This window comes from Sus scrofa, chromosome 14 (genome assembly GCF_054392235.1).
Source record: "Sus scrofa isolate SSC_HxYL_T2T_F1_AM1 chromosome 14, Sscrofa_HxYL_maternal_Yorkshire_Landrace_v2.0, whole genome shotgun sequence".
Classification (NCBI taxonomy): Eukaryota; Metazoa; Chordata; class Mammalia; order Artiodactyla; family Suidae; genus Sus; species Sus scrofa.
Genome location: NC_139396.1, coordinates 18,570,521 through 18,714,699, shown reverse-complemented (window position 1 = coordinate 18,714,699; position 144,179 = coordinate 18,570,521). Strand labels below are relative to the sequence as shown.

The 144,179-nt window shown below is 44.5% G+C and overlaps 1 protein-coding gene, 1 long non-coding RNA gene and 1 pseudogene across 2 annotated transcripts in view; 1 reads left to right on the top strand and 2 right to left on the bottom strand.

The window, feature by feature from the left end:
- Window positions 1-9,058, bottom strand: part of LOC146396379 (putative serine protease 47) — a 12,015-nt gene extending 2,957 nt beyond the window's left edge. The window contains exons 1-4 of the mRNA XM_084995494.1: window positions 8,848-9,058; window positions 6,964-7,147; window positions 5,516-5,793; window positions 3,105-3,265 (exon numbers count right to left, since the gene is read on the bottom strand). Of these exons, the coding sequence (XP_084851620.1) occupies window positions 3,105-3,265; window positions 5,516-5,793; window positions 6,964-7,147; window positions 8,848-9,058 (834 nt within the window). The remainder of the gene's footprint in view (window positions 1-3,104; window positions 3,266-5,515; window positions 5,794-6,963; window positions 7,148-8,847) is intronic.
- Window positions 9,059-38,394: 29,336 nt separating this feature from the next.
- Window positions 38,395-51,447, bottom strand: LOC146396378 (F-box/WD repeat-containing protein 12-like; annotated as a pseudogene).
- Window positions 51,448-63,996: 12,549 nt separating this feature from the next.
- LOC146396377 (uncharacterized) lies at window positions 63,997-127,981 on the top strand. The gene is made up of 5 exons (XR_014828256.1): window positions 63,997-64,019; window positions 70,015-70,117; window positions 116,391-116,464; window positions 117,705-117,841; window positions 124,814-127,981. It is a non-coding gene; the product is annotated as an uncharacterized LOC146396377 (long non-coding RNA).
- Window positions 127,982-144,179: the final 16,198 nt, after the last annotated feature.

Genomic DNA, 144,179 nt, shown 5'->3' with positions numbered 1-144,179 from the left:
TCAGGGGGCACCCCTTGAGAAGTGGTGATGCGACTACACCAATAAATTTCCTCCAAGGTTAACTGCGCTACCTGACTTTTCATTATTGTTTCTATATTCTTTAAGGTGGACTCTGGAGGTCTTTAAAAAATTAAGAGATGTTCCCATTGTGGTTCAGTAGGTTAAGAGCCTGACTAGTACAAATGAGGATGCAGGTTCAATCCCTGGCCTTGACTAGTGGGTTAAGGATCTGGCATTGCCACAAGCTGTGACATAGGTCCTAGAAGTGGTTCAGATCTGGCATTGCTGTGGCTGTGGCAAGGGCTGGAAACTGCAGCTTCCATTCAACCCCTAGCCTGGGAACTTCCATATGCTGCAGGTAGAGCAGGAATAAAAGAAAGGAAGGAAAAGGAAGGAAGAAAGAAAGGAAGGGAAGAAGGGAGAAACCCCAAATCTAAGGTATCACATGAAACGTGAGCTACAGTTTGCACTACTGTAGATACAAAGCAAACCTTGCATGTGCACTCTTGCATGTTCATGCATGTGTGTGTGTGTGTGGGGGGTGTGGGTGTGTCTGTGTTGGGCAGGGCCGGAGCAGTGAATTCCACCTTCAGCAAGAGGTTGGGTCTAAGCCAGGTACAATCCAGAGAGAGGGAGGCAAACCAGGCCAGGAGACTGGAAGCCAAAACTTGTTAAGTACCTACTGAATGCCAGGCACAGTGCTGCATTTCTATAGGAACCTTCTTCAGTGGAGGCCATGAGCAATTCCATTTCATGGGTGAGGAGACTTAGCTAAGGCCACAATCCCAGTCAATGGAACCAGGTCTGTCTTGCCCCACAGTCTGAGCATTGAGTGCCTTGGCAGGCTCTCTCTCCTCAGACCTGTTTCTGGACCCCCTGTGCAGAGGGAGGGGCCCTTGTGGGGAGAGGTGGGAGCCCCAGGTTGGAGGGTGGGGTCCAGAGCAGGTGACATGGCAGAAGATGAATCTAGGTGGAATCTCTCAGTCAGGCGGTGGTAGGTGGAAGGGGAGGCAGGAGGAGGGTCATTTGCTGGGACTCCCGAGTGTCCAGCTCAGGGGTATTCTCAGCCTGGAGAGAAACCAGCGGAAGAGTGGGGTCGAGGGGCACTACGAATATCCAGCAGGTGAGCAGACACAAGGCTCTGGCCTTGAGCTCCACTGGCATAATTCCTGCAGGAGAAGGGAGGTGGACAAGGCTGTAAGGGATGTCCATGGTGACAGCTGGATGTGGACTGGGCAGGGTGGGGGCTGAACACTTGTTCCACTTCTGGGTGGAGCTGGCTCTGTGAGGAGGCCAGACCAGGCCAGGCAGCTACAAATCTATACCACTGTTTAAGAACTGGGAACCAAGAAATATGGGTCTGCCTTCTACCAGCAGCTCACTGGCCTGCCATGAAGATATCTATCCATGTGGCCTTCTCATGGGCTAGGCTAAAGTCACAATCCCAGTCATCTTGTCCCTCCTGTGTGCATCTCCTGGGGTGCCAAGGCATAGTGCCACAAACTGGGTAACTATAAAAACAATGCAAATGTATCCTCTCACGGTTCTGGAAGCTGGAAGTCTGAAAGCAAGTGTCTCTGTGTCTAGCCCTCTTCACATAAGTCATTGGTACAGGGCCCACTTGAAATTTACAATGGTCACATCTCAAGATTCTTAACTAATCACAGCTGCAAAGACTTATTTCCAAAGAAGGTCACATTCTGAGATTCCAAATGGATACGAATTTAGGGGACACTATCCAACCCCCTACACCACCCTTTCAACAATCCCATGAAGGAGGCCTCAGACTCCTACACCGTGAATAAGACACAGGCTCAGATGGTGAAAAGACCACCCAAGGGCAGAGCAGTGCCTCTAACTCCAGAACCCTCACCCTCTGCCCTCCACTCCACGATGCCATCTGTGTAAGAGCTTGGCACCCAATGCCAGCTCAGGGTGCTGGGCCCTGAGGGGATGTGGTGAAGGCCTGGAGGCCAGGTGAAGCTTGGAGTCAGAACACGCAGGCCCTCCTTATTTTACGGGAGTGCTTTCCCTCTTTGGGCCTGTTTGCCCACTTCTAAAATAGGACACTACAGAGAGTGGATAGACATCTTCACAATTCAACAGTACACTCATGTCTGGAATGTACATAATAGACACATGTACCAAGAGCCCCTAAAGAAAAAGACACAGGGGGAAAAAATGGAAGGTAAATTAGGAAGAAGATATTCAACGGCAATAAACCTACGGAAGTATATTTCATCCGTCATCAGGAAAATGCAAACCACAATAAATCATCACCATTAGGAAGGATGGAAAGCGCCAAGTGTTGGTGAGCTTGTAAACTCTCAGCCACTGCTGGAATGTGTGGAACTGGTGCAACCCCTCCGGAGATGTTTGGTAACATCTGCCAAAGCTGAACATGCAGATAGCTTTTAATCTAACAGTTCTCCTCAGGGGCTTCTGTGAAATCAAATAGAAAACCTCTGGAAGTGAAATGAAATGAAAAACCTGGAAGCTACTAAAATATCCATTGAGAGCAGAACTGACCATCGAATTCAATTCACACGATAGTGTCTTGCAGGGCAATGAGGCTGAACAAACTATACCTACGTGTGACAGTGTGGATGGACCTCACAAACATAATGTTAAGACGTGAAAATCTGACAACTGGAAATAAGTTCTACTTATGGAAAATTCAGAATCTAATATAAAGTGTTAAGGTGAAGATGAGAGTTTCCATTGAGTGTTGGTGACAAGAAGGGGAGAGGAGTGTTGGCCACCTGGGGTGTAGCACTGTGAAAGTTCATCCAACTACACATGTAGGGAAAGAGTATGAATGCCTTCTTCTGTATGTATATTTCAATAAAGGTTTTAAAATATGCCTCGAAAATAGATGCTGCTGGAGTGTCCTGCCAGTAGTAGTTGTCCTCCTGTGCAATGGGCTGAGGAAGGGGCTAGCCTGGGGGACACTACCAAGAGATAGAGCCTGGGAACATAGGTAGAGGGACGAAACAGAAGGTACCAGGGGTCTCCACAAAGAGAGTGGAGGCAACACAGCCTCCCACCATGGAAACTGAGGCCCTGAGAACAGGCCAGGGAAGAAGGGAAATGACCTCACTTACATGGCAGATGGCCTTTCCTGTAGAGAAGTCCCCAACACACAGCATCTCCTCATACACGGAGAAGTTCTTGCTGAGCCTGTGTCCATATACCAGATTACAGAACTGGTTCTCAATGAGGCCCACCTTAGCCTCCTGGAGATGGAAGGGTGTGGGCAGAGGCGCTGTGAGGATAAGAAGGAAGTCAGTGAAGTTTGCTAGAGCTTAGCTACAGGCTCTTCTGCCTTACTGCTCACCACCACCCCTGCATCATAGGGTTTTCTCAGCAAAGCTGAGCTTTCAGCTCTCTATCAGTCTTCTACCTATGCCTAATAAGGCCTCCCCTGTTTCTCAAACGTTTCCAAACTCATCCTATTCCCACCACCTCTCTCATAGCAATAGACCACACCACTCGTAGTCCATAAAGAAAAAAGGCAAATCCTACCAATGCATGCCAATCACTGATGCTTAGCAACCATTCACCAACCCACCTACACTTTCACAAACCATCCTTTCCACTTCCATTTGTCAGTCATTACCTTTCCTTCCCTCCACTAATTCCTCCGTCCATCATCTACCCATCTTGTCTCATGCCCCATTCATCCACTCACCCTTCCATCTATCTGCTGGCCTATCCATCTTTGGATCTATCTCCCCATTCTCCCTCCATCAATCAATATATCCACTCTCTCCATCCCTCTTCCCACCCACTCAACCATCTTCCCCTCCAGGCACTCATCTTCCCTCCTATCCATCCTCCATCCATCCTCTCATTCAATCACTCATTTATTCATCTGTCTTCAGGTTAGCTATTGTTTAGACACTAGTGATAGAGGGGAACATTTTTAGTTGGGGAAACAGGGTAAGTGAAGTAAATAAGTAGGATTATTTAGCTCTGAGAAGTGTGGTAAGGAAATACAACAGGGAAATGTGACATTATGGATTGCCTGTTTTAGGTTTCACATCAAGGAAAACTCTTCAGAGGAGGAGCTGAGTTGTATATCAAAGAAATGAGTCACCCAGATTAGCAGGGAGAGCCTGTGAGGCTGGGGAAGCAGCCAAGGTAAAGGTCCTGAGGTGGGGACAGCCTCAGGATATTCAAGGCAGGAAGGGGCCTGGTGGCTGGGATGGCGTGGGTGAGGGTGCAGTAGGAGCTGAGCAGAGAGGAATGGGGGCCAACATTTCACAGGGCCTTAGAGCCAAGGTAGGACATTTGGACAGTTTTCTAAGCATAAATGAGAAGGCACTGAGGATGAAGAGCAGGGAACTGGCACAACACCTGCTTCAAAGCAAACACTCAGGCAGTTGTGTGGAGACTAAAGTAGGGCACACAGGGTGGGAGCTAGCAGACCAGTCTGGAGGTCCATGCAAGAACGGGTGGTCTACAGGACCAGGGTGGCAGCATTGCCACCTACCCCGCTGCCAGGCCCTGGGGCATAGGCTGGGATATTAAAACAAGAAAGACAGAGTCCCTGTCCTCAAGGAAGAACCAGACTGTGTGTGTGTGTGTGTGTGTGTGTGTGTGTGTGTGTGTGAGACAATGCTGGGGACCTGGTTGTCTGTCCTGTGGTTGGGGATTGTTACTGATACACTATTGGGAAGGGCCAGCAATGCTGGCACATCCCACCCAGTGAAGACAGGGTCTGATCAAAATCTGACCTCCTATCCTGAGAAACACCTACCAAATTACAACCTTACAAATAATTGCAAATACACATTCTTTTCCCCCTAACTCTGCCACATAAGCTTGTGCCCAACCATAAACACTCTTTTCTTTAATAAACACTCTTACTCATGAGTTTTTGCCTGCATTTCTTCCCTTTCAATCTTAGAAAAACACAAACTTTTTCTGTGTTACTCAGTTCACCTAATAAACCCACAAAGTAGACAGTTGACCTGGGTTGGGAGAAGAGCAAAGTGAGGTTCAAAGAGTGAAACACTCTTAAGTTGTAGTCATTATAACTTGACCTTGGAGGCTCACAGGTCAGAAGTCATAAATATGTTTTCTTTCCATTTTTCCTAAGTGCGTCCAATGGGAAATCTTGGTTCCTCAGTGGCCTAGAAGGGGCCAGGCCCCAAGCAGGACATCTGAGTTGAATCAAGTCATCTTAGATCTATAGTTGATTAAAGCCTTGAAATCAAGAAGCTGACAGGTCCCAAGAACCTGAGTTCTTAACATCCAACAGTCAAAGATTCCCAGATTTTCAGAGCTTTGCACTTAGGGAACACTGAATTTTAGAATCACACACTTTCAGAACTAGAGCCAGAATGGTTCAGTCCTCTGGAAATGAGGCACAGTGGACCAAGGTCCAGCGGTTGTTTTGCCTGGGCACCCCTACTCCCCTCCTCCCCTCCTCTGTCCTCCTTCCCTTCTTCCTCCTCCTCACTTCCCCCTTATCTGCCCTCCCACCCCAGCCTCTCCCCTACCCCCTCACTTTCCTCGTTGAGCATCCCCCAGCCAGTTATCCAGCAGGATGCATTATTAAGCAGCTGCAAGCCAGGGGCTGGGAGGCAGGCAGGGATGATGTAGGAAGTGAAGTTCACAGGAAAGAGCAGGTGTAACATGGCTATGTCACTTCCGAAGGGATGAAGCTTCTCAAAGTCTGGGTGCATGACAATCCGGCTCACGGACATCTCCAGGGTGTGCTGAGTGTGTTCAAACAGCTGCGTGCTTCCTAACAGGACCCGGTAGTTCTCTGGAGCATGGGATTTTCTGGAGGAGGAAGAGCATGCTGTCACCATCATCCCTGAGTGTGGGCTAGGTCTCTTCCCCTGCATATTCATCTAACTGCTGACATCCACCTGGACCCCTGCACCCCCCATGGTGCCAGCCTTGGTCTCTGCATTCCTAAAGTTCAGGAGCACTACTTTCTTGAGACTGATATTCTACTTACAACCTCAGACATATGGTTTCTCCACCATATCCAAGAATCAGAGGAGCATTGAATCCTTGTGCTGGAAAGGTCTTTGGTGGGCTCATCAAATGAAGGACCTTGGATTGTTTACAGGAGATGTTCTGGATTGACCCAGCTCTACTTTTACCTTCCCAAGGCTCCTACAACCCACCTTATGGCCCCACAATTTTCCTGACCCCTCCCTTCTTTAACCACCTTCCTGCCAAATAGCTGTTTCTCCGCTCAGTTAGAAGCACTTGCCAAAGATCTGTAAGGTAAAGGAGCAACTGAGTGTAGGAAACAGAAACTTGCATTTGCCCTGAACACAGCTGCTCCCATAGAGTAGGTGCTGATCAGATTCTGAGCTCCCAAAGCTCCAGCTCCCAGACCTGGGCTGTGATGTTCCAACTCCCTGGGGATGCCTCCTCATCTGTTCACAAGCTGGGCACTGAGCAGACCCAGGAGGGCCAGGTGTGTCAGACTCCTGAGCAGCCACATCACTCTCCCAGGGTGCCCCATCTCCCACCCGCACAGCCTGGCACCACATCTCCCACATGCACACTAGTGACCATGATTCCTCCTGGGCACACAGTTTTGCAAGAGTAAAAAGTAGAGCCATTCAGCTGCTCGCCAGACATGAGGTCCCATGTCCCTGCCTAGACTCAGAAACCTGGAAATGTGGGGACCTTGAGAAACTGTGATCTGAGATTGGTCCACACTGCATGGCAGCCAGAATGGACACTGCTACTCTTCTGGGGCACATCTGTGTTGGGAGACAGGCCCAGGGGCTGAGGGCAGAGTCTGGGGAGGGTCTGGGAAAGGGAGCCAGGAGGACAGTCCAGGTAGAAGGTACACAGGTCAAAGGCAGGAATGACATGGACCTCTGGGCCACAGACAGCCCCAGAGGAAAGCCCAGAGGAGCTGGGGTGGGACACCCTCACTCCTCCCCTGCCAGTGCCTCTGCTGGCACCCTAGGAAAGAGGACTCACTTGAGAAAGCAGTGGGCAGCAGAAACCAGCCAGCGGGAGTTGATGAGGACAGCTCCACAGACATGCAAGCCCTGGTACATCAGGCTGGCCTGCCATGGCCACTGGCCAGCCACCACATCCTGACCACCAGAGATCCGCCACATCACCTTGGGTTTCCCGCACGCTGTGGAGACTCCCCTGCCACCTACAATAGAGACATGGGTGAGACCCCAAATGCCACTACCAGGGAGGCCCCCTCCACTTCACAGATGGGAAAACCAAGGGCAAGTGTCCAGTGGCCTGGCCAAAATGACACGGCTGCCTGGACTCTGCCTTTACCAGCTGCCACTGAGAATTTGACAGCAGAACACAATGGAGCAGGCTTTCTGAGCATGAAGGCCCAGGGCTGTGGTGAGATGCCAAGGGTGACCAAAGGTGGCAACAGCTCATGGCAGCATATCCGCTGAGCTGGACATCACTGAGGCAGTCTGCCAAGGGCTGGCCATGTGCCAGGCCTTATTTCCCTGAACTAAGACAACACAACAACTCAAGGTCTCCGAAGTTGCCAACATTATGCACTCAAATCATAGCTTCTAAGGGCCGGTGCCCCTCCACTTTGCCCCAGTATCTTAGAGAAGCAGATCTGCAGGCAGGACTCTGGGGTGATGTGTGACCATGGAACTTAGCAGGACCCCATGAGGCCCTCCCCTAATAGACCCCCACCCATGTCCTCTGCATGCCTTTTGTCTGTAGAAAACTTTAGTCACAGAGAACATTTACCTGGAGAAGTGGAAAAGTGCAGAAAGAAAGGAAAACAGTCAAGCAAAGCAAAATAATATTTTAACGATTAAACAGAGTAAGAATATTTAGCTCCTCCTCAAGGACTATAGATAATATTCTGAGCCATGTCCTTGGAAATGTTTTGCAGATACTGAAACCCCACCAGGTGGAAGAAGTTACCTATATGCTGCACACAAGCACATAGACCCAAACAAGGTGGAACCAGAAGGTGGATGAGGTTGACTCCCAAGTACCTCACCACCCACCAATCAGAAGAAAGTCTACAAGCTGATCAAGCCCTGCTCTTTGAACCTCACTCAGCCCTCGAGGTGGGGGCACACAGCCTTGAGGCTGTTACCCCACTGTGGCCCCCTCTGCCTGGCAAAGCAATTAAGCTGTTCTTTTCTACTTCACCCACAACTCTGTCTCTGAGATTCAATTCAGAGCATGTCCACAGAGACTGAGTTTCAACATCAACCTGGGGAAAGTCACTCCCTGCCTCTGACTCAGGATTATCCATTTACAAATAAGAGGGGTGGGCGTTCCCTGGTGGTCTAGTGGTTAAGACTTGGTGCTTTCACCACTACAGCCAGGGTTCAATGCCTGGTCCAGGAACTGGGAATCCCACATTAAGCTGCAGCCAGCAGCGGAAAAAAGAAATTAATTGATTAAAAAACACTCTATGCAGTGGCCAAAAAATTAAATAAATAAGAGGGAGTGGGCTAATGAAGACAGCCATGGTTCTGGGACCCACACGTGAGGGCAGGGTTGAGGCCAGGGCCCCTAGAGCAGGCATCCTGCTCTAGGGCCTGAGCCCCAGGGACTCAGGGCTCCCCATTCAGCAGTCCTGGGCTTTCCTCCACCCAGCCTCAGGCTGGACCCTGCCAGTGCCCACTTGCACAGCCCCACAAGGGTCCTGGGGCAGTTTCCATCCCAGAGGCCCCTCAGTAGGGGTCCTGTGACCCACCTGTGTTAAGGTGGTCTCTGGGCTGCCTGGTTAGATGGACCTGACCGCAAACAAAAGAAGAGGTTCAGTGACCCTGGGCACCAAGCCCTGGTCACAGTCAAGCCCCCTCAGGCCCTGCAGGCCCACCTTCTCAGCCCCACACAGAGGCCCCCACGCACCTGTGGCTTCCCAGGCCAATGGCTGTGCTTCCGGAGTCAGAGGCCCACCCTCCACCGCTCGCACGGCTGCAGGAGCTGGGCCGGGGTCGGCCCAGGACCCTCGCAGGTTTAGGGTGGTGGTGGGCGACCATGGCGGCAGCAGCACCAGCTGCAGCCAGAGGAGGGCGGCAGGCTGGCCTCCTACTTGCCGCAGCCTCGCCTCTGAGACCATTGTCAGTGCTGTGGACCTGGGCCTGAACCTGGCCTGACTCAGCCCTGGGCCTGGACCCTGCCCCCGCCCTGGCCAAGGCTTTGACCCCGCCCCCACCGCGCCTTGACCCCGCCCCAACCCAGCCCTGATCCCACATGACCTTCCTATTAACTTTTTTTTTTTGTCTTTTTGCCATTTCTAGGGCCGCTCCCATGGCATATGGAGGTTCCCAGGCTAGGGGTCCAATTGGAGCTGTAGCCGCTGGCCTACACCAGAGCCACAGCAATGCGGGATCCGAGCCGCGTCTGCGACCTACACCACGGCTCACGCGACACCGGGTCCTTAACCCACTGAGCAAGGCCAAGGATGGAACCCGCAGCCTCATGATTCCCAGTCGGATTCATTAACCACTGAGCCACACCGGGAACTCCCCTATTAACTTTTAAAATAACTCCACTGAAAAATTATTTCTATACCATGAAGTTCCCGTATCACAAGCGACGTTTCAATGATTTCCAGTACATTTTTCTTCATTCATTTGTTTATGTTTGTATTTAAATCAATCTTCTATTTGGGAGAGTTTTAGATGTATGAGTAAGTTGCAAAATAATACAAAGACTTTGCGTATCCCCTACCCAATTTCCCCTCTTGTTAAGATCTTATATTGTTACGGCACATTTGTCACAACTAGTGAGCCAATACTGATACATCAATATTAACTCAATCCATTAGCTCTCTTTTTTCAGTTTTTTTACTTTAAGGCATAGAGCTTAATGATTTCACTTACATACAATCATAAAATGATCATCACAATAAATTTAGTGAACATCTATCACTCATATAGATACAAAATTAAAGAAATAGAAAAAAAATCACTCATAAATTGTTGAGTGCCTCTTCAGGCAATCTATGAATTGGTTTTCAGAGTCAAACACCAAGGTTTGACTTGATGTTTCCTTTCACTTCTTTATCCATTAACCCAATTTTTTTCCCTCAACCCACTCTGCTTCCTATCTGGCTCTTAACTTACTTCAACAGAGGCTAGACTTTCTGAACAAAATTCACAATTTATCATCTGATAAACACTTCTGTAGTGATGGTGCCATGGAACAAAGTATTTGAAATTAGGATCGTCTCAGCAGATCCAATATGTTCATAGCTGTAGGTATATAATTCCTAATGAAGAAGTCCTTGTGCTCCAACCAATATCCAGCAGGACCAGCCTAATATTCCTTTGTTCTGGAGAGCCCCAGTGTATCAGAAACGTGGTTGTGCAGCCCACAAGTCCAAGACCAGAAATTATTATTGGTAAATATTTAACTTTTTCCCTATTATTGTTAAATATTTAACTTTTTTATTAGTTTTTTTTAAACTAATAATACCTTCTCATGGATCACAATCCAATTGTGCAAAATGGAATATGCAGTGTTGAGTCATGCGTCCTCCCACCTCTTTCCCCTGTCCACCCAGTCCTCTTTCCCACAGGGAACTAGTGTTTACTTAAATCCTTCCATAGATGTGTTATGTAAAGAATTTAGAATGCAATATATTTGCATTTTTTAAAATGCAGGGTTTTCTCTGATTAAAACTTAATATATTTTCAATACATTTGCAGATGTTTACAATGACTCTCTTCTTACATTAACGAGATTCCTTTCTAGATGGGAGTAGACTTCCAGAACAAGAATTTCTATACCCCTTAAAATCAAAAGTTTTGGAAAGAATAAGATGGTCAGGTGTATTTAATTAAAATAGTAAGTACCCAAATGAATTAGAACTTCAGGTAAACAATATGTTGTGTTTTAGTATAATCATTTCCCACTCAATATTTTGGACATAGTTTTATGGAACATTTTTTCATTTTTATCTGAAATTTATTATTAAACTTAGATCTCGTACTTTATCTGGCAACTCTTCAAAAAAAAGTATAGCACAGTAAACTAAATTTTTAATTACTCATTGTAAGAATCCTTAACTGGATTAAAGATTCTTGAATGTGCCACTTGGCTCCAATAGAAGACACCCTAGTTGCATACACACACACACACACACACACACACACACACACACACACCCCTTCAGCCTCTTTTGATGATATGGGATTTGGAAGAGCTATCATTCAGCACTGGGTTTGTGTGTCAAAATGAAAGAGTATTTGTGTTTCATAGAAGAAGATTGGTAGGAAATTGGTCAAGGGAGATGAGAGGTGAAGACTTCAGAGGATTGCAAGCAAATCTCTTGAATTTCAAGCTTTACTGTCTGCTAAATGTTTCTTGTTCCTTGCAAAAAAAAAAAAGTTGCATGCAAAATGGTGGCTATTGAAGAAAGGCATTGAATTTTGAAGCCAGGCCCAGGTTCTTTCCTCTTCTTTCTAACAGTTGTGTAGGAAAGGCATTTCTAAACTCCTGACCAATTTACTTGTGATTTCTAAGGGTTTTTTTTTTTCTAACTCTAAATTTGAAAATGGTATATATTTGGTACTTTCAGAGAGTGTTTTCTTGGCCACTTGAAGGGAGTGACTTACACAGTGTTCATCCATTTTAAAATTTCCAAGGCATTTAGTGGTCTGCAGTACGGAACTGTCTTCTTACAGGTACTTTCTCTCTCTCTCTCTCCCTATCTATCTCTCTTTCTCTCCCTCTCTCTCTCTCTCCCTCTCTCTTCTTTTAGGGCTGCAACCTCAGCATATGGAAGTTCCCAGGCTAAGGGTTGAATCATTGGAGCTGCAGATGCTGGCCCATGCCACAGGCACAGCAAAACAATGCTGGATCTAAGCCACATCTGCAATCTACACCATAGCTTGGGGCAACACTGGATCCTTAACCCACTGAGAGAGGCCAGGGATTGAACCCAAGTCTTCGTGGATACTAGTCAGGTTCGTAACTTCTGAGCCACAATGAGAACTGCAACACTTCTCTCTTTTATTCTCTTTGGTAACTATTCTGTGTACTCTACCTTGATCTTAGCTGAGAAGATGAGGTGAGAGCAATTCAAGGCAAATCATGGTGAACTTTAAAAAAAAAAAAAAAAACTAAGTGTTGAGAAAATACACAGTTTGGAGACATTTCTCATGACTTGAGCATTTATCATGGAAAACTTTAAATTATTAACCAATAGCTTCATATTAGGGGAATAGTGTGGCAAGATAATGTACCCTGTCACTCCAGAAAGGCAGGTTTCCTTGTTGCTTCCTCCTCTTGTCTAGTCAGTCAGTAGTGAATAAACGATTCTCACTCATGGCTCTGACACAGAATTTCAATGAGTCTTCTCTGGACTACTGACATAAAAACCTGCAAAAACTTGTGAAAAATTATCCAGTTCCAATTCTATAATCACTTTTGTGCTATATCAAAATCCTAGATCACAGATATAATCAAATTAGTCCAAATGTAACTTGGGGAGACAGACAACAGAAGGGCATAGATAAAACTCCTTTGGACAATGATGTCTGACTATTCCTGCAAGAAACTGGGGGTGTGGTATTGACTGCTGAGAAAAAAAAAATCTCTGTATATGGATCACAGACCTCCGAAAACACATGATATTCTACACAAGCATGGAATATTAGCGGTATGGTGAGATACCATGTTTGTGTCTTGTAGAATGTTCAGTCTCTGAGCTTAGAGGCTTTGGTGATATTAGATGTGAGGGATCTTCAGAGGTATTCTGTGGGGCAGAAACGGTACTAATCTTGCACTGACCAGTAAAAGAATCTGATGATTGAAATTTCTTTGGAAAGTATAACAAACTCAAGTCAGTACGTTGATTCCACTACTATTTTTTTTCCAACTGAAATTGTGTAATATATTGCTGAAAAGTAGGAGGAGAGAATAAAATTTGGGAACGCTATGTCAACTGGAATTGACCCAAACTGTCAAAACTTGCTCAAAGTTACAACAAAAACCCTGCAGAGGCAACATCTATGAATCCACATCTATTGAAGAACCCCCACGTATTAAAAAAAACTCACTAAGTAAAAACATTATAGCAGAATCAATTCATTTGGAAAAACTCTAGGAATGGAGGAGCCAAGAGACAGTAGCTCTTAGAGTGTTTCTCAGGTCTAAAATTCTTCACTAGAATTGTTCTTTAATGGAACTATCAGGCTTGCTAGGAAAAAGAATCTACTATTTCTGGGGAGAAAAAAACTAAGGAAACCCAAGAAACTGCAGCCCAAAGGGCGTGAAAGCACTTGCCCCAGTTTGAAGATACTGTGCTTAGGCTGGTGCTCTCCAAAACTCTTTCACAAGGGTCATATCTAAATGAGTGGATTTCACGTTTGCAATTTTAAAATCCCAGGGGCTCATCTCACAACCCCTAGTTTTAAGAAGAGAGGACCACAAAAGTTCTGAGAAGACCTTGCCATAAAATCTTCCCAGGGGATCCCAATCCTCCGTTGCTTTCCTCTTTCATAGCAACCTCCAAGGACAGCTCCGCAAGGCCCCACCCCTGCACGCATGCGCACACCCACTAGGGGCGGGGCTCCCCGCATGCGCACCACTGTCCTCCAGCTGCTCAGAGCATCTGTTGAGGCCTGACCGCTTGGGAAGCCAGTAACACACGTGCCAGCGTGGAGGGTGGGGTTCCTACGGTCATCACGGCTGGGGGCGGGGCCAATCCTGGCAGCATTTAAAATCAATTATTTGAAAGCAGGAGTAAGGAAAACGGACTTTTCACCTCTTGGGCGTCCTGCTGTGCACTCTGAGTCACTCTGTGGGTTATTTGTGGCCTTGTCCAAGTGAGTTCACCACCGCCCTGTGCCCCTCCCCCACCGCCACCAACTGGAGCTCGGTGTCCCTGCAGTGTTTACACCAGGGTTGTTGGCACCACTGTGGAGTAGGTTGCATGAAGGCTTCAGTGATTTCCGGGCCTACCATGAGGCAGGTGAATAAAATGTGTGAACAATTAAACGGGTGCCAGTCTAGTGTTTGCATTCTAAAGCGTATGAAAGCTAGAAGGAAGGTTTTCCAGTTTGAGAATGCTCATCCAGTTCACAAGAAATAGCTCAGGACACTGGAAATTGAGTGGAAAATGAATAAAGATCTATTGTACATCCTCATAGTTTCACCAGTGTCTTCCATTTTAACATAAAAATGTCAATCAACACATGTTCAAACTGCATATTATTGTCAGTGATGGGGGCAACTTTGCTGAATCTAACAATAAGCATTGATTTGTAGTCTAATACTCTCAAGAAATGACAGAATTGGAGTTTCCTCCTGGCTCAGCTTGTTAAGGGTCCATGGTTGTCACTACTGTAGCTTTGGTTACAGTTGTGACAGGCTGTTCATTCTCTGGCCATAGACATGCTTTGGACTGGCCATGCCACCAAAAAACAAAAACAAAAACAGATATCCTAGCATAGATTGGCAAGTGAAGCAAAAGTTCAATAACAATCAAGAAATGCATTAGGGAAGAATCAACTGGGTAGGAGACAGAAATAAGATGGCTGAATAGAAGGACTGGAGATCAAATTTCTCTCCTAAAAAACAACAAATTTACAACCAAATGCTGAGCAATTTTCAACAAAATGGACCAGAAACTTTCAAAAAGATATCCTATTCCAGAAGACAAAGAGGAGGACACATCAAGAGGTGGTGGGTTGATTACAGGATATATGCAACCCCATACCTCCCGGTGGGAAGATCCACAGACAGGAAAGTAACTGGTTCACAGAGACTCACCTACAAGAGTGAGAGTTCTGAGCCCCACATCAAACTCCCATGCCTGGGGATCTGGCACTGGGAGAAAGAGCCCCTGGAGCATCTGGCATTGAAGGCCAGGGGGCTTGTGCACAGGAGCTCCATGGGACTGGGGGAAATGGAGACCTCATTCTTAAAAGGCACACCCAGACTTTCTCATGCACTGGGTCCCAGGGCAAAGCAAAGTCTCTATAGTAATCTGGGTCAAACATGACTGCAGTTCTTGGAGGACCTCCTGGGAAAACAGGGTTGAATGTGGTTCATTGTGGGGGAAGGACATTGGAAGCAAAGCTCTCAGGAATGTTCATCAGCAGCTGCCTTTCTCTGCAAGTGGGCATTTTGAGAAAATCTGGCCCCACACATCAGTGCTGAGAAGCCCCAGGCCAAACAACATAGTTTTGGAAGTCCTAGCCACAGCAATCAGGGAAAAAAATAAAAATAAAAGGAATCCAAATTGGAAAGGAAGAAGTAAAACTATCGCTATTTGCAGGTGACATGATACTACGCCTAGAGAATCCTAAAGACTCTACCAGAAAACTGTTGGAGCTCATCCATGAATTTGACAAAGTCGCAGCATACAAAATTGATACACAGAAATCAACGGCATTGCTATACACTAACAATGAAAGAGTAGAAAGAGAAATTAGGGAAACAATCCCATTTACCATCACAGCCAAAAGAATAAAATACCTAGGAGTAAACCTACCTAAAGAGACAAAAGTCCTGTCCTCTGAAAACTATAAGACACTGATGAAAGAAATCAAAGATGACACAAATAGATGGAAAGTCGTACCATGTTCTTGGATTGGAAGAGTCAATATTATCAAAATGAGGGCATTCCCGACATAGCTCAGTGGTTAATGAATCCAACTAGGAACTATGAGGTTGCAGGTTTGCTCCCTGGCCTTGCTCAGTGGGTTAACGATCCGGCGTTGCCGTGAGCTGTGCTGTAGGTTGCAGACGCGGCTCAGATCCCACATTACTGTGGCTCTGGTGTAGGCCAGTGGCTACAGCTCCAATTCAACCCCTAGCCTGGGAACCTCCATATGCCATGGGAGCGGCCCACGAAATAGCAACAACAACAAAAGACAAAAAAAAAAAATTATCAAAATGACTATACTACCCAAAACAATCTACAGATTCAATGCAATCCCTATCAAATTACCAAGGACATTTTTCACAGAACTCAAACAAAATATTTTAAAGTTTGTTTGGAAGCACAAAAGACCCAGAATAGCCAAAGATATACTGAAAAAGAAAAATGGAGCTGGAGGAATCAGGCTCCCGGACTTCAGACTCTACTACAAAGCAACAATCATCAAAACCATATGGTACTGGCACAAAGACAGAAATAGATCAGTGGAACAAGGATACAAAGCCCAGAATTCTACCCATGCACCTACAGCCAACTAATCAATGACAAAGGAGGCAAGAATACCCAATGGAGAAAAGACAGCCTGTTCAATAAGTGGTGCTGGGAAAACTGGACAGCCACATGGAAAAGAATGAAATTAGAACACTCCCTAACACCATACACAAAAATAAACTCCCAATGGATTCAAGACCTAGATAGAAGACCAGACACCATAAAACTAGGCCAAAGACTCTCTGACATAAACAAGAGCAACATCTTCTCAGATCCACCTCTTAGAGCAATGACAGTAAAAGCCAAAAGAAACAAATGGGACTAAATGAAATTTAGAATTTTCTACACAGCGAAGGAAACCCTAAACAAAACTTAAAGACAACCCACACAATGGGAGAAAATCTTGGGAAGTGACTCGATTGACAAGGGCTTCATCTCCAAAATGTATAAACACTTTCTGCAGCTCCATACCAAAACAAACAAACAAACAAACAAACAAACAACCCCATCAAAAAATGGGCAGAAGATCTAAACAGACAGTTCTCCAAAGAAGACATACAGATGGCCATGGTATTTAGTTCCTTTTAACGGCTGAGTTATGTTCCATTGTGTATATGTACCACTTCTTCTTGATCCACTCCTCTATCGATGGACATTTAGGTTGTTTCCGTGTCTTGGCTATTGGAAAGAGTGCTGCGATGAACATTGGTGTACATGTGTCTTTGAGAGTCATGGTTTTCTCTAGATAGATGCCCAGGAGTGGGATTGCTAGACCAAATGGTAATTCTATTTTTAATTTTCTGAGGAATCTCCAACCTGTTTTCCACAGTGGTTGCACCAATTTACAATCCCACCAACAGTGTACTAGGGTTCCTTTTTCTCCACACCCTCTCCAGCACTTATTGTTTGTAGACTTTTTGATGATGGCCATTCTGGCTGGTGTAAGGTGATACCTCATAGAGGTTTTGATTTGCATTTCTCTAGTGATGAGTGATGTTGAACATCTTTTCATCACTGTGCCACAATGGGAACTCTGGGAATTGTGTATTAGTGCATGTGTTTCTTATGGTGGTTTTTCAGGAATTTTGTGGTTTGGGGTGTGTGAGGGTAGGTCTATGACTATTTTATGGGACTGGTGATATGCTGTATATGTGCAGATGAATGGATTGTGTGGGTTGTGTGGTGTGAGGTTATTATGAATTTGTATTTTGGAAGATGACTCGAGTTATTTCATTGTAATTATTTAGGAATGTGGGATTATGTATATATAGGCAACGTGAAGCTTTATGTGCATTTGAGGGTACATGGTGGTATGTTTCCATATATGTAGTGTGCTGGGTAATTGTGGGTATATTTGGGGCTTGTGGTGAGAACATGTTTGTTGAGTTTCTGTGTGTATTCAAGGAGCATAGCAGATTGGATGAATATTTTCTATGGTATCTATTTGCATTTTTCATTAGGAGGTTATTTTTGTACCTGCAAATTTTTTTGCATTAATGTAGTAATGGAGTTATGTGTATGCAGAAGAGTGGCAGAATTGTATTTGTACTGGAGGTATGTGGTATGGTTCTATGTGAATATTTAGGGGTGTGGAGGTTTGAGATGTGTCCTTTGGGACTTTCAAGGGGTTTTATGTGTATTCATATATGATACGTTGGAGAATTGTCCTTGTGTCCAGGTGTATGTACTGGTTTATGTGTATGTCCGTCAGTGCATGTATGAATTCATGGGGTTTGGGGTTGTTGGAAACGTTCACAGTGGTTTCCCAGGATGCTGGGATTTTCATGTTTGGAAATATTTGGGGATTGTAGTGGTAATGTTGTATTCTGGAAATGCAAGGATGATGAATAGTGTTTGGGGGTCTGTATATATTTAAAGATTAGGAATATTCATGTGTGTGTGTATGGCCATGAGAGAGTAGTGGTCATGAAAGTATAGTACCTACAGTTAAAGGATGTTGCTTTTCCCCCACTTAGTGCAATGATTATTGGACTTTTAGCTTTCATTCTATTAGTGTGGTGTATTGTATCTATTTATTTGCATATAGTGAACCACCTTGCATCCCAGGGGTAAATCCCGTGTGATCATGGTGTATGATCCTTTTTTTTTTTTTTTTTGCTTTTTATGGCCACACCCATGACATATGGAGATACCCAGGCTAATCAGAGCTAGAGCTGACAGCCACAGCCACAGCAATGCCAGACCCAAGCCATGTCTGTGACCTACACCACAGCTCATGACAATGATGGATCCTTAAACCAATGAGCGAGGCCAGGGATCAAACTTGCAACCTCATGGCTTCTAGTTGGATTTGTTTCCACTGAGCCATGATGGGAACTCCCAGTGTATGTTCCTTTTAATATGCTGTTGAATTTTTTTCTATTGTTGTTCTGGTCTCTACTTTACCTAATTCTGCTCTGATTTTTGTTAGTACCTTCCCTCTGCTAACTTTGGATGTAGTTTGTTCTTTTTAAAAAATATTATTTTTCAGAGTTCCTATTGTGGCTCAGTGGTAATGAACCTGAGTAGTATCCATGAGGATGCCAGTTCAATCCCTGGCCTTGCTCAGTAGGCTAAGTATCTGGTGTTGCCATGAGCTGTGGTGTAGGTCACAGATGCAGCTCGGATCCTGCATTGCTGTGGCTCTGGTGTATGCTGGCAGCCACAGCTCCAGTTTGACCCCTAGCCTGGGAACTTTCATATGCCACAGATGTGGCCCTAAAAAGACCAAACAAACTCTCCACAAACTGAGTATAGAAGTAATAAAGACAGTATATGAAAAGCCCTCAGCTAACATCCTCAATGGTGAAAGTTTACAGTTCTTCCTCTAAGATTGGAAACAGGACAAGGATGCTCACTCCTATCATTCCTATTTAACATAGTACTAGAAATCCTCGCCAAAGCAATTAAGCATAAAAAAAGAAATAAAAACATCTGCATTAGAAAGGAAGTTAAGATTGTCTCTGTTTGCACATGATATGACCTTGTAGATAGAAAATCCTAAGGTCTCCAACAAGTAAACTTGTTAAAACTAATCAACATGTAGTTGCAGGATACAAAAATCAATATACAGAACTTAGCTTTTTTTCTATATGCAAACAAAGCAAATATCTGAAAAAGATACAAAGAATATAGTCCTCTTTGCAACAACATCAAAAACAGTGAAATACTTTGGAATAAATTTAACCAAGGGGGTGAAATTTCTATGTAATGAAAATTATATGTCATTGATGAAAGAAATTGAAAATGACACAAAAAATGGAAATATATCCCATATTCATGGTTAGAAAGAATAAAATTGTTAAGTTTTTCTATACCACCCAAAGCCATTTATAGATTCAACACCACTCATCTCAAAATTCCAATGACACTTTTCACATAAATTCAAAATTTATCACAAAACTTTAGTAACCAAATCAATATGGTACTGGCATAAAAACACATACTTATACCAGTGGAACAAAATAGCTAAACGCACCCATATGTAGTCAATTAATTTATGATAAATGAGCTAAAAACATACAGTCTCTTCAATAAATGGTGTTGGGTGACCAGATGGCCTTGTGCAAAAAAAGTGAAACTAGACTCCTATCTTACACCATACATAAATTTAACTCAAAATGTATTAAAGACTTGAAGTAAGACCTGAAACCACAATATAGGTGGTAAGCTCCTTGCCATTGGTCTTGGCACACCAAAAGCAAAGGCAACAAAACTAAAAATAAATAAATGGGACTATATCGGACTCAACAGCTTTTGCACAGCCAAAGGAACGACTGACAAGATGAAAAGGCAGCCTACATAATGGGAGAAAATATTTGCAAACCATCTATCTGATGAGTTAATATTCAAAATAAATGGAACTCATACTACTCAATAGCAAAAAATAAGTCATCTGATTTAAAAGATGGATGGAAGCCCTGAATAGACAGTTTTCCAATGCCAATAATCAATAGATACATGAACAGTTCTCAACACCAGTAATTAATTAGTAGGGGAATAGAAAATGCACACAAGAGGTCAACTTATACCTATTAGAATGGCAAGAATGTGTAAAAAGGGGAACCTCTGTGCACTTGGTGGGAATGTACATCAGTAAAACAACTATAGAAAACAGTATGGAGTTTCCTTTAAAAACTAAATATAGAACTATCACAATAATCCAGCAAACCCACTTCAGGGTATTTATCAGAAGAAAAAAAAAAAAACACTAATTCGGAAAGAGATGTGTACCCTTGTGTTCCCTGCAGCATTATTTACCATAGCCAAAATATAGATACAACCAAAGTGTCCATCAACAGATGACTGGATAGAGAAGATGTGATATATATAAACAATGGAATATTAGCCACAAAAAGGAAATCTTTACATTTGTGACAACATAGATGGACCTGGAGAGTATTATGTTAAGTGAAATAAGCCAGACAGAGGAAGACATACTGTGCAGTTACACTACCTGAAAAATAAATGAACAGACATAAACAGAGTTATAGATACAGAGTCCAAATAGGTGGTTACCAGAGGGGAGTGTGGAGGGGATGAGTGCAATAGGTGAATGAAACTAAGATGTACCCACTTTCAGTTACGAAATACGTGAGTCATGGTGTTGAAATATACAGCATGGGAAATATTGTTACTATATTGTATTATCTTTGTATGGTGACAGATGGTAGCTAGTTTATCATGGTAATCATTTCTAATGTATAGAAATATTGAATCACGACATTATGCACCTGGAACTAACAGAGTGTTGTAGGACAATTGTACTCCAATTAAAAATTTTTAATTAAAGAAATAAGTAACAAATGTTGGTGATGATGTGGAGAAAGGGAACACGTGTGCACTGTTGGTAGGAATGTAAATTCATAAGACCACTATAGAAAACAGTACATAGGTTCCTCAAAGAACTAAAAATAGAACTACCATAAGATCCAGCAATCCCACTTCAGGATATTTACCTGAAATAAATGAAGTCATTGCTTCAAAGAGACATCTGCACCCCCATGTTCATTGCAGCATTATTCACAATTGCCAGAACATGGAAACAAGTGTCCATCAACAATGGATGAAGAAAATGTGATACATGTATATATATATGTCTAATCTTAAAGGCATTATGCTAATTGTGAAATACAAATACCATGTAATGTCACTTATATGTGGAGTCTAAAAACAAGACAAAACAACACATACACACACAAACTGAGTTCATAGATACCGAGAACATATTGGTGGTTGGCAGAGGCAAGGGGCTGGGGTGGAGAAATTTGTAAAATGTATCAAACAGTATAAACTTCAAGTTATTAAATAAGTGATGAGTATGTAATAAGCCTAGTGACTACAGTTACTAATACTGTATTGCATATTTGAAAATTGATAAGAGAGTAGATCTTGCCCTTATTAGAGTTCCTGTCATGGTGCTGTGGAAACGAATCCAACCAGGATCCATGAAGTTGCAGGTTTGATCCCTAGCCTCACTCAGTGGGTTAAGGATCCAGCATTGCCATGAGCTCACAGATGTGGTTCAGATCTGGCTGTCCTGTGTCTGTGGAATAAGCCAGCAGCTGTAGCTCCAATTAGACCCCTAGCCTGGGAACCTCCATATGCTGGGGGTGTGGCCCTAAAAAGAAAAAGAAGTCCTTAAAAATATTGTAGCTATGTATGGGGATGGATATTAACTAGACTTATTGTGGTTATCATTTCACAATATATACAAATGTAGAATCATATTTTAATCTGAAAATAATATAAGGTTATAGGTCAATTATACCTCAATTTAAAAAGGAAAGTTAGGAGTTCCCATTGTGAATCAGTGGTAACAAACCTGACTAGTATCCATGAGTATGTGGGTTGGATCCCTGACCTCGCTCAGTGGATTAAAGGATCTGGCATTGCTGTCAGCTGTGGTATATGTCACAGATGCAGCTCAGATCCCATGTTGCTGTGGCTGTGATATAGATTGGCAGCTGCAGCTCTGAGTCAACCCCTAGCCTGGGAACCTCCATATGCCATGGGTGCAGCCCTAAAAAATAAATAAACAAACAAACAAATAAATAAATAAAAAGAAAGATAATAAAATTCTCCTGGTAGGGGGGAAAAATGTGCTTTCCTGCTGTTAGGAATATTCTACATCGTTCAGCTATTCTGCTCCTGACTAAAGAGGTCTGGAAAAAATTATATGTGTGTTTGCTCATAATGAAGTTAAAAGGAAAAAAAATTATAGGCATTCCCATTGTGGCACAGTGGAATTGAACCCGACTAATATTCATGAGGATGCAGCATACAGTTAGATCTGCTTAGATATGTATGTATTGCTGTGGCTAAGGCTATATACACATTTGGTTTGGTGGGCAGCTGTATATTCCCTCTTGGGACATGCTGGAGGCCACCAGTAAATTTCCTCCCAGGTTAACTTTGCTACCTGAATTTTCATTGTTGTTTCTATATTCTTTAAGGTGGGCTATGAAGGTCTTTAAAACATTGAGATACAGTTTACATATAATAGTGTATTCATTTTGATATAGGCATATATTGCAAAATGATAACCACGGTAAGTTTAGTTAACATCCATCACCACACATAGCTATATTTTTTTTCTCTTTTCTTTTTTAGAGCTGCACCTGTGGCATATGGAAGTTCCCAGGCTAGGAGTTGAATCAGAGCTATAGTTGACAGCCTACGCCACAGCCACAGCAATACCAGACCTGAGCTGCATCTGCAACCTATGCCACAGATTGTGGCAATGCCAGATCCTCAACCCACTGAGCAAAGCCAGAGATTGAACCCGCATCCTCACGGACACTATGTCGGGTTCTTAACCCACTGAGCCATGACGGAAACTCCCAATTTTTTTCTTATGATGAGAACTTCTAAGACCTACCCTTTTTACCACTTTCAATTATACAATAGAATATTGTTAAGTCAACAGGATGTAAATTACGTTCCTAGGACTTATGCATTTTTATAACTTTCCAGTTTGTACTTTTTGACGTGTTCACCCACTTCCTCCACCGTCCACCTCAGGCAACCACCAATCTGTCTTCTGTCATCTATGAGGGTTTTTTTTGGGGGGGTTGCTTTGGGTTTCTTTTCCTGTTTGTTTTTCACTCCACATATAAGTGAGATTATATAGTATTTGTCTTTATCTGATTTGCCTCACTTACCATAATGCCCTTGAGGTCCATCTATGTTGTTGCAAATGGCAGAATTTCCTTCTATTTTTTGGCCAAATAATATACCATTACACACACACACACACACACACACACACACACACACACACATAACATTCTACATATAGATATATATACACATACATGATATATATATATCATGTTATATATATATATATATATATATATATATTAACCAAATATATATCTCCTAGGTTGTAGGTCACAGACGTGGTTGGAATCTGGCACTGCTGTGGCTATGGTGTAGGCCAGTGACTACAGCTCTGATTTGACACCTAGCCTGGTGCAGTCCCCAAAACACAAACACACACTTAATGTGTGTACATGTGTGTGTGTGTGTGTGTAACTTTGGTTGTTTTCATGTCTTGGCTACTGTGAATAATGCTGCAGTGAACACAGGGGTGCAGCTATCTCTTTCAGATAGTGGTTTCACTTCCTTCAGATAAACACCCTGAAATGGGATTGCTGGATCATATGGTAGCTTTTTTTGGTTATTGTAACTGAAAGAATTTTATAATATTTATAGTTGTACAATGATCATCACAACCCAATTTTACAGCATTTCCATCCCAAACCCCAGCCCATCCCTCCCCTCCCCCAACCTGTCTCCTTTAGAAGCCATAAGTTTTTCAAAGTCGGTGAGTCAGTATCTGTTCTGCTAAGAAGTTCACTGTATGCTTTTTATAGATTCCACATAGAAGTAATAGCATATGATATTGGTATCCCACTGTCTGACTAACTTCAGTTAGCATGATAATTTCTAGGTCCATCCATGTTGCTGAAAATGCCATTATTGTATTCCTTTTTATGGCTGAGTAATAGTCCATCGTATTTATGTAGCACATCTTTATCCACTCCTCTGTCGATGGACATTTTGGTTACTTCCATGTCTTAGCTTTTGTATATAGTGTGCTGCAATGAACATTGGAGTACATATGTCTTTTGTGTGTGTGTTTTTTAGGACCACACCAGAGGCATATGGTGGTTATCAGGCTAGGGGTCCAATCAGAGCTAAAGCCGCTGGCCTACACCACAGCCACAGCAATGCCAGGTTCAAGCCACGTCTGCAACCTACACCACAGCTCATGGCAACACTGGATCCTTAAGCCACTGAGCAAGGCCAGGGATTGAACCTGCATCCTCATGGATGCTAGTCAGATTCATTTCTGCTGAGCTATGAAGGGAACTCCACATGTATCTTTCTGAGTCATGGTTTTCTCTGGATAGATGCCCAGGAGTGGGATTGCTGGATCAAATGGTAGTTCTATTTTTAGTTTTTTGAGGAATCTCCATAATGTTTTCCATAGTGGTTGCACCAATTTACATTCCCACCAACAATCTAATAGGGTTCATTCTCTCCACACCCTCTCCAGCATGTATTGTTTGTAGACTTTTTGATGATGGCCATTCTGGCTGGTGTGAGGTGGTACCTCTTAGTAGTTTTGACTTGCATTTCTCAAAGAATTAGTGATGTTGAACATCTTTTCATGTGTGTTGTTGGCCATCCGTATGTCTTCTTTGGAGAATTGTCTGTTTAGACCTTCTGCCCATTTTCTGGTGTGCTTGTTCATATGGTAGTGCTATTTTTAATTGTTCAAGGAACTCTACTTTTTTTCCCATGGGGTCTGTACCAATTTACATTCCAATCAGCAGTGTACAAGTTTTCCTTTTACTCCACATCCTCACCAACATTTTTTATTTCTTGTCTTCTTGATAACAGTCATTCTAACAGGTGTGAGGTGCTATCCCTTTGTGGTTTTTATTTGCATTTCCCTGATGATTAATCATGTTGAGCACTTTTTCCTCTGTTGACCAGTTGTATGAATTCTTTGGAAAACTGTCTATTCAGGTCCTCTGCCCATTTTAAAATCAGAGGGTTTTTTGTTTCTTTGGTTTTGTTTGTTTGTTTGTTTTTCTTTATTGGCTTTTTAGGGCCACACCCATGGCATATGGAGGTTCCCAGCCTAAGAGTTGAATCAGTGCTGTAAATTGCCGGCCTACACCACAGCCACAGCTACGCCAGATCTGAGCCTCCTCTGTGACCTACACCACAGGTCATGGCAATGCCACATCCTTAACCCACTGATCCAGGCCAGGGATTGAACCCACATCCTCATGGGTACTAGTCAGGTTCTTTAACCACTGAGCACAATGGGAACGCCTAGTTTGTTTTTTTCTTGTTTCACATTACTTCATAGTGTTGCATGAATTATTTATGTATTTGGAATATTAATCCCTTTTCTGATGTGATTTGCAAATATTCTCCCATTCATTAGGTTGCCTTTTCATTTTGTTGATGGTTTCCTCTGCTGTGCAAAAGCTTATAAGTTTGTTTTGATGTGTTTTAACTGGCACCAGCCCCATCCTCCACTCTCCAGATCCATGGTAGCTTTGAAAACTAACAGCTCCCAACCACAGTGAAAACTAGCAGGCTGCCAGCTCCAGGAGGGGACAGAACGAGGGTTAGAGTTTTTCCTAAGCTCCATTACCAGAGAATTACCATTATTTGATCTGACTGATGATTCCTTGGAACCCCTACTTTAAGGCTATGTATTTGACCTTAGCGAGAGTTCAACCACTGTCAAAAGGCTTCTTTGAGAGCACTTGTCTCAAAAATTACAGGCAATTGTTTAAATTCACAGCTGCCTGAGGCAGGGAATACTAGTGGGGACAGACAATAGACCAGCCAAATAATATAAAAGAAAAAACTGGGGGATAAAATATTCACAGGGGCTTTGAAAAGTTCTTAGGAAGCTAAAAGTCCACCAATGCCTAAAAATGAAAAAAGGAAAATAAAAATCTCTCCCGGTTTTCTCACATTGATTCTGTGTTTAGGCACTCCTTTATTGCCTAGCCAGGCAAGTTACAACTCTGCCTTCACCTTCACTTCCTGTTTGTGCTGACCTTAGAGATCAGCCAGAAAGGAAGGCTCAGACACTTCTCAGGTCTTCTCTGAGCATGTGTCATGCCTAGGTTATACACACTTCTATACACATAAATGTACCACCATACACAAGTCCATTTGAATGCCCTAATTTCTCAGAGAAATTTTCCCTAAGCTTTTGGCAGGTTTATTATTATCTCTCAACCATATCTTTTGCCCTAAGCTACAGCAGTTTGTTCATTTGTTGTACAATTTTTTGAGGAATGCTACCTGTGTAGGCAATTTTCTGGCCTGAGCAAATTCCAAATTATGTTAAACAGACAAGCACCTTCTATCAATCTTTCAGGTGATACCTAAGACAGGTCAAACAGACAAACATGAGTCACCGTAAATAAGGTCTTCTCTACTCCCTTTAGCCAGGGACAAGGGTTGAAGGCTGCTTTCTTCAAGACTGCTACCAAGGGTGGGGAATGGTGCAGGTCAAGGACAAGTAACAATGTTGCAATGCATTCCTACCATTTTAAAGTTGGCTTTTTTTGATTCATTTTTCTCTTTGTTGCTGTAAACCTCCGTTTTCAACAATTCTGACTATGGTGACTCTTACATTTTTTGCTTTATTTTTTTCAGTGTTTCTATGGAGGGATAGGTTCCTGGAACTATCTAATCTGACATTTTTTTACTGATGTCACCCCTTTAGTAAGGCAGGTCTATAACGAATGAATTATTTGTTTTTGTTTAGCTCAAAATAAGTTCATTTCCCCTTTGTCTTTGAAGGATAGTTTTATTGGATATAGAATACTTCATTTGACTTTTATTTTTCTCTCAGAACTTTGAATATATCCTCCTACTGAAACAGGAGGGGAGGGGAAGGCATGACCATTAAAAGAATGACAGCCATTGAGAAGAACAGTGGTTAGAACATTGACAAAAAGTGGTGAGAGCCTATTAGGCCAAAGATGGTAGAAGATTCAACTTCCAGTAGATCTTGAAACTCATTATATGCTCATTGTAACACATTAGCATGCTGAATGACATACTTACAGGTGCCATGGCAGTTCCAAGGCTGACCATTAGAGGCCAAAAAACTGGGCAGTGGCCCAATTCCTGGAAATGCCTACCCCTTCCCCAAAATAGTTGGAATAATCCTCCCACTTGTTAGCCCATAAAATTATCCAGACCATAAAAACTAACAACCCCACATGTCAAGCCAGCTCTCCCTTTCTGAGAAAGTCCTCATTCTGTCTATGGAATATGTATCTTTCTAAATAAGTTCACTTCCTCTTTACTATGGCTTGCTCTTTTCTTTCCTGCACAAAGCCACGAGCCCTCTCTTGGAAGCCTCTCCCAGAAATTTACCCAAGACCCAAGACATGACCATCCATTAACATGCCATTTTCTTGCAACACTACAGCCTCCATGGTTTCTGATGAGAAATCAGCTCTTAATATTATTTAGACAAAAAGACGGATCTTCATCAAAATTAAAAACTTTTGTGCAGCAAATGGCATAATCAAGAAAGTAAAAAGATAACCTACAGAATAGAAGAAAATTTTTGCAAACCACATCCCTGGTAAGTGTTTGATATAGAGAATGTAGAAACAACTTGCATAATTCAATAACAAAAAGCAACTCTTATTTAAAAAATTGGTGAAAGACTTGAATACACATTTCCCTAACATGATTACTGTTCAACACCTGTAGTCATGAGGAAGATGAAATGTGGTGAGTTTTTCTATTGGAGGAGAATGCAAACTGGTGATCTGTATCAGAGTCCCATGAACTGTTAAAATTACATCACTTGCAATTTTCTGAAACCTTATCTTTTCAGCTGAGTTCCTTAAATTAATGTCAGGGTTTCAGAAATGTACCATCTACCAACCCTCGTGATTATTTCAAGTATGAAAGTAGAATTAAATATATTATATTATATACTAGAATGTCAAAGCTCTGTGTTTATGGGGACATCTGATTTCTTAAAGATTGACTTGAAGAAATATATCTATGAGCAATTTTTTAAGCTGTTAATGTGCAAAGATCGTTTGGTAGAATGTCATCATCCCTAAAACAGCCTGACGCCTCACAACAAACACCATCATTTTATTTTTATTTTTTAATTTATTTATTATTACTTTTTTTTCTTTTTAGGACCCAACCTGTGGCATATGGAAGTTTCCAGGCTAGGGGTCGAATCAGAGCTGCAGCAGCCAGCCTACACCACAGCTACAGCAATGCCACATCAGAGCCACACCTGTGACCTATGCCACAGCTTGAGGTAATGCTGGATCCTTAACCCACTGAGTGAGGCCAGGGACTCATGGACACTATGTTGGGTTCTTAACACACAGAGGCACAAGAGGAGCTCCCACTTTTACTTTAAAATGAAGTAAAATACTAATAATGGCTTGGAGTTCTTTGACATAACACAAGAGAATCAACACAAACTTAGGTCACTGCTGAAAGTTGAAACCCATGGGTGCACACACTTGTATATCAATATAAAATATTTTTCATAATAGAAGAAATTTTTCATAATAGAAGATAAGTTGGTGAAAATACATCTGCTGGAGGAACATCGATATTGACTATTTCCACAGAAATCTTATCAAAGCAAGGCTTCTTTGACACAGAGTTAACTTTTTGTTCTGGGAGGAAAGAATATCACAAAGATTACAAACATATATGATATCCCATGAATTATTAATAGTTCATGACTAAATAAATATACATAATACATTTCAGGAAGATAGCATTAATAATAACAGACAATCAGCATCTAGTATGGTGTTCATCATAAGACACAGTTCCTTGCAAAAACTCTGTTGAAGTTTATTAGCCATTATAGTCAATCAGCCACAATGTGTGAACTTTGGCATTTATGAAAATATCCACAGGGTACCTATGTCTTCAGTCATTAAAATTCAGGTTATGTCCTAAGTGGGGGTGACTACCAGCATGTCCTGAGAGCAGAACCTCATCCCATGGAGCTCATGTGAGGCTTATCATCTTGGCTTCCATAAACCCAGTGCACCTGCATCAGCCCTGAAATGCTGCCACCTTCCCTGGCACTCTCAGGTCAAGAAGAATAAAAACCTTGAGCTCAAATGGACTTCAGAGCTCATCTGACTCACCACCTCATTCAGGAAACTAAATTGAAGGAGGCCAAGATATTTTAGCAAGTAGAAATTCATCTCTTCCAATTTCCCCATGAGGCTAGCCATTGTAATTTTAAAAGGTGACAAATGTACTAATTTATTCATGGTATCATGTTACCTCAAAAGGAACCTGTCCTGGAGTTCCTGTCATGGCTCAGTAGTTAGTGAACTCGACTAGCATCCATGAGGATGTGGGTTCGATCCCTCGCCTCACTCAGTGGGCTAAAGGATCCAGCATTGCAATGAGAGTGGTGTAGGTTGCAGACACATCTCAGATCCTGCATTGCTGTGGCTCTGGCATAGGCCGGTGGCTACAGTTCCAGTTGGACCCCTAGCCTGGGAACCTCCATATGCGGTGTGTGTCGCCCTAAGAGACAAAAGGGCCAAAAAAAGGAGTCTGTCCTTCTGTTTCTTCTGCAGCAGTAGACTCTTACTCCTCCACCTCTGTCCTGAAGTTCGCATCTGTGAAACCATTCAGAGAAGAATTTCTAAAGTTGAGAACATGTTAGCAAAAGAAAATAAAAACATAAAAAAGAGGATATTATAGTAATTCACTTCTCACTGTAGTAATACTTCCAAACTGGAAATCAATTCTAAGAGTATTAATAGGAGAATCGTTAAAGTAATACAAGTCAGTCGTTTACTGGGCATTTCAATGAAGTGACATTTCTAGGAATTGGAGATGCAGTAATAAACTGTGGACTACATCACTCATCTCATGACCATTATAAGTAACATCAATTTAAGTGCAGCTTTACTGGTGTGAAATGTAGAAAAGTTGGCATTTAAAAAGCACAATGGGATTGGTGGCATCTCTGCAGGGCCAGGACAAAGGTTTGATCCCTGGCCCGGCACAGTGGGTTAAAGATCCAATGTTGCCATACCAGCAGCACAGGTCACAACTGTGGCTTGGATCTGATCCCTGGCCCAGAAACTCCATTTGCCTTCAGGACAGCCAAAAAAGAAATGAAACATGAAAAAACGAAAAGAAAGTATGTAGGAGTTCCTGCTGTGACAAGGTGGGTTTAGAATCTAACTAATCGAAGCAGAGGCACCAGTTCAATTCCTGGCCTGGTGCAGTGGGTTAAAGGATCTGGCTTGCTGCAAGGCATGGGGTTGCAGCTGTGGCTGGAATTCAGTCCCTGGCCTTGGAGCTTCCATATGCCTTTGATGCAGCCATTCAAAAAAAATTGTGTAACTTTGCGCCAACAGGAGTATCTGTTTCCATGCTCTGTTTCCAAATGCAGGGTTTAAATCTTGCTGCTGGAGTAGAAGGAATGAACGCCTTTATTATGATCTCTTATTCTTGTGGGAGAAGGCAGGTCTCTGCTTGACGTTTTTTCCTCCACCCATCGTAGGATTAAAACTTAAGTTTCCCTGTAGTTGTTGCTGTCAATGCTGGAGAGAGTCATTTCAGTAAAATATAACCTTATTTTATCACATGTTGATAAAATAACAGTAGTCCTGGGTAGAGATTGCCAGAATCCATTCTACAAGAATTCTGCTTCTTCTGGTCTACTCATGAATTTCTTCCCCTGCTCAAACTAGTAAAGAAATTCCTATGAAATTACCCCCAGCACCAACAGAAGGAAAACTGGAAAATTCACAAATATGCACAGAGTAACATGCTCTTAAACAACCAGTGGGCTAAAGGAAAGATCACAAGACAAATTAGAAGACACAAATGAAAGAAACATAAACATGCTGTACCAAAATTTTTGTGATGCAGTGAAATATGCTCAGAAGGAAATTTGTAGCTTTACATGCCTATGTTCCTACATTAAAAAATGTCTCCAATTAGCCACTTAAATTGGCACCTTAAAGCACTTGGAAAAACTCAAAACTAGCAGAAGGAAGGTAATAATGTAGATTAGAGTGGAGATAAAGAACAGAGAAACAAGAGGGAAAATAAATGAACCTAAGATATTTTCAAAGAGCAACAAAATCGGCAAATCTTTGAGAAAAGACTCCGATTAAAATAAGAAACAAAAGTGAGGAAATTACTACAGACCTTAATACCAAAGATAGCATTGAACTATATACTCTTAAAAATGGTTAAAATAATGAGGAATTCCCATCATGACTCAGCGGAAACGAATCTGACTAAATCCATGAGGACACAGGTTTGATCCCTGGCCTCGCTGAGTGGGTTAAGGATCCAGCAATGCCATGAGCTGTGGTGTTGTAGACATGGCTCAAATCCTAAATTGCTATGGCTGTGGTGCAGGCTGGCAGCCATAGCTATAACTCGACCCCTAACTTGGGAACCTCCATATTCCACAGGTGAGGCCCTAAAATGACTTAAAAAAAGAAAAAAGAGAGAGTTAAAATGATGAATTTCATGTTATGTAAATGTACCTCAATGAAAAAGCTTACATTTGTGTGGATTCACACCTATAATCTGTCCTGTTCCTTTGATCTATGTGTTTGTGTGTGGTTAACCTCTTACTATTACCATACTGTCTTGATAACTGTGATTTTATAGTAAGTCTTAAAATCAGATTTTCTTCTTTTCAAAATTATTTTGGCTGTTCAAGTTCCTCTCACTTTCTATATAGAATTTAAAATTAAGTTGTCAATATATACAATGAGTGATCCTGGGATTTTGACTGGAGTTGTGTTAAATCTATAGATCACTTTTTTTAAAATTAGCATCTTAACCATATTTAATTTTTCAATCCATGATCATAATATATCTCTCCATTTATTTCGATTTTTAGATGTCTTTTGATCTTCTTCATTAGCTTTTTTTTATTTTTAAGCATATAGCTCCTGCACACATTTTCAGGTTTATATCAAAGTATTTCCTTTTTTTAAATAAAAGGTATTTTAAAAATAGATTTATACATTACTATTGTATAAATTGCATTTTAATTTTTGTATGTTGACCTTTTCTTTTTCTTTTTCATTTCTGGCCACCCTGCAGCATATGAAGTTCCTGGGCCAGGGATCAGATCCAAGCCAGAGTTGTGACCTAAGTCACAGCAGCAGCAATTCCAGATCCTTCACCCACTGTGCCAAACGGGAGATGGAACCTCAACCCAGTTCTCCCAAGATGCTGCTGATCCCTGTTGTGCCACACCAGGAACTCCATATGTTGACCTTTTATTAGGCAACTATGCTAAATTCACTTGTTAACTCTAGTAGCCTTTAAAAATAGACTCTAGAGATTTCTACTTTAATGATCATGTCATCCATTCCAGTCTATATGGTTTTTTCTCCCCTTGCTTTATTGTACTGGCTAGTCAGCTTATGATGTTAAAAAAATGTATATCTTTGCTTTGTTCTTGATCCTGGGGTAAAATATGAAACCTTTCATGCTAATCCTGATGTTAATTATAGATTTTTTTGTAGGTACCATTTATTAAGGAAGTTCCTTTCTATTCCTAATATACTAGAGGGGTTTTTTGGGGGGTAGCACCCTGCAGCTTATGGAATTCCCGGGCCAGGGATCAGATCTGAGCCAAAGTTGCGACCTACACCAGAGCTGTGGCAATGCCAGCTTCTTTAATCCACTGTGCCAGACAAGGATCAAACCTGCATCCTGGCACTGCAGAGATGCTGCCAATCCCATTGTGCCAGAGGGAACTCCTACTAGAGTTTTTATGATGAATGGATTTGGAGTTTTTTGATTGATTTCAATTTTCTTTTTTATATCAATTAATTTTGAATTTTTTTGTCCAGGGATCAGGATACTATAACTCACAGGCCAAATCCTGCTCATCAACTGTTTCTGTAGAGGCCATAAGCTAAACAAATTTAAAAAAATGTTTTTACAAATTTTTAAAGGATTGTAAAAAGAAGAAGAATATAATACACTACAAAAACTGTATGACACCCAGTGGGCCCTAATTAAACTCAAAAGCTTCTGCACAGCAAAGGAAATCATTTAAAAAAAAAGACAACCTACAGAATGGGAGAAAATTTTTGCAACAGACTCAACTGACAAAGGTTTAATCTCTAAAATATACAAACAACTCATACAATTCAATAGCAAAAAAACAAACAACCCAATTGAAAAATGGGAAGAAGGCCTAAAAAGACATTTCTCCAAAGAAGGCATATAGATGGCCAGCAGGCACAAGAAAAAATGCTCAGCATCACTAATTATTAGAGAAATGCAAATCAAAACTACAATGAGATACCACCTCCTTCCAGTTAGAGTGGCCATCATTAACAAGTCCACAAATAACTGCTGGAGAGGATGTGGAGAAAAGGGAACCCTCCTACACTGTTGATGAGAATGTAAATTGGTAAAACCAGTATAAAAAACAATAAGGTAATATCTCAGAAAACTAAATATGGAACTACCATATGACCTACTCCTGAGCATATATCCAGACAAAAAAAAAATTCATTGAAAAAGATACATGCACCTGTATGCTCATGGCAGCACTATTTACAATAGCCAAGACATGGAAACAATCTAATTGCCCATCTGAATAGGTGTTTAGGAAGATGTGGTGCATATATACAATGGAATACTACTCAGCCATAAAAAGGACCAAATAATGCCATTTGCAACAACATGTATGTACCTAGAGACTCTTCTACTGAGTGAAGTAAGTCAGAAAGAGAAAGACCCCATATGATATAACTTACATGTGGAGTCTAAAATATGGCACCAATTATCTATCTACAGAACAGAAAAGATCATGGACATGTAGGACAGAAGAGTGTATGTAGTGGGGCTGGGGAGGGACTGGGATGAACTGGGAATCTCAGGTTAGTAGATGAAAACTCTTGCATTTGGAATGGATAAGCAAGGAGATCCTGCTGTATAGCACAGAGAACTATATATCTAATCACTTGTGATGGAACATGATGGAGGATAATGTGAGAAAAAGAAGGTATATATATATGTGTGTGTGTGTGTGTGTGTGTGTGTGTGTGTGTGTGTGTGTGTGTGTGAGACTAGGTTACTTTGCTGTACAGCAGAAATTGACAGAACATTGTAAATCAATCATTTTTTTTAAAAAAAGTGTAAGTTCTACCTCTAGATTCTTATGTTTTTAAATACGAGGATATATATGGCTATCTAGTTGTTCTAGCACTATTTGTTGAAGAGACCATCTTTTCTCCATTGTGTTGCCTCAAGATCAGTTCACTATACTTATATGAGTCTCTCTCTGGGTTCTTTATTCTGTTTCAATGATCTGTTTGACCGTTCTTTCACCAGTACCACATGGTCTTGATTACTATAGCTTCATCATAAGTCTTGAAGTCAGGCAGTGTCAGTCCTCCAACTTTACTCTCCTCCTTCAATACTGGCTATTCTGGGTCTTTTTCCATTCTGGATAAACTTTAGAATCACTTAGTTAATATCCACAAAATAAGGCCAGGATTTTCGAAGAGACTGCATTGAATCTATAAATCAAGTTTCAAAGGGCCAACATCTTGCCAATATTGAGTTTCCCATGCATGGACATGAAATATCTCTACATTTACCTAGTTCTTTATTTTTTTCATCAGAGTTTTATAGTTTTTCTTGTATCGATCTTGAATGAATTTTGTTAGATTTATACCTAAGTATTTGATTTCTTGAGGCTAATGTAAATGGCAATGTGTTTTAAATTTCAAATTCTACTTGTTTATTGCTACTACAAAGAAAGTGTTAGTTTTAGCACATTAAACTTGTATCCTGTGATCTTGCTATAAGAACTTATTAGTCCCAGAACTTTTTTTGTTAATTCTTTTGTATTTTCTATATAGACAATCATGTCATCAATGAACAGACAGTTTTACTTCTTCTTGTCCATCCTATATAGCTTTTATTTCCTTTTTGATATTACTGAATTATCTAGAACTTCTGGTATAATTTTGAAAAGGAGTGGAGAGAGAGGACATCTGCCTTATTCCTGCTCTGAGTAGAAAAGCTTCAGGCAACTGACCATTAAGTATGAGTTAGCTGTTGATTTTGTGTAGATGTTCTTTATCAAGTTGTGAAATTCCCTCTATTTCTAGTTTGCTAAGAGGTATTTGGAGAGTTAATCAAAGATATAAGGATGTATGAGAATTTCCATGCGGAGTTATTTATCATAGAAAAAAAAAGAAACAAATGTTCAAAAATATAGTTGATACATTAAGCAGGAAATTGCCCAGTTTTTAAATATTATGTTTCCAAACATTACTGTATGATGTGGCACAAAACCCTGCTTCATAATATTAGGTGCCAAATAGTAGAATATGACCTGCATATACAATATTAAACTAATTTTATTATGTTTATCAACTTTAAAAAAAAGAGTGTTGGATTTTATCAGATACTTTTCTGTATCCGTTGATATGATCATGCAATTTTTCTTTTTTTTTCTTTTAAGGCCACACCTGTGGCATATAGAAGTTCCCAGGCTAGGGGTTGAATTAAGCTGCAGCTGAGGGCCTATGCCACAGCTACAGCCACAGCAATGCTAGATCCTTAACCTATTGAGCAAAACCAGGGGTTGAACTCACATTCTCACAGACACTATGTTGCATTCTTAACCCGAGCCAAATGGGAACTCCTATATTTTTTTCTTTAGCATGTTAATGTGAAGGATTACATTAAATGAATTTCCAAATGATAAACTGACCTTGCAGACTTGGCATAAATCACACATGGTTATCATGTAAAATTCTCTTCATACATTTTCAGTTTTGATTTGCTAATATTTTGTTGAAGATTTCTGCATTTGTGTTCATGAGAGATATTTGTCCGTAGTTTTCCTTTAAGACAATCTGCTTTTGGTTTTAAGGTAATGTTGGCCTTGGATAATGAGTTAGGAGATGTCCCCTCTGCTTCTGTCTTCTTGAAGAGATTGTATAGAATTGGCATAATTTCTTCCTTAAATGTTTGAATTTACCAGTGAACCTATGTGGGCTTGCTGTTTTCTGTTTTGAAAGGTTATTAATTATTGATTCAATTTCTTTAATAGATAAAGGCCTATTCAGTCTTTTTCTTCTTGGAAGAGTTTTGGCAGATGTATCTTTCAAGGAATTACTCCATTTAATCCAGATTAATAGATGTGTGGACATAGGTTTGTTCATAGCATTCTTTAATTATCCTTTTAAAATCCATGGGATCTATATTAATGTCCCTCTTTCATTTTGGATCTGAGTAATTTGTATTTTCTCTTTTTTTCTTAGTCAGCCTGGCTAGAGGCTTATCAATGCTATTGGTCATTTCAAAGAATTCATTTTTTTTTAAACTGAAGCATAATCAACCTACAATATTATTTTAGTTCCAGGTATACAACATAGTGATTCAATATTTCTATACATTACAAGATGATTACTATGATGAGTCTAGTTACAATATGACACCATACAAATTACAATATTACTGACTATATTGCACATGCTGTACATTTCATCCTCATCACTCATTTATATTGTAACTAGAAGTTAAACCTCTTAATCCTCCTAACCTGTTTCACTCAATCCACCACCTTATTTAGGAGTGTTTTTATGTTGTTCATATTTTCATTTGCTTTGTTTTTTAGATTCCACATATAAGCAAAATCATACATCATTTTTCTTTCTCTGACTTATTTCATTTAGCATAATATCCTCTAGGTCCATCCATGATGTCACATCCAAATCACAAGAGATTGCATTCTTTCTTTATGGCCGAGTAATTTTCCACTCTATATATGTAGGTGTATATACACACTACTGCTTAACTCCACTGCAGCATATTTATCCATTTTACTACTTAAGAATACTTGAGTTGTTTCCAATTCGGGACTACTATGCATGCTTCTATGAATAATCTTGTTCATACTGTCATGATTCTCACGTACAAGAGCTTCTCAAAGGTTCCTAGGAGTGGTGATACAAATATATCCAATATTACCATTTTATAACTAATTGTTTTCCAAATGCCAGATTAATATGCATTACCTCCAGTGCTGAATGAGTTCTTGTTGCAATATGCCTCACCAACACTCATAACTCTAAAGGTTTTCAATGTTCGCCAAACTGAGTGTATAGAGAGGTAAAATACAATTTCTTGAATATTAATGATTTTAAGTAAATTTTCATTTTGGCCATTTTTATTTCTGGTATTATGAAGCACCACCTATTTTCTATTCTTTGTATGACTTTTTCTTATTGAATTAAAGAGATTTAAAATGATATGTTTAGGGATTTCCCATTCTGGTGCAACAGAAATGAATCTGACTAGGAACCATGAGGTTGCAGGTTCGATCCCTGGCCTCTCTCAGTGGGTTAAGGATCCGGCGTTGCTGTGAGCTGTGGTGTAGGTTGCAGGTGCGGCTCAGATCCCACGTTGCTATGGCTCTGGTGTAGGCCAGCGGCTACAGCTCCAATTAGACCCCTAGCCTGGGAACCTCCATATGCCACAGGTGTGGCCCTAGAAATGGCAAAAAGACCAAAAAATTTACTTTGAGTCATTGTATTTTTTTCATTTAATACTGTGAGATGTTTGTCACAGGAGGTTGAACTTGTCCCATACATACCTTGTGACAACTCATGGCTATGAGGTCAGTGATCTCACCACAGGTCACCCAGGTGGAGTATAAAATCTGGAAGCCCTTTCCTTACTTTGCAGGACTTATTCTGATAAGAAAAAAACATAAGTCATCACAAATTTCTAATTTTAAACCTCAACACAAAACTGCATTCTAACTTTTACAATCTCATCCCCACTGAGTCCCACTGCCACCTGGGTTTGGTAAATGGCTCTGGGATTGGGTGGGTTATGGAGAGAGGTAACAGCTGGGCGGTAGGGCTCATGGAGGCCCACCCCGGGTTTCACTGTGCATCCCTGTGGGACTTTGGGCAAAACAGCCTCTGCTTCATTTGAGAAATGTGGGTGATGCTAACTGCAGGTGGTGTTTTTGTACAGTCAAGGTGATAACACAGAGCATGGGATCTCTCTTTTTAAACAGAGGAAAGAGAATCTGAGCAGTGATTTGCCTCAGGTCCCCAGATAGTGAGGGGCAGGCTGGGCTAAAACCCCAAGTCCCATTTACATCCTTTCCAATGATATCCTTTAAAGTGTCCTGCTGGGAGGCCAGCAGGCCATTTTTTCAGGTAACAGTTTAAAAATCAGAGCATTTACCTGGCCCATCTGTGGGACCCACCAAGTCAATGACAGCAGCTCTTGAGGATGGGAAAGTTCTTTTCCTTGTTCCACACATACGCTCTCAAGGAGAGGTCAAAGGAACAGGTGATGACTCGACTCTGGTCCTTGAAATGAAAAACCAAGTGAGGCAGGGACGTGGGCTCCAAAGCTCAGAGCCTCGACACAGGCAGGTGGGCGGGCGCCACGCTCACCACCCCCATGGACGTGATGGGCCTCTGGTGGTCCTGAAAGGTCACCAGCTGCAGGCCGTGGATGGTGAAGAGCACCAGCTCTGACCCGGACACCAGCAGGATCACCTGATTGCCGTGGCCCTTCATGATGTGAGGAGGCATCATGGTCTCTGGCAGGAGGAAACTTGTGATCTGTTCTCCTTTTTGAAATAAAGACACACAGACTGTCATTTCTTAGTAGCAGCTGCGGGTCTAGAACAGACATGCCCCACCTAAGATGGTGGAAAAAGCAATGGCTTTGTGGTCACAGCTGTGTTCAGTCCTGACCCATGCATTTGTTCCCCTAAGTCCCCCAGGCACCGGCTCTGAGATACTGACTGCGATGCCGTACAGGGGCTGGGAAGGCCCAAGATGACATGACAGTGGCAATGACCCAAGGATGAGGCTTCTACCTTGCCTTCTCCCCTTCCCCATCTAAGACAGGATGATGTAAGAAATGGCCACATGAGAACTACGACTTTTATGACATCTGCCAAAAACTTGGTGAAGATACTTTTATACTGTATAGTGTTACTTGTTAAAAATTTTTTTTTTATTTGATCATTTCCTTATGGAATTTAGCACCAGGAAAATAAAATTACCTCTTCTGAAGAATTCATGTGTTTTCTCACATCAGACAAAGGATTACATTACACATCCTGTATCCCTTTTTTCCTTGGCTGCCAGGAAGCTCAGAGTAAAATTTATGGTCAAATGATGACAGGAAAACAAATGAACATAATACAAAAGAAAAAATGCTAAGGACCACAGGGAAAGCCTATCAGAGGGATGCAGGGTTTGGGAAATAGAGGAGACAAAAAAGGAGATGGATGTGGGTCTTATTTTCCTACTGGATGAGGAGTTCATTAGGGAAGAGAGAGTTGTGGCTTTTATTCACCTTTGTGTGCACTCAGTGCTGAGAACAGTGACTCTGACCTAGTTGTGAAAGAGAGGGATGAATGCAGCAGGGAGACCAGTCAGGAGAGGGGAGAGAGTGGACCGTAGGTGACGTCTGAGGCCCAGGGCCAGGCACAGGGTCCACTACACAGCACACGCCCAACTGCTCAGCTGTTACATAAATCCCAACAAGAAAACCTTTGTTGGAGTTCCCGTCGTGGCGCAGTGGTTAACGAATCCGACTAGGAACCATGAGGTTGCGGGTTCGGTCCCTGCCCTTGCTCAGTGGGTTAACGATCCGGCGTTGCTGTGAGCTGTGGTGTAGGTTGCAGACGTGGCTCAGATCCCACGTTGCTGTGGCTCTGGCGTAGGCCAGTGGCTACAGCTCCGATTGGACCCCTAGCCTGGGAACCTCCATATGCCGTGGGAGAGGCCCAAAGAAATAGCAAAAAGAAAAAAAAAAAAGAAAACCTTTGTTGGCTCACTATGATTCACTGAGAGGAAAGAAAAGTGCCCCAAAGGAAACATGAGCAATCTGTGCTTGAAGCATCATAAGGCATGGAGGTGACAGCCCTAATACGGGGATCCTTACCCACAGTCCACTTGATCCCTGGACTTCTTGGCCCCTAGCTCATAGGTCGTGACAACCAACTGCATGCCATTGTCATTTCTGTGCATCACCATTAGCCGGGCTGCCTTGTCAGGGGCCCAACAGGCCCTGGACATCTGCCAGATGGGAGGCAGAAGGCTCATCCTCTGATGGACACAGCAAAGAGTGAGTGTGGAACACCTTGGGAGAGACTGCCACATGTCAACACTGTCTCACGTCTCCTCACCGGTGAGGGAGGGGACTTCTCCAACCTGGGAGCACTATGAAAACCGCTCCCACAGACCCAACCACCATGACCTTACTTGGGTCTTACAGGAGTGGCCTGTGCCACCTGTGGACCCTCCTTTCGTGACCACACCAACCACAAAGTGAGGTTAATCCAGCTCTAGTGTGGCCCTGCTGGGAACATGGTGGCACACTGGTCCCAGGGAGGGTGATGTGATGGGTGAATCAAATAAACGGATTTTCTGTTTTTGAGCAGCTGCATGTCACCATCTTGCTTTTGCCTCCAATGTCTTCCTCGGTAATTCCTCTCCTATCTCCTTGCAGGCTGCTTCCAAACACCCGCTTCTCGGTGCTGCCCATGGATCCTGTGGCCTCTCTCTGCTGGCTGCCCTCTTCAACCACCAGCCTCCCCTGGCTACAGGCTCCAGCACCGCCAGTCTGTCCTGCTCTGCCACTGCTCTCTCTTGCTGTCCTTCCTTGGCCACCAGCCCAAGCACATCTTAGAGATCTTCTCCAGCTGCCTGCTTTTCACCCTAGTCTAATTTTCAAATACAACCCCTGGCACTCAGAACGAACATCTCTGAGCCCATGAATCGCTGGCAGATGCAGCCCCTCACATGGGCCAGCTACGTGCAGGCCTCCAGGTAATGGATGCTGTCCCTGCACTGTCAGCATCTCCTCCATGCCCGGCCTGGACCCTCTCTTCCTCACTCTTGCTGAAGACAGTTCTCAGGCCACCAAATACCTCATGAGCCTTTCCACCAAGAAGTCTCTAAGGCCCCAAACCCCTTCAATATTGAACTCTGCCCTCTCTAGCCAGGGAGCTGACCCCTTTCAACCTGTGGGCAACAGGGCAGCATGGAAACAGCAGAGGCTCCAGGGAGAAGCCAGCATTGTGTTAAGTCAGCTGGTGGCCCGTGAAGGCCACCACTGCTCTCAGCCACCACCGTCACTCATCGTCATCATCCCCATGGGCTAAGGGGCTTGGTGTTACACAAGAAGCTGCCCCCCAGATGCACCCCACAAGCCTAGGGCACAGGACCTGCCACCTTGCGTGCACAAAGCCAAGTCCCTTGGGCAAGGAACACAGCCCCACTACTGACCTTTGGGCCCAAGTCTGAATGTGGGGTTGATGCAAACACCCACGGCCAGTCAGGACAGCAAAGGAGACTGGCGGGGCTGTTGGGAAACATGCTCACCCTGGAGAGCAGCTGCAGCTGGGGCACCGTCAGCATGTAGAGTGCCCCCTCGGCACAGGTGGCCTGCAAGCCAGGGGACAAAAACTGAATAAAGAGCTAAAGTGAATCAGAGAGAAAGTGTCCAAGAAGATAAGCGAGGAAGATCAAATAAACGCATAAATGAAGCTCCTAGAGAGGAGAAGTTAAATAATTAACAGCCTGGCATTTACAGTCCATGTACAATGAACCTTTCTGGAGGTCAAAGAAAACCTGAATCATGTACTGAAAGGGTATATAAACTCCTGGGAAAGTTGAGCTATGACGATACCTACAAACACATCTATATTCAAGAGAGTGGATCAAAGCAGAAAGGTGGGAGTTCCCATTGTGGCTCAGCAGGTTAAGAACCCGACTAGTATCCATGAGGAGGTGGGTTCCATCCCTGGCCTTGCTCAGTGGGTTAAGGATCCAGTGGTGCACTAAGCCTGTGGTGTAGTTCACAGATGCGGCTCGGGGCCCGAGTTGCTATGGCTGTGGCATATGCCGGCAGCTGCAGCTCCAATTCGACCCCTGGCCTGGGAACTTCCATATGGCATGGAAGGAAAAAAAAAGGGCAAAACGGAAAGGTGATGGAATATGAGAGTAAAGGTGCCAGGCACACGCCAAGCCTTAGAAAACAGGAGTAGTGATCCTGATTAGCAGAAGAGATACAGGATTCAGGCCCCAAGTAGGAAATGAAACAAAAGTGAAGACCCTTTACCATGCTAAAAGCTGTAATTCACAATGAAGTAATAATACTTAGAAATACCTAGGAATCAAACACCCCAATCACATTTACAGAGCAGATACAAGAAAGAGTGGAATGAAATTCACTGATAATTAATAAATTATGTGTTTAAATATATTATTAAAATAATAATAATAATATGGTGGAGTTCCCATCATGGCTCAGTGGTTGACGAATCTGACTAGCATCCATGAGGACACAGGTTTGAACTCTGGCCTTGCCCAGTAGGTGAAGGATCCAGTGTTGCCGTGAGCTGTGATGTAGGTTGCAGTCGTGGCTTGGATCCCACATTGCTATGGCTGTGGTGTATGCCAGCAGCTACAGCTCTGATTAGGCCCCTAGCCTGGGAATCTCCATATGGCATGGGTGTGGCCCTAAAAAGCCAGAAAAGTATGTATGTATGTATATATATATATATATATATATATATATATATATATATATATATAAAGAATAATATAATTCTCAGCCTAAGACAAGCCAAGTAGATAAAAAGTAAATAAATATAAGACATAAACAACATAATTAAGAATGACTAGGCGTTTCTGTTGTGGCTCAGCGGGTTAAGAACCCAACTAGTATTCATTGCAGGTTTGATCCCTGGCCTTGCTCAGTGGGTTAAGGATCTGGCATTGCCACAAGCTGTGGTGTAGTTTACAGATGCAGCTTAGATCTGGCATTGCCACAAGCTGTGGTGTAGGCTGGAAGCTGCAGCTCTGATTTGACCCATAGCCTAGGAACTTCCATATGCTGCAAGTACAATCTTAATAAGGCAAAAAAAAAAAAACAAAAAGAATGACTACCTTTGGACCTTTGTACCCTAATAATGGAGAGCACAGTCCTTACAAGCACACACAGTTAGAAAAACTGAATAAAGCTGTGGCACAATAGATGAAGAATATGGGAGTTCCCCTTGTGGCTCAGCAGTAATGAAACCAATTAGTATCCATGAGGACATGGGATTGATCCCTGGCCTCGCTCAGTGGGTTAAGGATCTGGCATTGCCATGAGCTGTGATACAGGTCGCAAATGTGGCTCAGATCTGCTCTTACTGTGGCTGTGGTGCATGCGGGCAGCTAGAGCTCTGATTCAACCCCTAGCCTGGGAACTTCCGTATGCCATAGGTGGAGCCCTAAAGAGAAAAAAAAGAAAGAATGTGACTGGTTACTGCAGAGGTGCAGGTTTTATTCCTGCACAGTGGGTTAAAGGATCAGGCATTGCCACAGCTGCAGCTTATATTCAACCCTTGGTCCAGGAGCTTACATATGCTGGGCATGCAGCCATAAAAAGAAATAATTTTTTTTTTAAATTTATGTATGGCAAAGTAATAAAAACAATATCCTCTGGTCACAATGATATAAAACTAGTAATCAATAGCAATATTAAACAGACAAGACATTAGTATAATCACAAAAAAATGGGAGAAAGTTCATATACATAAAAAGAAATAACACGGGGGAAAATTCTTTAAGCAGAGGGAATTTAAAGAAAAATTATCAAGAGAATATTCTACAGAATTGTGTGCATAAAAAATTGAAAACCTAGATACACTGGGTAGTTTCCTAGGAAAATGCAACATATCAAAATGATCTTAGGAGACAGAAAAGCTTGAGCAAACCAATTTCTATAGAAGACAAAGAAAATTACCCCACAAAAAAGTATCCAGCACCAGATGATGAAAAGCCTACATAAATGTGGATATTTATGCCATGTTCACTGCTTCTTAAGATATTGGTTGTCCTGAAATCAATCAATAGATTCAAAGTAACCAAAATCCCAGGAAGCAGTTTTGTAGAAATTGAGAAGCTGTCTTGAAAAATTTTAGGGAAATGGATATATTTTCAAAAAAAATGCTGGAGGTCACAATTTAACTATACTCTGCAGGAAACAAGACCCTGTGCGACCGTCATAAGGCCAGACATACAGATAAGTGGAAAGTGACCCACACATTCAACATATAATACATGAGACACAGACAGCTGATATTTTCACAAACAAAGGTGATGATGTAATTCGATGAGGAAAGGATGGTCTTTCCCACAAATTCTGGATATCCATTTGTAAATAAAAATGAACCCTCGAGTTCCCATTGTGGCTCAGTGGTCATGAACCCGACTAGTATGCATGAGGATGTGGATTCAAACCCTGGCCCTGCTCAGTGGATTAAGGATCTGGCACTGCTGGGCGCTAAGGCGTAGGTTGCAGATGCAGCATGGATCTGGTGTTGCTGTGGTTGAGGCATAGGCTGGCAGCTGCAGCTCTGCTTCTATCCCTAGCCTGGGAATGTCCATATGCAAGGGTACAGCACTAAAAAAAAAAAAAAAAAAAAAAAAAAAAAAAAAAAAAAAAAAAAAAAAAAACCAGAAAGAAAGAAACTTGACACTGACCTTGCTCACAAACAAAATTTAACTTGAAATAAGCCACTGACCTACACAGAGAACAACTTCGAAATAATGCCTGGGACAGGGGAAAACTCACAAAGCTGAGCCAAGGAGTCAAGGTGCTGGGTACGCATTTGGAGGCCTTTTCAGGTTGTTAGCAGTTCAGGACACTGTGGGTGCAGAACTGAGGTTGCCTGGCCAGCTGGGGCCAGGGCCAGTTCTTGCTCCCAGGCCCACCCACAGCATGGTGGCCAGCATCTGGTTCACACAAGGCTCCCAGACCTTTGAGTCTCCGACTTCGTCTTCTGCTACCAGCCAGAATAAACCCTGTGCCCTTAAAGCACTCATGGAATTAGAGCCCACCCAGGTCATCTCTCTTTAGCTGGGTAACAGAAATTTCTCATGATGCTATAAGCTTTGACCACTTCTCCTGAAATTCCACACGTTTGCTCAATATATTTTTAGGCCATATACTGAGGTGCATCCTAAAGTAGCATGGCTGTATCTTCCTGGGAGGTTGACTTAATTATTATCCGGAGATGACCCCTAATATCCAGGAAAGACTAGGACCTTCCAGCCCTCCCATCTAGTATTACTAGCTGGGTCAGCTTGCTTCTGGTTCTCATCCCCAGGGCACACCATTTTCCCATCCTTCTATTTATTTATTTATTTATTTATTTATTTATTTATTTTGCTTTAGGTTTTATTTTTCTGTTATAGTTGATTTACATTGTTCTGTTGATTTATGCTGTAAAGTGACTCGGTCATACACACACACACACTCACACACACAAATTCTTTTTTTTCACATTGTCCTCCATCAGGTTCCATCACAAGTGAGTGTCTAGATGCAGTTCACTGTGCTATACACCAGGATCTCACTGCTTATCCACCCCAAATGCGATAGTTCATTTTCCCATCCTTTCAATTCCACCCTTCCTAAGTGTTCTGTTTTAGATGAGTCTTATATTAGTTTCCTAGGGCTGCAGTAATAAAATCAGTGGCTTAAAAAACCAAAAATTTAGGAGTTCCCATTGTGGCACAGCAGGAATGAACCCAACGAGTAACCATGAGCACATAGGTTCGATCTCTGGCCTCAGCAGGTTAAGGATCTGGTGTTGCCGTGAGCTGTGGTGTAGATAGCAGATGCAGCTTGGATCCCGGGTTGCTGTGGTTGTGGTGTAGGCTGGCAGCTACAGCTCTGATTTGACCCCTAGCCTGGAAACTTCCACATGCTGCCAGTGTGGCCCTAAAAATAAAGCAAAACAAACCAAAAAAGTCAGCAAAAGTTTATTCTCTCACAGTTCTAGAAGCCAGAAGCCTCAAATCAATAGCCAGCAGGGCCATGCTTCCTCTAAAGGCTCTAGGGCTATCCTCGGCTTATAACAGCAGATCCAGGGTTGTTTCTGTCTGCGCCTGGCTTCTCTCTCTGTGTGTGTATCTCTGTGCCCTCTCCTCTTCTTACAAAGATAACACCCATTAGATTAAGGGCCCAAACAAAATCCAAGATGATTTCCTCTTGAGATCATTAAGTACAAAGAAAAGGTACCATTTCCAAATAAGGCCACATTCTGAGGCTCTGGCTCAGGCTCAGCACAGCCACAGAAGCCTCTCTGCTATGACAGAAATGACCTCTTCAGGATGCAGGCAAGCCTGGCCATCTGGGGCACACTCTCCCAGGAGGAAGTAGCTTCCTGCCATCCTCAGACCCTTGCCACAGGCAATGACACTAGAGAAGGCCACCCTAAGAGTACATGGAGAAAGAGCATTCTCACACTGTACAGCACTGCCAGCATCCTATGCCGTTGGCACTTCTAGAGCACTGCACAGCCCAGATCCCACACAAAGGACACAACCAGCACTCCACACAAATGGCTTACCTTCAGGTTGTCCTCTTTGCCTTCCATCTCCGCCAACTCCTAGCCCTGGAGGTGCATGTCCACACTCCTGGGCCATTGCCAGTGGTATGGCCATGCGGCCAGCAAGTGCAGAAACAAAACTCACCCAAGGTTTTCCCTCTGGGATGAAGACCTCAGGACCTCTTGCCTCCCAGACACCCCAAACAGAAACAACAGTAACATCTGTCTCTGCACATTCCAGGCACCCTAAACTCTTGACTGACAGGGATTAAGACACTCACTTCACTTTACTGTTTCTTATTTATCTATGTTGTTTTTTAGGGCCACACGCACAGCATGTGGAGGTTCCCAGGCTAGGGGTCTAATCAGACCTACAGCTGCCAGTCGACACCATAGCCACAGCAACATGGGATCCGAGCCATGTCTGCAAACTACACCACAGCTCATGGCAATGCCAGGTCATTAACCCACTCAGTGGGTCCAGGGATCAAACCCACAACCCCATGGTTCTTAGTCAGATTCCTTTCCACTGTGCCATGATGGGAACTCATTTCACTTTAAAAACACACAACCCTGAGCTCTTGAGCAAGTCACTGAAGGGAACCTGCCCCCATCTGCTAGCCTTAGATGCCAGGCCTCACAGAGCACCATGTGGCTTACCAACACAAGTTCAGGTTCAGGGAAATGAAACATGAGGCTTTCAGTCATCAAACATCAGAAGTGAGTCATAATAAAGGGTTGGAGTCCACTTTCAATATTTGACAGTGATAGCTTTTAAGGCCCATCCCTCTCTCTTCCCCAGGGGCAAGCTGATAAGGGGAACCTGCAGAGAATTCAAACCAGGAAATCCTGGCCCAGGAGTGAGAACCCTCCCTCAAGCCCCACTCCCCAAACCTCTGGGAAAACCAGAACCTGGAACTCCTCCCTGCTCCCTCAGCCATTCCCAGAGCTGCCTCCTGGAAGCCCACCCTGCTCTCTAAAGAACAGATTAACCTTTCACACCCCGTGGTCATGTGTGGCATCATCAGGCTTGATAACCAAGGCAAATTTCGGGTCTGGGTGGATCCTGCCCCACCACAAGACACATTCATCTTCCTCTCAGGATTCAGAAGCTATATGCTATATACTGGTCTTCTGGGAGTTAGACGAGAGATTACTGTGTGTAGCCTGCCTTATAAAGGATACTGCTAATTGTTCATTTAATCTTCTCGGATAATTCAAGGAACTTGGACTTTTCAGTTCCTCATAACCTTCTCCAAACCTAAATGCTAAAGTCACGTAGTTTACTTCTGCATATAGTTAACAGTCCACAAGGCATTGTTGTTGCTATTTTATACAGTGGATATTAATTTAGATTTCCTCATGTTTCCTTCATCATGGCCGTTGCTCATCAATCCTTCCTGCTTCTCTGAAATTTTATCTGTGATCCTTTTCCCTCTGCCTGAAGAAGTCTCATTAGTATTACACTGAAGGTAGTTTTATTTCCTCTGGCTACGGTTAGGTAGAGTTTTCTTAGGTTTCCATTGTCACAGGTCACTCTGATAGGTCTAGCTGCAGATTTATTTTTATTTCCCCTGCTGGGGGTTTGCAGGGCCTTCTTGATTCCATGGATTAACATCTTTGGTCATTTCGGAAAAACATCTACCATCATCTCTTCAAATGTTTATGTCCCCCTGCCTCACCTGCTCCTAAGACATCAAATAAATAAATACTAAAATTTTGCATGGATCCTTGATGGCCTTGTCACTGAAAGTGAGGTCTGTAACCTGATAGCATCAATATTCTGAAGAAGCTTCTAAAAAACTCAGAATCTCGGATGTCCCCAGGGACCCAGTGGATCAGAACCTTCACTCAAACAAGATCCACAGGTGATTCACACCCCATTCAAGTCTCAGAAGCACTGGTCTCTGTCTCTCAGCCTCTCTTTCAACTAACCACTCCTGATACTTTTATCTTCCAGTTCTTTAATTGTTAAATTCTTAACTCCTTAAGTGATACAGAGAATGCACATGGAAAACCACACAGAACTTAAACACAAGAGCTCAGTAAGTGATCACAAAGTAAATATTTATGTCACCACCCAAGTTTAGACACAGAACACACCTGGTGGCCCACGAGCTCCCCTGACCCTCCCCAGGCTTTTTGTGAGTCAACTGTCCCCTGTGCTGCTAAATCATCCACTGAGGCCTAACCTTTGTTATTTGGTTTGAGAATTTCTTTCTACTTGGTTCTTTTCCAAATCTGTTATACCATTTCTCATGGCTTTAAATTCTCTTGAAATGTATCTCGCTGAGCATCAGAACCACCACAGGTGTGCTGTTGTCTGTGTCTATTAACTGCAGTATCTGAAGCCCCTGGGGCTCTACTGACATTGCTGTTGATGCTATAGGTTCTAGTTCACATTCTTATCTCATGTGCCTATTTACCTTTAAGTGTGTGTGGAAAAGAGAAGCCTGGGGTGATGTTATCTTCTTCCAGAAAGGATTTCCATTTACTCCCTCCTGGTAACTGGGCAGCTGCAGCCAACACAGGGACTGTTCCCTTTCAGACATGACAACCCTCCCAAAGTAAGATGATTCACAGGGCCCCAACCCTTGTCTATTTGTCTGTCAAAGCTCTGCTCTGCCTCTTAGCCTTGGAGTGAACACCTCCAGGGCAAAAGCAGCCCCAGTGTCAGGTTCAGCACTTGGAATCTTGGCTTAGAAACTTCACTCTTTTTGGCTCTCTGACTTGATGTATATTCTAATTTTTCTAACTGTCCTTCACCAACAAGTAAGTGTGATTCGTGTGGTCTGCCATTCCCAGGGGAGAACCACAGCACTTCCTCTTCATCTAGACCATGTATTCCCCAGTTGCTTTTTATTTACACTTATTATTCCAAAGTCTCCTTTAAACAACGACAGAATTGTTTATAACAAATCTGTCATCAGGGGAGTTCCCGTCATGGCGCAGTGGTTAATGAATCTGACTAGGAACCATGAGGTTGCGGGTTCGATCCCTGCCCTTACTCAGTGGGTTAACGATCCAGTGTTGCCGTGAGCTGTGGTGTAGGTCACAGACGCGGCTCAGATCCCGAGTTGCTGTGGCTCTGGCATAGGCTGACGGCTACAGCTCCAATTAGACCCCTAGCCTGGGAACCTAGCATATACCACAGGAGCGGCCCAAGAAATGGCAAAAAGACAAAAAAAAAAAAAAAAAAAAAAAAAAAGAAAGAAAGAAAGAAAGAAAGAAAGAAAATCTGTCATCAGCTCCTGCTTTTTTTGTTTATGAGCTTAGGTCCTTTACAGAGTTAGTTCTGTTCACATAGGAAACTGTCCTTGGATGCCTGCCCATCCTGATGTCTGGGAGGCCAGCTTGCCCACACTTTCAAAGACCTCTTCCCTCTAAGAGGATTATGCTGCCCCAGGTGAGGGCTACTCCTTGATCTGCTAGCACACACTCACTTTCACTCTTTCTCAGGAGTCAAATGCTCCCTCCCAGTGATTAAGAATCATCTCTCAACCAAATGTCCTCGCAACAGGCCTTCATCACCTCAGGCAAATGCCTGCATCCTGTCCAACATGCTTCAGTTTTCCTTTAAGTTGGGCCCTCACACTGGAGTTCCTGTCATGGCACAGCGGAAACGAATCTGACTAGGAACCTTGAGGTTGCAGGTTCGACCTCTGGCCTTGCTCAGTGGGTTAAGGATCTGGCATTGCCATGAGCTGTGGTGTAGGTCCCAGACACAGCTAGGATCTAAAGTTGCTGTGGCTGTGGCATAGGCCAGCAGCTGTAGCTCCAATTCAACCCCTAGCCTGGAGAAGCTCCACATGCTGTGGGTGTGGCCCTAAAAAGAAAGAAAGAAAAAAAAGGAACAGCTGTTACGTTGGGCCCTCACTGAGACTTGAAAAAGGGGAGCATGCAGTAGTGAGAAGGAACTGCAAGAGGAGGAAAGACTCTGAGGGAGACCAGGAAACAGAAAAGCTGGGGTGTGCAGACAAAATGTGCAGGTAGGAGTTCCCACCATGGCTGAATGGTAACGAACCTGACTAGTGTCCATGAGGACACAGCTTTCATCCTTGGCCTTGCTTAATGGGACAAAGAGTCCAGCGTTGCTGTGAACTGCGGTGTAGGTCACAGATGTGGCTAGGATCCTGTGTTGCTGTGGCTTTGTGTAGGCCAGGAGATGCAACTCTTGTTCTACCCATAGCCTGGGAACTTCCAAATGCTGCATATGTGGCCCTAAAAGCAAAAAAAAAAAAAAAAAAAAAAAAAAAAAAGAAGCACAGGCAGCCCATAAGGCTGGACCTCACTGTGAGAGAGCAAGAGGCTGCAGAAACTGGGCAAGCAGCAGGCCGCCAGCATGCTAGAGCTGAAGGGGGACGAGGAGTCTGCCCTCTTGCAGCAGGCAAGAAGCTAGGGGGACAGAACAAAACAGGGTGATCACTTGGTCTGCCACATGGAAGGCCTGGCTTGAGATGCCACCCAACACGGCAGGTCTGATGCAAGTGTCCACAGACCCTGGGAAAGAGCAGAGGCTCCTGAGAGTGGGGTCACTCCTCAGCAGGAGGGGGCCCTCTGGAATGTCACAGGCCTCCAATGCAGACGAGGAGCTAGGCAGGCAGAAGGAGGCCTGCTCACACCTGTTCTCTGCTTTCCATACTTTGATCAGGTCCTGCTCATCCATGGTGACAACCAGCTGCAGTCACGGGTAGGTCACCAAATTCACCAGAGCCATGGGCTCTAAAGGGCTTGACCAGACCTCCATGCCCTGGGCAACAACACAATGAATGGAACAACTTAGGGAGGGCCCATTTATTTCCTAAATGCTATTTTCATTCGTTCACCCATCACCCACTGTGCACTGGGGACATACAGCCAAAAAGGGTCTGATCCTCATCCTTACAGGAAGCAGAGTACAGGAGCCAAGAGACACAGAGGTAATACTCCACCACAGAGGAGAAGGTGTGTCCTGTCTCACGGAGGAGAGCAGAGTCTGAGCATGGGTGGGGAGACACCTGGGGGCTGGCCCCCCATCACCAGGAGCACTGAGGGTGGGGTGGGGTGTGATGCTGGTGCAGTCTGTCTGAAGCACTTCAGTGGTTACCTACAGCTCAACTGAGGAAGGCTGGACAGGGAAGCAGGTCCCAATACCATCCCCTGATTGGGACCCAGGCAGGACCCAATACCATCCCCTGATTGGGACCCAAACTATGCTTAGGACCTGAGTCATGCTCAGGGCTTGGGCTGCACACAGAGAACTTCCACGTGGAGCATCTCGTTCAGTCTTTGGGGAACCCAGTTTTACAAAGAAGCTAATTTGGGCTTGTGGATGTCAACAGTTTCTGTTGCACATCTGCAGCTGCCCTGCTCAGAACACCCTCTTTCCCAGGGCTGTGCCCAGCAGCGCCACCATGGGCCAGGCTTGGCCAAGGCCTGTGCCCTGTCATGGCCATTGGCAGAGATGGAAACAACTGATTCCACGGTCTCCCCCAGGATTCTGAAAGCTGGAATGGCACAATAAAAAGCACGGGTGCCAGCAGGCCCATGGCACAGGGCATCCAAGAATCAATACTGTAATTGCTACTTCAGTGTTTCCCAGCACTTTCTCTCCCACCTGGGGTAATTACGGTTCTTTTTCTATCTTGTGCTATTGTGCCAGCATGATCTTTGTCCAATCATGACATCCCAGTGTTCTTCCACTAGTTTCCTTCTTCCCCCTCACATCAATATTCAACAGTTGATTCCTGCTGGTTAAACAGCAAGACCATCACTGGGAGGAGGTCAGCACTGGTGACCAGCTCATGTCTCAGAGAACAGAGATTATTCAGAAAGAATAGAGGTCCTGTCATGGCTCAGTGGAAACAAATCTGACTAGGAACCATGAGGATGTGGGTTTCATCCCTGGCCTCGCTCAGTGGGTTAAGGATCCAGTACTGCTGTAAGCTGTGGTGTAGGTTGCAGATGAGGCTTGGACCCCACATTTCTGTGGCTATGGCTGTGGTGGAGGGGCAGCTGCAGCTCTCATTCTACCCCTAGCCTGGGAACTTCCATATGCTGCAGGTGCAGCCCTAAAAAGACAAAAAGAATAAAAAGCAACCGACAGAACAACACTATATGATACTGAAAACTAAATATAGCAAGACTGGCATTCCAGAATTCTCAAGCACATCAATGCACAGTTAGCCTAAAAATAAAAACATCACACAAAGACTCCCTCCACGTTTGGAAGAGCTTTCATGTGAACAGTTGTTTTCCATCATCAATGACTAAAACTAAATATACCTCCTAGTTGTCAGTCAGTAGCCAGAAGATCTGATACATATATCTTGGGACAAAAGAAAAGATGTCACGTTCCAAAGGAGGAACAAAGAGAAAACATTAACAATTTAATGATTAAAATATTTTCCAATTTTTAACTTTAATTATTTGAATTTCTGGACTTCCCGTCATGGTGCAATGGAAACAACTAGGAACCATGAGCTTGCAGGTTTGATCAGTGGGTTAAGGATCCAGCATTGCCATGAGCTGTGGTGTAGGTCACAGATGTGGCTCAGATCCCATGCTGCCATGGCTGTGGTGTAGGCTGGTAGCTACAGCTCCGATTCAACCCCTAGCCTGGGAACCTCTATATGCTGTGGTTGCGGCCCTAAAAAGCCAAAAAAAAAAAAAGGCCCTGTGCGGTGGGGGGGGGAACCCCCTCGGTAGGCCATGCGAGGAGGCAGGGCCTCGGCAGGCCATGACGTGGGGGGGGCGGGGCCTCGGCAGGCAGCGCGCGGGGAGGCGGGGCTTCGGCAGGCCGCGCGCTGACAGGGGGACCCTCCGTAGACCGCGTGCCAGGGAGGCGGGGCCTTGGCAGTCCTTGTACGGGGGGGCGGGGCCTCGGCAGGCTGTGTGACTGGGGGGCGCGGCTTCTGCGGGACTCGCGCGGAAGAGGGGGGGGCCTCGGCAGGCCACGTGCCAGGTGGGCAAGGCTTCTGCAGGCCGCGCGCGGGGAGGCAGGGTATGGCAGGCCCTGCGCCGGGGGTGCGGGGCCTCCGCAGGCTATGTGACTTGGGGGAGCAGATTCTGCGGGCCGCGCGGGGAGGCGGGGCCTAGGCAGGCCAAGTACTGGGGGGGCGGGGCCTCAGCAGGCCAAGCGCCAGGTGGGCACGGCTCCTGCAAGCCCTGCGCGGGAAGGCGGGGCCTCGGCAGGCCGCGTGCCAGGGAGGAGAAGCCTCCGCAGGCCCTGTGCCAGGGGGGCGGGGCCTCGGCAGGCCGCGCGCGGGGGGCGGGGCCTCGGTAGGCGATGCGACTGGGTGGCGAGGCTTCTGCTGGCCAAGCAGGGGAGGCGGGGCCTTGGCAGACCGTTTCATGGGGGGCGGGGCCTCGGCAGGTCACGCGCGGGGAGGCGGGGCTTCGGCTGGTCGCGCGCTGACAGGTGGGGCCTCACCAGGCCACGTGCCAGGGAGGCGGGGCCTCGGCAGGCCATGTGCCAGGTGGGCGGGGCCTCGGCAGGCTATGTGACTGGGGGTCGCGGCTTCTGCAGGCCGAGCGGGGGAAGCGGGGACTTGGCAGGCTGTTTCCTGGGGGGGGCGGGGCCTCGGCAGGCCGCGGGAGGCGGGGGCACACGGCTCACACCCAATCCCAGGCACAGCCTAGTTCACATTCTGCTGCCATCTTGAATCGCGGTGTTGCTCTTAGTTTCCTCAGGAACCGTTTTTTAACGGCTGGCGCAGCTGCTTCCCTAACTGGGGTCTGCAGTGCAGGCGTGGTGTCTCTGCACTGCACCCTGCAAGCAACTGAAACCCGGCCAAGCACAAAGGAAAAGAAAAGGTAGACTTTGCTTTATTTCCCAGACTGTACTTTTATGAGCAGGGAATTGTTAATGGGCTTTGTAGGTGAGAGTTGAACTGCTGAGGAGAAGAAGGAGGCCTGGGGGGGGGGGGCAGAGGCGTCCAGGGCGTCAGAAGAACCAGTGGGGAGCAGGTGGTGGTGCTGAGGGAGTGAGGGGGCGGTGGGGACGACGGAGATGAGATGTGAGGGTGGTGGTGAGGTGGGGAGGATGGTGATGAGATGGGAGGATGGTGATGAGATGGGAGGTTGGTGATGAGATGGGGGGGTGGTGGTGAAGTGGGAGGATGCCAGTGATGAAGTGGGGAGGACATCGAAGAGGTGGGAATACGGAGATGAGGTGGGAGGATGGTGGAGTTGAGCTGAGAGGGTGGTTAGGAGATCTGCGGTGAGGTGGGAGGATGGGGGTGAAGGAGGAGGGTGACGATGGGATGGTGACAGCTGTGATGAAGTGGGAGGTCGGTAATGAGGTGGGAATAAGGCGGGGTGGATGGTGATGAGGTGAGAGGACAGCTAGAGGAAGTGGAGAAGGGGCTGACTGCAGGGCCAGCAGTGAGAGGGCTGTCACACAGCGCAGGAATCTTGACAGGCATCCAGCTTGAGAGGAAAGCCTTCAGGAAGGAGGGGCGTTGGGTGTCATTCAGATGCGCCCAGTTATGGTAGATTGAGGACGGTATCAGCACTACTAAATATCAAATAGACAACCTATCAGCATCTTTTACGAACCTGTAATGGAAACGAATCTGGAAAAGACTAGATATACACATGCAGGGGTATAATGGAATCACTTTTCTGCACACCTGACACACAACATTGGAAATCAACTCTACTTCAATAAAAAAGTTATTCAGGAGGGGACAGGAGCAGAGTAATAATTAGATTATTGTGGGGACAGTTGCCAACTTCCAGCCACCTTTGGTGCTGGGCTCCTCCTTCGTCCTCTCCCAGGTGCGAATGCCTCTGACCCTCTGCCCAGACGTGACTCTTGCTAGAATGTCCATGTTAGAGGGGCTGTGACTCTTTAAAAGGAATTTTTCCCAGGTGGGGTCCCCAGGGTCCCAGGCCTGGCTTGCCAAGAGTGGTCATGAGGGGCCAACTCTCACAAAAGCCCTGGGACTGAGAAGGCCTGCATCAGCTTCCACTTGGAGCCATGGAGGTGGCCAGTTACAAATGCCTTTTTAATGTTGCTCCCAAAACTCTGTAACATATCAGGCCATTGCTTCAGGTAATTTCATTGTGAGGCCACTTACCATTTTATTTCATAGTTTCATGAAGGGGTATTGTCCTTGTCAAGCAGACAGGAGCTGAGGAGGCGAGGGATCGTAACAATGTGTTATAAATTTGTAAAATTTCTCACCCAGCTCCCTCCCATCATCAACTCAAGACCTAAGATACCTGAAAAGCATCTCTTCTCTCCTCCTTTTTCTTCCTCTGGCTGGTCCTGACCAGAGGGCCCTAGTGAGAGCGGCTCCTGATAATGTCAGGATCTTCTTTGGAACCTGCAGCATAATTCATTTTCCCCGGAATGGATGTGGAGCCTCCCCGTGCTTCCAAATTGGGCTGCACCAACTCTCAGACTTCTGTGTTCCATTTTCTCAACGCTCCAATGAATTGTCAAGACAAAGCTTTGTGTCAAGATAGAGAAGCATCTTTTCCCAGGCCTGCATTTCTGGATCAGAAACAGGAGCCCAAATCCTAAATGTGCCTATTTGGTCAGCTTACAGTCCAAACAGCGATTTTGGAAATGCGGAGTTTGCAGAGCCTGATGCTTCTCTTGCAGTTTAAATCTGCACGGTTGTCACCAGTTACAGACTATGGCAGAAGGCTTGCAGTGTGTAGAGGAGGACGATGGACAAGGAGTCAAAGAGAGAAAAGAGCAGCACATGTCCTGGTTCAGCTCCTCCAAGTTGCCATTAAAAGTGCATAAATTCACCAGACTCTAGCCTCAAACATCCACGGTCAATTAAAAGCTGTCTCCGGTCAATGGGTTGTGACACAGAGTTTCTATGTTCTAGGGACACCTTCTACCCTTTAGACAGACTGCTTTTCGCCCTGAAAAATGGCATCCAAAGCCCCACTGTCAGCTAACAAGTGTGTAACTTGCATTGGTGGCACCTTCAGGTTTCATGGCATTTCCTATCTCTTCACCATGTATAGGCTGTGCGTTAAAACTTCCGAAATCCCCTTTTCTATTCTCAAGGGTTCCCACACCCCAGATGATGATGGAATCCGCAATTATAATAAGCAACTTCCAAACAAAATTGAGGGCCCTGCTTTCCTTACAACCATTGCTCTTTTCCCTATACTTCTTCAAACTGGCCCAAGACATTTTAAGGCTGCTGTCTTTGGCTTCTGTGCAGAAAAGAGTGCCTCCTGGTTTCTTCATCTGCTGAAGATGGACCTAGTCCCTTCTCATTTCTTAACCTAAGCTGTGAACCTTTTGCTAATGATGATTTGTAGTCTGAGCTCTCTGGGGTCCAGAGAGAGCTCTGCAGGTGCCTGTCAAATGCTCCACCTGAGAAAGACCAAGCCAAGCTAAATTAAGCACCATGGCTTGACACAGCTTTCCAAGTTCTGCAGCAGAACAGCAACCACCCCACCCCCACCAGGAACAGAACCTCCCATCAACAGCTTCCTCGCTCCCCCTGGGTTTCTCCCAGTAATTTTTTGAAGATTGCCCGGGGCTGCCAGCCTCATCTGCCTTTTCACTTGGCTCGTTCCTCCTCTCCCAGCTATTTGCTAAAATACAGGGTTTCCTCCCCCTCTTGTTAGAACAAAACTTGCTAGGAAGTTGACGCTAGTCTTCTGAGGCTTCCTCGTGTTGTCCCAAAGCCTGTCAGGTAATTTGTAAGTCTGTTAGTTTAAGTGGCAGAGCTAAAGGCTTTTCTCTAACCAACTGACTGGTTTCCCCTCTGCCTCTGAGAAGCTTCATTCTAGAGTCAGAGATGTCCAGGCACAGCCTTCTGAGTACACTCTCCTCTTGACTTTGAAATCTTCACTGGGCTTTGCCTGCATCTATGCTGGACGATGAGCCTCGGCAACACATGAGGACTTCCATGCCTCACTGGTCAGCACCACTGTGCTGCTGGGCTGGAGGCTCCATCCTCCATTCCTATATCCATGCCTACTTTTCAGGCTCACTGGTGAAGAAGTAGGATGAGGAAGAAGGAAAGGATCAGAGGTAAGGAGCATAGTCTCACTGACAGTCCATAAGCCTGAATATCTGAGTTTCAGCTCCTTTTATACAGGTTTCACAGCTGAGAAACTGAGCCCACCCAATCCTCATTCTGTCTTCACACCACAAGGCTGGCATGGGCAGAGTGCCATCAGGAGAGAACACAGCTCCCACCATGGAGAACCCCTCTAAACTTGCTTGCACCAAAGTCTAGTTCCAACAGCATGTGGCCCATGGAAAATGCAGCTGCGGTCAGTAACTGAGGTTAGACAGCCTTGCCCTTGCATCCTAGCTCCTAGCACATGCTCCTTCCTGGTTCGCCTACCATGAAGCACGTGACCCCTCTGATGAAACACATATGTGATGACTGACATCCTGGGTCTCTGCCCATGGCAAGTAGGCCCCTGCAGTCACTGGACCACAGTTCTCCCCCACCGAAGGACCCTGCAGGCCATGGAGCACCATGGCTTACAGCAGGGTTTTGGCCCCCATCACTAATGTCATCCCACTAAGTATGTGCCAAGAAGATGCTTGTTAAGCCTAAAACCTAATTTGATATGTGGAAGATCCATCTTCACATAAGACCTCAGACTGGTGACAGTTTGGCTTAGAGAGAGGGTCACAGTCCCAGAGGAGAGATCTACCCAGCAAGGGTGCTCAATGAGGAAGACAGAGCTTTATCCCCTTATTCCTGCAGCATCCACCCTTGACCTTCATGGTTCACTTTGGTCTCAGGCTTTCTCCCAGTGTTGAAGTGAGGGTGTGGGTGTTGTCCTGTACCTCTCCTAGGTCTTAAGAGTACAGCCAAAACTCAGCCTCCTCCTACACTCTGGCCCCTCAATCAGCCCTGGACACCTAATGTGGATATGACAGACATGCAGCTGCTGCGACAGCCCCTGATGAGTGCCAAGACCAGCCTTCCCAGTGAGTCCACTCAGGACCTGAGGCATTGCTCAGCTGGCTTGCTGCCTCCAGCAGCACTCAGTCAGGTGGTGGTCCTTCCTCACCCAGCAGAGCCAGGCTCTCCTGGACTGTTAACATGGAATTTGGAGGGAATCTTGTGCCTCAAAGAGCATCACTCTTCTGGGGAGAGAAGAGGAATGCATGTGACATTATTAAAGCCAAGGCTGTGTGGTGAAAGTTTAATAGAACAAATATATGTCTGGCTGGCTGAAGAATGATAAAGTCACTCTGATGATGAGGACTTTACTGCACTGGTTTCCAGACCCTTGTTTGCTAAATAAATTTATTTACTTGGACTCCAAGCTACTGGGTGACCTTGGTCCAATGACTCCACTTCTTCCAGCCATTGTTTCTTTATTGTAAACTGAGAGGATGGGACTCTGTGAGTGATTCTTGGAGTATCCTCATACTGGGGGAGGGAGTCTCATATTTTTGGAGCATAAATACTCTCTACCAGTTACTGGGCATGTTTTCAGGGGGTGCAGAGTTGACCCTAGTCTTGTTGCTCTTGTGCTGGTGGCAGGAAGCCATTGTTGCTGCCTTCCAGGACATTGTTTTCCGATGGGGAATGTGTGATGGGCTCTTTCTAAATCCCCTGACCAACCCTTCCCCCTGGTCAAATAATTTCCAAAACTATTTTAAGAAACCTCTGAAAGACTGAGATGAAAGTATTTGTACTGTACATGTCCCTGAGATGATTCATTTATTGGTTGATGAATTTTATAATGTGTGGTTAGATTTATTGTAAGATCATAAGTCCTTTCTTATGAAATGTACATGCAGCTAGCACCCATGTCTGCATTATTCTCTGGGACTTGAGTAAGAATCTTGTTTGAAAGTCACTGCTATCAGGAAGCAAAGTGTTTGGGGTGTGTGCAGCCTGAGCGTGGCCAAGAGTTGAGTCCCTCTGGTTCATGCAGCTCTACCAGATAACCTGCTGTCACATAACCTACTGCGATGTTTCATCCATGTAGAGTATGTTAGCAGCTGTCCGGTGGGGCCTAGAGCAGCTCACTGCAGAAAGGAGTGAGGAGAGAGGGGTGGCTGAAGTGGGTATGGGGTCCAGAACAGGGCTCTGTGAGGGGAACCCAGGAAAGGTGTCTGTGTCAAGACTGATCACCCCCCAGCACCATTGGATTGATTGAGGGAGGGAGAGTGTGATATGCAAAATAGCAAACCCAAGGAATTCCTGTTGTGGCACAGTGGAAACAAATCTGACTGGTATCCACGAGGATGCAGGGTTGATCCCTGGCCTCACTAAATGGGTCAGAGATCCGGCATTGCTGTGAGCTCTGGTGTAGGTCATAGACATGGCTTGGATACCTCATTGCTGTGGCTGTGATCAGCAGCTGTAGCTCTGATTAGACCCATAGCCTGGGAACTCCCCTATGCTGTAGGTGTGGCCCTAAGAAGCAAAAGACAGAAAAATAGCAAACTCGGGATATGCAATACACACATATATATTTTAGATTTCTTACATGTATAGCCATGGCACTGACAGTTGATAAAATGGGTTCATTGATAAAACCGTAGGTATTGGCAAGATTCTTATGTTTCTTAAAGAGAGATTAACACATATAAAAGATTAGAACTGTTAAGGAATGAATGGCTTAGGAATAACAATTAATTGTCTAGTTGTGAAAACAGCCTCTCTGCCTAGATTCTGTAGGCATGAGTACAATGAAATGTCAGGTTTTCTGGTTTTTTTTTTTTTGGCTGTAACTGCAGCATAGAGAAACAGGCTAGGGACTGAATCCCACCTAAGCTGGAACTGTGGAAATGCCACATCCTTAACCTGCTGCACCCCCGTGGGAACTCCACAAGATGTCATTTCTTACAAATTTTCTAAAATTTAATCTTTTCCCCGTTTCAAACGACTCACCTCTTTTGGTTGAAATTAGTAAGTTTTGTTATAAAATTGAATAGCAAGAGGACACTGGCTACACACATGTTCCAAGTGGCTTGTCTCCCTTCTAGAAACCGCCAACCTGCCTGCTGCCATCCTGCCTCCCCAACCAGAGCAGATTCTCATTTTCCAACTCCAAGCAGCTGTCCTCCCCAGGGCAGCCTCAGATTTCTATACGACCTTAGGCTCCCCAAGTGAGATCTCGCTGGGGTGCAATGCTCTCGCCTTCCTCTCCTTCAGTCCAACTCCATGTCCACAGTGAAGGGTCCCAACGGAAACCCAGGGATTTGAGGGAGGCCCTTTCTCTTGGAAAACAGCCCCTGTCTAGAGGCTTACCGCCTTCTGAAGCCATTCCCACAGGCATGGGCCTGGACCACCACGGGCTGGTGGCCTCAACGTGGACAGTCAAGAGCAGGACCCAGCAAGGAACCTGCCCCAACAGATGCTCAGGACGCAAGTAAAGGAGCCCAAGTTTGAATCTCAACAGTAGAATGCGGGCCTCCAGTCATTCTGCAGTGGGGGAGGGGCCGAGGGCAGGTGAGCCTGGGTGGGGGTGGGGTGCCATTCCATTCTGGCCTCTGCAGGGAGGCAAGAACCAGACGTTTCTTCCACCTTATGCAGGGGCCAGACAATTGTCGAGTGCCTCGTCAGGCAATGTATGTGTTGGTTTTCAGAGTCACAGCACCAAGGTTTGTCTTGATGTTCCCTTTCCCTTCGTTATTCATCAACTTGTTTGTTGTCTTTCAACCTGCTCAGCTTCCCTCCTGGCTCTTGGCTTCCTTCCCAGAGGCCAGACTTTCTGAACAAAATTTACCATTTATCATCTGATAACCACTTGGGTTTTCATGGCCACCTGGAACCCAATGTTTATGGTTTGGCTTCTCTCAGCAGACCCACCATTTGTGATTGGTGTGTGTCCATCTTTCCTAAGGAAGCCGTCTTGTGTGCCAACCAGCATCCAGCAGGACCCACCTTCCTCATGTTCCCTTGTGCTGGAAAGGCCCAGCCTATCCAAAAAGCCGCTGCACAGCCCACGTGTCCAAGACCAGAGATCAGTCTGACGTGTTTCCCGTATTATGACATTGCTGATAAGTATTGTATGTTTTACCTTTTTAATGATTGAATATAATATTCTCCACAAATCCTCCCTTCTCAGGGATCACAGTCCACTTGTGCGAGATAGAATATGCAGTGTTGAGTCCTCCTCCCCCCTCTTTCCCCTGTCCACTCAGTCCTCTTTCCCACCAGGGATCAGAGATACCTGTTTCATTCACATCTTTTCAGAGATCTTTTGGGCAAGGAACATTGAGTGCAATCCATTTGCCTTTTCAAAAATTATTTCTTTGTCTCTGAAAATTAAAATGTGCACAGGGATGCAAAATGTTGGAGGATAATGTGAGAAAGCAAATATATATGTATAATATATGTGTATATGTATGTGTATGTGTGTGTCTGTATGACAGGGTCCTTTTGCTGTACAGTTGAAATAGACAAAGCATTGTAAATCAACTGCAATGGAAAACTTAACAATTATAAGGTAAGAGTTCATCTTGAAAAAAAGTAAAAAGGAAAAATAGAAAATTAAATCTTGTCTCCGTATATCTGAGTATATTATTTTTGTCGCCTTCATACTGCCATTGTGGCTCCTCTGTTACTGGACTAACCTTTATTATGGGAGTTTCTACATTTTCTTGAAATTCAAGGAACTGAAAGAACTGAGTGTTCAAACCCAGGCAATATCAAAAGTAAATATCCAGCTCCATTTGAATTTTTCATTTCCTATACACAGTGCCTGCCTTTAGCCTTAACTCTGTCCTATGCAACATTTTGGACATATCTTTACTGAAAGTTCTTTCCCTATTTATCTGAAATTTACCTTTCACTTTGAATCAGCATTTATCTGGCAAGACTAGCCAAAAAGGGTAACATATTAGGCGTTTAGTAGTGAGCAGTTCTAGAGAGGATGAGAACTTGGACTAGAAACTGAAATGTGCATTTTGGTCCAACCCAAAATAAAATGACAAAGGGACCCCAAATCTGCAGGATGAAATGTCAATGGAAGAGGCAGATAGAGTATTGAGTGTTTGTGCTTCGTGGGGTTAAGGACAGAAATAAGGGACAAGAAGACAAGTTAATGTACTAAATATCCCAGAGATCTGTTTTTTTTTTTTTGGTCTTTAATTTATTTTCCTTTTTAGGGCCAGACCTGCAACATATGTGAGTTCCAGAATAGGAGTCAAATCGGACCTACGGCTGCAGGCCTATGCACACCCACAGCAATGTGGGATGCAAGCTGTGTCTGTGACCTACAGCATAGCTCAAGGCAACACCAGATCCTTATTTCACTGATGGAGGCCAGGGATCAAACCCACATCCTCATGGATACTTGCCAGGTTCGTTTCTGCTGAGCCACATTGGAAACTCCTTGTATTTCTAGGATTTAAAAAATCAACTACGCATGAAATGCATGTGCACCTTGAGAGAGTGCCAGTATTTTATCCAGCAATGTCCACTCTCCTTTTGGACAAAGCCAATCCCACCTAAGACCTGGCTTGCAAGCCCTGCTTATAAGCTTGTGAATTTCCTGTCTGCATCCCATAACCTTCCTCTTGAGAATCTAGGCTCATCATTACCCATGGTCCCATCTGCATCCCTTAGAAAACAAAACAGAGACAAATGAAAAACAGTTCTCTGACTCTTATTTTCATGTTGGGAATTAATGTCACCTTATCACTCTCCTAATGATATGAATGAGTAGTCATGTTTTGTGTGGTGAGAAGAGAGGACAATTAGGAAACTTGCCAAGGGAGATAAGGGGTGGAAACCTAATAGGACTGCAACCAAATCTCTTGGGAGGTGAAATTCATTCTCTGCTGTAGCACCACTACAATTCCTACTGATGTTAGGGTGTCGGGGAAGGCAAGAGAGGTTTATAAGGAGTGTCCCACATTGAGAAAAAGACTTGGGAAGATGCTTCAGAAGCTTCTTAGCCCTTGCAAAGAAAAATGGACTCAAAAGAGAGTGAGAAGCTGAGGTGAGAGGATTTCAAGCAATATCATGGTGAGCTTTCTATCAAGTACCTCTTGATGGGGGATTGAAAAAATAAACAATTTGGAAATATTTCTCTGTATTTGAGCTCTTATAATGAAAATTTTAAATGTTTTTCAACCAATAACTTCATATGAGAGGATTGGTGAGGCAAGCATTGTACCCAGGCTCTCAAGAAGGGCAGGCTTCTTGTTGTCTCCTCCCCTTTTTCAGCCATTCAACTGATTATTTATAAGATCCTCACTCATAGCTCTGATATAGTATTTGAATGCATCTTCTCAGGGACCCTGATAGAAAATCACATTGTGGAAAAGTGACATTCCCAATTCTGCAATCAATTTTTGTTTACTACCTCAAAACCCTACATCCTAGAGGCAGAGATAATCAAATTAGCTGAAATGTAATTAGGGAAAACCAGTCATGCATGTGGGTGTCTCAATGTCTTTTGGACCCTTATCTCTGATTATTCCTGCAGAGAGCTTCAGGACAGGCACTGACAGCTGAGGAGAAACATCTCTGGAAATGGATCACAAGCATCAGAAGACAGGTAATCTCCCACTTCCTGATGGAAATTTAAAGGCACTGAGAGATTCCAGGTTTGTGTCTTGTGGACGTTTCAAGTCTGTGCCCTTGGGAGCTCTGGGTGTTGTTAGATGTAAGGGCTCATGAGAGGTATCCTGTTGATGAAGAAATGCTCCAACGTTGCAGCTAACCGGAGAACGGTCCTGATGGTTCACATTTCTTTGCAAAGTATGACAATGTCAGGTCAGTAAGTTGAATCTGCTCCTATTTGTTGGTTGGTTGATTGCCAACGGAAATTCTGTGATGTAGTCAAAGAAGTAGGGAGGGAGAGTACAATTGTTCCCAAAGTACCTGCTGTGCTATAATTGGCCAAGATTGTCAAGTTTACTTCACAAGGATAACCAAAACCTTACAAAGGAAACACCTATGAATCAACCTTTATTGAAAAACTTCCATGCATTAACTAACTACACTGAGAGCAAAACATTCGAGTAGAATAAATGCATTTGGAAAAGCTCTAGGCATGGAAACAGGAGAAAGTTCTCTCAGAGTGTTTTCCATGTCTACAATTCATTGCTAGAAATTCTTTTTAATGGAACCCTAAGGCTTGCTAGGTAAAAGGACCTAATATTTCTAGAAAAAACAGTAAGCAAAACTAAGGAACTGCAGCCCAAAGGGCAGAATGCCCTTGGCCCAAATTGAGGATACTGTGCTTAGGCTGGAGCTCTCCAAACTCTTTCATGGGGATCATATCTAAATGGACGGTTTTCAAGTTTGCAATTTGAATGTGGGAGATCATCTCACAAGAGACAGGTTGAAGAGGAGAAGGTCAGAAAGATCGCAATGAGAAGACATATCAAAAAAACTCCCCAGAGGATGCCAATTCTCCATTATATTCCTCTCTTGAAAGAATTCCTGGGCTAGGTATTCACACATCCCATGCCAGCAAGCATGCACATGTCCGCTAGTGGCTAGGGCTGTCAGGTGCAGGGACTACCCTCCACCAACCGCTCCTAGCATCTGTTGAGGCGGGTCTGATTGGGAATCCAGTAGCACATGCATGAGGGCAGAGGGTGGTTTCCCAACGGGTGGCCCGCCTGGGGGTGGGGCCTGTCATGGTGGCCTTTCTGCTTAATTCTGTGAAGGCCCTGGTAAGGCATATGGGGACTTTTCACGTGTTGGGTGTGAGCCCTCAGCACTCTTTTACACTCTGTAGGATATCTGGGCCCTCCTCTGTGTGGGTTCATGCCGGCATGGAGTTAAGGTCCGGAGCAGTGTTTCACCACAGTTTATTGGCAGCACTGTGGGTCGGGCTGCATGAAGACTTGAGTGATTGCAGGGCCTCCAGAGGCAGGTGCATAAAGTTTGTGGGCCATTCAAATGTGTGCCAATCCAGCATGCAGTTCTCAAGAGTAGGAAAGCTAGACAGAAACATTTCCAATTGGAAAACCCTCATGCACTTCCCAGGAAGTAGCGCAGGTCACTGGAAAATCAGTGAAGAGCCAAGGTACATGATCATAGTTTCATTGGTGTCTCCTTCAGAACATAAAAATTACTGTCAATGCTCATATTCAAAAGGCATGCTTGGGTCCATGGTGGGGACAACTTTCCTGAATGTAGTGCTCACCATCTCTTTGTAGTCTGATGTAAATCATGAATGATGCACAAGCCTAGATGGGGTTCAGACATATTTAATAGGTTGTTGGGAGTCTGGTGGGTGGTCAGATATCTGGGTTGGTTAGGTCTATGGATATGTGTGTATAAGGGGAGTTCATGCCTGTGTTTTGGTGAACGTTTTTAAGGGTGAGTGTTATATTTGAAGGGTTTTGAGATGTAACAGAGGCACACTCAAGGAGTTGGTGTTTAGGTGTTTGTAAGTTGGTGTTCAGGGGAATATTTGGCACGTGGTGTTTTCACCCATGAGTTTTGGGATTGTGTGTCTAACGGTGGACTTGGATTATCTGCCTATGCATAAGGGCCATGTTTGGTCATTACGGGGGTCTGTTCGTTTGGGTGTACAATCCATTTCTGTTGTATATGTGGGGAATGTAGTGAAACTCTGTGGCCGGGACTTCAACCCAGCCAAAATTGAGAGTGGGACTTGAATCAACCTGCACGGTAGCTTGGCACTTGAACCCAGGATCCCAGGTTAGGAGTGGACTGGAAAACAATGATTATTTTTTTTCCTTTTTTTGGTTTTATCTGCCACATGTGGAGGTTCCCAGGCCCAGGATTGAATGCCACAGCAGCGATCTGGATGGCTGCAGTGACAAAGTTGGATCCTTAACCTTCTGTGCCACAAAAGAATGACTCAAACTCCTCAAAACCACTGTCTTCTAAGGAAAAACCTCTCTCCCAGTGTCAGGACTCATGATGCTCAGGCTTTTCTGACTCATTGCGGAATGAATTCAGCTTGAGACAAAGCAGCAGGCAATGAGCGAGTTTTTTAGCATAAGACACTTGTGAGAGAGAGAGAAGTAGGCTGGCAAGGGAGCAGAGCAGCCCCAAGAACCAAGAGAGCTCCATTTCTATAATCCAAGGAAAAGAGGAGAAGGGAGAAGTCTGCCTTCTTCCTCATTTGGGGGCAGATGTCAAGGCTTACATCTTTTGTCCCTCACTTTGCCCCTACATGGCTTACCCAGGTCAGTCAACAATGCTATTGAAGTCCTGTGTGTATTACCAGGAGTGTGGTAACATGTACAATATGGCAATTCATCTCAGGTTTCCAGCTAATGTCCCCATTTACCTAGTTTTGTCCCCTGTCATCTATATTTCTGTCGTGGGTATGTGAAAAAATGCTGCTTTTCAAGGACTACTAACTCCATGATTCATGCAACAGGATTTACTCTTCCTATGTGTTGTCCTATGTTTTAAGTATGGGGGTTTGTGGCTTCAGCATGTCTGACACATACAGGCCCCTGGTCTTCCTTCAAGTTAGTGTAGATCATAGCTGGGTTCCATTCCTTGAGTGCTCCTCAGCTTACACCAGTTCCCCAAACTCTGTTAAACCTTGTCTTTCACCCCCAGTGGGACTTTTCATGTATTTTAAGTGTCCGAATCTATCCTTATCTTTAGGATGATTATTTGTGTATTTGTAGCATGTTGTATGCTTCTTGGCTTTTCTGTGTAGCAGTTTTTCAGGAGCTGTGTGTGTGTCTTTTGATGTGTTTAGGGCAAGTCTGAAACTTTTATGAGACTGGTGAATATTCCATAGGTGGCTGTCCTGTGTTTCTGTGCTTCTGTATTTGCATGAAGGCTGGGGGGGGAGTGTGATTTTATGTATATGCAGAGCATGTATTATATGTGTATTTGGAACCAAATGCATAGAGGTTATATGTTGCCATATTTGTAGTGTCCTGGGTAATTGTGGGTATATTTGGGGCTTGTGGAGAGGAGTTGTTTGTATGAGTTTGTGTGTGTATTCAAGGGGCATGGTCATTTGGTAGCATATTTGCTGGGGCTATGCACTTGTATTTTTCAGTAGGGATATTTTAGGCCTAAATATTTGGGGAAGTGCACATGTGTGTTTCTTTGTTATTTATTATTTATTTATTCATTTATTTTTTTTCCGCTGTACAGCATGGTGACCAAGTTACACATACATGTATGCACAGGTTTTCATCGCATTGTTGTGTGGCAGTGTAAGTATCTAGACAGAATTCTTAATGCCACACAGCAGGATCTCATTGTACATCCATTCCAAGATCAATAGTTTGCACCTGTTAACCCCAAGCTCCCAATCCCTCCCACTCCCTCCCTCTCTCCCCGGGCAGCCACAAGTCCATTCTCCAAGTCTATTATTTTCTCTTCTGTGGAAATGTTCATTTGTGCTGTATATTAGATTCTTGTTATAAGTGATGTCCTATGGTCTTTGTGTTTCTCTTTCTGACTTATTTCCCTGAGGATGAGTGTCTCTAGTTCCATTCATGGTGACACAAATGGCCTCATGTCCTTTTTTATGGTTGAGTAGGATTCCATTGTGTATGTATACCACATCTTCCCAATCCAATCATCTGTTGATGGACATTTGGGTTGGTTCCCATGTCTTGGCTATTGTGAATAGAGCTGTAATGACCATGCAGGTGCATGTGTCTTTTTCAAGGAAAGTTTTGTCCGGATGTATCCCAAGAGTGGGATTGCATGGTTATAGGGTAGTTCTAGGTATAGATGTCTAAGGTACCTCCATGTGGTTTTCCATAGTGGCTGTACCAGCTTACATTCCCACCAACAGGGCAGGAGGGTTCCCTTTTCTCCACAGCCCCTCCAGCACTTGTGATTTGTGGACTGATGAATGATGGCCGTTGTGACTGGTGTGAGGTGGAATCTCATGGTCGTTTCGGTTTGCACTTCTCTAATAATCAGGGATGTTGAGCATTGCTTCAGGTGCTTGTTGACCATCTGTGTATCTTCCTTGGAGAAATGTCTCTTCAGGTCTTTTGCCCATTGTTCATTGGGTGGTTGGCTTTTCTGCTGTTGAGTTGCATATGTTGCTTGTATATCCTAGAGATGAAGCGCTTGTCCATGGCATTGTTTGAAACTATTTTCTCCCATTGTGAAAGTTGCCTTTGTGTTTTCTTGCTGGTTTCCTTTGCTGTGCAAAAACTTATGAGTTTGACTAGGTCCCATTGGTTTATTTTTGCTCTTCTTTATGTTGCCTTGGGAGAAGGACCTGTGAACATATTCATGAGGTTGATGTCAGAGAATGCTTTGCCTATGTGCTCTTCCAGGAGTTCGTATGTGTGTTTCTAATGGAGAGATGAGGTTCTGTGTTTATTCAGGGGAGTTGGAGACTTACATTGATGTGTAGGAGAAATATGTGCTATGGTTATGTGTTAGTAGATGCAGGTGTGTGAGCTGGCTCCTCTTATCATTTGATAGATGGAAGTCATTTCATATGTGGTTTTCTGGAGATATGTCCATGGGTCTTACTTGCATATCCATGTTTGTATGTCTATCACCAGGTGCATGACTGCGCAAGTCTTGTTCGCATGGCTTGGAGTTGTTAGGAGTGTGCAAAGTATGTTCCTTTGGAGAATGCTAAGGTGTTATGTGTTTGTTCCTAATGTTTTTGTTAATAGGTACTAAGAGATGGTCTGTCTGTGTCTATCCAGGGGAGGGTAAAAACATACATACATTTGACACACATACACTTAGAGTGCCCTTTGGTGTCTATGTTGGGGGAGGAGGAGGGTGGTTGTATTTTGAAGAGGTGGCATCACGCCTAGTGTTTGGGGCATCTGTATGTCCAAGGGTTGGGAATATCTGGATGTGTGTGTCCATAGGTGTTTGACATTTGTATATGTATCTTAGTCAGTGTAGGCTACTTGTGGCTGTGTGTGTATTTGAGTTCCTGGAGCTTATGTGGTATGTATTCTGAGAGGTGTGAGAAGTCTGTGTGTTTGGAAACCAAGAAACGGTGTAGGCTGTGTGTGTGTTCAGGAGTCCTGGATTGGCTGTGTTTTAGGGCTATGGCATGGCATACAGGCTATGCATGAGACAACTGAGGACTTGCTGGTTTTCGTGAGCCTGTACATGTAGGTATTCCACATGGACAACTGGTTGGTAGGTAGGTTGCACCTGTTTTATTCAGGCCCATGTTTTGGATGTGTATAGAGTTGGAGTGTTACCAGCTAGAGTTCTTGGCCTTCCTTAATCAAGAGCAGTTGATAAGATGCTGGAGGAGAAACTCAGTGAAGGCTTTATTCAGGACACCTGCTTCAGCATAGAGGCACTGAAGCAATCACCAGGTTCCCTCATTCACCTTCTCACTGAGTAGCGGTGAGCTAGTTCCTTCTATGGGGTGAGGATAGGGGCATGTCCAGGGATTGGGCCGGGGGGTGGCTGAGGGGGCTTGCCCACCCCACCCCTTTAGTGTGGTGCATGTAGGGGGCATGCATAGTCCTCTGCCTTTGCTCTCTGTTCTTCAGAAGTGGCAGTTGTATTTTTCCCATGATTTGTCCGCAATGTGCAAGCAGAGTTCTTTCTCATTGTTTATACTTTTGCTGTATTTTGTTCCCCAGGAGACGTTTGTCCAGGTGCATTCCCTGCAGCCACTGCAGCCACTGCAGCCAAGGGTGCCAGGTCCCAACCTGTCTCAGTAGGAGAGGCAGTGGAAAATTCCAGGTGAGTAGGAATTTGTCTGTAAAACTTTAGAATTTGTGTCTATTGAGACATGTAAACTTAGGCGGTCAGTTTGTATGGTGATTCACACTGAGGATTAAAAGGTACATGTGTGCTCAGAAGATACACACACACACACACACACACACACACATACGTATGTGTGATGTCCTTTGCTTACATCCCCTGGTGGGTGTTGAGGGTCCTCCTCAGAGTGTAAGTGGATTTTATGCACATGCATATATGAAAGGGCACTGGAACTGGTTCAGACTAGCTTGGGATAATCAGCTCTGTGTTCAGTTACCTCAGCTTTGTAATTTGAGTTTGCTCATGTTTGGAATATTCATACCATGCAGATATCACATCTGAAATGTCACCTGAGTTTCTTGAAGAGCTTCAAAAATGCATTTAGAGCATATCACACTCATCTGTGTGTTATGACTTAATTATGTGGCAAGCCAGAATCTTCAGGCATCATTGGTGTGTGTGTATATCACATTATATTTGAATTGTGAGTGGGGCATCCTGGGTGATGTGCCATTTTATGTGTGCCTTGGCCCTTCATTCTGAATCACAGCATTGCTCCTCTCAGGTTGATTCAATCTTTAGGGTCAAGAATTCCTCCCTCCAAATGCTGGTGAATTCCAGTGGAAATCATGTGGATGGATTTAGGGTATCTGTACCTTAGGCAGGAGGACACACCTTCAGCATTTGTATGGTCCTAGAATCTGGGGCCCTAGAAGGGTGAGGCTGATTTCAGATCACTCTCTAGCACAGAACCTTCTCAGGTGTGTGGTTGGCTGACAAGCAGCAGTGAGGAAGTCGTGGGGATTAATGGATAAGAGGTAAGGTGGGCAAGTGTTCTCCCAGGAAAACCCCCTGAGAATCAGTTGGGCAGGCACAGGTATTCCTGGCTCTTCTGTGGCACAGCTGGTAGGCAAGGACACCGTGCACATGGGGTCCAGATGTTTCAAGTCTCTAGAGCCATGTGTCCCTGTGCCCAGTTGCCCCAGTGTGGTGGGAACTACTGTTGGTCAGGCTGGTAAGCTGTGTCAGCAATTCTCCACCACCATATCTCTGTGGAAACCCAAGTCCTCAGGGATAGGCAAGACCTCTAGGGTCAGTGAGCTGACAAGGACAAAGGTGGGGAGGCCTTGTCACTAAGGGAGGCTTGGGGAGTGAGGCCTGGAGAGCCTGGGGAGTCCTTCTCTGAGGAGATATGGCTCTGATATTCCCAAACCTTTAGACATGGTCCCTGTTCTTTTCTGAAGTTTCAGGATGCTTCTAACAATGGGGAGTTCATCTCAGGTCCTTGGTTCTCAGATGACCTGACCCTATTTTTCTTTATTCCACATCCAGCCATCAACCCAACAGGGAGCCATATGCTCACTGTGTCCACCAGCTGACCCTACAGCCTCCTGCTTCCCTTCCCAAAATAGACCCCTCTATTTTGACTCAGCCCCTGGTTTCCATACAGTGAACTGTTAGTGACCTCTAGGATGATATTCAAGAGCCTCAACCTGAACGGGCTTGCAAAATAGTAACTTTTAATAAGCCATTCCTAACATCTTTCCTGCTCACACTGATAGGTGGACAATTCCATCATAGTCACAAAGAAGGGTGAATCTGTGGCAGCCTTTGGAGCCTGTGGAATCTCGTTTTGTAGCATTTGGGGTTCCATACATTTAAAAGGTCACTCAGCCTGCTTCAGCTTCCCTTTTAGCAGATTGATAAATAAACGACAGAAAATAATGGTCTCCAGAGGAGACAGTTTGGGGGGTGGGGGGATGTGCTTGGGCTGTGGATGGAAATCCTGTGAAATTGGGTTATTATGGTCATTGTGCAATTACAGATGAGTAATAAATAATAATAGTAAAATAAAATAAAATAAAATAAAATAAAATAAATAAATCATGGACGGTAATGTACAGCATGGTGACTGCAGTTAATACCGCGTTGTGTGCTGGAGAGTAGCTGAGAGAATGGATCTTAAGAGTCCTTGGATGCCCTAGTGGAGAGTGGGTTAAGGATCCAGTGGTATCATTGCTGTGGCTCAGGTCACTGCTGTGGCGCAGGTTCAATCCCTGGCTCAGAAACTTCTGCATGTCACAGGCACAGCCAAAAGGAAAAAAAAAGTTCTTATCACAGAAAGAAAATGTGTAACTCTTTGTGGTAATGGATATTAACTAGGTTTACTGTGATCATTTACACTGATAGTTTTAGCCACTACCCTTCCTATTTGGATGACTTTTATTTCTTTTGTTTGTGTGTTTGCTGTGGATAGAACTTCTAGTAATATGTTGAATACCATTGGTGCTGAGAGTGGGCATCCGTGTCTTGCTCCATATTTTCATGGGAAGGCTTTCAGCTTTTCTCCATTGAGTATTATATTTTCTGCGGGTTTGTCATAAATGGCTTTATTTATGTTAAGGATTTTTCCCTCTTAGACCCACTTTATTAAGAGTTTTGATCATGAATATATGTTGGACTTTGTCAAATGCTTTTTCTGCATCTTTTGAGATGATCATGTGGTTTCTGACTTTTTTGTTAATGTGGTGCATGGCATTGTTTGATTTGAGTGTGTTGAACCATCCTTGTGAACCTGGGGTGAATCCCACCTGGTAACGGAAAGTTTTTCAAAGTCTATGAGTCATTTTCTGTTCTACACAGAAGTTGTATCCATATTTTTTAGATCCCACATATAAGTGATAGCATATGATATTGGTGTCTCACTGTCTTACTAACTTCACTTAGCGTGATACTGTCTATATCCGTCCATGTTGCTGCAAGTGCCATTAGTTCTTTCTTTTTAATGGCTAATATCCCATGGTGTTTATGTACCACCTCTTCTTTATCCATTCTTCTGTTGATGGACATTTAGGTTGCTTCCAGATCTTGGCTATTGTAAAGTGCTTCAGTGGACACTTGGGTGCCTAGGTCTTTTCAAGTCATGGATTTCTCTGGATAGATGCCCAGGAGTGGGATTTCTGGATCATATGATAATGCTGTTTTTAGTTTTTTTGAGACGTGATCATAGTGTTTTCCACAGTGGCTGTATCAATTTTCATTCCCACCAACACTGTTAAGAGGGGTCCCATTTCTCCACATCCTCTACAGCACTTATTTATTGCAGATTTTTGATGATGGCCATCCTGGTGGGTATGAGGGAGTACCTCATTGTATCTTGATTTGTATTTTTTTTAATAGGTAGTGATGTTAAACTTCTTTTCTTGTGCTTTATGACCATCTGTCTGTCTCCTTTGGAGAATTGTCTAAGTCTTCTGCCCATTTTTTGGAGGTGATTATAAATTTTGGAGATGAATCCCTTGTCAGTTGCTTCATTTGCAAATATTTTCTCCCATTCCATGGGTTGTATTTTTTTTGGTTTGTTTAGGGTCTCCTTTCCTGTGCAAAACCTTCTAAGTTTATGTATGTATGTATGTATGTATGTATTCATTTGTTTGTTTGTTTATTATTTTTAATTCATTGATTTTAGATTATAATGTGTTTTTTTCCCATTATAGCTGTTTTTCAGGATTCTGTCAATTTTTTACTCTATGGCAAGGTGGCCCAGTCTCACTTACATATATATCTTTTTTCTCACATTATTCTCCATCATAAGTGTCTAGACATAGTTCCCAGGGCTATATTGAATTTTATTACATTTATAGTTGTTCAGCAAACATAACAACCTGATTTTACAGCATTTCCATCCCAAACACCCAGCCCACCCCACCTACTCCCCAACTTGTCTCCTTTGGAAACGATTAGTTTTCCAAAGTCTGTTAGTCTATTTCTGCTCTGCAAAGATGTTCATTGTATCGCTTTTTTAGATTCCACCTATAAGTGATATCATATGATGTTTGTCTTTCACTGTCTGACTAACTTCACTTAGGACAATAATTTCTAGGTCCATCCATGCTACTGTAAATGACATTATTTCATTTTTTATGATTTATTTTATTTTATTTTTTTGCATTTTAGGGCCAAACCTAGGGCATATGGAAGTTTCCATCTAGGGATTGAATCCCAGCTGCAGCTGCTGGTCTACACCACAGTCCAAGCAACATGGCATCAGCCACATCTATGACCTACACCACATTTGACAGCAATGCCAGCTCCCTGACTCATGGAAGAAGGCTTGGGTTCAAACCTGCATTCACATGGATACCAGCCAGATTCATGACCACTGGGCCACTGTGGGAACTCCCATCATTCATTTGTATGATTGGGTAATATTCCATTGTGTATATGGACCACATCTTCTTTATCTCCTCCACTGCCGATGGACATTTAGGTTGTTTGCATGGCTTGGGTATTGTACCTAGTACTGCAATGAACATTGGAGTACAGGTATCTTTTCAAGTCATGTTTTCTCTGGAGAGATGCCCAGGAGTAGGATTGCTGGATCAAGGGTAATTCTATTTTAAGTGTTCTGAGCAATCTCCACACTCTTTTCCATAGTATTGCACCAATTTGCATTCCCACCAAAAGTATGATAAGGGTTCCATTTTCTCCACCCCTCTTCAGCATTTCCAGTTTGTAAACTTTTTAATGATGGCCATTCTGGGTGGTGTAAGGTAGTTCCTCCTAGTAGTTTTGATTTGCATTTCTCTAAGAATTAGTGCTGTTGAACATCTTTTCATGTGTTTTTTGGCCATCTGTTATGTCTTCTTTGGAGAATTGTTGGTTTAGGTCTTCTGCCCATTTGTTGATGCGGTTATTTTCTTGTTTGTAATTGAGCTGCAGGGGTAACTATAAATTTTAGAGATGAACCCCTTGTCAGTCTCTTCATTTGCAAATATGTTCTCCCATTCTTTGGGTTGTCTTTTTGTTCTGTTTAGGGTTTCCTTTGCTGTGCAGAAAGTTTTAAATTTAATTAAGTCCCATTGATTTTTTTTGTTCTTATTGTTATTACTCTAGGAGGTGGATCTGAGAAGATATTGCTTTGGTTTATATCAGAGAGTGTTTGGCCTATGTTTTCCTTCAAGAGTTTTATATTATCTGGTCTTATATTTAGGTCTTTCATCCATTTTGCATTTATTGTTGTGTGTGGTGTTAGGAAGTATTCTGATTTCATTCTTTTCCATGTGGCTGTCCAGGTTTCATGGCATCATTTATTGAAGGTACAGTCTTTTCTCTATTGTATGGTCTCGCTTCTGTTGCCATAGATTAGTTGACTGTAGGTGTGTGGGCTTAATTCTGGGCTTTCTATCCTGTTCCACTGATGTACATTTCTGTCTTTGTGCCAGTACCATATGGCTTTGATGCTTAGTAGAATAATCTGAAGTCAGGGAACTTGATTCTTCCAGCTCTGTTTTGCTTTCTCAGGATGTCTGGCTATTCTGAGCCTTTCATGCTTTCAAACAAACTTTTAGATATTTTCTTCTAGTTCTACAAAAACTGTCCTTGGTAGTTTGATAGGGATTGCATTGACTCTGCAGATTGCCTTGGGTAGTACAGTAATTTTGATAATATTGATTCTTCCAATCCAAAAAGATGGTATTTCCATCTGTTTGTGTGACCTTGGATGTCTTTCATCAGTGTCTTATAGTCTTCAGAGTACAGGTCTCTTGTCTCTTTAGGTAGGTTTATTCCTATGAATTTCATTCTCATTGATGTGATCGTTGATGGGATTGTTTCCTGAATTTCTCTTTCTGATCGTTCATTCTTCGTATATAGAAATGCCATGAATTTCTGTGTATTAATTTTGTATTCTGTGACTTTTCCAAATTCATCAATGAATGCTAACAGTTTTCAGGTAGCATCTTTAGGATTTTCTAGGTATAGTATCATGCCTCCACAAATAGAGTTGTACCTCTTCCTTTCCAATTTGGATTCCTTTTACTTTTATTTCACTTTCTTCTCTGATTGCCATGCCCAAGACTTCCAAAACTATGTTGAATATTAGTGGTGAGAGCAGACATCCTTCACCACAGAGGGAATTCTTTCAGCTTTTTACCATGCACAATGATGTTAGCTGTGTGTTTGTCATATATGCCCTTTAGAATGTTGAGGTAGGTTCCTTCTGTACCCATGTCTGAAGGGATTTTATGGGTGTTGCATTTTGTGAAAGTCTTTCTCTGCACCTATGGAGAGGATGATATGGTTTTTATTCCTCAGTTTGTTAATGTGGTGTATCATACTGTTGGATTTGTGGATATTGAAGAATCCTTGCATTGCTGGGACAGATCCCACTTGATCATAATGTACAAACCTTTCAATGTACTGTTGGATTTGGTGTGCTAGTATTTTGGTGAGGATTTTTGCATCTAGATTCATTGGAGATGTTGGCCAGTAGTTTTCTTTTTTGTGGCATCTTTGTCTGGTTTTGATATCAGGGTGATGGTGGACTTCTAGAATGAGTTTGGAAGCATTCCTTCCTCTGAAAGTTCTTGGAATAGTTTCAGAGGAATAGGTGTTATCTCTTCTCTAAATGTTTGATCGAATTTCGTGTGAAGCCATCTGGTCCTAGACTTTTATTTTTTGGAATTTTTTAAATCACAGTTTCAATTTCTGTGCTTGTGATTGGTCCATTCATCTTTTCTAGTTCATCTTGGTTTAGTCTTAGAAGATTGTAGTTTTCTAAGAATTTGTCCATTTCTTCTAGGATTTCCCTTTTATTGGTATAGATTTATTGGTATGTAGTAGTCTCTTAGGATCCTCTGTATTTCCGTGATGTCCTTTGTAACTTCTCCTTTTTCATCTCTAATTTTATGGATTTGAGTCCTCTTTTTTTTTTTTTGATAAGTCTGACTAAGGGTTTTTCAATTTTGTTGATCTTTTCAAAGAACCAGTTTTTATTTTTATTGCTCTTTTCTATGGTTTTCTTCATTTCTATTTCATTCATTTCTGCTCTGATCTTTATTATTTCTTTCCTTCTTATATCTTTAGGTCTTGTCTGTTACACTCTCTCAGGCTGCTTTAGATGTGAAGATAGGTTGTTTATTTGAGCTTTCTCTTGTTTCCTGAGGTATGCTTGTATTGCTATAAACTTCCCTCTTAGAACTGCTTTTGCTATAGCCCATAGTTTTTGGAGTGTTTTATTTTCATTGTCATTTCCTTCTATGTATTTTTGAATTTCCTCTTTGATTTCTTCAATGATCCATTGGTTGTTTGGTAGCATATTGTTTAGCCTCCATGTCTTTGTGTGTGTGTGGTTTTTTGCAATTTTTTTTCTTGTTGATTTCAAGTCGAATAGCGTTGTGTTTGGAAAAAGATGCTGGATATGATTTCCATTTTCTTAAAGTTACCAAGGCTTGATTTGTAGCCCAGAATGTGATCATTCCTAGAGCAAATTCCATGTGCACTTGAGAAGAAGTGTATTCTGCTGCTTTTGGATGGAATGTGCTATAACTCTCTATTAATTCCATCTGGTCTAATGCTTCATTTAGGGCCTGAGTTTTCTTGTTGATTTTCTGTCCGGATGATCTGTCCATTGCAGTAAGTGGGGTGTTAAAGTCCCCTGCTCTATGGTGTTGTTGTTAATTTCTCCTTTTAAGGTTGTTAGCAGTTGCCTTATATATTGAAGTGATCCTGGATTGGTCCTTTGATCATTATGTAATGCCCATCTTTGTCTCTTATCATATTCTTTATTTTCAGGCCTATTTTGTCTGATATGAGTATTATTACTCCAGCGTTTTTGATTGCCATTTGCATGGAATATTTTCTTCCATCTTCTCATTTTCAATTTGTATGTGTCCCTAGAAAGTGAAGTGGGTCTCTTGAAGACAGCATATGTATGGGTCTTGTTTTTGTATCCATTCAGCCAGTCTAGATCTTTTGGTTGGGGCATTTAGTCCGTTTACATGTAAGCTATTTACTGATTTGTATGTTCTTATTGCCATTTCATTAACTGTTTTGGATTTGTTGCTGTTGCTCTTTTTTCTTCCCTTCTTCTCTTGTTCTCTCCTTTTGTGGATTGATGACTACCTTTAGCGTTGTATTTGAGTTGATTGCTCTTATTTGTGTGTGTATCTATTGTAGGTTTTTGGCCTGTAGTTACCCTGAAGTTTTGAGATAGGCGTCTCTCTCTCTCTGAGAGTTTTAAGTTGTTGGTCTCTTAATTGGAAGTGCATCTCCAGTGTCCTGCATTTGTACCCTCCTCTTCTCCCAATTTCTGGATTTGGTAGCATATTGAAGCGTGGATGATTTCCTACATTTACCGTGTCTATGCCTTTGCTGTGTCTAGGCCTTTACTGGTGATCCTTGTCATTTGTAGTGTTTTGGTTTCTAGTTGTGGCCTTTTCTTTGCCTCAGGAAGTTCTTTCAGTATTTGTTGTAAATCTGGGTTAGTGGTGCTGAAGGCTCTTAACTGTTGTTTGTCTGTAAAGCTTTTGCTTTCTCCTTCAAATCAGAATGAAAGCCTTGCTGGGTAGAGTAATCTTGGTTGGAGATTTTTCCTTTCATCTCGTTAAGGATATCGTGCCACTCCCTTCTGGCCTGCAGAGCTTCTGCTGAAAAATCAGCTGAAAATCTTTTCAGGATTCCCATGTATGTTATGTGTTTGTTTTCCCTAGATGCTTTCCATATGTTCTCTTCGTCTTTAATTTTGTCCAGTTTCATGAATATGTGTCTTGGGGTGTTCCTCCTTGGGTTTATTTCATATGGTACTCAGTGTGCTTCCTAGATTTCAGTGAGTGATTCCTTCCCCATGGTAGGGAAGTTTTGGCCTATTATCTCTTCAAATAGGTTCTCTGGCCTTTTCTCTCTCTCTTCTTCTTTTGGCACCCCTATAATGCAGATGTTGGTGCATGTAATGTTGTCCTAGAGTTCTCTTAGACTGTCTTCCAATCTATTCAATCTTTTTTCTTTTTCTGTTCCACATCAGTGATTTCCAATAGTGTGTCCTCCACCTCACTTGTTCATTCTTCTGCCTCATGTATTCTGTTGTTGGCTGCTTCTAATGAATTTTATATTTCAGTTATTGTATTTTGCATCTCTGCTTGCTTCAGTCTTAAATTTCGTATTTCTTTGCTCAGTGTTTCCTGTAAATTATCAGTCTTTGCCTCCCATCTGTTTCCAATGCCCTGCATCACATTCATGATCATCAGTCTAAAGTCTTTTTCCTGGAGGCTGATACTCTCCAGATCACAGCTGTTTTTCTGGGGGTTTTCTCTCTCCTTCATCTGGGTTATGGTTCTCTGCCTTTACATTTTTATAGGTTTTTGGTGTGGTCTCCTTTTTCCAGAAAACAATGTGGTAGCCCCTCTTTCTTCTGAAGTCCGCACCCTTTGTGGCTGAAGTTGATATGGGGGCTTGCTATAGGCTTCCTGATGGAAAGGACGGGTGCCTGCCCACTGGTAGGTGGAGCTGCTTCTTATCCCTCTGGAGGATGGGTCTTTGCTCTGGGTGAGATTAGAGGCAGTTGTGTGATTAGGGTGTCTTTAGGCAGCCTGTTTACTGATGGGTGGGGCTGTGATCTCACCTGGATTCGTGTTTGACCTGGGGCTTCTCAGCGCTGATAGGTGGGGCTGGATTTTCCCAAAATGGCCACCTCTAGAGGAACACATGCCAGTGAGCACTCCTGAGACTTTTGCTTCCAGTGTCCTTCCCCAGCAGTGATCCACAGTCACTCCCTGTTTTCCCAGGAGATCCTCCAAGAACTGCAGTCAGGCCTTCCCCAGATTCCCATGGAGTCTCTACTTTGTCTGGGACCCTGTGGATATGAAAGCCTGTGTGTACCTTTCAAGAATGGGGTTTCTGTCTCCCCCAGTCCCATGGAGCTTTAGCACAGAAGCCCTACTACCCTCAATGCCAGATGCTCTGGGGGCTCTTTCTCCCAATGCCATACCCCCAGGTATGGGGATCCAATGTGGGACTCAGAACTCTCGCTCCTGTAGGTGGGTCTCTGTGACACAGTTCCTTTCCAGTCTGTGTGCTGCCCACATGATGCTCATGGGCTTGTGTATGTCACATAATAGGCCTTCCTACCATCTTGATGTGGTCTCCTCTTTGTTTCTTGGAGTAGGATATCTTTTTTGGAAGTTTCCAATCCATTTTGTTGAAGGTTGTTCAGCATTTGGTGGTAATTTTGTTGTTTTGAAGAGAGCAGGTGAACTCCATTCCTTCTGTCCTGCCATCTTAATCCAGTCCCCTTCTCCTCATTTTTCAACTGGGTTTTGTTTGTTTGTTTGTTTTGTTTTTGCTGTTGAGTTGTATAAGTTGTTTGTTTGTTTTGGAAATTAAGCTCTTGTCAGTTACATTATTTGAAACTCTTTTCTCCCATTGCATAGATTGTCTTTTTGCTTTTTTTAAAGTTTTCCATTGCTGTGCAAATGCTTGTGGGCTTGATTAGCTCCCATGTTTTATTTTTGTTTTTTCATTCTATTGCTTTGGGGGACTGACCTAAGAAAACCTCTCAATGTTTGATGTCAGGGAATGTTTCGCCTATGATCTCTTCCAGGAGTTTTATGATGTCTTATCTTATGTTTAAGTTTTTAAGCCATTTTGAGTTTATTTTTGTGTACGGTATGAGAGTGTGTTCTAGTTCCATTGATTTACGTGGAATTGTTCTGCTTTCTCCATACCACTTGGGGAGGAGACAATCTTTCCCTGATTTTGTATTCTTGCCTCATTTGTCAAAGATTGTTTGACCATAGTTGTCTGGGGTTATTTCTGGGTTCTGTATTCTGTTCCATTGGAGTGTATGTCGTTTTGGTACCAGTACCACACTGTCTTGATGATTGTAGCTTTGTAATATTGTCTGAAGTCTGAGAGAGTTATGCCTCCTGCTTGGTTTGTGTTCCTCAGGATTGCTTTGGCAATTCTGAGTCTTTTATGGATCCATATCAATTTTTGGATTGTTTGTTCTAGTTCTGTGAAAAATGGCATGGGTAATTTGATAGGGATTGCCTTGAATCTGTTGATTGATTTGGGTAGGAAGGTCATGTAAATGATATTAATTCTTCCAATCCAGGAGTGTGGAACATCTTTCTGTTTCTTTGAATCCTATTTAACTGTCTTGGGTGAAGTTGTAGAGTTCTCAGCATGGAAGTCTTTCACCTCCTTGGTCAGGTTAACAGCTGTTGCCTTATGTTTTGAGGTAACCGTCTTTCGGGTGTATATGTATTTACCATCCCTATGCATGCTTCTTGGATTGATCCTTTGATCATTATGTAATGACCTCGTTTGTCTCTTATAATATTCTTTATTTTAAGGTTTAATTTGTCTGAAAAGAGTATTGCTGCTCCAGCTTTCTTTTGACTCCATATGCATGGAATATTTTCTTCCATCCCCTCGCTTTCAATTTTCATATGTCCCTAGAACTGACGTGAGTCTCTTGGAGACAGCATATATGTGGGTCTTTAGTATCCATTCAGCCAGTCTATATCTTTTGGGGCATTTAGTCTAATGACATTACCATTTTATGAACTGTTTTGTATTTGTTTTTGTTGGCCTCTTTTCCTTCCCTTCTTGTCTTCTCTTGTGGTTTGATGAGTCTATATAGTGTTGTGTTTGGACTGCTTTTTATTATTTTTGTGTGTATTGATTGTAGATTGTTGGTCACAGTTCCCATGAAGTTTTGATATAGGAGTCTATCTATATACAAATTGTTTTTTTTTTTTTTTTTGTCTTTTTGTCTTTTTTGTTGTTGTTGTTGTTGTTGCTATTTCTTGGGCCGCTCCCGCGGCATATGGAGGTTCCCAGGCTAGGGGTTGAATCGGAGCTGTAGCCACCGGCCTACACCAGAGGCACAGCAACGCGGGATCCGAGCCGTGTCTGCAACCTACACCACAGCTCACGGCAACGCTGGATCGTTAACCCACTGAGCAAGGGCAGGGACCGAACCCGCAACCTCATGGTTCCTAGTCGGATTCGTTAACCACTGCGCCATGACGGGAACTCCACAAATTGTTTTAAGTTGTTGGTCTCCTAGTTGCAAATGCAACTCTGGTATGCTGCATTTGTACCCTCTTTGGCTGCTTTCTGGATTTTTCAGCATATTTGTGTGTGGATGATTTCCTGCCTTTACTATATGTATATGTATATGTTTACCGGTAAGCCTTGTCGTTTTTAGTATTTTTTATTTTAGTGGTGGCCTTTTCATATCCACCTCTTGAAGTTCCTGTAGTATTTGTTTTAACGCTGGTTTGGTAGTGTTGAAAACTTTACTGGGCTTCGCTTGTATGTTATGTATTTCTTTTCCCTAGCTGCTTTCAACATTTTCTGTTTGTCTTTAATTTTGGTCAGTTTCATGAATATGTGTCTTGGGGTAGTTCCTCCTTCGGTTTGTTTTCTATTGTACTCGTTGTGCTTCCTGGATTTGAGTGAGTGGTTCCTTTCCCATGTTAAGGAAGTTTTTGTTATGTGCTCTGGCCCTTTCTCTCTCTCTTCTGCTTCTGGTACCCCTATAATGCAGATGTTGGTGCATGTCATGTTGTTTCAGAGTTCTCATAGACTGCCTCCATTTCTTTTCAATCTTTTTTTCTCTTCTGTTCCTCATCAGTGATTTCCACCAGTCTGTCTTCCATCTCACTTATTCATTTTTCTGCCTTCTGCATTCTGTTACTGTTTCCTTTGATGTGAATTTTTTTATTTCAGCTATTGTGTTTTTCGTCTCTGCTTGCTTAATCTTGAAATCCTCTATTTGTTGGGTTTTCTTGTAACTTGTCTCTCTTTGCCTCCAGTTTATTTCCATGTTTTTGAGCCATCTTGACTATCATTAGTCTAAGGTCTTTTGTGTGGAAGCTGATAATCTTCAGATCGTTTAATTGTTTTTCTGTTTTTTTTTCTTCTTCCTTTATCTGAGTCATATTTCTATGCCTTGTCATTTTGTAGAGCTTTTGAGTGTGATCTCCTTTTTGCAAACAATAGGGTTGTAGACTCTCATACCTGAGGGTTCTCCCTACTATTCTTCCTGTTACTCAAATGTGACCTCAAGTGATTTCTGGTCTGTCTACTTTCCCTTCTATGTGGGACACAGTGCATGAGAAAGAGCCTTCCTGGCACTGAGAGGTGAAGACTTCTAAATTTGGAAAACCTGACTCTTGATCAGTGATGCTTTCAGAGAAAGATCTGGATCATTCCAGATCAAGGAGAACTGTGCCAATTAAGAAAATGAAATCTTCATTAAACTTCAAGTTGTGAAGGCCTGTAGAGGGAGGTCTCACAACCTACTTCTCATGGTCAATAGCTTTTGTAAGCAGTGCTTCAGGGACATTTGGGGTGCATGTGCCTTTTGAAGGACATTTCAGTATAGGGAAATGTTTGATTTTGATGAAATATGATTTTCCATTTTTTTCTTTTTTGGGTAATTTTTTTTGTCCTGTGTAAGACCTCTTTATCAAGCCCAACAACCCAGAGATTTTTCTCCTAGTTTTTTTTTTTTTTGGTAAAAATTTCAAAGTCTCGAAATTTGCATTTGAATCTATGCCCCATTTTGTAGAGTTTCAATATCCGTTAAAAACTATCCCTTTTCCATTCTACTTCTCTATAACTTTTGTATTAAGCCATTCCAGTTTGCTGTATTGGTATGTGTCTATTTCTGTATTCTCTATCCTGTACACCAAACTATGAATCTATTCCTCCACCAATGCTAATCTGTCTTCCATAGGGCTTTATATGGAGCCTAATAGCCTCAAATTTTAATTTTCTTTCTCTAAATACTTTTAGCTATTTTGGCTCCTTTTCTTTATACATGTTATAATAAGCTTGTCCATGTTGACAAAAGCAATTCTTTTGGAAGTGGACAGTTTATTATGTGGAGTCTTCCAGACTGTGAATATTATCTATGTATATGCCTACACATTTGTTTAGGTCTTATAGGGTTTTATCATACAAATCAAATCCTCTATCAAAACATTTCTAACGAGAGTTCCCATTATGGGTCCCTGATGAAGAACCTGATATAGTGGCCATGAGGATATGGGGTGACTCTCTGGCCTGGCTCAGTGGGGTAAGGTACTTTTATTGCCACAAGCTATAGTGTAGGGTGCAGATGCCAGTTGGATATGGTGTTGCTGTTGCTGTGGTGTTGGTTGCTAGCTGTAGCTCCATTTTGATCCCCTAGCCTGAGAACTTCCACAAGCTGCAGGAGCAGCCATAAACTTATATGTATAACCAAATATTTCATTTTTTGGAACTGCTCTGTATTGCATTGTGTTTTTGGTTTGGGCTACCAGATGTCCCTTTTTAGCATTTACAAATATGATGAATGTTTCTGTGTTGATCTTCTCTCCTGAGACTTTGGTAAAGGAACCTCCATCTCTTCAGTGTACCTTAAGAGAATTGTTGGGATTTTCTGTGGAGGTAGCCATGCTATCCATGAACATGGACAGTTATATTTCTTCATTTCTATTCTGTATGTCTTCATTTCTTTTTCTTGCCATGCTGCATTGGCAAGTCCCTGCAGTACTAAGTAGAATGGAAGAAATGAGAAAGGACATTCTGACCTTCTTTTGAGTTTAGGAGGAAAACATTCATTCTTTCACCTTTCAGTAGGATGCTTAGTGTAGGTATTTTGTAGATGTTCTGTACTGGGTTGAAGGAGTGTTCTTCCTGGTTTTCTGAGAGTTTCTAACATGCATGGGTTGTTGAACATTGCCAAATGGTTTTTCTGTAGTAATTGATGTGACCATGTACGTTTTCTTCTTTAATCTATTAATAACAGCAAACTACACTGATGATTTTTAAATAATAAACCAAGCTTGTATTCCTAGAATAAACTCCATTTGATTATAATGCATTGTCAGTTCGTTTGTTCTTCAGATATTGGTTGAGTATTGCAATTTTTTTTTTGTAGTTTCCTTTCAGGAAAATTTAAGCTTGATTGTGAGACCTTTCTTCTTTTGTATTGCAGAAGCATTTAGTGCCATTTGTTTCCATCTTCACAATGGTTTATCTGGATCCAATCACATTTTATGGACTGTATCTTCCTTTGCATTCAGTTCTATTCATTTCAAAATTTTTCTTTGAGAGTCATCTTTAACCATGGGTTATTCAGAAGTGTGCATCTCAATTTCCACATATTTGGAGGCTCACTTCTCATTCTCATTGTTATACAAGGGGAAGCTTATACTTTGGACACGGTGGAGTGAAATGTAATGACTATTTGTTTATCTTATAGGTTGCTCAAGTGTCATTGGTGTGAACCTTTTGAATATTAATTTTACATGGGAGTTCTCAGACTTTTCACTTATACAGTAACCATAAGGGAATTGCCTGAATATATGAATTCATGCTGCTGAAGTTGTGTTTATCAAGGGAAGTTCACAGACAGAACAATAGTAGGAGAATTTGTGGGTCGCCATTGCACATTGTTTTCCGGGTCAGCACCCAGAGACTCTGTTCGGACCCAGCGTTCAGGAGAGGGGCCCAGATCTTGGGCTTGGTGCTTTTTATTGCATGATCAGAGAAGTCCAGGCCCCCTGTGGGCAGGGACTACCACCAGCATGGTGACATGCAGGATGCAGGTTGAGTAGCTGGCTGCGGGATGAGCGCTCAGGGTGGGGGAAGCTCCAGCCTTTTTCCTGCTGCTCAGGGTGGGTCTGTGCTGTGGGTGCAGCCATAAGTCTCAGAAGGCCAAAATGGCTGAGTCACGAGGCAGCACTTCCCATCTCTGTCAGCCATAAGCCCTGGCTATGGGCAGTGACCCTGAAGTCCCAGGAAGGCCAGGCTTTCTCCTGCAGGGAGGTTGTCTTGCCCAAGTCAGCCCTGCCCTCTCACTACTTCAGAAACCGAAATCTCATCACTCCTTCTTGCTACCTCCCAAAACATGGGATTGCCAAACTTTTGTTTTTGTCTTTTTGTATTTTCTAGTGCTGCACACATGGCATGTGGAGGTTTCAAGGCCAGGGGTCTACTCAGAGCTGTAGCCACTGGCCTATGCCAGAGCAACAGCAGCACAGGATCCGAGCCACTACTGCGACCTACATCACAGCTCTCAGCAATGCTGGATCCTTAACCCACTGAGCGAGGCTAGGAATAGAACCTGCAACCTCATGGTTCCTAGTCAGATTTGTTAACCAATGAGCCATGGTGGTCACTCCCCAAACGTTCTTTTTCAAATATTAGTAACATCATTTTCTAGAAGAAGTACAACCGAACCCCAGTTAACCAGGAAGCAGCTACTGCAACTAAGCAAGTTTCCCCTAAGACAAGACCCTTAGCTACACCCATGGGCTATCTTTGATTTCTCCTATGTGCTTCTGAGAAGTAAAATGTTGATGTTCAAGATCTCCAATGATCAGTGTGCTAGCAATAATTTCTATGAAAGCAGGAAGCTCCTCACCCTGAAGCAGAGAAGGTAAGGAGGCAGTAGGTGATAGATCTTTGCTCTGCTCCCACTTTTAAACCCTCCATATCCCTGCCATTTGAGGAAGGAAGGCAGTGCCTTGGAACACTACCCAGCTTCCAGGTGTGTCACTTCCCCTGTCTGACAAGAGGTCACCTGCAAGCCAGAGGGCCCAAATCCTCCCTAGTACACAACTGCTCCCTGCCCCCCACTTAAAAATTCCCTTCAGAGCCCTTTGCCTGCACAATTGTAATAGCTGTATTGTTAATATATGATATCTGTGACTTAGAAAAGTGTTACTCCTTACCTTGTTCTTGGAGAAACATGGCCTTTGGTAGGGAGAACCCAGACCAGGCGGCCCACAGCCTCTGTCAGGTGTGTTCCTTCAGCCAATGCTCTGATTCCATGTTGAGAGTTTTGGAGATGAGACTTTCTGTGTTGTCAATGGGCAGGCTTCCCCTTGGTGTGTATCATATCCAAAGGTTGCCCAGCACCTGCCTCTCCCTCAGACAAGCTGCAGCCATGCTACCCCTGCAATTAGGAACCTCCTTTATCCACCCTGTGGATGGTAGTCAATTCTCTGATTCCATGAATGTATCATCCGTTAGACCACTATTGATTTATTTTATTTTATGTATGTATTTTTTGTCAAGTTTGGCTCCATCTGCAGCATGTAGAGGTTCCCTGACTAGGGGTCAAATGTAAGCTACAGCTGATTCTGTTGAATGAAAATTCCATTTAATTAATTTTAATTTCATTCTTTTTCTTTTTTTGTTCTTTTTTTTCTTTCTCTTCATTTTTTTTTTTTTTTTTGGTGGGGTTCATTCTGGACATATGGAAGTTCCCCTGCTAGGAATTGAATTAGAACTTGAGCTTCCATCCTATGCCACAGCCACAGCAATGCAGGATCAAAGCTACATGACACTACACCACAGCTCGTGGCAACTCTGGAACTTTAACCAAATGAGCAAGGCTAGGTATCATACCCATGTCCTCACAGATAGCAGTTGTGTTCATTACCTCGGAGCCATGACAGGAACTCCTTCTATTTCATTCCTTTTATGGTTTGAAGAACATTAGTGTAATTTGTCATTTGCAGTCCATGCACCTTAATGTTAAACCTAGTCTATTTCATTTTTTGGTTTTGTTGCTTTCCTTTTTTGGCCACACTCTTGGCATATGGGGGTTCCTTGGAACAAGGCAGGATACTTAGGCCTCTTTCCCAGAGCAGGAACTCTATTCCTGGTCTTTGTAAAGTCTTAGGTCTTGCTCTTTCTAAAGCTATCTGGGTGTTGATGCCATTGGGGTGATGCAGGGATTTGACAAGGTGCAATACTCAGAGTTCCCATAGTGGCTCTCTGGAAATAAATCTGACTAGTATCCATGAGGATGCCAGTTCGATCCCTGACCTTATCAAGGGGTTAAGGATCCAGCATTGCTGTGAGCTCTGTGTAGGTTGAAGATGCATCTCAGATCTGGCATTGCTGTGGCATAGGCCAGTGTCTCCAGCTCTGATGTGACCCCTAGCCTGGGAACCTACTTAGGCCATTGGTGCAGCCTTAAAAAGAAAAAATAAATAAATCACGTTGGACTACTCCACTCAAGTCACTAGTCATCTACGAATTTCCTCTCAACCATTCCCATTTTTCTGTCCTCATTGGGACTAAGAGGCACCTGCCTCCACCATTTTGCCCATTGCAATAATCCCACTGAGAATAGTGGATTCTCCCCCATCGATGAGGCAGAGAAGCAGAAAGTCCTGTCCCTACAGCCAAGCCTTTTCCTCTCTGGCCAGGCCACGCACACAGGGCACCCTGGATGAGTGTAGGATCGTCCCAGCCTGTCATCTGGCCACTTCGGGGAAGCAGAGAGAAACTCCCTAAAGGTAAAGGCTGTCACCAGCCTCCACTCTAGGAACTGCTGAGTGTTCAGAAGGCTGAAAGGCACAAAAGCAGCTCCAAATCCCTTGAAGGTAGAGGGATGCAGATAATGGTAGAGATGCCCCAGATGCCCACTAGTCAGGCAGGCTTGAGAGACGGAGATGATGTGGGGGTTCCTGGGGATAGTGAAATCTGTGTGCTCCCCAGAGTAGCTTGATGAGTCCTTGTCTCTGTGGAGGAAAGATTTCATGGTTCAGCTGTAAATCCAGAGCACTTGTGACAGCCCTCATCCTTCTTTCCTCCAAAGAACACTCTGTGGAGCAACACAGACATGAGCCAGATGACAGTGGACCATGAATATTTCCCATAAAACTATCTTTGTCCACATTTTGCATACTTCATCCCAATGGTGCTTCTGTGCACACCCAGACCCAAATCCCTCACTACCTAACCCCCCGCAGGGCCACCCCTCTCCTGGCTCTGATAGCCTTGCCCTTCCTCCCTGCCCCCATGTCAGCCAGGATCAGTGCTGCGACTAAAGAGAGTCCCTAGGCTTCCTGTTGGGCTTGCACTGGAAAGCTGGCCCACTGTTCACTACTGGATGCAGTGGAACATCCTCCTCCCTGTGACAAATATGTTACACCTTCTCTTTTTGGTCTGTCAGGGTAAACAAGCCCCTGTCTAGGGCTGGTCTCCCAAAGACTCCCAGGTCAGTCCTGGGCATGGGCAGGTTCTCTGTGGTGGCCAGGCCTCCACACAGAGCCAGCTGCTGGGGAGGCTGGGCTGATGCCTATTCTCTGGGGGGTGTGGTGACCCAGTGAGCTCATTGAGTCCCCCAGCCTGCAGAGTCCCCACAAGGCCTGTGGTGGGGACTTGGCTCTGGGGCAGCACCAAGGACAGCAGGTTGTGCTGAGGTTCCAGGAGGAAGGTCAGGGTGGGGAGATCCTCCTCCTCCTTACTGGAGCTGTTCCCCAGCCCTCAGGTCTCCCTAAGAGGACAGGTCTCCTCAAGAACCTCATTGGCCCTGGGTCCTGATCGAGGTCCCTGAGGAGGATGGAGGGATGTCCTGACCTCTTGGAGAGAGAACTGAGCCTTTGAGCTGTAAGGCCACTCACTGCTGGCTGTGCCTTAGAAGGGCCTTGAAATCAATCTCTGGTTTGCAGGATTCTTTGGTGACCCCAGTCTGACCCCAGCGTTAGGGAACACAAGAGTGCCTTGGTCTCTGGTGGCACTCCAGTGGCATGGCTGCAGTGTTTGGGTTGTGCCCCAGGGCTGGCCTTCCTAAGAGCACAGGCTGAGGGTGATCAGGTGGAAGGGAAAGTGAGCGACTCTAATGTCCATTTCCTAAGCCTAGAGCATGCAAATTGGAGGGCAGTGCTGGGGGGCCATAGACCTGTGTGTGGGTGGTTTTAGGGCCAGCTGAAGCCTCATGTGCCATGGGAGGGAGAGGAAAGTGGGCACATGTAAGAGTCACATGTGAGGAAGTGCAGAACCTTTAATTTCCCAGGGGTGTCCCCACCAGCCCACTTCTTAGGCATACCTCATGGGGCTGCTTAGGCATGGAGGAGGGAGAAGAGTTAGAAAACTGACCATGTCCATAACCCAGAGGGACAAAGGGCAGGTGAGACCCCCTTCAGGGGCTGTTCTAGTGGAAAGACTAATACCACAGTGCGGTTAAAGGAACAATGTTGGGACATTGGCCATCCCTGGGTCCCTATTTATTTTTTAAATGTATAAAACTTTATTTTTTTCTTATCTTTTATTTATATATATATTTTATCAACTGTACAGCATTTTGACCCAGTTACACTTACATGTATACCTTCTTTTTTCTCACATTACATGTTCCATCATAAGTGACTAGGGCTGCCCAGCAGGATCCCATTGCTAATCCATCCCAAAGGCAATATTCTGCATCGATTTACCCCAAGCTTCCAATACAACCCACTCCCTGGCCCTCCCCCTTGGCAAACACAAGGCTGTTCTCCAAGAGAATTATTTTCTTTTCTGTGGAAAGGTTTCTTTGTGCCGTATACTATATTCCAGATATAAGTGATATTGTATGGTATTTGTCTTTCTCTTTCTGACTTGCCTCACTCAGGATGTGAGTCTCTAGTTCCATCCATGTTGCTGCAAATGGCATTATATTTTATTGCTGAGTAGGATTCCATTGTGTATATATACCACATCTTCCCAATCAAATCACCTGTCATTGGACAATTGAGTTGTTTCCATGTCTTGGCTATTGTGAATAGTGCTGTAATGAACATGTGGGTGCCTGTGTCTTTTTTAAGGAGAGTTTTGTCTGGATAGATACCCAAGAGTGGGATTGCAGGGTCATACGGTAGTTTGATGTACAGATATCTAAGGTACCTCCCTACTGTTCTCCCTAGTGGTTGTACCAGCATGCATTCCCATCAACAGGGCAGGAGGGTTCCCTTTTCTCCACACCCCCTCCAGCATTTGTTATTTGTGGACTTATGAATGATGGCCATTGTGACTGGTGTGAGGTGGTATCTCATATTCATTGTGATTTGCATTTCTCTAATAATCAGTGATACTGAGCATTGTTTCAGGTGCTTGCTGGCCATCTGTATATCTTCCTTGGAGAAATGTCTCTTCAGGTCTTTTGCCCATTTTTCAATCGCATTATTGCTGTTCTTGCTGTTGAGTTGTATAAGTTGTTTGTCTATTTTAGAGATGAGGCCCTTGTCAGTTGCATCATTGGAAACTGTTTTCCCCCATTCTGTAAGTTGTCTTTTTTTTTTCTTTTTGGATTCCTTTGCTGTGCAAAAGCGTGTATGTTTGATTAGGTCCCATTGGTTTATTTTTGCTTTTATTTCTATCGCTTTGGGAGACTAACCTGAGAAAACATTTGTAAGGTTGATTTCAGAAAATGTGCTGCCTATTTTCTCTTCCAGGAGTTTGATGGTGTCTTGTCTTGTATTTAAGTTTTTCATCCATTTTGGGTTTATTTTGGTGCATAGTGTGAGAGTGTGTTCTAGTTTCACTGATTTGCATGCAACTGTCCAGGTTTCCCAGCAGTACTTGCTGAAAAGACTGTCTTTCCCCCATTTTGTATTGTTGATTCCTTTGTCAAAGATTAATTTCCCGTAGGTGTTTGGGTTTGTTTCTGGATTCTCTATTCTGTTCCATTGGTCTGTCTGTCTGTTTTGGTACCAGACGCACACTGTCTTGATGACTGTGGCTTTGTAATAGTGCCTGAAGCCTGAGAGAGCTGTGCCTCCTGCTTGGTTTTTTTTTCTCAGAATTGCTTTGGCAATCATGGGTCTTTTGTGGTTTCATATAAATATTTGGACTTTTTGTTCTAGTTTTGTGTAAAATGGAGTGGGTAATTGTATCAGGGTTGCATTGACTCTGTAGATAGCTTTGGGTAGTATGGCCATTTTTACAATATTAATTTTTTTTCCATCCCGGAGCATGGACTATCTTTCCATTTCTTTACATCTTTAATTTCCTTGATCAATGTTTTGTATTTCTTGGCATATAAGTCTTTCACCTCCTTGGTCAGGTGTATTCACAGGTATTAGATTTTTTGGGTTGCAATTTTAAAAAGTATTGTATTTTTGTATTCCTTTTCTAATATTTCATTGTTGGTATACAGAAATGCGGCTGATTTCTGAATGTTAATCTTATATCCTGCTACTTTGCTGAATTTGCTGAGCAGTTCAGGTAATTTTTGGGTTCGTCCTTGGGGTTTTGTATTTATTGTATCTTGTCATCAGCATAGAGTCACAGCTTTATCACTTCTCTTCCGATTTGGATGCCTTTTATTTCTTTGTTTGTCTGATTGCTGTGGCTAGGACTTCCAATACTATGTTGAATAATAGGGATGAGAGTGTGCATTCTTGTCTTGTTCCAGATTTTTGTGGGAAGGCTTTCAGCTTTTCTCCATTGAGTGTTATATTTTCTGTGGGTTTGTCTTAAATGGCTTTGATTATGCTAAGGAATGTTCCCTCTAGACCCACTTTGGTAAGGGCTTTTAATCATAAAATGATGTTGGACTTTGTCAAATGCTTTATCCGCACCTATTGAGAGGATCATGTCATTTTTGAGTTGCGTTTTGTTAATGTGATGTATGATGTTGACTGATTTACCTCTTCTTTTTTGGCAGCATCTTTGGTTTTGGAACGAAGGTAATGGTGGCATCATAGAAAGTCTTTGGGAGTATTCCTTCTTCTTCAACCTTTTGGAAAAGTTGTAGGAGTATGGCTATAGGTTCCTCCTTGTTTGGTAGAATTCACCTGTGAAATCATCTGGTCCTGGACTTTTATTTGTAGGGAGTGTTTTTATGACATATTCAACTTCATTTCTAGTGATTGGTCTGTTCAGTTGATCTATTTCTTCTTGATTCAGTTTTGGAGGGTTGTACATCTCTAGGAAGTTGTCCATTTAATCCAGGTGGTCAAATTTGTTGGCGCATAATTGTTGTTAGTATTCTCTCATGGTTTTTTTTTTTTTTCTTCTGTAGTATCCATTGTGCCTTCTCCTTTTTCATTTCTGATTTTTGTACTTTGGGTTTTTTTTCCTCCTCTTCTTGGTGAGTCTAGCCAGAGGTTTGTCCATTTTGTTTACCTTTTCAAAGAACCAGCTCTTGGCTTGATTGATTTTGTCTATTGTTTTTGAATCTCTATTTTATTGATTTCCTCTTAGATCTTTATGATGTCCTTCTTTTGCTGACTTTAGGTTTTTCTTGTTCTTCTTTTTCTAATGCATTGCGGTGGTGGATTAAATTGTCCATTTGAGATTTTTCTTCTTTTTGGAGAAAGGCCTGTATTGCTATGAACTTCCCTCTGAGCACTGCTTTTGTGGCATCCCATGGATTTTGAGTTATTGCGTCTTCATGATCATTTGTCTTGAGGTATTTTTTTTTTAATTTCCTTCTTGATTTCCTCATTGACCCATTGGTTTTTTAGTAGCATGTTATTTAGTCTCCGTGTAGTAGGTTTTTTTCTCACTTCCTTTCCTGTGACTGAGTTCTAGTTTCATGCCATTGTGGTCAGAGAAGGTATTTGAAATAATTTCTATACTCCTAAATTTGTTGAGGTTAGCTTTGTTCCCCAAGATGTGATCAATTCTTGAGAATGTTCCATGTGCACTTAAGAAGAATGTGTATTCTGTTGTTTTGGATGTAATGTCCTCAAAATGTCGATTAAGTCTAACTTTTCTGGTATTTCCTTTAGGATCTCTGTTGCCTTATTGATTTTCTGTCCAGAGGATCTGTCCATTGATGTGGGTGGGGTGTTAATTCTCCTACTATGATTGTATTCCCATCAATTTCTTCTTTTATCTCTGTTGTATTTGTTGGAGGTATCTAGGTCCTCCAATATTAGGGGCATATATATTGATGATTGTAATATCCTCTTCTTGAATGGATCCTTTAACTATTCAATGCTATCCTTCTTTGTCTTTCTTGATGGCCTTGATTTTAAAGTCTCTTTTGTCTGATATGAGTACTGCAACTCCTGCTTTCCTGTCTTGTCCGTTGGCATGAAATCTCTTTTCCCACCCCTCACTTTCAATCTGTAAGTGTCCTTTGCCCCGAGGTGAGTGTATGGTAGGCAGCAGATTGAAGGATTTTGCTTTTTTATCCCAATCTGCCACTCTGTGTCTTTTGATTGGAGCATTCAGTCCATTGACATTTCAGGTGATTATTGATAGATATGTATTTATTTCCATTTTAAGCCTTATTTTCCAGTTGATTTTATGTTTCTCTTTTCTTCCTTTCCTTGTTTGGTTGGGTTATTTCCATTTATTTTATGCTTGAGTATTTTCTTTTCAGTTTTTGTGAATGTAGTGTTCGGTTTTGATTTGTGGTTGCCCTGTTTCCTTAAGTATGTTAACCCCTTCCCATATCTGCTTACTTTAGCCTGATAGTCATATAGGCTAAACACATCATTAAAAAATTAAAAAAGAATCTATTTCTTCTTACTTCCCTTTCCCACAGTGTTTGATTTGGATGCCTTTTCTTTTTTTAACATCTTCATGTTTAGGTCTGTATGCTGACTTATTTAAGTGATGGGTTTCCAATTGTGGTTTCCTCCATCGTATATCTTCCTTTTTTTTTTAATTACAGAAGCCCTTTAAGTATTTCTTTTAGAATGGGTTTCGTGTTGCTGTACTCTTTCAGCTTTTGATTGTTGGAGAAATTCTTTATTTCTCCATCTATTTTAAATGATTTTCTTGCTGGGTAGAATATTCTAGTTTGCAGATTTTTTTTCCATTCAGTGGTTTAATTATATCTTGCCACTCCCTCCTGGCCTTTAGTGTACCTGTAGTGATATCAGCTGATTGCCTTATTTGGGTTCCCTTGTAATTAACGCTTTGCTTTTCTCTTGCTGCCTTTGGAATCTTCGCTTCATCTTTAAATTTTTGCCATTTTTATTATAATATGTCTTGGTGTGGGCCTGTTTGGGTTCCATTTGTTTGGGGCCCTCTGTGTTTCCTATATCTTGTTATCAGTATCCATTAGATTGGGAAAATTTTCAGCCAGGATTTCTTCAAATGTATTTTCAGTCTGCTTTTCTTTTTCTTCTTCTACAATACGTATTATGCATAAATTTGCCTGCTTTATATTATCCCATAGGTCTCATATTTCTTTCATTTTTTTTCCATTTGGTTTTCTGTCTGCTGTCCTGATTGGGTGATTTCCATTATTCTCTGTTCCACATCACTAATTCTTTCCTCTGCATTATTCATTCAGGTCTTTATTGCCTTTCCTTCAGTTTGTATCTCTGCAAATGAATTTTCTAGTTTTCTTGGCTCCTCCTTATATGTTCTCATTCCTTTCTAAGGGAATCTGCATTCCTGTTCCTATCCTCTCTTAATTCCTTCCGTATTTTCACTATGTCTCTTTTGAACTCCAAGTCTGTCAGACTGCAGAGGTCTGTTTCCTTGTTGACTGCTTTGGGTGATTCTCCTGTTGTTTTAACTGGGAATCATTTCTGAGGTTCTTCATCTTGCTTGTGTTTTTCTTTTTGTGTGAATTTGGGGAAGCCAAACTGTATTTTTGTAAATCTGTGTCCTTGCAAGAATACCCCTTTGTATCTTTTTTGGGGGGTTACTCTTTATTATTGGTGTGGGGGTTTGGATCTTTGCTGTCTCTTTCTTCTGCATGAGAAGTCTGTTATCCCCATGATGATCAGTATGTTTTCAGGGAGAAGAAGGCAATGAGTAGGGCCAGCATTCAGGGCCTGGTCATTGGGCTCTCAACAGAAGCAAAGACCTGCAGGAAGGCGGCACAGGTTACTCCTATTTACAGGGCCCTGGGAAGGAGGAATGAGCTCAAAAGTACCTTCAAGGTGGCCAGAGAATTTGGCTGTAGCTGCAGCAGGGTGTGTGAGTTCCCAGGGATGTGAGAACATCAACAGCTTGTGTTTGATTGCAGTGTCCTCCTCTGAGATGATTGGAATGGCAGGTGGTGCCTGTTCAGGGATCCCTAGTGGGAGTGGGCCATGACCATCTAGCTTCAGTGGTAACTGTGTTGGTTTGCATCCACCAGCTGTAGACCATGCATGAGGTGATCTGTCTGTCTTAGCCCACATAGGAGGTGCTGCTCAGGCTGCTCCGAGTTGCAGGATCCTGGGAAGTGCCAGAGATCTGGCCTATGGGTACTGCCCTGAACATTCAGTAGTGGCAGCAGCAGGGCCAGTATGTTCCCCAGGTGCCAAGGTGCAAGAGAACCAAGAGTTGATTCGGTCACAATGCCTTCCTCTGTGATGCCCTTGAGGTGAATGGGGCTGCAGTGGGTGCCTGTTCCCCAACCCCTAATGGTGTCAGCCCACTGCCACCGCTGGAGCTAGAGATAACTTTGGTGGTTTGCCCCATCACCTGTAAAATCATGCAAGAAGCACCTGGTCCTGCTTAGCCCTGACAGGATGTGGGAAGAAGGTGCTCTTAGTTGCAGGTTCCTAGGAAGGGACAGTGATCAAGCATATGGGCACCTCTTGGAATGTTTGGCAGTGGTGGCTGCAGGGTGAGTGTGCCCCCAGAGGAGTGAGAGCACCATCAGGTGAGGTTCCATTGTAGTGTCCTTTTCTGTGTTACCCTCTGAAATGGTTGGGTCTGCAAGTAATTTTTGTTCAGATGTCCCCAGCTGTGGTAGGCCACACCACCTCTGGAGTCAGGGATAATTGCAGTGGTTTGCTCCTGCCACCCACAGTTCTGGTCCACCATGGGCTAGCAAGCAGCTTCTCACTGCTCCAGAGCCTAAGTCTCAGTGCCCAGCAACCCCCCCGAGAATTTCAGGCTGTGGTGTCTGTGCCAGCAGTTCAGATGATCTGTGCTTCTCTCACTCTGCTTTTCAGTTCTCAGGCCTGCTGCTGTGCTTTCTTCAGTATATTGGAGATCCCTCTGACTCAGCTGATCTTTCTGTTTGTTAGGTTGCTTCTCAGGGTGTGGGTTCCCTTTCTCCTTCACAGCTCCCTCTCAGGAAAGCGAGTCCTGTCCTGATTCCTTTTCTCTCTCTTTTTTTCTATTGTTCTACCTGGTTATGTCAGGAGTTTCTTGCCCTTTTTGGAGGTTTAAGATTTTCTGCCAGCATTCAGTTGATGTCCTGTGTGAATTCTTTTAGATGGAGATGTGTTTCTTTTTTTTTTTTTTTGATGTGTTTGTGGGAGAGGGTGAGCATGTCCTCTTACCCTTGTGCCATCTTGCCTCTACCCCTAGGCCCCTATTAACTTTGTCTTTACCTCCATTGGGCAGGTGGGTAACTGACCAAGGCCCCACTTTGGGGGCTGAAGTCCCTGAGGAGCTGGACTCACTAGAGCTGGAGTAAGCAGACCCTGTTCCCCCTTCATCCACTGCAAGTTCTGAATCTGGAACTCATCCTCCACTTCAAATTCCATGAACCTTGGGGGTGTTGAGGGTCAGGCCTCAGTGAGAAAAAGGCCTGGGCTCTGGAGCCCACTGAGGGCAGCAGGACTGAGGGGATGAGGAGAGGGTGTCCTTGGGGCTGTCAGGGCCTGTGAGGTGCTATTCCAGCAGGGAGGCACTCTAGGGCAAGTACATGATCTGGGCCACCTCCTGCTTTACCAGCCCTGGAGGGCATGGCCCAGCAGAGACCCAGGTTGCTTAATTGAACCAGGACTACTGGACATATGGTGGCCCATGGGGGCCCCTGCTCATGCCCCCCCATCCTTGTGTGTCCCACAGGAATGGTGATGGCCAGCAGCCTTGTCAGGCAGGTATCCCCACAGTAGCCTTGCCCAAATCTAGGTCCTGGGTCTGGAAGTGAGAGTTCTGGAACACACACCTGACACAGGGCTCAGGAGAGGCTGGAGATGGGATGCTAAACTTACCAGACAGGCCTCACTTTCCTCTGAGAGGTGCTTATTTGTTTGGCTTTGAAACTAGGGGATTCCCATGCAGAAAACCCAGGGAAGGCCAGCCCACTGCTGATGAGGAGAGGGGTACCAAGTGTTAGATCAGTGATCACTGGCCACCCAGCACACAGCTTGGGGTGGAGTGCATTTCCCTGCACAGTCCCTGTGCCCAGAGTGGACCCTTCCTGGGCTCCTAGGGTTCCCAAGACCATCCTGAGGCCTTATGTCAGGACAGGGACAGGTCAGCCTCATGGGGGCAGTCCTCCTGGTGGAAGAAGGACAGAGTAGCCAAGGTCTCCAGGTGAGGGGAGTAAGGCCTCTGGGATGCAGGGAACAGTATGTGTTGGGTGCCAGCCTCCTCTGTTCTCTCTGCTGATCACCATCACAGTCATATTCTGCCCTGCAGTCTGGCCCTCACCCACCCCCTCGTCCACCATGTACCCCACAGCCCAGGATGCTGACTCACTTTGCCACCATCTCATAGAAGTTCATCCTGTCAAAGCTGCTTGTGTGCTGCCATTCCTGCATGGCCCAACACTGTCCCTTCTCCAACGTCATGGTTGGTTTCAGTGGGCCAGAGAGTGAAGCACTGGGCTGTAAGCCCTCAGGGTCAGTCTTCTCTTACAGCCCCACCTCTGGCTGCCTGAGCATCTCCATTCCTTCTCCTCCATGTTCCCCACCACAGCCTGACTGAGGGTCAGTAGTGTGAGGGGTGGGTGTATGTAGAGCAAGACAGGCCTTCCTGGTTTCTCTTGCCACCACCTCACACTCCTCAGAGGATTAGCATCCACTCCCAGGCCATAGCTGGAATGCTGTGTCTTGGGGAACTCTTTCCTCTCCAGGACTGCAGTGTCATATAAAATTCAGCATCATCAATGAGGGAGGGCATGTGCCAGGACAGCTGCTAACAGGTCAGATAAGCCCAAGGACTCTTCTGCCTGGTCCTCCCAACTAGGTGTCATTGTGCCCCTTTTATGAAGGACCTTAAGTCTAGGAGGGAGATTCCTTCCAGGCTCACAGCTCTAGTAGGAAAGAACCTTGCCTTAAGAGAGCACTACCACCTCCTTGTTGTAACTGGAAGTCTCCAGAACAACAAGGACCACATATGCATAAAACTCTCCCCTGAGCCTGCCTGTCCTATGCCTCCTCTGAAGTGACAGTCCTTGTTCACCATACACCCAACTTCTTGTTGAAAGGATGCAGCAGCACAGAAGATGGTGCCATTCACCTCTTGGCTCCTGACATTACAGAAGGACCCTCTCTGACTGCTAGTCTGTGGTAAATGTTACCATAGAAACACAGAAGGTAATGTTGCTGGACCCACAGGGTGGGGGTCAGCTGAGAGAAGACACTGAAAGGATGTCATGGACTGGACATGTGACACATGTGAGTGACAACATGCCTCTTCATGGCATGGACATCACCCTCCACCTTCCTTCTGTCTAGGCTGAAGGATTCCTAGAAAGCTAGCCAGTGAGTCCATGGCCAGTTCCTCTTTAGTGAAGGCTCCAGGTGAGCTCATGAGCTCTCCAGAATGCACTCAAATGAGGAAGCAAGAGAAAAGTTCTGCATTAGGGCTCTGGGGCAGGTGCTTCTGGGCCAGAGATTTTAGGCACTGCCAGCCTCGGGAGTTCTCAGCTCTTGCTGTTCAAAGAGTCATCCTGAGGGACCCCATTTTTGGAGGAGGATAGGCTGTCTGCCCTGGATGCACCATGTGGCCATGGGCCAGAGCTCACTGGGGGCAGACTGGGGCCAGCTGGGCAGCTGATTGTGCAGCTTGAGGAGGAAGGCCTGTGACCCACTCTCCCTTGCAAGCCTGAGCTACTGCAACAGCCAGTGTGGCCACAACACTCTCCACTGCAGGGGTTGCTAGGAATAGAGTTACAGGACAAGCAACAAGCCCTCCCACTGAGGGCCCCAGGAGCTCCCTTTGGGGGTACCTGGGTAAGGCCAAAGATCTGAGTCTGGTGGGGCAATGTTGGCTTTCCTTCTGATCTGACTTAGTGATTTTGCAAACCCCTGGGGCACTGAGGCCATGGTCAGTATTAGCCACCAGAGATGTCCTGGTGAAGGCTGGCAGGAATAAGGTGCTGCCAGGTGGGAGTAATGGGTTCATGGGTGGTGGCAGGTGCAGTTCCAAGGGTGGCTTCAATGGGGGGCCAGGAGTGGATGGAGAAAAGTGGAGTGCTATGAAATGGGACAGGGAGGCATGAGGCTTAATGAGGGCTGCTGTGCTGAGCATGCTGTGGAGATGCTCTTGAGACAAAGGAAAGTGGTGAATGGAGGAGAATGGGCAACTGGGAAGGGAGTTTCCTGGTGAATCAGACTGTACATCTCAACAGGCAAGGGCATTTGAACAGGGGAAACTGTGCAGCCTTGGAGGGTTTTTCATGTTCTCATCTCCAGTTGAGAATTATTCCACTGGTGAATTTGTTCCCATGCACCAAGTTCCCTGCCTCCTGTCTGCTGAGAAGGGGCTAGGCTCAGCAGCACTCACTCAGAGAGCCTCACTAAGGAACTCCATGACACTCTGCCCTCACAGACTGTCCCAAAGTCCTGGAGCTTGGAGCACATCTACTCTGAACAATGCTCCTCAGCAAGGTCATTAGCATATAGGGACCCTCTCCAAGGCAGTATCCACTCACTGTAAGTCCATTTTTGGACAGGCAGTGTATAAAGTCTTAGGGCCACACCTTCTGATAAGCAGTTCCTTTGCACTTGCCAATATAAATCTGCTCTTCCTTTCTTTCATGACCTCTCCTAACAAAACTGAAAGGCTGAGAAAGTCACTCTGCACACAGAACCTTGATACAATCACATAACGCACCTGCCCATCATGCACCTGCCTCACAGAACCACCCATATTGGACTTTGAACAGGGGAGAGTTTCCACCACCCCATCCCCAGGACCCTGAGTCACTGCCATCATGCAGTTGTGTTCCTAGGAGAGGAGTCTAAGAATTAAGCATGTATCCCCTGGATTCTGTCATTTCACAGCCACTATTGGCTGCAGAGGATTAGCACAGGCTGAGCGAGTGTCGTGTTGCATAGATCGTGGGAGTACAGGCTGCCTGAGGTCCTTCCCCTTCCAGATCCCAACAATGGAAGGTGAAGACAAACTGAGAAGCAGGCATGAGTCAGGTGCCATTGTGGTAAAGCTGTCTGTTCAGCAGAGGGAGGTACCCACCACCATGCACCTAATTAATCTCAACAGGGGAAAAGGAGGTTTCATGGTAGCACAGAAGATCATCTTCCTCTTCTGGGCTACAACACATCCCTCTTTAACAAGGAATCAGCCTTCATAGACATTCCATCGCAACCACCCCCCTCCACACATGTGATCCCTGTCCATGAAATGGTGACATGAAATAGGAACATGCTCTTCATCTCAAAGTCAGGCCTGAGCATCTGCTGTGAGATACCAGACAGGATGAAGTAGGTCTGAAGAAATGTGTTTCCACGAAAGGGAAAAAAATACAGAACAACTCAGAAACAGGAGTCTTAGCTTGGTTGAAGTCACATGGTTGCCCCTCCCTTGTGGAATCCAAGGCAACAGTTCCCTGACCTGAGGAGTGAGCTCTGGGCTGGAAGGAGTGGAAGAGGCCTGGGCTGTGGCAGAGTAACTTTGGGCCCAGCTTAGAGAGGACCACTTCAATGCACATGTGGCCGCAGTCACCCACCCCATTGAATAGTTTTCTGACTGACCATCTCACCCCATGCTCCCATTAGATACAGTATGCACCCATTCACATCCCTTAGAAAGATCTAATGAGGCAAGCTTCAGATGCCTAAGGAACACAAGACAGGGCTAGGCTTTCCCCATGACCCTCCCTCTGCCAAGAGCAGATATCAAGCCACATTCCCTACACACACATTTCAAAGGGCCTTGTCTTCCTTCTAGAAAAAGCCAACCTTCCTGAAGCAATCCTTCCTCCAAACCCAGAGCATGTCCTCTTTTTCCACCTCCAAGCATCTGTCCTCCCACGGGTAGGCTGAGGTTTCTACAGGCCCCTCTAGGCCCCCCAGTGTGAGGGGTCCCTGGGGTGCAGTTCTCTCTCCTTCCTGTCCTTCCGTCCAACTATGTGTCCACAATGAAGTATCACATGTGAACCCCAGGGATTTGAGGGATGGCAGGGTCTTTGGGAACCCATCCCAAGTCTATTGGCTTACCTCCATGTGAAACCATTCACACAGGCTTGGGCCTAGACCACTGCTGCCTGGTAGCCTCAAAGCAAAAAGTCAAGACCAGGACCCAGAGAGTGACCTGCTTCAGCAGATGCTCAGGATTCAAGTAAAGGAGGCCAAGTTGGAGTCTCAAGCTTCGAAGGGGGGACTCAAGTCATTCTGCAGTGGGGTAGGGGCTGAGGGAAGGTGGGCCTGGTTGGGATTGGGGTGACACTCTGTGTTGGCCTCTGGCAGGTAGGCAAGAACCAGAAGTTTCTTCCACATTACACAGTGGCAGGATAGTTGGTGTGTGCCTCTTTGGGCAATTTATAAATTGGTTTTCAAAGTCATAGCATGAGTTTTGACTTGATCTTCCCTTTCACTTTTTATTCATCAGCATATTTTTTTTTTCACTTCTTTACCCTAAACCCGCTCTGCTTCTGTCCTGGCTCTTGACTTACTTCAAAACAGCCTAGGCTTTCTGAACAAAATTCACATTTTGTCATCTGATAAACACATAAGTATTAATGGCCACATGGAACCTCTTAGTCATAAACTAAAATGAAGGCCTAAACAGTAGAAATTTGACAGAACACTGTAAACTAGGAAGAATGGGAAAAAATAATTATATATACATAATGAAGGCCTAAGAAATGGTAAGTCCCATGACTCATTGACACTCTCAGACCCGGACCTGCAGTCTCCACTTTATTGGACCTCCACTGGCAGCACAACAAAGCCCATGAAGTGGCTGACTTCCCAAGGACAAAGACTGCCCCAAGGAGAATGTTAAGTTTTATACCAGGATCTTAACTGCTGTCCCAAATGTATAGGACTTAGCACATGATCCCCTGCCTATAAATCCTGATTCTTTCCCAAGGCTGAGGGGTCCTGTGTTCCTTTTGCTCAGTGCTCCCAACCTCTGTGCTGGTTCATAAATCTTGCCTGATATGTCACTGCTCTGGTCAACTGTCTTTCTCCAGTTCTCTAACATTTGGTGCCAAAACCCTGGAGGGATACACACCCACCCCTTTCCAATGTCCAGGCTTCCACAAATGCTGCAAGACTTGGAGGGATAGCTGAAACACCAGCCAGGGCTACACTCTGGGGTGTTCTGCAGGTCCCTGTAGGTTCTAGGGGCAAGTAGCTTTAGTCTGAAAGAGTGGATGCCTCCTCTGTTTCTAAACTCTTTCCCTGCTTTCCATCTCCTAAGCCGGAGTCTTTCAGTGAACAGAGTGAGACTATTGGGACAATTGAAGATTTAGTCCAGGGCTACTCCACGGTGACCTCTGATTTCTCTGGCCCTCTCTCCCAGTTACTACTGCTCAGATGAGTGGAAGTGTCCTCTTCCTTGTGACTGTTGAGCACTGGGATCTCAAGTGCCTTCTGATGATTCCCATCACATGGCACCCCACACTGGCCTCCATTTCAAGGCCATTGGAAGTTGAGTAAATACTGGATTTTTCCTCCACCACTCTCTCCCCAAACCCGGTCTGATGTCATTGCCATTTTTCTTTTCCTTTTTCTTTTTTGCTTTTTAGGGTGACACCCATGGCATGTAGGAGGTTCCCAGGCTAGGGGTCTAATGCAGCTTTAGCTGCTGGCCTACACCACAGCCATAGCAACACAGGATCTAAGCCACATCTGCAACCTACACCACAGCTCATGGCAATGCCAGATCCTTAACTCACTGAACAAGTTCAGGGTTCAAACCTGTGCCCTCCTGGATGCTAGTGAGATTTGTTAGCTGCTGAGTCATGATGGAAACTCCCCTCATTGCCATTTTTTTTTCCTCTTTAAAATCTGGATGTTGAGTCAGCTGGGTTTCCATGTGGTCCCAGGGAACAGATACTCCCCCTTCTCAGCAAAGACATTTCCTGATCAGGCACAATCATCATTCAGATCATAGACTTCACAGGGAGAACCCCTCTGACCATCTAGGTGGTCTATCTCGTTTAGATCTTAGGCCTTCTCAGGGGGATACCTCTCTGAGCACCTGTGTGGGTTTTTAGACTCCTTATTTCAAACCTCTACTCCCAAATTAACACCACGGGGGCCTCTTCCTGTCAACCTCTATGCGATACAGCTTTAGGGTGATTTTGGACAATCTTTCTCTCTGAGACTCCACCAGATGTTAAGCACAAGTGTCTCATTTCCTTCTGTCATGTGGCTTGGCCCAAACATACATTAGATAATGGGAGCCAATGGCCTGAGACTGGTCCATTCAATTTCAAAATCCCAGGAGATCTTGAGAATTTTTTTTCCAGCACAATGGGACATGGTCAGATGTTCCCTACATTAAAGCTTTTATCTATTTTATGTGTGTGTGTGTGTCTTTTTAGGGCTGTGCTCATGGCACGTGGAGGTTCCCAGGCTACAGGTTGAACTGGAGGTGTGGCAGTTGGGCCACAGCCACAGCAATGCCAGATCTGAGCCATGTCTGCAACATACAACACAGGTCATAGCAATGCCAGATCCTTAAGCCTCTGAGGAAGACCAGTGTTCAAACCTGTGTCCACATGGATCCTAGTCAGATTTGTTCCTTCTGAGCCAAGGCAGGAATTCCAAGCTTTTATCTCTTTAAGATCTCAACCCTCTCTTTGCTCTGACTGTAGCTCATATCAGGTTCTTCTGTTAAATGAATTCCCTCCTCCCATTTCACCTCACCTGCAGGCAAAAACTAAACAGCCTCCCCCTTATGTTTCTTCAAACTCTGACTTTAATCCTAGTGATGCCTCAGCACCTCCTTCAATCCTGCACAACCATAAGCCTCCTCCTCCCCCTCCCACCCATTCCGTGCACCCAGGTACTACAGCCCCTACACCTTCTTCTCTCCCTCCCACCATTGTTCTTCCTCCTCTTCTTCCATGCCCCAAGAATCCTAATTCCCACTCCCAACATGCAGCCCCCTCCCATAACAACAACCCCTTTTATGACCACCTTGACAAGATCTTGATCAGCAATCCCCCCTGGGGCCCCAAACCTTCCTTTAAGAGAGGTTGCTGGAGTTGAAGGAAGAGTCAGGGTTCATGTGCCTTTGTCTTTGGGAGACTTATCCCAAATAGGGAAAATGTTTAGGTTCCTTCACCTCAGTCTCAACTACCTACACAAAAGAGCTCCAGTATCTTATTCACTCCTATGACTTCACTTGGAAAGACATTTGTGTTATCCTTAGCTGTTTTCTGTCCCCTGAAGAAAGGGAATGAATTTGTCTGGCAGCCCAAGCCCATGCAGACACCTTACATACCAAGATCCTGCTAACAGTCCTGTTGGAACTCTAGCTATCCCTTGTGTGGATCCTAATTGGAACTATCAGATAGACTCCCAGGACAGAGGCTCGAGAGGCCACCTTATCTCTTGCCTAATAGAAAGAATGAAGTCCTCATTAAAAATAGTTACTTAGGATAAAATTAGAGAAATAATGCAGGAACCGCAAGAAAATCCAGCCATTTTTATGTCAAGGCTTATAGTATACTACCCTAAGTATCCTACCCTAAATCTAGGAAGTCAAGAGAGATAAATTCATTTGCATATGCATTTCATCTCCCAATCAGCACAAGACATTAAAAAAATATGTGGAAACTAGAGGACGGTCTTTTGTTCCCACCAAGGGATCTCATTAAAACTGCCTTTAATGGTCTTTAATAATGCAGAGGAAGAACATAAGGCCCCTAAACTAAAGAAGTCCATGACTGAATATCAGCTTCTTGCTTCTGCCATATAGGGAAATCCTCAAAAACAAACCATGGACCCCCTGAGGCATACAAACTTACAGAACAACCTCCCCTCCCAGGGCCTATTTCAAAGGTGGCTTAGAGGGGCATTGGGCAAATAAATGCCATAACCCAAAACCCTGCCAGGCCCTTCTCCAAAATTCAGTCAGAATGGACATTGGAAAGTAGACTGTGGGAAGCCAGGACAGCCCACCATCTCCTCCACAAAACCTACCTTGGAGACCATAAACATGAACAACCTGTTGGGCCTGGCCATGGAGGATGGGTGGGGCCTGAGGCCACCAGGCCCCAGCTTCCTACCACCACTCTGGAGCCTCAGGGAGCTCTGGCAGGAGCAGATAAGATTATTTTGTTCTTATTGGACTTGGGGGCATTATACTCGGTAGTACCTATTTTACAGGGTCTTACCTACACCTCCCCTGCTTCTATCATGGGGGTAAAGTGGTTGCCCACTACACCCCAACAGACTGGACCTTTACTTTGCACACTTGTAAACACCACTTTCTGCCACCTAATTCCTAGGTATTCCCACATGGGCTATGCTTATAATAGGGATGAATATTTTAACTAAGTTCCAGGGATACATTGAATTTCCTATACAACCAAACACAAACTTCCTATATCTGGGCCAGTCAGATTTGGGGCCCACTCCCCCAGTCATTCCCACCTCCCCTCTGATGTCAGTGCCATTGTTTGGGACAGCCATATACCCTCCATTGCTAGACATCATTCTCTAATTCTCATAAGACTAAATGATCTTCCTAAATTTCCTATCCAATCTCAATATCCTATTAGCCTAGAAGCACAGAGAGAATGAAAGCCTATAATTCAGCTTCTCCTCAAGGCCAACGTCCTCAAACCTACTCACTTTCTGTTCAATATTCCTATCCTTCCTGTGAAAAAACTAGACAGATGCTTCCGATTAGTTCAGGATCTTGGCCTCATCAATCTGGTACTCCTTCCCATTAATACAGTGGTCCCAAATCCCTATACTCTTCTGTCTCGTATACCTCCTAACACTCCTCGTTTCTCAGTTCTTGACCTAAAAGATGCCCTTTTTACCCTTTCTCTACACCCTTCATGCCAGGAATTATTTCCATTCACATGGACTGACCACAATATTCTTTCAGACCCTCAGTTAACTTGGACAGTCCTTCCTCAGGGTTTTAGAGACAGCCCACATTTCTTTGGCTAACCCTCAGCCACAGATCGTAACCACTCAGGGCACTGGAGGGCCAACTCACCCACCAGTGGAGCCGACCCATCAGCCACAACTGGGGCCATTTAATTTCTGGGCTCCTCCTGACATGGAGAACTGGCCAGAGGGCCATGACCAGGTAGAGGGAAAAGAGACTTTGTTGGCCCTTTCCCTTTCCCTCTCCCATTTTTCTTTCTTTTTTTAAATTAATTAAATTTTTTAAAATTTTTTCTTCCACTGTACAGCACGGGGATCAAGTTACTCTTACATGTATACAATTTTTTGCCACCCTTGGTTCTGTTGCAATATGAGTATCTAGACATAGTTCTCAATGCTACTCAGAAGGATCTGCTTGTAAATCTGTTCTAAGTTGTATCTGATAACCCCAAGTTCCCACTCCCACTCCCTCCCTCTCGCATCAAGCAGCCCCACAAGTCTATTCTCCAAGTCCATGATTCTCTTTTCTGTGGAGATGTTCATTTGTGCTGGATATTAGATTCCAGTTGTACGTGATACCATATGGTATTTGTCTTTGTCTTTCCGGTTCATTTCACTCAGTATGAGTCTCTGGCTCCATCCATGTTGCTGCAAATGGCATTATGTCATTCTTTTTTATGGCTGAGTAGTATTCCATTGTGTATATATACCACCTCTTCCAAATCCAATCATCTGTAGATGAACATGTGGGTTGTTTCCATGTCCTGACTATTGTGAATAGTGCTGCAATGAGCATGCGGGTGCACGTGTCTCTTTTAAGTAGAGTTTTGTCCGGATAGATGCCCAAGAGTGGGATTGCGGGGTCATATGGAAGTTCTATGTATAGATTTCTAAGGTATCTCCAAACTGTTCTCCATAGTGGCTGTACCAGTTTCCATTCCCACCAACATGTCAGGAGGGTTCCCTTTTCTCCACACCCCTTCCAGCACTTGTTATTTTTGGACTTATGAATGATGGCCATTCTGACTGGTGTGAGCTGGTGTCTCATGGTAGTTTTGATTTGCATTTTTCTTATAATCAGCGATGTTGAGCATTTTATCATGTGTTGGCTGGCCATTTGTATCTTCCTTAGAGAACAGTCTATTCGGGTCTTTTGCCTATTTTTCCATTGGTTGATTGGCTTTTTTGTTGTTGAGTCATATAAGTTGCTCATATATTCTAGAGATTAAGCCCTTGTCGGTTGCATCATTGGAAACTGTTTTCTCCCATTCTGAAAGTTGTCTTTCTGTTTTCTTTTGGGTTTCCTTTGCTGTGCAAAAGCTTTTCAGTTTGATGAGGTCCCATGGGTTTATTTGTGCTCTAATTTGTATTTCTTTGGGAGACTGACCTGAGAAAATATTCATAATGTTGATGTCCTAGAGTGTTTTGCCTATGTTTTCTTCTAGGAGTTTGATGGTGTCCTGTCCTATATTTAAGTCTTTCAGCCACTTTGAGTTTATTTTTGTGCACGGTGTGAGGGTGTGTTCTAGTTTCATTGCTTTGCATGCAGCTGTCCAGGTTTCCCAGCAATGCTTGCTGAATAGACTTTCTTGTTCCCATTTTATGTTCTTGCCTCACTTGTCAAAGATTAATTGACCATAGGTGTCAGGGTTTATTTCTGGGTTCTCTATTCTGTTCCATTGGTCTGTCTGTCTGTTTTGATACCAGTACTACACGTTTTGGTGACTGTGGCTTTGTAGTATTTCTTGAAGTCTGGGAGAGTTATGCCTCCTGCTCGGTTTTTGTTTCTCAGGATTGCTTTGGCAATTCTGGGTCTTTTGTGGTTCCATATAAATTTTGGGATTGTTTGTTCTAGTTCTGTGAAAAATGTCCTGGGTCATTGGATAGGGATTGCATTGAATCTGTAGATTGCTTTAGGTAGTATGGCCATTTTTACAATATTGATTTTTCCAATCCTTGAACATGTAATATCTTTCCATTTCTTTACAACTTCTTTGAGTAAAGTTTTATAGTTCTCAGCATATAAGTCCTTTACCTCCTTGGTCAGGTGTATTCCGAGGTATTTGATTTTGTGAGGTGCAATTTTAAAAGGTATCGTATTTTTGGATTCCTTTTCTAATAGTTCATAGCTGGTATACAGAAATGCGACTGACTTCTGAATGTTAATCTTATATCCTGCTACTTTGCTGAGTTTATTAATCAGTTCGAGTAGTTTTGGGGTTGAGTCCTTAAAGTTTTCTATGTAAAGTATCATGTCGTCTGCATACAGTGACAGTTTGATCTCTTCTCTTCCTATATGGATGCCTTTTATTTCTTTTGCTTGTCTAATTGCTGTAGCTAGGACTTCCAAAGCTATGTTGAAGAGCAGTGGTGAGAGTGGGCATCTGTGTGTTGTTCCAGATTTGTGAGAAGGCTTTCAGTTTTTCCCCATTGAGTATTATATTTGCTGTGGGTTTATCATAAGTGGCTTTGATTATGTTCAGTAATGCTCCCTTGATACCTACCAATGGACAGATCCTCTAGACAGAAAACCAATAAAGCAACAGAGATCCTGAAGGAAACAATAGAAGTTAGATTTAATTGATATCTTCAGGACACTACATCCAAAAGAATCAGAATACACATTCTTGTCAACAACACATGCAGCATTCTCAAGAATTGACCACATATTGGGACACAAAGCTAACCTCAATAAATTTAGGAGCGTAGAAATTATCTCAAGTATCTTCTCTGACCACAATGCCATGAAACTAGAAATCAACCACAGGAAACGAAATGAGAAAAAACCTACTACATGGAGACTAAACAACATGCTACTAAAAAACCAGTGGGTCAATGAGGAAATCAAGAAGGAAATTAAAAATACCTTGAGACAAATGATAATGAAGACACAACCTCTCAAAATCTATGGGATGCCGCAAAAGCAGTGCTCAGAGGGAAATTTATAGTGATACAGGCCTTTCCCAAAAAAGAAGATCCCAAATTGACAGCTTAAGCTTCCATCTAAGCAAATTAGAAAAAGAACAAAAAAGACCCAAAGTCAGCAGAAGGAAGGAAATTATAAAGATCAAAGAAGAATTCAATAGAGTAGAAATTCAAAAAAACAATAGAGAAAATTAATAAAACCAAGAGCTGTTTCTTTGAAAAGGTAAACAAAATTGATACACCCCTGGCCAGACTCACTAAAAAGAGGAGAGAAAGAACTCAAATATAATTAAAAATGAAAAAGGAGAAATCACAACATATACTGCAGTAATACAAAAAAAAAACATACAAAAATACTATGAACAACTCTATGCCAACAAATTTGACAATCTGGAAGAAATGGTCAATTTTCTAGAATCTTACAGCCTGCCAAAACTGAATCAAGAAGAAACAGACCAACTGAACAGACCAATCACTAGAAATGAAATTGAAGAAGTCATAAAAACACTCCCTACAAATAAAAGTCCAGGGCCATCTGGCTTCACAGGCGAACTATCAAGCATATAAAGAGGATCTGGTGCCCATCCTCCTTAAAGTCTTTCAAAAGGTTGAAGGAGAAGGAATACTCCCACCATTCTACGATGCCATCATCACCCTAATTCCAAAACCAGACAGAGATACCACCAAAAAAGAAAACTATCGGGCCAATATCTTTGATGAATATAGATGCAAAATTTCTCAACAAAATCTTAGCCAGCTGAATCCAACAACATATCCAAAAATTATACACCATGACCAGGTAGGGTTCATCCCAGGTTCACAAGGATGGTTCAACATATGCAAATCAATCAACATCATACACCACATTAACAGAAGTCAAAAATCATATGATCTTCTCGATAGATGCAGAAAAAGCATTTGACAAAGTCCAACATCCATTCCTGATCAAGACCCTCTGTTTCTTTTTTGAAATAAATTCTATGTCTTTGTCTATATTCTTCGTTTATTCATTCATCACCTTCCACCTTGCTGACTTCCTTTTGTTAATTATGTGTGTTCTTCTTTGGCTATTTCAGAATACCTAAGGCAGTTGTTTAAAATGTTCATCTAGGAGTTCCTGTTGTGGCTCAGTTGTTAACAAATCTGACTAGGAACCATGAGGTTACGGGTTTGATCCCTGGCTTTGCTCAGGGGTTAAGGATCCAGCATTGCTGTGAGCTCTGGTGTAGGTTGCAGATGTGGCTTGGATCCTGCATTGCTATGGCTCTGGAATAGGCCAGTGGCTATAGCTCCGATTAGACCCCTAGACTGGGAATCTCCATATGCCATGGGACCAGCCCTAGGAAAGGCAAAAAGACAAAAAAAAAATGAAAAAAAGAAAAAGAAAAAGTTCATCTAGCCACTGTGAAGCCTATGTTTCTTATGCTCATTTGCTTCAGATTTATTAATGTTCCTTTGAATGAGCCACATCTACCTTTTTATTTTTATATTTTGTGAGCATTTATCAAACGTTGCATATGCAGAAAAAAAAAAAACAAAAACGCCACGTTACCCAGTCTTGTATCTTGGATATGTGCAAATGAAGACCTTTACTAAACAGTCCAATACAAAGCCTTAACGTGCTCTCAGGTCTTTTCTGAGGATGTGCCTTCACTGGGAGTGTGTATGTGCTTCCCCACCCCCCTAATCCTCTCCCTCCCACACAGTTGCTTTTAAGTATTTAATTTCCCTAAAAACCTCACCTTTGTCTTCTTGGCCCTTACATGTTTTATTGCATTCTTCTGTCAGTCATCTCTGACCTCCACATGTGTGCAGGTCTACAGTTGCCATGAACTTCTCCTGTGCCATTGAATCCATCATCACTTTTACGGCCACCAGCCTGATATGTAAAATGTCCCACCATCCCTATCTCAGCTTCAAGTCATGTGAGACAGAAATCAGATTCTTGAGACACTGCCTGGCCTGCCAAACCCTGCAATCAAGTTGCACTCGTGTGTTTCTCCCAATGGAGGACCAGTGATTGGGTCCTCTACTGCACCATATTCATTCACAATGGGTGAGGAATAGAGGAGGCAGAATATCATGGAATTTGCTATCATTTTGAGTGTGACCCTTTCTCAATTGGCTATTCACTTGATTGCTTCAGATTACTCTTTGTCTTCTAGAGCTTCCACAGAGCTATTCTTACCTGATTGTTTCCTTGATATTTTCATGGGGTTAAAGACCTGGAGCCTCCTAATCTGCCATCTTGCCTATATCACTCCTCTCCTTCATTTCTGAAAGGTAGTTTTATCAGATACAGAATTCTTGGTTCATAGTTCTTCTTTTTCATTCCCTAAATATGAAAATCTACTAGGCTTTTTCCTTGATGCTTTCAAAATTCTCTTTGTCATGGGTTTTGTCAATTAACTATAGTATCTGTGTAGACCTGTAGTTTATCTTGTTGGAGTTCATTGAGTTTCTTGGATGTATACATTCATGTATTTCATCATATTTGAGGAGTTGGGGCATTTTTCTCCCAATATTTTCCCTGACTTCTGATTCCCTTTTCTGGGTGTAATTCCTATTATATGTATCATGTGGATTCCTATTATATGTATGTTGGCCTACTTAATGGTGTCCTATATGTCTGTTACATTCTGCTCAATAGTGTCCATTCTTGCCTCTCTCCACTCCTCAGAGTGGATAGCCTCAGTCAGTTCTTCTTCAAATAGGCCAATTCATTATTCTGCCAGCTCAAATCTGTTAGTAATTCCCCCAATGCCTTTTTCATTCCCAGCTGTACTTTTCAACACTAGAATATACATTTGATTCCTTTTTGTAACTTCTGTCTCTCTATTAGCATTCTCCATTTGGTTAGGCACCAGTTTCCTGAGTTTTTTTAGTTCTTTGTCCCAAATTTCACTTTGTACTATGGGAATATATAAGAGAGTGACTAAAAGTCCTTGTAATGCCTCACCGCATGAATCATATTTCCTTTTTTAATTTCCACACCTCATAAATCTTTGTTGAAAACTTTTGTGTTAAAAAATGTAAGGAGACATTGTAGAAATCAGATTCTCCCTTCTCATCATGATTTGATGTTAATGCTGTTTGTCTGGTTGTTGTTGGTGGTGGTATGGCTCCTGCTTCTTCAAGTCTAGCTTGCATTTGGGAAGATGTAATGGTTGTTATTGGTTGGAAGTTTTCTGATATGAGATGCCTATACTGCTTTTGGGAATTGATTGCAAATTAATATAAAGAGTTACTTTGAGGATATATTCTCATGTTCCATTCTACAAACATTTAAGATTCAAATATTTAGCAAAGACTATTAAATACATGGTGACCTAGGACTTTTCCTTTTAAAAGTATTTGATTGGGAGTTCCCCTCATGGCTCAGTAGAAATGAATCTGACCAGCATCCATGAGGACACAGGTTCAGCCCCTGGCCTTGCCCAGCAGGTGAAGGATTCAGCATTTCCATGAGCTGTGGTGTGGGTCACAGATGTGGCTCAGAGCTGGCACTGCTGTAGCTGTAGTGGAGGCCAGCATCTAGAGCTCTGATTCTACCCCTATCCAGGGAACCTCCATATGCTACAGGTTTGGCCCTAAAAAGACAAAAATAAAAACAAAAACACAGTGTTTGTTTGGAAGTATTCAATGGTGATATATTTAAAATTTTTTTTTTTTGTTTGGAGATACATTAGAAATCTATACATGGAACTTCCATATGACCCCACAATCCCACTCTTGTGCATCTATCCGGACAAAACTCTACGTAAAAGAGACATGTTCACCCTCATGTTCATTTCAGCACTATTCACAATAGCCAGGACATGGAAACAACCTAAATGTCCATCGACAGATGATTGGATTCGGAAGAAGTGGTATATATACACAATGGAATACTACTCAGCCATAAAAAAGAATGACATCATGCCATTTGCAGCAACATGGATGGAACTAGAGAATCTCATCCTGAGTGAAATGAACCAGAAAGACAAAGACAAATACCATATGATATCACTTATAACTGGAATCTAATATCCAGCACAAATGAACATCTCCTCAGAAAAGAAAATCATGGTCTTGGAGAAGAGACTTGTGGCCACCTGATGGGAGGGGGAGGGAGTGGGAGGGATCGGGAGCTTGGGCTTATCAGACACAACTTAGAATAGATTTACAAGCAGATCCTTCTGAGTAGCATTGAGAACTATGTCTACGTACTCATGTTGCAACAGAAGAAAGGGTGGGGGAAAAATGTAATTGTAATGTATACATGTAAGGATAACCTGACCCCCTTGCTGTACAGTGGGAAAATAAAAAAATAAATAAATAAATAAAATTTATCTTATATTGTTATTTCCCCCAACACACTTTTTTCTCCGAATGTACAGCATAGGGACTCAGTTACACATACATATATACATAATTTTTCTCCCATTGTTGTGGTGCATTGTAAGTATCTAGACATAGTTCTCGGTGCTACACAGCAGGATCTCATTGTTTAATCCATTCCAAGAGCAATAGTTCAAGCATCAGATCACCTCATACTCCCAATCCCTCCCACTCCCTCCCCCTCCCCCAAGGCAACCACAAGACTATTCTCCAAGTCCATGAATTTCTTTTCTGTGGAAAGGTTCATTTGTGCTGTATATTAGATACCAGATATGAGTGATATCATATGGCATTTGTCTTTCTCTTATTTCACTCAGGATGAGAGCCTCTAGTTCCATCCATGTTGCTGCAAATGGCATTATTTCATTCTCTTTTATATCCAAATAGGACTCCATTGTGTATATATACCACATCTTCCTTATCCACTCATCTGTTGATGGGCATTTGGGTTGTTTCCTTGTCTTGGCTATTGTAAATAGAGCTGCAGTGAACATGTGGGTGCATGTGTCTTTTTGAAGGAACATTTTGTCCAAATATATGCCCGTGAGTGGAATTGCTGGATCATATGGTAGTTCTATGAATAGATTTCTAAGGTACTTCCATACAGTTCTTCATAGTGGCTGTACCAGTTTCCATTCCCAGCAACAGTGCAGGAAGGTTCCGTTTTCTCCACACCTGCTCCAGCATTTGTTATTTGTGGACTGATGAATGGTGGCCATTCTTATTGGTGTGATGTGGTATCTCATGGTAGTTTTGGTTTGCTTTTCTCTAATAATCAGTGATGAGTGGTGTTGATCATTTTTTCATGTGCTTGTTGGCCTTCTGTATATCTTCCTTGGAGATATTTTGAATAAATACACACACACTCACACACACACACACAAACACACACACACACACACACACAGCCACACCATACCTTGGGCTGTCGGTGACTTTTTCAGTGACAGATAATAGAGTCTTTAGTACCTTTGAATCCAGTCAGTTTAGAGAATAGTATTGTTACCTAAAAGCACAATGTTGGATACCATATCTGTTTGAATTTCTCATCTTGTGTAAGTCAAACATTATACCTTTGGTATAATTAACAGCAAATTTCAGTGTTCCCCTCCCCCAGAGAGAGAACATTCTTTCTACTTCTTAAATTTTACTAATTAAAAAAAATTAAATTACAGTTGATGTACCATGATGTGTCAATTTCTGCTGTACACACATTCTTTTTCTCATATTTTCTTCCATCATGTTCTATCAAAAGAGATTGGATATAGTTCACTGTGATATACAGGTAGTATCTCATTGCTTCTCCATTCGAAGTGCAATAGTTTGCATCTCCTCACCCCAAAATCCCACTCAATCCCACTCACTCTCCTTCAACATAGCAACCACAAGTCCCTTCTCCATGTCTGTGAGTCTGTTTTTGTTCTGTAGATAGGTTCATTTGTGCCATATTTTAGTTTCCATATATAAGTGATACATATGGTATTTGTCTTACTCTTTCTGACTTACTTCACTTAGTATGAGAATCTCTAGTTGCATCCATGTTGCTTCTAATGGATTTATTCTATTCTTTTTTTATGACTGAACTGAGTAGGATTCCATTGTATATAGGTACCATGTCGTCTTTATGCATTCATCTGAAGATGGACATTTATGTAGTTACCATGTCTTAGCTATTGTGAATAGTGCTGCAGTGGACATAAAGGTGCACGCATCTTTTTGAATTATCATTCTGTCCAGATACATGTCTGGGAGTGGGACTGCTGTATCATATGCCAGGTGTACATTTATTTTCTGAGGAACTTCCACACCGTTTTCCTTAGCGGTTGTACCAATTTACATTCCCACCAACATGATAGGAGGGTTCTCTTTCCTTATTTGTAGACTTTTTGATGATGGCTATTCTGACTGGTGTGAGGTGAGACCTCATTGTAGTTTTTATGTGCATTTCTCCCATAATTATTTACACTTAGCATCTTTTCATGTGCTTTTTGGAAACCATTCTGTCTTTGGAGGAATGTGTATTTAGGTCTTCTGCCCATTTTTCAAAGGATTGTTTATTTTTTTAGCCTGAACTATATGAACCATTTTTATATTTTGGAGGTGAATGCCTTGTCCGTTGCTTCATTTTCAAGTACTTTCTCTCATTGTGTGGGTTGTTTTTCATTTTTTTATGGATTCCTTTGATGTGTATGAGCTTTTGAGTTTATAGGTCCATTTTTTTTTTCCTTTTAGGGCATGGTGGCATATGTAAGTTCCCAGGCTAGGGGTGGAATTGGAGCTGCAACTGCAAGCCTACAGCACAGAAACAGCAAAGTGGGATCCGAGCCTCATCTGTGACCTATACCACAGATGCTTAATTCACTAAGTGAGGCCAGAGATCAAACCCGTGTCCTCATGAATACTAGTCAGTTTCATAACTGGCTGTGCCAAAAGGGTAATTCCCAATTTCTTTATTTTTGTGTTCTTTTTCATTATTCTAGAGGGGGCATCAAAAAGGGTTTGCTGCCATACTTATCGAAGAGTGATCTGCCTGTTTTCCTCCAAGAATTTTGATGTAAGTTTCTGGCCTTTCATTTTGGTCTTTAACCCATTTTGATTTTGTTTTTGCGCATGGTGTTGTATTGCTTGTATTCTTGATAAAGAATGACCCACCAGGAAATGGAGTTTCAAGGTGCAGACCATGCTATTTTAAATAGTCTGGATGGGGTAAGTATGAGAGAATATCCATTTGTTCTAGGCAAGAGAATTAGGGACCTAGGAGTTCCCACTGTGGCACAGTGGAAGTCAACAAACCCCTAGTCTGTGAATTTCCATATGTCATGTGTGCAGCCTTAAGAAAGGGAAAGAAGAAAGAGAGAAAAGAAGAAAGAAAAGAAAAATTAGAGCTCTTTAATACAAGGTGATAAAGGTGTGATTGAACAGATACCTACTTATGTTAGGGCATAAACTATTGGATAAAGAGAAATGTAGAAAAAGATCTAGAATTTTAATATAGCTTTGTAATATTTTCCTACTTTCTATGCTATCTTCAAAGTCCAGGATGACTTCAGACTTAGGGACCAATCTGCCTAATACATGGAAGAATGAAATATAGTTTTATCAAAAGAACATTCTGTAACTGAAGATTGCAGTCTGTATTTACTCAAGAGTAATGACTTGCAATAATAACAGCTAACATTATATGACACATCCTGCTTGCTGGACACTAATCAAAGCACTTTACCTTTATTAACATATGTTATTCTCACAGCATCCCTTGGAGATGGATGCCATTACTGCAACACTCTTACTCCATTTAAAGTTCTGTAAACAGCGTTGCAGAGAAGTTAAGTAACTTTCCCTTAAGCCATAGTTAAATAAGCCAGGATTTGAAGGCTACCTGTCTGGCTGCAGTTTCCATGCTTTCCAAACTTAACCTAAACCACTTCATATAACCCAAAGTGAAAAGGTTACAGAGTAGCTACAACCATATTTACAGGGCCTAGGACGAAGCTGCCCAGCCCTTCTTAAGCAAATAGCTGGTATTTTTCAGAATTGCCCCATGGCAATTGGCTCAAGGGAAGAAGGGAAAGATCATAGAGACCAGCTGATAGATGCACAGGGTTAACCAGCTTCAAAGGGTTTAGCAAAACGTTGATGATCTTCACATGTGGGATGTACCATAAGTACAAACTTTAATCCTGCACATGAGTTTAACTCAGGTCACATCTGGCCTGGATGGATGAGGATGCTGATGATTTTGGAGAGATGGCAGAGAGTGATGGCTTGAAGTGAGATCTTAATTCTCTGCTCAGGAATGGAAGCTGGGAAGCCTGGATGAAACAGGAATATTAGCCACTCGACCAGCTGGGGACTACCAACTGAACTGCCTTGATTCTCACCCCCTGTTGAAGGCAAGAATATTTAAAGCAAGCAAAGTCTGTGAAATCAGGTACAGAGTTTATTGTTAGAAACACAGTAGACTTAGCTATGTTGTCTGTTTGTCTAAGGCAGAGGCAAAGCAGTAGGATACACACAAAGGAGGAGTGAGAATGCAATCATCCCCATCATTGAGGAGTGTCCCAGAGAAGTGATTTAAAACACTTAGGGAAGTTCATCTGGGTCTTTGTTTCCCATTGGCCAAAGTTCTTATTTCATTTTGCACACCTGATCGGACCCAGGCCCTCCCCAATATGCATGCACATCTTTGGGTCAAGATGGATTCCTCACTGGCAGTAACATAGCCTAAGTTTTTATTGGCTGGTGACCCCTCCCTTTCTGACCCAGAGGAGTGTTTCTGTGCATGTGAAGTTGGTTCTCCTTCGCCCTAAGGATAGGAAGTGTGTGACCTCTTTATCTTTGACCCAAGCAGGGCTTAGGCCCTAAATGCCCATGATGTGTTCATTGCTTTAAGTGTCCAAAAAGGCCAATTCCACTTCTTTAACTTGTTCTTTGCATTTTTATCTTCAGGTATAAATAGGTGGCTGATAGGAAATGTTTATTCTCGATCCCATCTATCTCCTGACTCACGGAGAGGCTGATTTGGGAGGAAAGTGTCCTCCATACTCCCAGAGAGACACTGTGAATTCCCCTGTAAGGGATATGAGGCTTTATTATCTTCCCTCAGTAGAGCATTGGCATGAATCTACAAAGGCATAAGGCCATTGTCCTTAGTTACTATCCTCTTAGTTATTATTACCCAGGACTAAAGGATGACCTGGCCAGTGTCTGCACTTCATGGACAGTTACTGCTGAAGCACACCAGAGGTTAGGAATACTCCATACAACATACCCATGGAGTCATCCTTGCTTGTGTGCTAAAAGGTGATCCATTTCTAGAATTGCATGTGTTTCTTAGGACTCTTCTCATACCCAGTGCATTAGAGCAAGATCACCAGAAGCGAATCTTAGATGGGGACACTTGGGAAAATCCTTGAAAATGTGCTCATGAACTGGGGACTGAGGAAAATAGGATAAGGCAGGGGAAGAAACAGAACCTTATCCTGGTCCTCAAGGGACCTCTCTCTGGAGCATGAAGAACACAGAGTTGGTCCCCCTGGAGATGAAAGGGCTCAATTTGACCCTACCCCCTGCCAGATACCAGTTTCTGCTGATAGCATAGGCTCGTGACTTCTCGAATAAGGAAGTCTGTGCCTGGGTGTGGGTAATGCCCTGTGAAGGAAGCAGCTGTGAACCCTTAGCAACAACACTCAGCCACCAGGAAAGAGGCACCCCAGTGAAGGCAACCAGGTGCCACCAAGAGCCTCTGCCACAGACCTTTAAAGGGAAGGACAAAAACCATGGAGTTTGGAGTTCCCTCAGGCTCTGCAGGTTAAGGATCTGGTATTTTCACTGTTGTGGCCCTGGTTCCAGCTGTGACCCTGGTTACAGCTGTTCAGGTTCAATCCCTAGCCTAGGAAATTCCGCATGCCATAAGAATGGAAAAAAAAAAGTGAAGGAAAGAAAGAAGAAAAAAAGTAAATTCCCATTGTGGTTAAGCTATAAGGAGCCAGACAGGTATCTATGAGGAGGTGGGTTCCACCCCTGGCCTCCCTAAGTAGGTAAAGGACCAGGCATTTCCATGAGCTATGGTGTAGGTCGCAAAGGCAGGTTGGATCTGGCATTGCTGTGGCTGTGCTGTAGACCAGCAGCTGTACTTCTGATTCGACTCATAGCCCGAGAACTTCCATATGCAACAGGTCTGGCACTAAAAATAAAAATAAAGTAAAACAATGGAGCTCAAAAAACTTAGAGGAAGGGCTAAGGGCAGGACTAGAAGGAGCAAGCACTGTCTCAAAGTTAGCTTAAGCCCCCCATTCTCAATCCCCACTGTGGGCCTGGGCCTCTCATGCAAAGGAATGGTTCAGCCCCTGTAGCCATTGGAGTAAGAGATTCATGGTCTAAAAGCATAAATGAATACCCAATTCTTTCTCCAAAGCCTGCTATCCCCCCTTGTGGGAAACCCATGGGCCTCCTATATACTGGAGCTACATGTCCCTCTGTACCACCTCTTCTCAGACCATTTCTTCAGAGGAGCCATGGAGGTAGGTGGCAGGGCAGGGTAGGTGCCATTCCTAACCCCCAGCCTCCCAAGAAGGAATAAAATGTGGCTTGGTGAGGAACCCAGAAACTTCCTACATAGACTGACCAGATAGACTGTTTATCCTGCCCTTGGCTGGGCACAGCCATAGACCAGGCATTACAGTGCCTCTAGAGGATTCTGCATATTTAACAGAAGAGTGTTGTTTCCTTTCATTCTACCATTTTAACAAAGAAGTTGACAGGGTTTTTGTTCCTTTGCTTGATTCCATATGGAAGACAATTATCACCACTTGCTTAGAAGAAAGAGGTGCCACTTTCTCTTTGTATTGGCCCCAAAACACACCACACCACACATGGACAAGTATATACTAGCAAAGGAGTTCAAGTGCAGGTATACATGCATATAAGCGCACACACACACACACATCCCTTCCCTTTTAGCTCTGGCTCTGGGAGACATGACTAAAGCCAAGAGGCCTAATTGGAAACAAGGTGCCCCAGGCTCCATCTCCAGGTATTCCCAAGCTGCCCCCACCAAAGCTGGCCAAGGTCCACTCAAATTCTCCACAACTCCAGTTGATGTACTAGAACCAGTGTTTCATCTGTTCTTCTGAAATCCATCCAGTCAAGATTTTCTAATTTCCCCCAACTACAAACTCTGCTTTTATTCCATGCAAATCCCCCTGTACCACCAAAGCCTTCAGGCCTGTGGAGATTGATCGTGCATGATCATTCAGGGCCCAAGGCAAAAGAAAGTGGCCAGTCCCAGACTGAGCACTGGGGCACTGAAGATGTGAGTGTGAGGGCCTGGCTGAGGAGGTGTGGCCTGAGCTGGATATAGGAGTGAGTATCCAGCTCCTTAGCCTGTGACTAGATGACTGGGGAGGGTTTGCCTGAGGTCCTTGGTCCTGGGTCTGGGTGGCTGGCACAGGGGCAAGACTCACAGGATGAGGCCAGTGATTGCAGGGCTGGCAGTGGGGGAAGATGTCCTTCACTTGTGTTGTGGGAAGATGAGTGTGCAGCTTCTGGCTCTCATTTAGCTGTTGGAAGACTGAGGAAGTGTTGAGAATGAAGGCCATTTTAAGACATATCTCCCTTCACACAGGGCCAGCATTCAGAACAAAAACCCACTGATTCTTTTCATGTCTCCCAAGACAGCAAATACCATGGTGTTCTCCACAGTTGAGGGAATGAGTTATAGCAGTCTAAAAAAGGTGCTGAGAGGTGCGTGTTGGAAATGACCTGGAAGGTTTTTCCTCCATCCTTAACAAGTATTTCCTAGAGGATTACATCCTCGGTTCTCGATCGTGGCGTGTGGACTAGGTAGAGAAACTCAGAGACACAGTCTAGGCCAGCAATCCCTTTAAGGATTTTGGTTCGTGGTGACTCCAGTCAATCTAAGATCCTCTCTTTTCTTTTCTTCCCTTTACAAATTATTGTAAATGGGAGAATTTCCAGGAGTCACATAGTAGCACAGCAGAAATGAAGCTGACTACTATCCATGAAGTTGTAAGTTCCATATATGGCCTTGCTCAGTGGGTCAGGAACGAATGTTGCCATGAGCTACTGTGTACATCTCAGATGTGGTTTGGATCCTGCATGGCTGTGGCTGTGGTATATGCCAGCCTCTGTAGCTCCAGCTCAACCCCCAGCCTGGGAGCTTCTATATGCCACAGGTGCAACCCTAAAATACAAAAAGAAAAAATAAAAAGAAATAATATTTCCACCCAAAAAAGCTCTTAAAGATATCAAATTTGCAGACCTTGTTCCATTACACTGCTTTTTTTCACCCTAAGATGAGGAAAAATACTGTGAACTATAAGTGCAATATACCAGGCCTTGGCAGACGTACCTGACTCACCAAACATGAGATGTGTTTAATAAACACTCTACAAAAGTGGTCAGCAAAGTCCAATTAACCACGGGTTTTGTGAGTGGAGGTCTGTTGGACCACAGCCACACTTGATCTTTCTGTACTGTTTATGGCAGTTTTCACATACAACAGCCAAGGTGAGTGCTTGCAACACTGACAATAAAGACTACAACACCTAAAAGGTTTACAATCTGGTCCTTTACAGAAAATTACTCCTCCCATCTGGGGAAAGACCCTAGCTACCAATACTAACAAGAAGAGCTTCCAGGAAACCCCTTCCTCCATTACCTCCTTGGCAAGCCATCCAGTAAACTTAGTTTGTGTCCTCTCTCCTCCCTTCCTCAGTGATTTCCTCTCTCTCTCTGTATATGTGTGTAGGTGTTGCTAGATCTAGAGGCTCCTGAGAAATGGCCCTGATAGTCATCCACAAGTGCTGGCCCTGCTGGACTTCCACTGGGACTGTGCACGTCCTTTCAGTCTTGGTGTACAGATCTGGCCATCATGGGTCCCACCATGGCTGGTCTCTCAGCATTGAATGTGCTCTAGTTCAGCTCACTGAACTCTCAGGGAATTTCCTTGTTAAGCATGGCTGCCCACGTGTTGAGAACTCATGGCGGGTGTGTGCATTTCTGACCAGCAGGTTCCATACTTAGTTGTGATGCTAAGGTTCTGACAGCTGATCTTTCAGCATTTCACTCTTGTCTCCTTGTCTGTGATGTGATGGGAAGAGAAGAGCACCCACTGCCTTCCTCTTGGCTTGTTTTTATTCCCAGCTGGGTTACCAAAATCTAAGGTTAGCAAGAAACTACACATCATTGCAGACGCCCTGTTCAGTGTCTTCTGTATTAAATATGGTGATGGGTTTAAATACAGCTAACACTGCCCTTCTGGGAGCCAAAGCTTCTAATCAGACTGTTCACTCCTCATCATTTTTGTCCTTACTTCACAGTGTGGCAAAGTTTAGCTAAAAGTGATTAAAAATGACAATATCCACTTTGGGAAACCCTAAGCCTTAACACGGTTTTCCACATCCAGAAATTCCTCAATAAAAAGAGACCTAAAAATAGTTTTCAGTTAATCATACCATTTTCCAGAATGTAGGAAAAAATCAATGTATAAACTCTGTTAAATAATCTAAAGCTGTTCTTGTACCAGTTGATATTTTCAAACCAGTATGTACTTCAATAATTATACATAATCTCAAATGTTCCAAACAAAAAGCAAAAAATATCCATGCCAGTTGGCTCCTTAAAGACACATCTCCTTCTCTAGCTGCAATTGTAATTGTGAGGAACTGTATAGCAGTGAGTTAAATGAATGACCACAGCACTAGGTTACAATAAAATCAAGAATGCTGTGCATTCACTGCTGTAAAACAATTAAAAAATTTTAAGACTTGGTCTATAAAGGGAAACATTTTTAGTACTAGACAACTTTCATAATATATCTTCATGATTATATCATAGTGTAAAATATAGTTAGCATAATATACATTATAATAGATTCTGACCTATTTTCCCATGAAAAGCCTAATTAACCGAAATATATCAAATTTCCAACATATGTTTTTTTGCTCAGATAAAACAACAACAAATTTAAGATAAAATGCAAATATGCCTTATAACTGATCAGAAAATCAGTGGTTCAGTGATTTGCAGTGAGTGGTACAAATCATATGACCTTATACAGCTTCTCTATAAACAGTGTATATGAATTCTAAAAGTGTGGCCTTAAAAATTTTAACATCAAAATTGACGTGTTGTTCTTTAAAAACTTTTTGAATTTGGAGATCCCTCTGTGGCACAATGGCTTCGGGATCTGGCATTGCCTCAGCAGGCTTAGGTTGCCTGGGAACTTCTGTAAGCTGTGGGAGTAGCAAACATGTTTTTTTGTTTTAAATTTAATATGAGAGGTTTTAATTGAAACCTTGAGAAATCCCTAATAAATGTATTTTAGCTAATGTTTCTTACAGAAATCAGAATTTTTAAATTTAGTAAACAAATAGATGTAGTTGCCATGCAATCATTTTACTTCTATTCTTTCCTACAAATATCAGGGGTCAGCAAAAATGTTCTGTAAAATACTTTAGGCTTTAAAGACTATACCTTACCTGTCGTAAATAATCAACTCTGCTGTTGCAGCATGAAAGCAGGCACAGGCAACACCCAAACAAGTGTGACCATGTTACAGTAAAACTGTATGTACCAAAACAGATAGTGGGCCAGACTAGACCCACAGGCTGGCCTGTGCCAACCCCTATCTGCATCATCTTTTGTCTTTTTTTTTTCTTGTCTTTTTGCCATTTCTTGGGCTGCTCTCATGGCATATGGAGTTTCCCAGGCTAGGGGTCCAGTGAGAGCTATAGCCACCAGCCTACACCAGAGCCGCAGCAATGTGGGATCCGAACCACATCTGTGACCTACACCATAGCTCAAGGCATTGCTGGATCCTTAACCCACTGAGCAAGGCCAGGGATCAAACCCACAACCTCACGGTTCCTAGGTGGATTCACTAACCACTGCGCCACGATGGGAACTCCCATAATCTTTGTTCTTTAAAAGCTTAAATTCTGGAGTCCTTCATTATCAATGCGGAATTTACATTTTCTTAATGTTTGTTTATTTATGATTGAAAATTAAAGTTTTACATATCTTACATCATTTATGCATGATTATAAATGCCTACATACACACATACACAGGAATGATGATAGAAGAAAAAAAAGGTGGCATATGAAAAAAGGAAGGACATGAATACTGGGACTTTGTGTATACTAGCTGTTCCCCATATGAAGAAATTAATACTGTTGGCTTTTGTACACTCAAGGAAAATAAGCTTAATTGTGGCTCACAGGCATACTTTCAATTTCCAAGAGTTGTTTTGGACTTTGATTCTGCCTGTAACCATATGCCTCAGAATTTGTGTTAGGTTTTCTAGCAGTATACTTTGCATTGGCTATGTTCCCAAGTTAAGAAGTACAGTTTCAGCAAGGTACAACTCTTGGCTCAGTTTTGCAGGATGAAGTCAGGAGTGACACAATGTCAAGATGATGAAAAACACCAAATTGGCTGAAGTTTATTGGAGCATCCTTACATCAACCACATCTTCAAGAAATGCAACTGAGATTTGTTCTTGTGGAAATGGTAAGTAAGCCCACCACCTGTTGTGGCGGGGAGATCAGTGGTCCAAACACTCTGGCACCCAGCTCTTCAGTTACAGAGGATGTCCATGTGTCTTGGGGATTCCTCCAGGTGATGACCTCTCTGTCTGCTTCCAGCTAGCTGAGGTCTGTGTGCTCTTATCATAGCTTCAAACCCTCATTATATTCCAAAAGCCATACAGCTCTGATTCCAGTCTGTAACCCATGGATTGTGGAGACAGCTGATGTATGGAGAGAGCATTTAACTTGCTATCATCTAGCTGCACCCTTGTAATTTCACTCAAGGGTAGGGATAATTCACACACTTGACAATACTTGCAACTACTACCACCTAATTCTTTTCATGATGTTTTTCACAAATCGAAGAACATGGGACTGAAAGAAAGGAAAAGAGGAGGGAGGGAGAGAGAGACCAAACTTATTAAGACCCTAGAATGTCAGTGCATCTCTATGCAGAGGGAGATAAAGCAGTGAGTGTTTCTGAAAGGGAAAGGAAAGAAAAAAGTGGGGGAAGGGCAGAAATATGAAGTGTATTGGTCAGGGTTCTCCAGAGAAGTTTCAACCAATAGAAATGTGTATAGGGATAGATATTGGTTCATTTTAAGGAACTGACTCATGAGATTTTGGAGGCACAGTTAACCCAAAATCTGATGGGGAGTCCAGCAGGCCTGCAGACTCAGGAAAGAATTTTGATGAGTCCAAAGGCTGTCTGCTGGCAAAATTCCTTTTTGCTCAGGGAAGATCATTCTTGGTTCTTTTACAGCCTTCAGCTGCTTTGATGAAACCCACCCATATCATAGAGGGTAATCTTTTTTTACTTAAAGTGTCCAACCATTTAAATGTTAATCTCATCCAAAACATACCTTCACAGAAACATCCAGGACATCTGATCATGTATCTGGGCACTGAGCCCCAGCCACATTGACACCTAAATTAACCATCATATAAAGAGAACTCGTGGTGAGGAGAAAGGCATGTGCACAGAGAGAGATGAAGTATGTTTTTCTTCGTTTCTGGTTACTCTGTTCCATCATGTTGTAGCAGGAATACTTGAGTTCCAACTAACTCAAATACTGTAAAATTTACACAATGAAAATTTCCTGAAATATGTCATAAACTTTCTTATCTAACCCTAAAGTGTTGGAAGATATGCAAGATCAAAGCAGGAGTCTCTATCTAGTTTTTGTACTTAAAATGTACCTTTCCTCTTTGAGAAATTTAAACTGAATTTTGAGATAGTTATACATCCACATACAATTGTAAGAAATTATAGCGCTCCTGTGTACCCTTCATGGTTTTCACCAGTGGCAACATCTTGCAAAATTATAGTACAAGAGTTTAACAAAATTAGTCACGTTGATACAGTCCATCGATTATATTCAGGTTCCCAAGTTTCTCATATATGAATTTTGTGTGTGTATGTGTCTGTGTGTGTCTGTGCATGTATATACCTCATGCAATTTTATCATATGGATGTATCCATGTATTCACCGCCAAAGTAAAGGCACAAAACAAGAGTTTCATTCCCATAAGGATCCCTCATGTTGCCCTTTTAGTCACACCCACTTTTCTTCTGTCCCCTTAAATTCATCTTTAATCAAAGGTAACCCTGACTATTTTCTTCCTAATTTTATCAGCTGGAGAGTATTATATAATTGGAATCATACAGGATGTAACCTCTCGGGGTGGGCTTTTTCATTCAGTGTAACTTGCATGGTAATTTACCTAAGTTGTTATTTTTAGCAGCAGGGGACTCTTTTTCATTGCCGAGTTCCTAATATTGAATCAACATTGCATATGAAGAATTAATTCTACTTGGTCATAAGGTATCATTCTATATATACATGATGGATTTAAAATGCTAAATGTTTTGAGAGAGCTTGTGTGTATCTTCATGAGAGATACTCATCTATACCTTTACAGTTTTGTACTTTCTTTGTCTGCTTTTGGTATCAAATTAGTACTGGCCTCATAAAAGATTAGGAAAAGTTTCCTCTTCTAATTTCTGGAAGAGATGATGGACAGTTCTACTTCCAATGTTTTGTAGAATACGTCAGGGGAATCATCTGGACCAGGACATTTCTTTTTCAGAAAAATTTAAATTATGAATTTAGTTTCCTTAATGATTATGTAACTTTTCAGATTATCTATTTTATCAGGTATGTTGGTATCTGATTTTTGAGGGGTTGTTCCATTTTCTCTAGGACACAATTCATGAGAACAGTAAAACTGTTCATAGTAATCTCTCACTGGCATTTTAATGACTACAGGATCTACCATGAGAGCCCATTTCCCGCCTGATATTGATGATTTGTATCTTGTCTATTAGTTTTGTCATAATTACAACAGGTTAATGAATTGTATTTTACCATTTGAAGAATGAAATTTTTTCCATATTTGTTGTTTTTCTGTGTGAATTACATTGATTTCTGCTTTTATCTCTATTATTTCTATCCATCTCTTTTGAGTTTATTTTGCTCTTTCAATTTTCTTGAAGTAGAAATTTAAACTACAGATTTGAAACATTTCTTAATTGCATAATGTGAGCATTTAGTGCTATAAATATTCCTCTCATCTTGGCTTCAGCAGGGTTCTACAAGTTTGATATGTTGCACTGTTTTCACTTAGTGCTATGTACTTTTTGTTATTATCTTTGAAATGACTTCCTGCTTGACCCATCGTTTATGACTATGTGGTTAACTTTCAACGTTTTTAGAGGTTCTCCTGTTGTGTGTTATTTAAAAATGTAGTTTGATTCCATTGTGGTTGAAGAATGTATTCTTCATGGTTTCATTTCTCTTGAATGGGTTGAAGTGTGTTTTATTGCTCAGGATAAGGCAGAAGATTCATGAGTACATTAAACAAAACATGTAGAAGTTCCTTCATGGCTCAGGAGGTGAGAGGATCTGGCATTGTCACTGTTAGGGTGTGTAGACATTCTATAATCATGCATAAATTATGTAAGCTATTTAAAGTTTACTTTTCAATCATAAATAAATTCTGACATAGGATATAAAGATAATGTAAATTCTACATTGATAATGTAAGATGCCAGAACTTAAGTTTTAAAAGACCAAGGATTGTGCATGTAGGGGTGAGGGTATACTGGCCTTTGTGTCCAGTCTGGCCAACAGCCTGTTTAGGTAAATACAGATTTGTTTTCACATGGTCACACTTAAAAATAAGTGTTGCCTGTGGCTGCTTTCAACCTACAACAGCAGAGTTGACAATTTAAAACAGATGAAGTATAGTCTTTAAAGCCTGAAAATATTTACATTGTGATCCTTTACAAGACATTTTCGCTGACCCCCAATATTTGCAGAAAAGAATAGAAGTAAAGTTACTGCATTGCAAAGACGTACATTTGTTTACTAAAACTAAAACTTGATTTCCACAAGAAACATTAGATAAAATATACTTAGGCTTCACAAAGAATTGATCAAAGACCTTATGTATTAAATTAAAACCATTTTTTCCCTCACTGACACTGTGGCATATGAAAGTTCCCAGGAGAAACCCTAGATCCTTAACCCTCTTCACTAAAATCAGAAAATTATCACTGGTTATATAAGGTCTTAGGACTTCCTTTATCAAAAGCTACCTGGGGGTGGAAGCCAGTGGGCTGGTGAGGTTGGGACCACTGAGCTCAACATGATCTAAGTCTCCCCCCAATACATTAACGGGCCAAGAAATTTGAGTCACTCATTCCCCCCATTGTTTTGTCCTCACTGGGGCAAAGAGGCAGCTGCCTCCACCATTTTGAACATTGCAACAACACAACTAAGACGATAGGATGCTCTCCTTCCCACAAGGCACTGAGGCAGAAAGTCCTATTCTTACAGCCAAGCCTTTTCCTCTCTGGACAGGCCACCCCCACGGGACACCCTGGAGGAGTGGAGGATCACCCCAGCCTGTCATGTGGCCACTTCAGAGAGGCAGAGAGCAACTCTCTAGAGGTAAGGGCTGCCTCCATCCTCCATTCTCACAACTGGTGAGTGTCCAGAGGGCTGAACGGCACAAAAGCAGCTCTCTATCCCCAGAGTTTTCCGGGATGCAGAGCATGGAACCAATGCCCCAGAAGCCCCCTAGCCCAGCAGGCTGGAGACACAGGGATGATGAGGCTGTCCCTGGGGCTATTGAGAGCTGTGTATTCCCAGGAGCAGCCTGGGCATCCTTGTCTCTGTGGAGGAAAGACTTAGTCATTCACCTGTGGATCCAGACTGCCTGGGATCTCACACATGCTTCGTTCCCCACAGATCCCCTCTCTGTCCTCAGACGACCCATCTCTGAATACACAGGCACATGCAAGATGACAGGGGACCAAGTGCATTTCTCAACAGAACGATTTTATCCATGTTTTACATCCCCCATCGCAAAGGAGCTACTGTGCCCACCCACACACACCCAGACCCAAGTCCCCACCACCTAACCCCAGCCACCCCCACCCCCTCCTGGCTCTGGTCATTCTGTCCTTCCTCCCCACCCCTATGGCAGCCAGGAAGGTTGCTAGGATGTGGAGGAGCCCAAGGCTTCCATGGGGGCTGCCCAGTTGGACTGGCCCTGGAGTGCTGGCCCACCATTCCTTACTGGCTGCAGTGCCGCTTCCTTCTCCTCCGTGTGACACATGGGTCACACCTGCTCCTTTTGGGCTGGAAAGGGTCAACCAGCCCCAGAGCCAGGGTGTGCCACCCAAAGCCTCGCAGGTCAGCCCTAGGCCTGGCCAGCTCCTCAGCAGCAGCCAGGCCTCCACACCGAGCCCGCTTTCTAGACTTGGCAGCTTCCAGGGGGCCTGAGCTGAGGCCCATTCTCTGGGGCACAGGGGCCTGGAAAGCTTGCTGGGCCCTCTGCCCTGCAGTGCAGATAAGACCCGAGGCAGGGACAGGGCTCTGTGGCAGCCCCCAGGGCAGCAGGCTGTGGTGAAGGCCCAAGAGGAAGGCCAGGCTGGGGAGCTCCTCCTCATCCTCACTGAACCCGTGACCCAGCCCTGGGGCTCCACTAAGAGGAGAGGCCTCCCTGAGACCCTTGCTGGCCCTGGGTCCTGATGGAGGGCCTGAGCGCTTGGTGCCCTAGTGAGGACATGGCTGTGCTGTTCCAGCCTGAGGGGGCTCCTGATATCCTGGAGAGGGCACAGAGCCTTTGTGCCTGAACAGGCCCCTGTCTGTTTGGGGGTGCCTTAGATGGCCATGGCAATCCATCTGGGGTGTCCAGGTTTCATCTCTGACCCCGGGCTGTGGGCCTTGCTCATTCCTCTGGGCATCTTGTTGGGCCACAGACTCTGAAGGTCTTGAGTCCATGTGGGGTGCCCTGTGATTGGGAGTGGCTGGCACTCCATCGTCCTCCTCCAAGGCCAGGACTTGTGTCTGCACTAGCTGGTGGGAGAGAGGTGGACAGTGACTGCTCTGCACCCTCCAGGGAGAGCCGGGGCTTATGGGCAGGGAGAGGTGAGATGGGACTCATATCCACAGACAGAGCCTGTGGCACTCCTGCCTTCCTCCTGCACCTTATCCCCAGCAGGGTCCTTGCCCTGTCCCCGGCTCCCCTCCTCCCCTTCCATTCCTCCTGCCCTGCACCCAGCTGGGCAGCCTCCTGGGTGCAGGGCCTCTACGTCAGGGGAGGGAGGGACAGAGCCTTCAGGGCCTCCTGCACTAGGGCCCTCCCCGGCCCTGGCTGACCTGGGTCCTTTCCTTCTGTATTTCCAGGGTCACCTGGGTTCCCACCCTGCCCCCAGTCTCCCTAGTGTCAGTCCCTCCCCTGGCCACCTCTTCAGGGGAGAGTCCTTCCTCCTGCTCCAGCTCCTCAGCCAGGCCGGAGAGATCCAGCTCTGGTTCTGGGGAAAGCAACTCTGCCAGGAATCGGGGGTGAATGACTGCCTCCACCTGGAATGGAAGGAAGAGGCTCTGAGCAGCCTTGGCCGGAGTGCTCTGGGAGGCGGGAAGACCTGGGAGAAATGTGACTAGCAGAGGTCAATACAGAGCCCCCCTCACAAAGGGGGAGCTTTCAATCTCCCATAGGTATTGTCTACTCTCACATAAACACACACACACACTCACAAGCAGGTGCACATGCAGACACATGGGCTCCAAAGCACCAACACATAGGCACCGACACAGACACACAAAGGCCTACAAAGAGAGAGAGACACACACATGTACAACTTTCACATCCACATATACACATCCTATGCACCAAAGTACACTCAGACACACAGGAAGACACACAGATGTCAGGGTCAAGGACCAGAGCATAAATCCCATTATCCTGGGCCAAAGCCAGAACTAGGGTGCTAAGAGCATCTCTCCCTGGAATCCTGGAGTCTCAGACTCCAGGCCCAGCCCACCTTGGTGTCAAAGTCCTCCTGGGAACACAGCTTGTCCACGTAGCTGAGGAGATCTGGGTCTGGGAAGCAGCCGTCCTCGTCCTGTGGCAGCTCATATCCATCCTCTCGACATTCCATATCTGACTACCCTGTGGCTGAGGGGCCAGGACCCACCAGTGCCTGCGGGATGTCCCCATGCTCCCTGCGAGCCTCAGGGGGAATCTCCTTGGGGGCCTTGTTCTCCAGCAGCTGCCAGGCTCTGCGTGGCCTTGGGTGGGTGTGCTGGACCCTGGGGCCGTGTTTCCTTGGAGCACAGGCTGAGGCAGAGCAGGAGGAAGGGAAAGTGAGGGGACCCAGCGCCCAGAAGCTGACCCCTGAGCAGGCACAGGGGAGGGCATTGTTGTGGGGCAATGGATATGCCTGTGGGAAGGGGGAGGTTCAGCCAGAGCCTCAGGTTTTTTGGGAGGCCAGATTCAAGTCAGGGACAGGTAAAAGTCAGGTGTGAGAACGTGTGGAACATCTAATGATCAAGGGTCTCCCCACCAGCACACTTGTTAGGCAGATTTCACAGGGGCCCCTTAGACAGGGAGGAGGGTGATGAGGTTCTAAATGGAACAGGTCCACACCCCAGAGGTGAAAGGGGTGACTGAGACCCCCTTGGGGCTATCCGTGTTGAAAGACCAATGCCCCCTTGAGGGAAAAGGACCAATCTGGGAACAGGGACCATGCCTAGGCCTCTCTTACCTGTGCCTTGACGTCCAGAGGGAAGGTGATTCACAGACTGAGTGCCCCTTTTGCGGGATGTGGGTTCCTGAGGAGCCAGCTTTGGTGGAGCTGGAGGTGGCATGCCCTGTGCCCACGTTGTGCAGGACACGTTCCCCATCCTGATCTCATCCTCTGCCTCAAATTGCATGAACCTGGGGGGTGTTGAGGGACAGGCCCCAGTGAGAAAACCACCTGGGCTCTGGAGCCCACCCAGGGCAGCAGGACCGAGGGGGTGAGGAGAGGGTGTCCTTGGGGCTGTCAGGGCCCTGTGAGGTGCTGTCGCAGTAGGGAGCTGCTCTGGCGCAGGTCCAAGATCTGGGCCTCCTCCTGCCTGACCAGCCCTGGAGCTGGAGGGCATGGCCCAGCAGAGACCCAGGTCAATCTCTGGGACCAGGCTTAGGGGACACCTTGTGGGTGGTGGTGGCCCCTGCTCATGTGCCCCCGGACCTTGTCTGACCCAAACAATGGAGATGGTCAGTGGCCTGGTCAGGTATGTGTCCCGCAGAGCCCTTGCCCGAACCCAGAACCTGGGGCTGGGAGTGAGAGTGCGGGAAAGCACGCATGAGACAGGGCCCAGCACAGGCTGGAGTGGGGATCCTACCCTTAGAGGTGAGGCATCTCTTGCCACTGAGAGCTAGCTGCTCCTTTGGTTTTGTTTGGAAACTAGGAGGTTCACATGCAGAAATGACAGGGAGGGCCAGAGACCCATGGGCTTCCCCAGGGATGGCCGGTTGCCCATTCCAGCCACTGCTGATGAGGAGAGGCCTACCACATGCTAGGTCAGTGATGGCCAGGCACCCAGCATGAAGGGGTGCCAGGCTGCCGGGTGGAGTCCTCACCCCTGCACAGCCCCCATGCCTTCAGGGGACCCCCTCCTGGGCTGCCGTGCTCCCCAAGGCCATCCTGAGGCCTCCCCACATAAGCATCACGGTAGGGCAGAGCTCCTGGGACAGGCAGGCTGGAAGAGCCAAGCTCTCCAGGTGGCAGAGGGGATTCTGGAGGCCAATAGGATTTGGGGATTCAGGGAACAGGAGGTGTCAGGTGCCAGCCTCCTCTTGCATCCTCTCTAATTGCTAGCACCTGAGCCAGATCCTGCCCTGGGGCCTGCCCATCACCCACCACCCACCCCACCATGTCGCCCATGGCCCAGGACCCTGACTCACTTTGCTGCCATTTCATAAAAGGCCATCCTCTCAATGGTGCTCATGTGCTGCCATTCCTGCATGGCCTGCCGCATGCCCTCCTCCAGCGTCATGGTGGGCTTCAGGCGAGCCAGGGTGCGAAGCACTGGGCTGTAAGCCCTCAGGGTCAGTCTCTTGGTACAGCCCAGCCCCCAACTGCCCAACCCCACCCAGCTCCAAGGCCTCCATTGGCCCCACCCCTGCCAAACCCAGGCTCAAGTGGGGGAGATGAGGGTGTCTGGAGAGCAAAGGCAAGCCTTCTTGGTGCCTGGTACCACCACCTCCCACTCACCAGAGGGTGATTGTCCACTCCCTGGCTATAGCTGGGACACTCTGGCTGGGGGCGGGTTGCCATCTCATATAAAAGGAACCCCCTCAATGAGGGGGGCATGGTGCCAGTGTCCCTGGTAACAGGTCTGAGAAGCCCAAGGATTCTTCTGCCCAGGTCTCTGCACTAGATGGCCTAGTCCCCCTTTTCGGAGGGACCTCGGGTCTAGGAGGGATGTTCCTGCCAGGTTCACAGCTCTAGGAGGATAGACCCTTCCCCTTAGGACAGCTCGACCACCTCCCCGTTCACACAGGACTTCTTCAGAACAACAAGGACTGGGCATGCATAAAGCTCCGTCCTGGGCATGAATGTCCTAAGCCTTATCTGAAGTGATACCCACTGGCTGCCAGAGGCCCAGGTCCATGTTGAAAGGAGGTAGCACCAGAGAAGCAGGTCCCATTCAAACTCTGGCTCCTCACATCCGAGCAGGACCCTCTCGGACTGCTCTCCTGCACTCAATGTTATCATGGCAGTGCAGAAAGTGAGAGAACTGGTCTTGCATGGTGGTGGTAGCTGAGCTAAGGCACGGACGGGATGTCATGGACTGGACGTGGGACACATCTGAGTGCAGACGTGCCTCCTCATAGCATGGACATTGTTGTCAACCCTCCTTCTCTCGAGGTGAAAGGATGCCTGGAAACCTAAGCAGGGAGGCCATGCCAAGGTCCTGTATATGCGAAGGCTCCAGCTGAGGTAATGAGGGCCTGAGAGGTCACTTAACATGAGAAAGCAGGAGAGAGCTTCCGCATCGGGGCTCTGGGACAGGTGGCTGCTGGCCAGGGACTTGAAGCGCTGCCAGCATCGGAAGTTCTGATAGACGCTGTTATGGTGAGAGGCGTCCTCCTGAGGGCCCGTGTGCTGGGAGGCATGCAGGCTGCCTGCCCCAGAGGTGCCATGTGGCCACGGCCCAGAGGTCCCTGGGGGCAGGATGAAGGCAATCTGGGCAGCTGTTGGTGCCGCTTGAGGAGGAAGGCCTGAGGCCAAGCCTCCCTTGCCAGCCTGAGCTGCTGCAATAGCTGGGGCAGCCACCCCGCTGTCCCCCACAGGGCTTGCTCTGCAAAGGGGTGCAGGACACAAAGCACTCCCCATGAGGGCCCTGGAAGCATTCCCATTGAGGGGGGCCTGAGGGCGCCCAAAGGCCTGAGACTGGTGGGGCAATGCTGACCTCCCTCCTGACCAGACTGGGACAGGGATGTTGCCAAGCCCCGGGGCAATGGGGCCATGGTCAGCAGGAGTCACCCGAGGTGTCATGGGGCGAGCTGGTTGCAATAGGGTGCTGCCAGGCAGGAGTAATGGGGCCATGGGTGATGGCAGGTGCTGCTCCCAAGCTGGCTGGGGTTGGGAGCCAGGAGTGAGGGGAGGATAGGTGCGTGAGGCCCCAGGGTGCATGACCACATCCGTGCCCAGCAGTGGAAATGCTGTGGAGAGAAAGGAAAGGGGTGAATGGAAGAGGAGAATGGGCGACATGGATGGAAGCTCTCTGGGGACTCAGAGGGCACACCTCCGTGGGAGAGGGCACATGGCCCGAGGAAGCTGTGTGTTGTGCAGATGTCGTGGAGGGATTTTCATGGTCTGACCTGCGGTTGAGAATGACTTCCCTGGTGACCTTGATCCCCCACACCAAGTTCCCTGCCCCTGTCTACCGAGAAATGCTCAGCTCAGCAGCAGGGATGGGAGAACCTCCCTGAGGAGCTCCCTGGCACCTCGTCCTCACAGGCTGTCCCCACGTCCTGGACATGAGCATGCCCCTCAGCAAGGTCACTGGCAGGTAAGGGCCTTCTCCAAGGTCCTTCCAGGCACCGTGAGGCCTTTGATGGACCTCCACTGTCTAAAGTCGAAGGGCCTCACATCCTCCTCAACCCTTCCTCTCGGGATGCTCAGCACATATCTGTTCTGTCATTCTTTCCTGACCTCACAAACACCTTTCAAAGGCTGCAAAGAACGCTCTGCACACAGAACCCTTAGACAAACACAGAACAGACCCCCGAAGCATGCACCTGCCTCTCCGAACCACCCAGAGTGGACACTTCACGGAGGCTAAGGTGTGCCACCCCATCCCGATGGCCCTGAATCCCTCCCACCATGCAGTTCTGCTTCTCAGAGAGAAGTCTGAGAAGTCGGTGTGTGTCCCCTGCATGTTTGCCACTTCCCATCCAGGGATGGCTTCCGACGATGAGCATGGGCCCAGGGCGGCTCATGTGACAAGGTCATGGGAGTGGAGGCTGCCTGGGGTCCTTCCCCTTCCACCTCCCAATAATGGAAAGTGAGGACAAACTGAGAAGCAGGCAGGAGTCAGGTGCCATTGTGAGAAAACCGCCCATTCAGGAGAAGGAGGTACATGCCACGAGGCACCGAATTGACCTCCACAGGTGTCCTAGGAGGTTTGAGAGTAGCAGACTAGATCATCTTTCTGCTTCTGTGCTACACTGCTTCACCCCCCCCTTTACAAAGGAAGCAGCCTTCATAGGCCTTCCACCTGCACCAGCCTCTCTCCACATGTAGTAGTAGTGACTTGAAATAGGAACACACTCTTCATCTCAACATCAGGCCTCAGCTTCTGCGTGAGACACCTGACACACTGTGCCATGTCTGCAGAGACATATTTCCACAAAAGGGAAACCAACACAGAACACCTCAGGCCCACGAGTCCTAGCTTGGGTGAAGTCACCTGGTTGCCCATCCCTTGTGGAATCCAAGGCCACAGTTGCCTGACCTGAGAAGTGAGTTCTGGGCTGGATGGAGGGAAACGTTCTGGGCCGTGGCAGTGAGAGTCACATCCTGCCCAGCTCAGAGCAGACCCTTTCCTGAGCATGTGGCCACAGACAAAACCCACCAGCACTGAATCGTTTTCTGACTATACCCTCCCATTCCACGCCCCCATTAGCCAGAGTATGCTCCAGTTCCAATCCCTTAGAGAGGTCTGGTGAGGCGAGCTTCAGATGCCTGAGGACTACAAGGCGGGGCTAGGCTTTCCCCATGACCCACCCAGGGCCAGCCACAGGACACTGGCTACACACACGTTCCAAGTGGCTTGTCTCCCTTCTAGAAACTGCCAACCTGCCTGCTGCCATCCTGCCTCCCCAACCAGAGCAAGGCCTCTTGAACCACCTCCAAGCAGCTGTCCTCCCCAGGGCAGCCTCAGGTTTCTACAGGCTCCCCAGCTGAGATGTCCCTGGGGTGCAGTGCTCTCGCCTTCCTCTCCTTCAGTCCAGCTCCATGTCCACAGTGAAGGGTCCCAACGGAAACCCAGGGATTTGAGGGAGGCCCTTTCTCTTGGAAAACAGCCCCTGCCTAGGGGCTTACCGCCTTCTGAAGCCATTCCCACAGGCATGGGCCTGGACCACCACGGGCTGGTGGCCTCAATGTGGACAGTCAAGAGCAGGACCCAGCGAGGGACTTGCCCCAACAGACGCTCAGGACGCAAGTAAAGGAGCCCAAGTTTGAATCTCAACAGTAGAATGCGGGCCTCCAGTCATTCTGCAGTGGGGGAGGGGCCAAGGGCAGGTGAGCCTGGGTGGGGGTGGGGTGCCATTCCATGCTGGCCTCTGCAGGGAGGCAAGAACCAGACCTTTCTTCCAACTTATGCAGGGTCCAGACAATTGTCCAGTGCCTCGTCAGGCAATGTATGTGTTGGTTTTCAGAGTCACAGCACCAAGGTTTGTCTTGATGTTCCCTTTCCCTTTGTTATTCATCAACTTGTTTGTTGTCCTTCAACCCCCTCAGCTTCCGTCCTGGATCCAGGCTCCCTTCCCCAGAGGCCAGACTTTCTGAACAAAATTCACCTTTTATCATCTGATAACCACTTGGGTTTTCATGGCCACCTGGAACCCAATGTTTATGATTTGGCTTCCCTCAGCAGACCCACCATTTGTGATTTGTGTGTGTCTGTCCTTCTTAAGGAAGCCGTCCTTGTGTTCCAACCAGCATCCAGCAGGACCCACCTTCCTCATGTTCCCTTGTGCTGGAAAGGCCCAGTCTATCCAAAAAGCCGCTGCACAGCCCACGTGTCCAAGACCAGAGATCAGTCTGACGTGTTTCCCGTATGATGACATTGCTGGTAAGTCTTGGAGCTTTTCCCTGTTAAATGTTTGAATGTAACATTTTCCACAAATCCTCCCTTCTCAGGGATCACAGTCCACGTGTGCCGAATAGCATATGGAGTGCTGAGTCCTCCTCCCCCCTCTTTCCCCTGTCCACTCAGTCCTCGTTCCCACCAAGGATCAGAGATGCCTGTCTCATTCACATCTTTTCAGAGATCTTTTGGGCAAGGAACATTGATTGCCATCCGTTTGCCTTTGCAGGTAGTATTCCTTTGTCTCTGGTTGAAATGTACCATGTGCACAGGGAACTCCATCTTGGATTTGTGATGGAAAAGGTTGGGGGATAATGTGAGAAAGTGATTACATATGTATCCTATATAGATATATATGTATCATATATCATATGTACATACATCTGTCTGTAGGACATGGTCCTTTGGCTACGCATCAGAAGTAGACAAAACATTCGAAATCAACTGCTGTGGAAAACCTAACCTCTTGTAAGATCAAAGAGTTCCTCTTGAGAAAAAGTTAAAAAGGAAACGAGAAAATTAAATTGCATCCCCGTAGACCTGAGTGTCTTTACTTTTGCTGCCTTCCTACTGATATTGTGGCTCCTCTGTTACTGGATGCATTTTTAACATGGGAGTTCCTCCATTCTCTTGAAATTCAATGTACTGAAAGGGCAGAGTGCTCAAAGCCAAGCAATAACAATAGTAAATGTGCAGCTAGCTCCATTTGAGTTTTTCATTTCCCATACACAGTGCCTGCATTTAGCCTGACCTGTGTCCCGTGCACCATTTTGGACATATCTTTACTGCAAGTACTTTCCTTGTGTATCTGAAATTTTCCTTTCCCTCGGAATCAGCATGCATCTGGCAAGACTCACCCATAAGGGTACCATATTAGGCTACAGGGAGTGGGCAGTTCGTGAGGGGATGAGAACTTGGAGTGGAGACTAAAGGTGCCTTTTGGTCCAACCCAAAAGAAAATGGCAAAGGGACCCCAAATCTGCAGGCTCTTTGGATGAAATGGCAATGGAAGAGCCAAGATATACTAGTGCATCTTTGAGCTTTAGGTGGTTAGGGACAGAAGTAAGGGAGGAGAAGACAAAATCTTCTCTTTCCTTATGTGAAAGAACGAGATGTGTGTGTGTGGGGGGGGGTCTCTTGGTTTAATTGCTTTCTCCTTTGGGGGACACACGTGCTGCCTGTGGATGTTCCTAGGCTAGGAGTCACATCGGACCTGCACGAGCAGACCTCTGCCATAGCCAGAGCAATGTGGGATCCAAGCTGCGTCTGGGACCTACAGCACAGCTCAGGGCAACCCCGGATCCTTATTCTATGAAGGAGGCTGGCATGGAGTGTACATCCTCACAGAACCTAGGGGGATTTTTGTCTGCTGAGCCATGATGGGAATTGCTGGCTTTTGTAGGTGTGAAAACATCGACTGCCCGTGATGTGGGTGTGCCCTTTGACACAGTGCCAGCTTTTTATCCACCAATGTCCAATCTCCACGTGTCCAAACCCACTCGCATCAACGTCCTCCCCAGCAAGCCCTGCTTAAAAGCTGGTGCATTTCCTGTCTGCATCCCATACCCTTGCTCTTGAGCATCGAGGCTCGTCCTTGCCTATGGTGCCGTCTGCATGGGAATCAACGTAGCATCCCTGACACAGCCAAACGGAAACACACCTGAAGAAACATTCAGATTGGGAGTTAAGGTCAGCTAATCATGATGCAAATGATAGGAATGCGTATGTCCGTCTTGTGTGGTGAGAGGCGAGGTCTCGGGAACATCATCAAGGGAGTTGAGGGGTGAAAACCTCCTAGGACTGCAAGCGAATCACTTGGGAGGCAAGAGTCCCTCTGTGCAGTAGCAGAACTACAATTCCTCCTGATGTTAGGGTGTTGGGCAAGGAAGGAGAAGTTGAAAGGATTGTTGCAGATTGAGAAGAAGGAGTTGTGTGGGTGCTTCCCAAGCTTCTTGCCCCTTGCAAAGGAACATGGACTCCAAAGAGGGTGAGAAGCTGAGGCGAGAGTATCTCCTGCAATGCCATGGTGAGCTTTGTAGGAAGAAACTCTGGATGGGGCAGAGCAAAACTGAGCACCATGGGAATAGGACTCTCTATTGGAGCGTTTATACTGAAGAAACATTTCAAGGGTTTTCAAACAAGACCTTCATATGAGAAGATTGCTGAGGCACCCATTGTACCCAGGCATTCAGGAAGGCCAGGCTTCCTTGTTGCTTCCTCCCCTTCTTCAGCCACTTTTGCAGTGAGTTACAAGATTTCCATGCATAGCTCAGGTGTAGAATTTGTGGGGATTTTTGGTTTGGTTGGTATTGAATTGTTCTTTCCCCAAGACAGTGGTTTTGCTACTGTACAGCATGGTGACCCAGGTAGACACACATGTACACATTCTAGTCTCTCCCATGAGCATGCTCCATCACAAGTTCCCAGTGCTGCACAACAGGATCTCATTGGTAATCCACACCAAAGCCAATCCTTTGCATCCCTTCACCCCAAGCTCCCAATCCACCCCACTCCCTCCCCAGATGTCGTATTGGCATGAGTCTTCTCAGGGACACTGATACAAAAGTTGCATTGTGGAAACGAGGTGCTCCCAAATCTTCCATCATTTTTGACTGACTTTGGACTTCTGAGGGCCGCATCCATGGCATCGGGAGATTCCCAGGCTAGGGGTCCAATCAGAGCTGTGGCCCCTGGCCTATGCCAGTGCCACAGCAATGCCAGATCCCAGCCGTGATGGCAACCTACACCGCAGCTCACATCAACACTCAATCCTTAACCCACCAGGCGAGGCCAGGAATGGAACCCGCAACTTCATGGTTCCTAGTCAGATTCGGTTCTGATGCACCATGACACGAACTCCTTCTGTTGTTCATTATTTTATACTACCTCAGAACCCTACATCCCGACATCAGAGAGGCAGAGGTTGTCAAATCAGCGGCACTGTAATTAGGGAAACCAGTCATGGAAGTGGGTGTCTCAACGTCCTTTGGACCATGACCTCTGATTGTTCCTGCAGAGAGCTTCGGGGCAGGCACTGGCGGCTGAGGGGAAACATCTCTGGAGATGGATCACTAGCATCAGGAGACAGTGAACCTTTCACTCCCACATGGAAATGAAAGGCACCGAGAGATCCCAGGTTTGTGTCTTGTGGACGTTTCAAGTCTGTGCCCTTGGGAGCTCTGGGTGTTGTCAGAGAGATGTAAGGGTCTTGAGAGGTATCCTGTGGAGGAAGAAATGCTCTGATGTTGCCACGGACCAGAAAAGGGATCTGAGGGTTCACGTTTCTTTGGCGAGCATTCCCAAGTCAGGAGAGTATGTTGAATCTGCTCCTACGTCTTTGTGGGTGGATGAACTTCCATGATGTCGTGCCAAACGTAGGGAGGGAGAGGCATAGTGTTCCCAAAGTACCTGCTGTCTTGTGACTGGCCAAGAGGGTCAAGTTTAGCTCACCAGCATAACCAGGACAACCAGCACCGTACAAAGGAGACACACCTGTGCACCAACCTTTATTGAACAAGCTCCATGTTTTAAAGAAAGACATGAGGAACAAACATGCGTGGAGAATCGAGGCATTTGGAAATTCTCTAGGCATGGCGACAGGAGCACCATCTCTGAAGAGAGGTTCCCAGATCTCCAATTGCGTGCTAGAATGGTTCTTTAATGGATCCATCCAATTTGCTAGGGGAAAGACCCTTCTCTTTCTAGACAAGCAAATCCCAACCCAAAAAGTCCACACAGCCTAAGGTACTGTGGCCCAAAGGGCATGAATGTCCTTGGCCCACTTTGAGGATTCTGTGCTTAGGCTGGATCTCTGCAAACTCTTGTATGGGGATCCTATCTAAATGCATGGGTTTCACCGATGCAGTGTGACCATGGGGCTCATCTCCCAAGAGATAGGGTTTAAGAGGAGATGGGCACAGAAGCTCCCAGGGAGAAGACAGGAAGACAACCCCAGAGAGCTTTGCAGCGAATGCAAATCCTCCATGACATTCCTGTCTTGTAGGGAGCTCCTGGGCCAGCTCTTCTGATGCTTCCTTCCCTCCCTCCTCTTCCCACCTGTCCCCTGCTGACTGAGCTGTTGTGCACAGAGACTACCGTCCTCCAACCGCTCCTAGTGTCTGTTGAGGAGGGTCCGCTTGGGTAGTCAGTAGCGCACGTGGGAGCAAAGAGGGTGGTTTCCCAAGGGGTGGCCTGCCTGAGGGTGGGGCCCGTCATGGTGGCCTTTAGCGTTCATTCCATGACAGCCCTGCTAAGGAATATGGGGACTCTTCAGCCATTGGGTGTGACCACTCTGTGCTCTTGTGCACGCTGCAGACGCCTTGTGCCCTCCTCCATGTGGGTTCATGCCCGCATGGAGCTCAGGTCCGGAGCAGTGTTTCCACCACAGCTTTTAGCAGCACTGTGGATCAGGCTGCTGGGAGACTTGAGGGACTGTGGGGCCTATGCAGGCAGGGGACTAAAGTGTGTGAGTGATTAAAATGGGTGGCATTCCAGTGTGCCCGCCATTCCAAAGCGTAGGAAAGCTCGAAGGAAGAATTTCCAATTTGAAAACCCTCATGGGGTTCACAAGAATTAGCTCAGGGCACGGGAAAAGGAGTGAAGATGTACCATCCAGGCTGCTAGTTTCACTGGTGTCTTCCCTTTTCACATACCAATGTCGGTCAGCACTTCTGTTCAAAGGGCATGCTTGGGTCTCTGTTGGGGGCAGCCTTGCTGAATGAAGTAGTGCTGACCACCTAGTTGTAGTCAGATGTAAATCGTGATGGATTTGCAAGCCTAGGGGGGATTGGTACAAGGCCACCTGGTGGTCGGGAATATGGTAATCCGTGAAATGTGAGGGTTGGTTGGGTTTTGTCTATGGATATGTGTGTAAGGGGAGATCATGCCTGTGTTTGGGTGAGCGTTTATCTTTGGAGGGTGCTGAGATGTAACAGAGGCATAGTCCAGGAGCTGGCGTTTAGGTGTTTGTAAGTTGGTGTTCAGGGGCCTATTTTTCATGGATGTTTTCCGCCATGAAGTTGAGGATTGTGTGTCTCCTGGTGGACTTGGTAGGATTATCTGCCTAGGCCTCAGGGCAATGTTAGGGAAGTCCAGGGGCCGATCTGTGTATTTGTGCCTTTGGGGCCTGTAGTGAAACTTCGTGGTTGGGACTTGACCCCAGCCAAAATTGAGAGTGGGACTGGAATCTACCTTGCCCTCAGCTTGGCACCTCAAGCCAGGATCCCAGGTTCAGAGAGGATTCGAGCGCACAGACTTCTTCTTTTTGGTGGCATCTGCCCCATGTGGAGTTTCCCCGTCCACGGACGGAGTGCCACAGCAGCAATCGGGACCACTGCAGTGAACACTCAGAATCCTTAGCCTTCCGTGCCACAAAGGAACGCCTCGACCTGCTCAAACCCACTGTCTTTGCACTGTCAGACCCCTCACCAGGTGTCAGGATTTGATGAAGCTCTGGTTCTTCTGCTTCGTGGCAGGAAGCATTTGGCATGAAGCGAAGCCCCAGGTAAAGAGTGAGTTTCGGAGCATAAGACCCTGGGGGGAGATACACATAAGCTGGCCAGGGAGCAGAGCAGCCCCAAGAACCCAGAGAGCTACATTTCTAGAATGCAAGGCCCAGTGGGGAGGGGAGAAGACTGCCTTCTTCCTCATTTGGGGGTGGCTATCAAGGCTTCCATCTCCAGCTCCTCATTGTGCCCTATATGGATGGTGTGCCCTGGGCTGTCACAGTGCTTGTTCAAATCGGTGTGTATTCCCAGGAGTTTGGTCATATATCAACTGGGGTAATTCATCTCAGGTTTCCATCTCCTGTCCTCTTTTACCTAGGCGTGTCCCCTCTCCCCTGTGTTTCTGTCTGGGTGAGGTGCAGAAATGCTCCTTGTCCAGGACTCTTCTCTCCTTGACCTCATGCAGCAGGACTCGATCTCCACATCTGTTGTCTTGTGCTTGAAGTCTTGGGGGTTGTGTCTTGAGCGTGTCTGGCACTTCGATGCATGCGGTCTTCCTTCAAGTCGGGTAAGTCATGGCTGGGTTCCTTTTCTTAGTGATCATCAGCATTAGACCATTTCGAAAACCCCGTGAAAGCTGTCTTTAACCCATCCCCAGTGGGCGGTTTCTGCTCTTTAAGGATCCTCCTCTATCCTTCCCTTTAGGATGATTATTTGTGTGTTCACGGCCTGTCATATGGCTCTTTGCTTTTTTGTGTGTAGCACATGTTCCGGAGCTGTGCATGTGTCTTTTGATGTGCAGAGGGCGAGTCGGCCTATCTTCTGGGACAAGTGAATGCTATATAGGTGGGCGTGCCCTATTGGTATGCTTCTGGATTCTGCACGCTGGAAGAGTGCATGCCCTTGGATGGAGCCTTGGGGAGTGTGGGTTTATGGATATGCCGAGAGTGTGTTATATGCGTGTTTGGAGGAAAGGACGTAGGGTGCTAGGTTTGCAATTGTGTCGTGTGCTGAGTAATTGTGGGTCTGCTTGGGTGTTTTGGAGAGTGGTGTGCATAATGCGTTTGAGTGTGTATTCCAGGGGCATGGGCATTTGGAGGCATATTCGC